Genomic DNA, 144179 nt, shown 5'->3' with positions numbered 1-144179 from the left:
TTTATCAAGCGGTAAAGAGCGGGATATCTCTCTCATATATATATATATAATAAAAATTAATTGATGAAGACTATCGATAAAGAATATCTATGAAGAAAAATAATTTTTTTTATTTAGACATTCGACTACAAGATTAATAGAGGGATCTTTAGAAGATATTTTATTAATTATAATTTATGTATAAAATTTAAAAACAAATGCTATAGTAATAATTATAAATAATAAAGTAGTCAATTATATTTAAAACAAAAAGGGTACCCTTCCTTATAACTCTATTACCATAGTAATATTTAAGAGGAAACTGCCCCTTGTCCCTAAGTGGAGCCGCCCTTGGCGATGACTATAATTACTAGTAAAAAATTTTCAATTTGATTAAAATTGTTAGACATTATTATTATATCAAAATGTTTTTACCAATTTAATAATTTCTTAAACAATTTAAATTTCTTCAACTTAATTAAAATTATTAATATTGTTATATCAACCGTAATATATAATATCTGTTATGGGTAAATCTTATTCATCAGAATCTGCCGGCTAGAAAATGATATTATTTGGTGTTTAATAATGCATGTTATTTTAAAAATACAATTAATTATTCATATAGAGTGATGATTTTTAAAAATTAAATATGAAAATAGATGGAAAAAGATATAATTGATGCATTTGCATTCGAGTTCTTTTGATAGGTCAGATGTGCATTGGTTGCTCCTCTCGGATCGACTTCTTGTCGGATCAGTTCTTCTCGGATTGGCTCTTATCGGATCAAGCAATATAAGGACTCGGGACACTTGGTGAGAAATTTGTCCTATTCCGGTGAAAGTTTTTGATGATGGCATGATAAAAGAACTGAAAAGATCATTAAAAAAAATAAAAAATAAAAAAAACAAAAAGGGTTCGATAAGGGAAACTCAAGTCAAAAAGGAGGGTTTGAATGAGAAAATAACAAAGAAGTGAGACAATATATTTCTCTTGTTCTCCTTATAGTCATTATCTTAGAGTGAAGAGTTGTTGGGATTCTCAAAGGATATACCTCTTGAGAGCCGCTTGATCTGAGCCTAGTTTTAAGTTTGGCTCGTTGAACTTAACTCAAATGTGATTTGGGCGAATTCGAATCCATCTTGGCCATGAGTTAACCGACTTGACTCGAGCTCAGTCTAGAGTTGAGCTAGGTCTCTTTGAGTATATGACCTTTTCCATACAAAAGGTCATTATACTAAGATAAAATATTGTCCATAATTTATTTATCTATATTTTATCGAAGATTGAGAGTACTAAATTATGAGTGGTCGCTTGACTTCAATTTCATGATCAACTCAGCCATTTAGTCATAATTTTGCAATTACTTATTCGAGCGACGAACGATTATAAGTAGAAGGCATAATCCTGTCTAAAAATGGCGAAGAAGACTAGTTGGGATGTGACTCATTGGTTGACTGTGTGAAGACTCCGTTCCGATCTGCAACACAAGAAACGTTAGTGCCAGGTCCAGGAAAGAGTTTCCGATATTGGCCCTCCGACGTTCAAGTCAATTACCCGAATAATAAAAAGAATGCGGAGCAATCTAGCAGCAACGAGAGCACAAACACAAATAATAGATATCACATAGCTCCGCCGGTACATAGACCCCCCTTCACATGGTGATACAGTAGGCGACGTGCACGCTTCTCAAGACACAGATACGTTTTTTCAACAGTCCTATGAAAAGCATGTCAGAAAAGTATCTCTAACACCATACTTTAACAAGGCACTTAAATCCTTGACATGGCAATAGAAGTTTCCATCGTACTATATACCTGTTGACCATGCGCTGTTGTCAATAACATTACCTCCTAGATGAATATTACGAGATATGAGAGGGGTCTCACTGTTTTGGCCGAGCGGGATAGCCGCTCGACCGGGACTCCCTGCCCAGTCGATCCTAGCAACTGCTCTCCTCCGTAATACCTCAGTTCAGTAGGCTGTGTTTTGCCCAACAAACTAAGCGATCTACTCAGATGGGCTTTTTGGCCAATCAGACCCTTCAGGCCCGATCGACAATTGAAGTCGACCTCCAGTCGGCCTACTTTTGATGAGACCGTTGGTTTCCTGATGTTGACCACTCTGACTTTGACCTCCATGTCAACTGCTATCTCCGCCTTTGACCCACGCTTGATGGCCCTCCTTTATCATCGTATCACAAGTCTTCCCCTCAAGTCTAGTCGAAAGAGACTATAAATCCGACTGACTGGACAAGCAGTGTCTTCAGTGACAGAGTCATTGCTCGGCTACCACTGCTGTCCTGGGTTTTAGAGCTATCACTCGATTATCAATTATCAATCTGGGCTTAGAGCCACCGCTCAACTATAAGAAATACTGTAGTCACTTCACACTCTGGATTTAGAGTCGTCATTTGACTATCAGTTACGTGGTCACGTTACTTCGATTTCACGATCAACTCAGCCATCGAGTGACGATCGATTAAAAGTAGAAGGCATTTGATAAAAAAAATTTTCACTTCTATCACCAGCGACACTCCTTCCTTTTAACCCTCTTAAATGCAACCACTTTGTTGAAGTGTTAGTTGCCCAAAGCTTTCATGCATTAACAATGAAAAGGACCAAAGAAAATAAATTCTTTTATATATTATATATATATACATACAAATATGCCTTCCGCTCACCGGTCCTCTCCGGCGCCTGCGCCTCCCCTCTAAGTCTCTTACATGTATCTTTGATCAAACATGGCTCCGTTAAGCCTGAGCTCGAATTACAAGTACTGGATGCTGGTTGTCGTGCTGCTCCTGGGGGTGGTGGAGCCGCCGCCGGCCCGGTCTGACTTCGCGAGCGACCGGGAGGAGTGCTCGAGCCAGCTGCCGGCGGTGCAGACGTGCCTACAGTACGTGGAGGGTAAGGCGGAGGCGCCGACGCCGAACTGCTGCTCCGGGCTGAAGCAGGTGGTGGCAGCGAACAGCATCAAGTGCCTCTGCATGATCGTCAGGGACCGCAACGAACCGCAGCTCGGCCTGACGATCAACGCCTCCCTTGCGCTCGGCCTGCCGTCCAAGTGCAGCGTGCAGTCCAACGTCTCCGACTGCCCCAGTGAGTTTTTTTTTTATTTTTTATTTTTAATTTTATAAAGAAAATACCAAAAAGTAATTTATGAAAGTATAATTAAACTAATTTGTTTTGTTTAATTAACTGCAGGATTACTGAACCTAGCGCCTAATTCGACGGATGCTCAAATTTTCGAACAATACGTAAAGGATCATCCAGATGCAGACTCTGCTGCCGGTGCCTTAGGTAATTAATTAATTAATTATAATACATTTATTGTTAAAATATATAGGTCATTAATAACTCAACAAGTTCATTACTGAGAATTGAGAAAAGCTTTTCGATTGAAGGTAATAATAGCACGGCAACGAGCAGCAGCAGAGAGAACGAGAGGAGCTCCAGATTAACCATGGCGATGAGTTTGGCCTTCTTCATTCTTCTCCATGTGAGAGTCCAAGTTAGAAGGAAAGAACATGTCCAGATTAATGTCTCGGGTTTGATTTGTGGATGAGTAAAAAATAAGGGATCAAAAAATATTATTGCAAACCCAGTGGATGAGAATAAAATTTATATCCTTTGTATTCATTACATGGATAAGGGAGTTGCATTACCGCTACTTCTTTCTCCCTAATAATTAATGAAGATATTTATGAATATTTTAGTGGTGGTGGAGGATTCAAGTAAGGTGATCCCTTATCCCCTTATCTCTTGGGCATCTACATGGAGTATACAGCATGACTATTACATCAGTCTATTCTGAGACCTGATTTTTATTTTCAGGATTGTCTTATTAGCCAATGTAATATGGAAAATCCAAGAAAAGTAGGATACTTTATGAATTAGACGAGTTCATTATGCATACTTGAGGCAGGTGGATTTATAGGCATGATAAGCATACAGACTCATCACTGATAAAACAAAACCTGTAGATCAGGGATACCATCCCAACCTCAGCTGGTAGCCGGGCAGTAGTGTTTGGACAAACAGGCAAGGCAAAGAAGATATATGACTTCTTCAGGAGTGTCAGTCCAAGAAAAGCATGGGCAGGCACAGTGAAAGAGTTACATGCAGCTAAGTCATGCTTTCATAATATGGTCCTTCGAAGACATGAATAGTCCTTGACCAACATTATATATTATACTCATCATCTACACATTTTACCGTTCATTTAAAAAAAAAAAGAATCTGTATTACTTTCAAGTTTCAAATAAAACTGATTGCAAGAATTTAAAGTACATTTTCCCTTTGAAAGTGGACTAAAAGGCACCCCTTTGGGTATAGCTCATAAGACTCCATAATGATGTGGAGTAATGAGCAGATTACATTATTTATTGAAGCATTTTTAATCAGCAATATCGACACTTTGTTCGTCAAACTACATGGAACTCTAAAAGGAAAAAATAATAAACTCGTCTAATGGAAAATAATTAAGATATTTGCGGTAGCCAGTGTTACAATACTAAACAAAAAGGCTCAGGTGTAGAGTTCCACCTGGAGATGCGACTCTTATGCCCTGGCAATAAGATCAAAAGAGTTACAATACAACTAGAATGCTTTCAAGTAGGAAAGATGTAAAATTAGGCATCCTAACAGTGACTTTAGAGAGGTATTATTAAATCGGAAGCTCGCAGACAAATGCTTTCAATTGCATGACCAGTAAAAGTGTCTCATTAACAAGGAAAAAGTATATGGACATGGCTTGCAATTCTGAATTATATATAAAGAAAGAATTTAACTAACCTGGTAATGTATGAGTCATCAGTGGTATTGACCATGATCTCTTGGCCAATGTCAATGAAGGGAGGTGCCTAGGAATTACAATAGAAGACCAATGTTACTACGCTAAAAAGTAAATAGACTTGTTGCTGAGTGAAAAATATAAGAGAATTATAAAGCAACTAAACGTCAACCGTAGAAAATGGCCATCAATCATAAGAGAAAATAGAGAAGTGATGTAATCAAGCAATTGAAAATGTTTCAGTGTAACAGACGTCTTATAGATAGCAATTAATAGTGCTAGGAATGAACCTGATATGGTCCTCATTTTAAATCCCAAATGTTATTTGCCATGTCTTAAGAAGGAAAACATTAAAGAATAACATACTCGCATGATATCTCTAAATTCTGAGAGCTAAAAATGGTTCCGGTAATAAATGTTAAACTCTATGGGTCATAAATAATTAAATAGTCTACAATTAAATTGTTTTTCATCAATAATTTTTTGGGCTGACGGATTTTAATAGGTGATTTGGCAGTCAAGCGGTGAGCTAAGATATATCAATGTTTTAAGTTTTACTTCAACATTTGCAATGAATTTATTTTTCCTCTAGTGCAAAGCAGACCTAAGAATGCTGGCCGAATAAACCTCCATGAGCGCTTCCTGATTTATCTGATGATCGATGGAAAACTTTTGTGAGGCTAGGCCAGTCACACCGAAACAGTATCGTTCCAACTAAAGACAAAAGCTCTGGCTCGAGATTTTGAACCTTGAACACAACACAAATTTCCAAATCTTCTGCTAGTCTATCATTGGAGAGAACCGGAAGGAGAGGCTAGCGCCACTAATTATAGACGAACTCACTGCACACATTCAAGACTGTGGTGCATGTTGTTTGTAGATGATATTGCTTTGGTAGATGAGACATGTGAAGGAGTAAATGCTAAACTAGAATCTTGGCAGGAAACGCTAAAAGGGAAAAGTTTTAGACTTAGTAGAATAAAGACAAAATAGATGGAATTTAAGTTTAGCAATATTAAACGTAATGAGACAATTATTAAAATAAGAGATAACAAGTTGGCTGAAACCAAGAGTTTTAAATATTTATGATCATTTTTGCAAAACGATGGAGAGATTGAGAGAGATGTCTTACATAGAATACAAGCAGGATGGTTGAAAAGGAGGAGAGCGTTGGATGTTTTATGTGATGGTAAAGTATCTCTAAAACTTAAAAAAAAATTATATAAAATGACAATTAGACCTACTATGTTATATGGAATTGAATGTTGGACACTCAACCACATGAGCAGAAGATGAGAGTTGCAGAGAAGACGATGTTAAGATGGATGTGTGGACATACGAGGATGAACAGAATAAGAAATGAGAGCATTAGAGAGAAAATCAAAGCTGCATCTATTGAAGAAAAACTCCAAGATACACATTTAAGATGGTACGGGCATGTACTTAGACGACCAATAAATGCTCAACTTAGACGATGTGAAACTATGACAAACACGCATATCAAACAAGGAAAAGGAAAATCAAAAAAGACTTGGTTAGTAATAATAAAATAAGATAAAATTTATTTAAGTATAGATGATGATATAGTAGGAGATAGAACTCCATGACGTAAAAGAATCCATATAGCTAACCCCACCTAATGGGATAAGGTTTGGTTGTTATTGTTATAAGTTCATGAGTTCAAACTACAGTAGTACGAAAAGATAGGGTAGAGAATATGGAAGAGGGAAAAAGTTATGGGTTGGATAATAAGAAGAGGAAAAAGGAAAGAAGGAAGAGGAAGAGGCAACTTTCTCTACCTTAAATGTTTTTTTTTTGGTAGTGGGAATAGTGATGATGTATTATCTTTCAGTAGGTAATAATACACCTGTTAGATAACGTTTATTTAGTCCCTATATCCGCATCAAAAATTTCATGTTCCCAGATTTCATAAATCACATACTTCACATCTATATCCATATTCATGTTAGATACTTGAGCACAAATCAGAGTAACATTGGTGGATATAATTAAGATGTTTACAATTATGGTGATGCAATAAAAATATATCATATCAAATGATGGAAAGCTCAAGTTGATTGTTGAGTTTCAGAACCTAGGGGCTTAGCCTAGTGCCTTTGATAGCAAAAAGTGCAAAACTTCCTGGTGCATTACTAGTAAGAATTGAGGTGATCATTTTGGAGTTTTGGTGGCAGTCCACTGCTGCTTCCTTGGTCCTTCGAAATTTTAAATAGGAAAGTACAAATTGACAGTAGCTCAATCACAAGGATTGATGGTTCAGATGCTATGACAATGACTTAACATTGGTTTTAATGTTAATTTGTTTCAAAATAAGCTGTCCTTTGTTCAATATTTTAATCTAGAATTCAGCAACTAGTATCCAGTGATCTACAAATTCACAAGTGCTTTACTCCATAGAACATTCTTGTACTTGCATCATAATCATTAGGTTGTTAAAGAATATCTAGTTGTCAGTTAAACATGTGGTTAAAGGCGATTTGCTCACCCCCAACGCACCCGCCAACCCGTCCCTAGGCCAACACAGAGGAGATAAATCATGGGTGGCTACTAGCCATTAGTGCAGGTGGCCTAGGCATAGGGGAAGGCATGTTCGGATGTTTTGACCCCAAAATCTCATGTTGCAACACCCTATGTTTCAACCACTGCACCACCCCGAGGGGACTAGTTGTCAGTTAAACATGTCAACTACATTCATAGCAATTTGCGAAGTTAAATTGTACTCATCCAAAGAAAAAACATCGCTCCTTTTCACTTTACCTATAAAACAAGCTAAGTCTTGTAAATATATTATCATCAGCTCTAAAGTTTATAAAGAAAAAAGAAAACAGCTTCTATAATCCGATACATCTTAAATATAATAATAATTAAGAATTGCATATCAAAGATGCATGAGAGCTATAAGAGAATCAAGAACATGATAGAGGTACATAAACTCTTCAAGTAAAATAACAAACTTACAAGCACTGTAAGGCCATTATCTATTACAACCCTTTTGTACCTGCATTTAAAAGCAATTTAGGAACTTGTCAGACATACAGAAAGTAAATATGTTAAAAGTAAGGAGACACTGATTGCCCTAGAATTTCAATAGTCAATGCCTCAAATTTTATTATTTCTGTCCAAATGGCTCCTGCAGTTTCAATATTGTCAAAATGACCCTAGAATTTACAAATCTTAGTTTAATCCACACCCTAACCAGGCTTTGTAAGGTACAGGCCTAAAGGGACTAGAATTTGTGAAGTGTTGGATGCGGGTGCAGTATGACAACATTGAACTCTTAAACTTTGTTTCCTGTAAAGGAGGGCACACCTAGAGAAAGAAAGAGGGCAACAAAAAAACATTACAGAAAAAAATGATTGTGAAATATTTTCCATCCAGTCATTTTCGTTCATGGAAGGAAAGCAAGAAGCAACAAAACTTTATTTGTCAAAGATACAACAATAGCATCCGAGCCTTCTACTAGATGGGTTGGCTATATAGATCCTCCTACATCATTGAATTCTATCCTTTACAATATCATTATTATATATTTAAATAAACTTTATCTTATTTTATCGTTGGTGCTAACTAAGTCTTTTTTGTTCTTCCTATTTCTTTATCAAAGATAAAAAAACATAAATCAAATATAGATTTGAAAAAGATTTTTCTTTTTGAATCTTTTGGTTTAACTTCCACATATGAAACACGCCCTAAGAGGTATTAGGCAAAGCAACAGTAACCTCTTGTGGACAAAGTGATAATATTGAGTCCATGAGGTGAAATAAAACTTTTGCCTAAAAAAAATCCTTTGGAAAACAGGCTAGAGATAAGAGAAGCATACAGTAAACAGAGAAGAGCAAAACAAGTAGTGGTTAGTGAAAATGTATAACAAAGTGCAAATATAATGCTTGTATATAACATTGTTCAGTGTATGTGAATTTTGTTAGGATGTGATCCACAGAAGTATGTTACTAAACTTGTTAGGACAAAATTTTGGACTAAGAGTGCTATGATTTCATTAAGGTTGAATTTGGAACCTACCACATAGTAAACTACAAAACAAAAACTAGAAGAGGTGTGCACAAAGTTATGGACCAAAAGATTTATGATCTAAGCCTTAAACTTTGAGCTCAAATTTCAAATAAACTTGAAATTGCTTCAAATTCTCCATCACATATTCATGCAGCACTAGTTAATCAAATAGTTTTGTGCAGCCAAAGCAAGAAAAGGTTAAGAAATATGAATATGATTCAGGTCAGGCTGTTTTATAGAAGCAAGCATAATTCATTGTTTAACAATCAAAGAGAAAGTTAGGAGACCAAGGACGAATATACATCATTAATCAAATACAAAGGCATGTTCTAATTATTTAAAAGAAAACAAATAGATAAAGAACTGTTGTCAAATAGCAGGAGGGAAGATGAAGTTGATGGACTGTATGTCACAGAGAGCATGGAGCATTTCAACGAATAAGAGTTGTCATGTTAAAACCTCAAAATGATGGCAAGCCATAAAAGGTCAAGAACAACTTGCAATAAAAAAAAACAGCTTGGTACAAAAGTTCCGGTCCCAAGGAAGAATCGGACTACATTGGATCTATTGTGCATAGCCTTAACCTGTATTGCAATAGGTTGTTTCCACGACTCGAACCCATGACCTTCAGGTCACATGGCAGCAACTTTACCATTGCACCAAGGCTCCCCTTCAACAACTTGCAATAAAGGGTATAAAATCAAAGGTGGCTAATGAATTTAGAGAAGCAACATAAGATAAACAAGAATGATATATATATATATATTAAAACCATTTGTCATTATGGATTAGCATATTAAAAAACCAAACTAAAGATTCTGCTTTGCCATCCAACTTGCATTATAGTAATCTTAGCCTACTTTACTGATATGAAACAGAGAACCTTAAGGCAATTAGTTTCACGTAACTCAAGCTAGATCAACACCCCAACTTAAAAGTAATGTTTAAGCCCTTGGCTAACATTTATATTCTGTTTCTCCATCAAACTTACATTATATTGCATCATAGAATTCTTTGCTAAAATGTAGCAGTGTGCTTCAAGGGCTGGAGGCAGGGGCAGAGATAGGATCTTGGTTCAGTGCAGGCGCAAACAAATTTTAGCATCACAAAATAATTATCTTACAACTGTTGTTTTCAAGTCTTCATATTTTGAAACCTTTGTACAATAATTCCATTATCAACTCTTAGAAATATATTTTTTCTACATAAACAATAAAACTATCATTCATCCAATCATCACCGATATGTCTTTCACAATTCTCATTACATAAACATTTTCTCTAGACTGGGAACTGATCATTTATGTATTAAGCCCTTGGATGGACCCAGTGAGTCCTCTTAATGGTCCATTCGCAAGCTACGAAGCAGAAATCACAAAGTTGACCTAACACTAGTTAATATATGAGTGCTTGGATCACTATCTCGCTACATTGCCACGAAGGGGGCTGCCTTCTACCATATATATTTCATCGGATAACGTTGGGCTGCCCCTCACCTCAAAGATCTCTCTCGTCCTGCTCCTCAAAAGAAGAATACCAGCGAACCTAGTAAAGTTATGGAAGTAAACAGTTCAAACACCAGAATTCTCCTTCGCTGCAATTTCCTAAATTGGATATGAAGTCATATAACATTTTTGAACTCCTTTCCCCAAAGTTGGGATTGGATTGGATCTCTTCCTCACAAAAATATACATTTAAGGAATGAGGAGGGATAGAAGAGAGATCATCACCTGGCTTCACCACTAAATAACCAGCTGTGTATGGAACATGCACATCACCTATTAGTAATGTCTCAATATCGGCAACAATGAATGGATGTTTCTTACACGTATTTTTGAGGGTTATCATGTATTTAGAAATACGACACTTTTGATTCGCAAGTGTGGTAGATCACCAGGTTCCACACAATTATCCCAAACCTTTTTCATCATGAGTTTGATTTCATCATCGTACAGCTTTTGACACTCCACATATGATTGAATAGATTTTTTATTGAAGTAGAAATGGATTAGAACACTCTTTATCTGAATCCTGATACTTCTCTACTTCAATTCTCACCAATTCAGAAAGATAGATTCTCCTAAACAACCCTTAAATCAATGGCATCCTCCTTTGAATCAATCCAACAAAAGGTGATATCACTCATCCCAAATGGCCTAGTGTCACCGGCCCCATGGCAAGATAGTAAATCATGGTACAGAGGCCTCCTAGATGGGAGGGAACCCAAGGCGGCAAATCTGCCACCCAAGTACCAACTACACTACACCCATGGGGGCCATCCTCCTTTGAATCAAGGAGTGGAATGACATTGCCCAAAGTACACAACCCAGTGTGCCCATGTTAGCTCCGCCCATGGCTGGAGGCAATTAGTTTCATTTAATTATAGCCAGATCAAAATACCAACTTAAAGTAATTTTAAGCCTTCAACTAACATTTATATACCCTCCCAACTAGGAATGTTTTGCCAATGTTGTTATCCTAGTACTTAGAGATATGTACAAGAAAAATTAAACACATATTAGCAACCATTATTTGAAGTGATGTAATGTGTTACTTCAATGGCTCCACTAAATTCTCACCTTCGAAGATTAATGATTTTTAGTTTATTGGCAGTGGCTTTCTTCACTCTTATGAACATAGTGACTTTTCTCATTCTCCCTTTCTTTGCTCCTACCTTTTTTTTTCTATTATTTCTTGTGGTTGTTTGTCCAACCCTTTTTTATCCTCTTTTATATTAATTTCACCTTCCTAGTCAACCGAGCTCGCAATTCTTTTCTATTACCCCAAAAATGATAATATAAAAGAGGTAAAAACGCACAAATATTCCTAGCATGACAACAAAATAAATATAATTAAAAATAATAAAAATAATGAATTTTCAATCAAATAAAGAAAGTCATACTTGTGGCTCGAATATAACTATAGCAAACACATGTTGAAAGTTAAAAAACAAACACAGGAACTTTGAATAGAGAAATTCAAGTTGAGGATGATGGAATAAAAGCTTATGGCACATAAGAACAACTTACTGAGGAGAAGCTGTTAGCCCTTTAGCATTAGGCTGTGCTTCAACAACTTTGCATTTTACACGAAGAGGAACTGATGCAGACATTAATTTGTTATCATAATACTGCAGTGTCACCTCCATGTCTTCTGCTTGTTTGGAGAAGAGAAATAACCAACATCAAAAATTATGCATTAATATGCTTAAAAGCACATGAGAAAAAGAAATAGATCCAATAAACTGTACATGCAATTAAAGAGAACCAAATTTACTTACCATCTGAAGAAATTGAAAAAAAAAATGCATGAATAACAAAATGAAGTGCTTACGAGAGAGAAACTAATAAGGAAATAATAACAGGTGATTCTTCAAATATAGAGGTTGGTTCCACGAAAATAATCATTAAGCAAAAAAATCAATCCCTCACAAAATCTAGATTTTTTTTTTCTAAGCAGAAAGATAAGAGAATGCTGTTATATCAGTCATAAAAAGTTATAGATTAGCAACCAAACTTGAATGCCTTGCAAACATTATTCTTTAACATTTTTTTTTCAGTGCGTTTTTTAAGAAGCATATACAGCCCTCCCAGCAGAAGCAACACTGTCATATTGAAACAGCTCATACACAATCAAACTCAGTTGCTGTGCATAATTGATATCTGTGCTAAAAAAACCCTGTTATACAATTGAACTTTGATGGATGAATAATGGGAATGAAAAATCTTTTAAAAATATAACAAATTATCATCTTCCAATTTTCTTACAGGCTTATGTTTCATGGGTAGCATTTACCCAGGATTAAATCAGTTCAATCAACAAACTAAATTGAATAAAGTCAAAAACCAATTATTTTATTAGAAGGCTTTGGAACCAAACCGAATTGGAGTTTGAAATCAAACCAATCAGTTCAGCTTCATTTGATAAATAAAACATATGTAAATTCAAAGGAAATTTTTTCCTACCAATATCTAAAAGAAGATAGGCCAAATCTGTGGAAAAATTACAAAGATAACAAATTATTGAATTATTTAATAATAAAAAACTTTATTAGTTTGGTTCTCTTAGATATGCAATTGCTATAAGCCAAATTAAACTGAAATTTTGTATGAATTCTTCTCTATCAAAAGTTAAAACAACCTAAGTTTGTCCAATTTCACAATTAAAGAATCTGAGACCAAACCTGGGAGTCTTGAGGCAAATGTGCAAAAAGTTATAATTATTGTCAGTCAAAATTCGTTCACTGTACAAATTCTCCAAGTCATAAAATAAAATAACTCCATCTCCACATCGAATAAGTAGTCTCTCCTTGTTCACCAAACACAATAGAGTAAGATTTTTTCTAGTATTGCCATTTGGATAATGGTACCTTAAACCTATTAGCAGTTAAAACAATCGTTTGCAATCCATCTTTAAAATATTAACCATCTCAGTTTCTTTATTCATAGAATATGTCTTTGCCATGTTTTTTATTGTTAGCCAATCTAGAAGTTCTAAAGTTCTAAGATTAAATTACCTTAAGAAAGTTTCTCTTCAACTAGGTATTAATTGCTAGAGTAAATGCACCTCATTGAGCTCAAGAAAGTAATTCTTGGCCATCTTTAATTTCCAACATTTTTTTATTGTCAATTGAAGTTTCTATAGAGCTTAGTCACAAAAAATTCTTTCTGGAAATATGTTTAATAATACATTAATAGAAATTTTATCAATTACTAGACAGATCAATTAGGTTATGATGTTAATTCTTGTTGCACACACAAGAGACAGATTTTTTGTTTCACGCCCAAGAGCAGATACATTACCTCTCAAGGAACACCAGCAATTTTGGCAAGCATTGAGGCATTAGACCTTGAATATGCAAATCAATGGAGAAGTGATTATAATAATATCTTAGGACATGCAGCTTAAGATTATGGTCCAAGATTCCGTTTACGGTTTTTCACTCATTTGGTCAATATTCTGATTCCGAATTTGTACATGTACATCGCATATAACATGCAAAACTGATTACCAATTTTGTATGGGTGAGTACAGTCACACTAAATTAGAATAGGAAACATACATGAAATTTTTGCTCCTGAAGGCTCAGATGAAATTAGGAGTAGACGATGGAGACACTCCCTTTATATAAAGAAAAAGAAGATAGGCGGAAAAATGTAAGAAAGAGAATGCACTTGCAGGACATGACAATGTTAATTTGGTTTGTTTTGATGATTTTTTTTATTACCTTTAAGATAGGCAGCAGCTTTGCCAAACATTTCTTTCTGCACTTCCACTTGCTCAAATGTGCTCGGCCTACTTAAATACAGGTTCATTATTTTTAACAAATAATAATTCTTGAAACAAATGTACAACAACAATGACTCACTCCATAAGCGTTACTAAATTGCCTTCTTGATACAAGAATGTGAATGACTTTTCCTCAACAAAGACACCTGTGCAACATGAAAAGTGTAGAAACTAATACTGGATGTAGAATTTTGTGCAACATTGTCAAATTATCAGTAAGATGAATATTCCGTTTCTATAAGCAATAAAAGCAAAAAATGACTTTGCTAAGCTCATAATATGCAGATATTGTCAGTACTGATATGGCTACAAAAATTCAATTGTGACATTTCACCTGCTTCGGACAATATTAGATATCTATAATATTTTAAATTCCAAAATTTTATTACAATCTAATTATTATTATTTAATTAAAGTAGATAAATATATGATACATCAATCATTTATGATAATAACTTAGATTTAAACAACATAATAAGTAATTATTATGTAGTGACAATCTGCAACAAGTTCACCAATAAATTAAAATTGCCTTCTCGACTTAGAAAATAATACCATCTTCAACACAGATCCATACTTATCTAGAACTACCTGCCACTAGTAGATATCCTATATATGGACATTAAGTGTATTAAATGGCTTATACACAGAGCAGGTGCACTTTCAAACTTATTTGGTTAAAATCCCCATAAAAATCAACCAATGATGGCCTTTCTTGCTTTGACAATAATAATTAGGCACGATAAGAAAATCTATGCAAGGCATAAGGTGATCAACATTCAACTTCAATCCATAACTTCATATTGGATATTCGCAAAAGACAATAAATATTTTCCTTGATATTCTATATTCGGGTATCAAGGAGACCATTAAGTCATCCAAATCTTAAATTTTACTGCAGCCGATACCATCAGCCTTTCCTCATTTTCAGAGAAAAAGTATGAATAGTACTATGTGTAGATCAATCCTTGTGGAGAAGACTTATTGAAGTAAACATAGTGATGGGGACAACCTTTTTTTATAGCGCAGAAATAAAGATTCCAAAGCCTAATTTTTAATTTGGCCTACTTTGAAAAATGACGACCTTATTTAGAAATACTGTAAAATTGTTAAGGTTTGAAAGTCGAAGAGTGAGTGATAAAGACCAACCATTCCAATGTTTTTTAATTTCCAATGTTTGAGAAATTGAACCGTCAATTATGAGTCTTTAAAAGTCTTTATGAGACCTTAATGTTTTCTATATTAAAGAGTCCATCTAATAGCATCAATGTGTTGCTATATTGCTGGAATACAAGATACAAAGTGAGTTTTAACAATTTTTGCAGATCGTCTGATGTAATTCCCCTACAATGTGATGCCTAGGATTCCTTAGGTGTGATGTCTAAGTTTCTATAACCTTTCTACACTTCATTACTCCAAATTTCAAATTCCTACTCTACAAAACCATCAAACAAACAAGCTCTCTTTTTAAATTCCTATTCCACAAACATATGAACAATCAATCTCTTTTCTTGTGTTGCAAGATGCATGTGTTGCACCACATAGAAGATGCATAAGAGTACTAAATCAAAAGATCAATAATCATCCACACTGATATGCTGACTGTTTAGGAAACGTTGAATGCATACTCTCAATTGCTTCATCAGTGCGAAATCTTTCTGTTACTTTGTTCCCAGTATCAACATCTCGAAGTTCCACCTGTAGAATATTGATGGTTTAAATCAGAATGGAAATAAGTCAGTGACAATTATGGATTAATCAGAAAGTCAACAGAGCCAAAGATGATCAAGCTACAGCTGATGGAAGTGTAAATTGGTTAAACTTTGAATCAACACAATATTGATATTAATTTCTTACAACAGATAGGTTATATCTTGATTTCCTATTTTCTATTCACAGTATCAATCAGTCCTAAAGTAACAAAAATTTGAAATGGTGCAATCTGACCCCACCTAGTGGGATAAGGCTTGGTTATTGTTGTGCAGGAAAAACTAAACCACATTAACTTAAATTTACTTGTACATTAGCTTCAAGTGCAAATTTCTTAAGCATCATTCAAAATGGAAAACAGATGTTTCAGCATTCTAACGTCATAATACATCTTTGTCCAATGTAAATATCTAGGAAGACACTAAGAAGGTTAATGAAATCAAGACAATGACACCAGAAGTAGCAAAGGTGATATAAAAGTGTTTGACAAGGACAAGCAGTGTTAAATACCGAAAATTTGTCTAAAATCTTTCCACATCTTTAAAAAATATAGATTTTTTTAAAATAAACAATAAAATAAGTTGAACTGGACAAATGAATTTAATTAGAGCATCAAGTTGAAGTCGAATTACGTTCGGATTGAATCTATCGGGTAGGCATGGTGACTAGAGTCACACAGGTTTGAATTGGAGTCAATTTGGATTTGTTTTGGCTAATTTATGGCTGAACTAAATTTTAAGTGGGAATACCCTAATTCAAACCGGTTAAGAATTTTTTTGAGGAGTTATATTCAGTCTCCTCTTTTCCCTCTCTCCCACTCACACACACACATGAAGCCACCTACGCACGCTGACATCGCCGGTCACCATTGTTAGAGTGTATACTAAAAGCCTAGCTTTTGTAAACATTTATTTTTGAAATAAAAGAATCACATTGGTCAAATGTCTATATTTTTTTTTTTGTTAAATATAGTTGTTCAATTAATTTATATTATAGATAACATGGTGTGTGGTATCACACACACAGAAGATCATGTTATCAGTTCTTTATAAATTATAAACAGTTGCTCACGACTAAGATGGAAAGGAACAAATCATTGGAATAGTCGTAGTGTAATTAGGTATTAGTTTATCTTGACTAATAAATTACACTAGTACATTCTAAGTGTATTGAGTAGGACCATTTTAGGTAAGTTCTTTTTATACTGACTTAATAAAAGAACTAGATCTTAGTTATTATGGAAGTGTGTGCTCTTAATCCTAATATAATAACAAGCATATATATTTAGTATTTATTTTTTTAACTTATCAAAGGGTGAGATTTAGTTTGATAAATCAATAGGGCCGATAAGTTGGGAAATGATATTACTTGTAGTGTGTGTTGTTGATTATAGAAGAAAACTGTATCCTAGTAATCTAGGTTGAGAATGCCCCCAAGAGGAACTCATAAGGATTGTCATATTAAACCCTACAGGTGGACTTAGTCCGACATGATAATGAGGTTGAGTGGTACTACTCTTGGACTAAGACATTAATTATAGTGAGTTGTCAGTAACTCAATTAAATTAATGGACATTCGATATCTTAAACACAAGGAGACTAACACACTCATGATAAGAAGAAGCCCATAATGTAATTTGGGATTGGTACGGTAGTGCAATAATAACTCTCTAATAGCCCATAATGTAATTTGGGATTGATGAACTTGAGTTGTGTGTTCAGGGCGAACACGGGATACTCAAGCTCATCGGAAGACCAAAACCAATTTCTCCTCTAGGTCCCTGTCGTATCTTCATTAAAGTCTCAAGTCCATCCAAATAAAAGCTCTTCTTGGTGTCCAAGAGGGGGTCGGCCCATGGCTTGGTGACCAAGCCAAAGGGGTCGGCCAATCTCCTTCACAAAGTAGTCGGCCCTTTGCTTGGTGTCCAAGCAAAGAAGGGTCGACCATGATATGTCAAATTAGGAGGGTGTTTTGAATTTTTAAAATCCTCTCTTTGTAGAAAACTATAAGTTTTAAAAGAGAGTTTTTAAAATATAAAACTTTCCTTATTTGAATTAAGTCACATGGTTTAAAAGAAAGTTTAAAAGTTTTAAAACTTTCCTTTTTTAACCATCCTCGTGGTTTTAGAAAAAAGGAAGAGAAGTTTTAAATTTTAAATCTTTTAATTTTGTAACCATGGTTAAAAAAGGAAATTTTAAAAGAGAATTTTTAAATTTTAAAACATGGTTTTAATTTTTAAAAAACTTTTTTTTTTAACATTCACTTTAAGAAGTTAAAAGAGAACTTGTAAAATTTTATAAGAGTTTTTTCTTTGCTTATAATATTTTTACAAAGGTTATTTCTTTCCTTTTATTGTGGCCGGCCACCCTTGCTTGGTGCCCAAGCAAGGGGCCGGCCAATCAAGCCAATCAATCCATGTTTGGTGATTGAATCAATCAAGAGGAAAGAAAAGGAAAAATAAAAAAGAAAAAGAAAAAACAAGAGGAAGATTTTAATTTTTGTAAAAAGTCTTCCCTTATTTGCCTTGGGCAAGTAATATAAAAGAAGGGGAGGGGAGGGGAGGGCTCATGAGATAACAATTCTTATTCTCTTGTTGGTGCTCCTCTTGTGGTCGGCCCTCTCCCCTCTTCCTTTCCCCTTGCTCTCTTTTCCTTAGTGGTGGTGGTGGCCGGATTTTAGAGAAGCAGGAAAAAGGCTTTGGGTGGTGTTCATCTTGGAGGATCGTCGCCCACACGACGTCCAAGGCGAGGCGAGGAATACGGCAGAAGATCTTGAGTTCATTAGCATACAAAGAGGAGGTATAACTAGTAATTTTCTTCCGTATCATGCTAGTTATTTTTCTTTGTATGAATTCCAAACACAAGAGGCATTAGATTCTAGTTTTTCGAATTTGTTATTCGAGTTTGTGTTTTTTTTTTTGTTTTTCGAATTTGTGATTCGATTGTTCCTTTTGGTTAAACCTAGAGTTATATAAGGAAATTAAATATTAACTTTCCTTAAAAGGCTTTGTCTAGGAAGTAGTGGTTGCTCCCATATCTAAGAAGGTCTAGTACCTCACCATGTTTAACCTGGAAGCGAATTTTGGAAATTAATATTTAATTGAATTTATAACGTAGGTGGATTTAGATCAATAGTGTTAAGTTCTGCTTGCAATCCAAGTCTGAACCATTAAGAACAGATAAGTTAAATTTAGAATCAATAATGTTAAGTTTCGTTTGCGATTCCTAATTTAACTTCTAAAGAACACAATAGGTTGTTTAGGAAAGGTTCGGTACAAAATTTTTGTACAGTGGAACTGGTACGATCTTCCTAGGACCAACCAACAACCATCTTCTGCCATTGACCCCTCTCCAGCCTCCTCTTCCTCTCCTTCTATCATACCAATACAATTACTAAATATTTCTTCTTTCTCCGTAACCTAGAAAAATGGTTGTGTAGAAGAACTCTAAGCACAAGCCCTTATTTTGAATCTGCTACCTTCATGCAAGTGTTGCGAAGCACATACATCCTCCAATACCCAACTTGGCCAACACTTGAAGCTAATAGGTGTTGTTATACTTGAACCCTTGCATATTTTTTCTTGTTAAAGTTGTGGGTTCTATCTTTGGGATATTGCTCCAGGGAAAATGCAAGCTGTCAAGTAACAACTTTAAGGGTGTGAACAATATTGCAAGGAGTAAGTCATGTGGATAAGTCCGTTGCAAATTTCTATCTTAAGTTCTTCACTGTCCTGTTTTTTCTTGTATTTGTGTTAAGTGTTAACTGTGAACTAGTCACTCACTTATCCCAAATTCTAATTCTTTAAAGGAAATTTGACCCATCATGTTACTCTTCCTTAGTGCAAAATGCCATAAACAAGAGCATTGACTAGATAACCACTACAACCAATTTCATTGATCACAAAAGCACTCATCCATAGCTACTACCCATCTACCATATAACCACTTATCCAATACTTCAAAAAGATCCACCAAGGTACAGAATATCAGTCAGGAGTACCAAGGTCATCTAATTGTCTTATAATTATGTTAGGACAGACTAGAAATAATGTTCAATGTGTGGAAACGAAAAAGCAGCTCAATGCAGAATGCTTCTAAGTACTCCACAAGGAATTGGGAAGCCAAACAAATATCTGAAAATCATAAAGATGCTGAGAGATAAGTGATTTGATGACTCTCCTAGGCAAATGAGTGTCAGTGGCGCCTAGCATCCAAGAGTCAATTCATTGTGATTCCAAGGAACACCATCAAACACAATATTCACAGCACAACATGAAATTGCTGCAGAGATGAATCATTATTGTAAAGGACCAAAATTAACAAAGAATCCCAACTTCAATACCTGTATAGTTGCTCCTCCTCTTCCATGTTGTGTATGTTGTGCTTTTAGTACCTATAAAATAATATAAGAGAAGATGTATATATAAATTAAAGAGCAAAATAAAAACATCATCTAGATCAAATATCTAGCAGATTAGCTACCAATGGTACCTGATAAATACGACCTTTTTTGGTGAAGTATGGCAATGAGAACCTCCTGATTAGCAAGATGATAACAAGAAACTTCTAATTGAGAAAAGATGTGGATCAAACTGCAAACCTTTTCTTTGCACGATCTTTCCAGGCCTCACCTGAACACCACCACATCACAATATGTCAGAGCAGCACCTTGATAATAAAAAGATTTTCCTAAAATATTTAAATTATAATTATATTTATAAAACAGATAATTTGATAAAAAAAATCCATCCAACTACAGCTATGTCATTTACAATCATAAAGACTAAGAAAAGATAATCAAAACTAAGGTTAAATTTATAAATTTTCATACCTCAGAAAACCAAGTAATTAAATGAACCAGTTCAATTGTCTTGCTTCACCAAAGAGAGGATCAGATATAAAATTATCAGTTTATCTTGAATTTTAAAATTAAACAACTACAATAGTATGCTATCAATGTTTTTTTTCAAGCAATTTAGTGAAGGAAAAGATTTAATAGAAGGCTTATAGTTTTCCACCCAGTTTTGACTTTATGCAAAATAGACGGTTGAAGCGTCTCCTGTTGGAAGTTATTTCAAGCAGAATATATAATTGATCACTGCAATACTAGTATGCAAGGAGCCATAGCTGAAACATTGAAGGTGAGGAAGAAGCCATAAAAATCAACAGCAAGCATGGTACACAACCACTAAGATAAGTTGCCCCATGCCCCCTAATACTAACTAAACAGGAGAAAAAATTCTTAAAAGCACACAATGAGAAAAATGAAAGAAAGAAGAAACATTTTGAGAAGCAAAAAATATTGGCACCTCGAACATGCTTCTCATGAAAAGCCCTCAAAGAAGTTCACCTCATTAATTACAGATGCATTGGCAGGCAAAATAAGGGGGAGATAATTTCAGTGGCAGCAAAGGTGAAAATATATTAGAATTCTGGAACCAAGATTTCTTGGTGAACAATGAAACTAAGAGTCCAAACTAAAGTAGCGAATTACTAAGGAATGTAGGTGGAACATTGAGACAAAATGAGAAAAGGTAGATAAGAAGAGAAAAATCACAAAGAAATACAGCAAGTTGTTGCAATGATATTTTCATGTCCAAACAATTAGGTGTAAGGGACACAATAATATCAGAGAGCAATTAGATCTAGCTCTAATAAATGATAAAATAAAAATAAAATAAAGGTTGAAATGGTATGGACATGTTCAAAGGCAACCAATAGATCCGGTTAGTAAAGTCAATTAGTGTAAGGCATAGGAGACGAAGGAAGCAAAAGAAAACTATAGTTAGCGAAATAAAATAAAAAACTAATTAATTGATTTGAATACTACTAGCAACAGCCCTCAATAGAATCAAACATATCCCTATAGTCAACTCCAATCCGGGACAGTATAGTTAGATGAGATAATGATAGCAATGACACATCATACAAGTAGCATTAGTCAGACAAAACATTTAGACAGATTTAATTTGGCATTAAAACTATAATTGGTTGTACTAAAACAACAACAAAATCTCTTAAATAAGCTAAAGAAGAAACAATGTAAAATTTGACAAAGGAGAGAATAAAAGATAACTAACAACTTTCTAATCCATTAAAAGGCTTGAGAACCTCCGACAGTTTTCCAGGCATATTGTTAAGAAAATACATTCCAATGCTAGTATTCTAAAACTTCCTTGATATTAATTAGCTCCAAACCACAGATTCAGGTAATTTTATTTTATTGCACTTAAAATAAAGTGACAGCATCGTTCCAGTCATAATCATAGAAGTCAAAACTTTTAGAAATATGTGATCATGGTAGATATAAATTTAGGCAACAACAAGAAAAAAAATGCAATACAAATTCAAGCAGTTGTCTTTAAACGATCTAAGGTTCAAAAGTATTTCCATATGAATGAGCATGAAAATTGTGCCCTAAGTGCAAAAGATTACTCTGCCAACAAAAAGCTAAAATTTTCAGTGAACTAATTTACATGGCTCATTTAGAAAAAATAAAAAAAATAAAAAAAATAGGAGATGCAAATTTGATGGTGATGTTGTTTGCCAGAATTCATTAAAAAACATAATGCAAAATTCGAAACAGTTTCACACCGTATCGAACCAAAAAACTATCTTCTGTTTGAATTAATCATCCATTGACCGATCGGAATGCTCTTAATGTTACCATCATAATTCAGAATCCAAAAAAAAAAAAAGTTGTAACGAGGCCATGAAGATCAGGCCTTCCCTTTATTTTCACGTAAAATGGCATAGCATGCCATCATGAATAAAAAATAATAATAATAATCTGGAATCAGACACGTTCCCCTGCTAATCCAAACTCATCCATTGATTAATTTTCTAGGAAGAAAAAAAAAGGAAAAAGGATCGGAGAGAAAGAGATGGAGGGCGTATGAATTACATCGGTGCCGAGTATTTTAGCGCCTCGGGACTGCAGTGCCGCCCATGGTACAGCCAGGGTGGCGCGATGCAGCGACAGGTTCAATCCATCACGTCTTCGAGTGAGCGTTGTTATGCCGGCGGAGGAGAAGGGTGGAGAAGAGCAGCAGGAGAGAACAGTCTGGAAGAACCGCCTCCGTGCGATCTGCATAGCGAGCGGGCACAGCGTAGTAAAACGCAAGCGCTTTCCCTTTAGCTTTGGATTTAGTTCCGTCTAAAACCCTTTTTGGCCAATTGCCCTAACAACCGTTTTTAGACCCTTTATCGTAATCAGTTTAATTCCTCTGTCTTAAAACACTCTGAGCTCCCCTCTAAAAATATTATATAATCTACAAATCAAAAAGTTTTAATACTTTAGCTCCCCTCTGCGTACTTGCGCTGCGTGAACACCTATAAATTTTTTTGATTTTGATTTATTTTTTATTTAATACTATAACTACATAACCCGTAAATTATAAAAGTAAAATTTGATTAGTATAATCGGGAGTTCAGAAAAACTAAACAAAAATAATATATGTATATATATATAGCACCTATAATTTTTTTTGATTTTGATTTATTTTTTATTTAACACTATAACTACCTAACCCGTAAAGTATAAAAGTAAAATTTGATTAGTATAATCGGGAGTTCAGAAAAAATAAACAAAAAATAATATATATATATAAATCCCGTATGCAATTCTTATAGACATTTGAGTGCTCCATAAATCCAATCAGGCATTAGAGTTGGACACGGAGGGGTTTGATTTGGTGTCCAATCCTCATACCTGATTCTCATTCCCAACTGAGTGTGTAGGGGATCCAGAAGTGATTCAGGTTCTCGGATGTATGTGAGAGTCATGGACGGATATATATACCTTAAATGATAAAACTTAAAAAAAAAAAACATTACACTAACACTATGAAAGAAAAGAATCCGTAGGAAATGGTAAGAGAAATGAAAGAAAAATGAGAATATGATGGAGAGAGAGAAAAATATGCACGGAAGAAGGAAGAAGGAAGAAGGAAGAAGGAAGAAGGAAGAAAGATAGAGGGAAAAGAAAATAAAAATAAAAAAGAAAAAGAAAATCATGAGTGCTCACCTTCACGAGGTCACGCTCTTTGTGAGGTCGTGGCCCTGCTGTGACGCGCGGCCGTCGAAAGGTTGCGGTCTCGCGGTGACGTGTGACCACCACGAGGTTGCGAGCACTTACGGTCGTCGTGAGGTCGCCGCCGTCACACGGTCACTGCAAGATCGCCACCATGCGATCACTGATCGCACTTGCTCAAGGCCACCTCCAGTGGTGCCACTGCCCATGGTAGTCGACCAAGTAGCCACATGAATCATTCGGGGAGAAATTTGGTTTTGAAGGGATCATCGAAGGGAGGAAATTGCTTTCCGGCCAATTGGAGGGAATAAAAAATGGATACACTGACTGATTCTATTAAGTAAACAAAAAGGATGAATTTCTAAATCTGGACATTAGATAGATGTACAAAAGAAAGAAAAATCATCCATCTTTTTTTTAAAATAAGGGAAACGTTCATCACATAAATCCTTTTACAGTTTGTATTTCCCTCTTCCCAAGTAAACAAAGCCTAAAGTTGTATTTGATTAGGAGTAATGTAATCAAATTGTAATATAATGCAATTAATATTACATTATTTGGTGAAAGAGTTATATATTATGCATGTAATCTTTGATTACACTGTGATTATATTCTTTGATTTGATGTTCATTATTTTTTATAGGAAATGTAATTGATATTATTATAAAATAATAAAAATATTCTTATTAATTGAATTTAAGTAATTTTATTCTTCCTCTCAATTAAATCAGACTAAATTAAATAAGATTGAATTAAATAAAATTAAATTTAATCGAATAGAATAAAATTAGACTAAATTAAATTAAATCAAATTTTATCAAACCTCCCAATGAACAAATCAGTTGGAAAATATGATCGCTAAGTGGGTGTTTAAGGGATTCAAATGCTTGATTTTTCTATATAGTGGATGACTCAAGATGACTCTAAAAGGGCGGTCACTCGGGTCTCCAGATCTCAAATTTAGAAGAAGGATCACAGTCCTCTCGAACATTGGCACTCCGTCAAGTTTCTTCGTAGCAAGTAACATATATCCAATCTCCAATGTTGGGATGGGGTGTGCCCACTTGGAACCAAGCATCTAGGGTTGCTGACTTGAGTTGATACTAAGGCTATCAGCATCAAGTAGATGTTCCTCCAGAATTAAATCAAGATAGTAATTGGTGAATTCAATTTTCAATTGATATTAACCTAAAACTGACGTCATTTAGCCCAGCCATGAAAACAAATGGCAAGGTGTTAAATAATGACAATAATCAAAACATACAAAACAAATAACGAGGAGCAACAGCCTACAAAGAAAATTGAATTACAAATGAAGCAACAAGAATGATTGTATCTACAATCCAAATTATATCACCTAATTATTTGGAGATCAAGCAATAATCATGATCAAATGCAACAGTATATGTTGACTATCTAGGACTGAAATGTAAACAAACTTAACTATTAATCCAGAATGAATTAATTGACCACCAAATATGAGTTGCTTCCTTATCATTGGAAGTTAAAATGAAAAGTGCAATTCAAGAATGAACATATATATATTTTTTTAAACAACATCAAATTAAACCAAATTAATTTTAATCAAATAAAATAAAATCAGACTAAACTAAATCAAATTAAATTTTACTGAACCAAACAAAATTAACCATCAAGTTTGCATAAAAAACAAAGTTAACCACCAAGTTTAGCCTGTCTAGGAAATTACAAGTTTAACTTGTCTAAAGAAATGACAATAAAACCTACAAGTCTACCCCTCAAATATCTCCATTCAATAATGCTTTCACCCTAACTTCTTTCTTATCATCTAGTATGGTGAAGAAAATATATGTAGTCTCACGATTGTAACCAATTTTTCTTGTCACTTTGTGTCGCTCCAACATGTTAAGCCCGTGTAACTTTATTAAAATCTCATTGACTTTCATTCTTTTTTCAGTGCTTAATCGGTTGCTTGCATTGTTAAGTTTCTCCCCAAGAATAGTCATCTTCTCTTTAATAACTCAAGACATATCTTTAATGCTCTTGGTCTTTCTCCTTTTTGGCTAAGAACTCTCTTCATTTGATCCAAATATGAAATCTTGGGCATATGAAGCATAATCCCCATCAACATCTATACTTTCATAATCATTTTCAACTTTAACTTTGTCTAATTCTTCCACAATATCAGCAAGAACTTGAGCATCTTTCCCAGATGCATGATCTCCACTAAAGATGATAGAAAGTTTCTCATAGTAAGCCAATTACTTGTATCTAAATTGTTCTGCATCTTCATAAGTCTACAAAATAAAATTTATATTACTAACTAAACAAAAAAAAAAAAAAAATTAACAATAAAATAAATTACCTTAATATATTCATCCCACACAAAATTCTCAATTATAACAAGTTGTTTTTATGAGTCCCAACCAAAATTGTTGTTACCAACTCCATACAACATGTCATACACAACATTATGGAGCTTATAGAAAGTTCAACCTTGATTCAATTTATGGTTTTGCCTTAATTCCATGTCCAGGCAAGCTAACCTCAAGCATTTGTTGTAGCTTTAGTCCATGTCATGGGCTAAAACTTTTCGCATTCTTGTTTCTAAGCTCTCCAACATTGTTTAATTGCATCAATACTTTGATAAGTATAACATCTTCTTTAGTACACCATTGATGTTTGTATTTTCCTGGTCTTTTTGAGTTGTAAGATTCTCCTGAAAGATTAAAAGCATGTTCACCTATAGCAAAAAAAAAATTAACAACTCAAATAAAGAGAAATAGCATCCAGCCTTCTATTGAGAAAAGATCACATATGAAAAAAGATTACAAAACTATTAAGGATCTGCTTTCTACTAATGAATAGAAAAGATTACTAATTGCTAACAAACTATTTGTACTGCTTTTATATACATACATATGAGAAAAGATTACAGAAACAGTATTGGAGCAATCGATGTACCCTTAGATTTTGATTTTTGGGCAAATAGATTTAAGTTAAGATTTACATTTGTATTTGATATACGTTATTAAGTGTGTAGGTGATAAGTGCAAAGGAAAGTCTAAGTGTAATCTTGGCAAAAGTGAAGTCCAAGTTGTAAATACCCAGTGGTAGTTTTAATATGATCAACGAAGTTAAGTTAGGTCATTTTATTTTTGATCCTTATATTTAAGTGTGCAGGAACTTAGGAGCACAAAAAGTCGAGCGAAAGATGCAGCTAGTGAGAAGGATGTCACGGGAATGAGTCAACTGGCTTGGTGCGTCCGAGGGACGAGGTGCTGCTAAGAACACAATGGCAAACGAGAAGGAAGCACATAACATTTCCGAGGAACAAGAAGCTGGAGCGAAAGATTACTCAAGGAGAAGATCGGAAGATGGGTTCTGGTAAACACAATTCCGGATGGCCAAAACACCCCCTCTTACCGACTACACGGGACCTATATAAGCATGGGAGTCTTGGCAGTGTAAGTCCAAGCTTGAGGCTAAGCTTGAGGCTTGTCGTATAAGTCTAAGTGTGACTTGGCAAAGGAAGACCCAACAACAAGAACAAAGTAGAAGGAAGCTCTTGAAGGTAAGACGTGAAGGATGGGAAAACATCCGAGGGACGCAAGGATGATAGAGGAGGCTAGAAGATAAGGTCAAGGTTATGTTGGCAAACGAATATACAACAACAAGGACAATGTCGAAGGAAGCTTTTGAAAGTAAGGAATGAAGGATGGGGAAGCATTCAAGGGACACAAAGATGATGGAGAAGGCTAGAAAGCAAGATCAAGGTTGTGCGGGTGAGGACAAGTGCGTGAATGATTGTATTCGGGGTAAAACCCAAATCAGAGTTTTACCAGTTGACTGATATGTGCCTTAATCGACTGGTGGTTGAGAACCAACAAATTTAGAATGGAAATTCCAGGGTTTGTGGTTTTAGGGTTATCAGTCGACTGGGAGTGAACAAAATACTTCTATTCGCTCAACTCATGAAGATTAGTCGATTGATTCATGGTGAGCAGTCAATTGACATCGAGTCATTAGATTGTAACGGTCAAATTCCACAAAGGTCAATCAACTGGTAAGTATGACAGTTAACTGATGGCAGAAACACAGTTCAGGTATTTCCTCCCAAGCTCTATATAATGGAACTCAGATTAGCTAGTTTGTGTGATGAAATTAGAGATGGTTAACCCATAATAGAGTCTCCAAAGCTCAGAGCAGTCTAAGAGTTCTTGATAGAGTTTGTGGTGAAGTTTCTCTATTGACAAGGAGGATTTAGCTAGTTAGAGTTCCGAGGATTAATCCACTAATGGATTGAGGGATTATTCACCTTACAGATAACCGTGGAGTAGGAGCATCATCTCTGAACCACATAAACAAACATATCAAGGTTTGCTTTCTTTCTTCTTGTATCTAGGATTAGCCTTCATACTTGTTTGTTTGTATTTCCACTGTGCTAACAAGTTTAGAAAAGTGAACGAAGTGGATGACTGTCTATTTATCCCCCTTGATGCGGTGATAATAAGGGGCCCTACCCTGCTGTCACGATGGAGGTCAAAGGAGGTCAAAGTCAAGGCGGTCAATGCTTAGAAGTCATTTGCCGATCGGACGAGCACGTCTTGATTGGGAAGAGAAAGACCCAATTCAATATCACCTTTGACACGGTCATGAGCCGAGCACCCGACGCTCAAATAAGAGGATGACAAAGGAAACAGTATGCAGAAAACGAGCCGAGCGGCTCTTCCGCTTGGCCTAGTAGTAGACTTGACATCAGTCAAGCACGTGGACAATGGACTTCCGACTGAGCAACTATCCCGCTCGGCCCAGCAACAGAGCATGCAGACAATGGACTTCCGGCCGAGCGGTTATCAGGGACACTTCAGAGATATGCTCGGCCCATTAAGATACTTGTCAGGGACACTTTACTGATAGGTATTTTCAGGGAAGGCTTTGAGATGCGTGCTCACCTGGGAAGCATGCACGCGCGCTATCGAAACTCTATATAAAGGCGGATCCAAGTATCGGTGGAGGTAGGCGATATTTACTATTACGCTACAACCTTCTTGTTGCTCCATTATTTGCTTCTTCTTCTTAGCCGGAGACTGACTTGAGCGTCGGAGGGTCATCGTTGAGGACCCTTTCCCTGGCTCAGGACTGACGCCACTTGTGTTGCAGGTCGGAGCGAAGTCCACCGGAGGTCAGGGGAGCGTCACATCCCCAGCATCCATCTCATTGACTTTCGGACATGATCATATTTGACGCCGTTTGTGGGAACGCCACCTGCATCCAAGCCGAAAAGATGGAGGACGCTAGATGACTCACCAGCGTGACGCTCACTCAGGAGGAGCTTGAGATGCTTGTGCAAGCCCAAGTGGCAAAAATGATCAAGCAACAACAACAAGCGTTAGCCATCGGCTAGCACCGCAGCTCGCGACATCGTCAGCATGACGAGCGAGGCATGAAGACTGAGCAGAACAGTTCTTTATATGGGGACAGAATAGAAGGCCGACTGGCATGCAGGAGAAGCGCCACCCGCTCCAATCCCCTTCCATCGCGCCTTATTCCAAACCCCCTTAGAGATAGCCCAGGCGAACCAAGAGAGGGGATCATTCTCGGATGACACTCCCGTTCGGGATGTAAGAAAAGGCAAGGCGCCCCGAGGCACCGCGTCACCCAAACGGATCAACTGACAGTTCTCCGAGGAAATCTTGCAAGAACCCCTGCCGAGGCATTATACTCCATTAGCGATCGGAGAGTACAACGGGTCGACTGATTCAGACGATCATCTAGATAAGTTTGACAATGCGGCCACACTTCACCAGTACACAAATGGGGTGAAGTGTCGAGTCTTCCTCACAACCCTCTCCGGATCAACGCAAAGATGGTTCCGAAGGCTGTCGGACGGATATATACGTAACTTCAAAGACTTTCGGGTTGCCTTCTTACATCAGTTCACCAGTACCCGACGCTATCAGAAGATAAGCGTCGGACTCTTCTCCATGAAGCAAAGATCGAAGGAAACACTCTGAGCCTACATCCAACGCTTCGATAAGGTGGCCATGGACATCCCATCAGTCTCATCCGATACCATGATGAACGCCTTCACCCAGGGGCTCGTCGAGGAAGAATTCTTTCGATCGGCAATCAAGAAGCCACCCAGGGACTTCGACCACCTGCTCAGAAAGGCCAACGAGTACATAAATGTGGAAAAAGCCTAAGCAACAAGGAAGAAGGAAGCACCGACTGAGCCTACACTAGCACCTAAATGGCGTCCACTGAGCAGCCACCAACTGCCCAGGGGGCCAAAGGCGGAGGCAGCATGGCCACACCAAGAGGCCCAGACGCATGTTGTGCAACATTTGTCCGCCGCTCGGCAGAAGGCGTCAAGAGGCAAGGTATGGATGTCAATGTTTTGTTCATTTCATCAGTCGGCGACGCACAACACCCGCGATTGCCATGGTTTGACGCCGATCGTGAGTCGACCGGCCCCTAGAGGATATCGCCGCCACTCCCCATCTCCTGATCGGCGAGATCGACATCATCCACTAGACGTAGAGAGGACGAAAGAAGGTCGGCCGAGCGGCTCCATCAATAACAGCGGAGGGATAACACTGATTCCTCCAGAATCCTGGTCGAGCGAAACAGGCCTGTCACCCAGGAGAAAGAAAACAGAAGCAATGTCGCTCGAGGAGAAATTGGCATTATCGCCGATGGCCAATCGGCGGAGATTCCAACCTAGCCAGAAAATCAAATGCTTAATAGCTCGAGATCCACACTGTTGGGTGCAGTAGGGAAAGGACCGAGGGACCAGAGATCAGCTTCGGTCCTAGAGACTTAGAGGGAGTAGAGATCCCTCACGAAGATGTCATAATCACCTGAGCGATGATCGCCAACTATACCATTCACCGGACTTTTGCCGACACAGGAAGTTAGGTGAACATCATCTTCAAAAAGGTGTTTGATCAGCTACAGATTGATCGAAGCGAGCTACTATCCATGGCGAACCCGCTTTACGGATTCACAGGTAATGATGTTTTGCCGATCGGGCAAGCAAGGTTGGTCATCTCGCTGGAAGAAGAGCCGTTGAAGAGGACTTGGACCACCAACTTCATAGTGGTGGACGCACTGTCAGCCTACAACGTCATCTTGGGTTGACCGACCCTTAACGAGTTCCGAGCAGTGGTGTCAACTTGCTGCCAGAAGATGAAGTTCCCAGTGGACGATCAGGTGGGCGAGGTTAAAGGCGACCAACTAGCCGCTCGGCACTGCTATGTTGAGATGGTCAAGACCGAGGCAAAAGTCGCTCGGAAGACTCCACGGCTAGAGGTAAACGCTATCACTGAGAAGCCTTCCACTCTGATATACGGGGAAAAGGAGGAGGTCCAGATCCATTCCAGCAGAGCGAAGGCAACAACCTTCATCTCCGTCGACTTGGAGGAGGAGAAGAAGGCAAAGTTAGTCGCCTACCTTAAACAAAATCATGACGTATTCGCCTGGTCGACCCGCGAGCTTCCTGACATCTCCCCGAGCGTGGCTTAGCACGAGCTTCATGTTCGATCGGACGCTCAGCCGGTGAAGCAAAGGAAAAGAGATTTCAGTGTGGAGCAGAATGTGATCATCCGGGTGGAGATAGAGAAGTTACTGAAGGTTGGCCATATCAGGAAAGTCCAATTCTCGAGCTGGCTAGCCAATATTATTCTAGTCTCCAAGCCGGGTATCAAATGGCGGGTCTACATAGACTTCCACGATTTAAAGAAGACGTGCCCGTAGGACTTCTATCCACTGCCCATGATAGACCAAATGGTGGACTTGACGGTGAGCTGCGATCTGATTTGCATGCTCGACGCATATCAAGGGTACCACCAAGTGTCGCTCGCTCGTGAGGACCAGGAAAAGGTCAGCTTCATTACGACCGACGAAACACACTGCTACAACATCATGCCGTTTGGACTGAAGAATGTCAGAGCCACCTACCAGAGGCTGATGAACAAAGTGTTCCGACGGCATATCAGCAGTAATATGGAGGTATACGTCGACGACATACTGAGTAAATCCCTCTGAGCTGCTGACCTATGCGCAGATATCAACGAGGCTTGCCAGACGCTGAGGACATGTGGAATAAAGCTGAACCCGAGTAAGTGTCTGTTCAGCGCGAAAAGTGATTGCTTCCTGGGCTACATCGTCACCGAGTGGGGCATTGAGGCCAACCCAAGCAAGGTCAAAGTTTTGCAAGATATGTTGCCATCTCAGAACTTGAAGGAAGCTAAGAGGCTGATCGGTCAGATCACGACGCTATCTAGGTTCATATCCAAGTCATCCAATCAGAGTCTGTCGTTCTTCAAGGTGCTTCGTCGAGCCATGAAATTCTAATGGGACGCCGAGTGTGACCGTGCACTGGATGAGCTGAAGGAATATCTGAACACACTGCCTGTATTAGCCAAGTCGGTTGTGGGTAAGCCACTGTGGATTTACTTGTCATCCAACGAATATGTCGTTGGATCGGCTTTGGTTAGGCAGAATAGCCAAGATCAACAGCTTGTATATTTTCTTAGCCATATATTGAAAGATGCTGAATCTCGCTACATTGGTCTCGAAAAACTAGTGTGCGTTTTGATTCTAACCGCTCGGAGGCTTTGTCCGTACTTCCTAGCACACACGATCATCGTGCTGACTAATAGTGCCCTGGGACGAGTTCTTCTCAACCCAGAGTTATTGGGAAGGCTAATCAAATGGACAACCGAGCTGAGTGAGTTTGACATTCAGTATCAACCCCAAGCGGCGATCAAGGCTCAAGCCTTGGAAGATTTCATCTTAGAAGTCCAGAGTGACGAGCCGACAGCAATATGGAAGATATATGTGGATGACCCATCCACTCGGCAGGGCAGTAGAATCGGCATATTGCTCATATCGCCTCAAGAAGACCGGATGCAACTCTCCGTTCGACTAGACTACCAAGCCACTAACGAGGCAGAATATCAGGCACTGATAGCTGGCTTACAAGCCGCTCAGCACGTCGGAGCCACTAAAGTCCTCATCCACTCAGACTCTCAGCTGGTCGCTCAGCAGCTATCCGAGATGTTCGAGATCAGCAATGTCTGACTCCGGCTTTATGCGGAAGCCTTCGAGAAGCTGAAGGCCAATTTTCAAGAGGTCATTATTCAAAAGATCCCTCGATCGGAGAACCAAGCGGTGGAAAAACTAGTAAAATTAGCCAGTTCGCTGGCGCCAATCGTAATAGAGCAGTCGATCGAACAAGTATCGCTGGTGGCACACATTGACCAGATGAAAGGAATGACCTTCCAGAATAACTGGAGGGTAACTCTGATTGTGTTTCTGCGTTCAGGAGCTGTACCTACCAATCCGGAAGAAGCCCGCTTGTTGAAGAAGAGAGTCGGACGGTTCACCTTGATCGACGACCAGTTTTACAAAAGAGCCTTCTCCAGGCCCCAACTCAAGTGCGTCGGATCAGAGGATGTCGGGTACATTTTGAAGGAGGTGCACCAAGGCTCTTGCAGAGGTCATCCGAGCGGTCGTGCATTAGCCCGTAAGATACTACTGGCCGGATATTTATGGCTGACCCTCCAGGAGGATGCTGCTCGGACGGTGGCCACCTGCTTGTCCTGCCAGAAATATCACAACCTGCCACACCGACTAACCGAAGAAATGAAGAGATCCACGGTATCATGCCCGTTCGACTAATGGGGCATGAATATCGTTGGACCATTCCCAATGATGACCGATCAACACAAGTTTCTCCTCGTCACGGTCGACTACTTCTCTAAGTGGGTAGAAGCCGAGCCACTCGCAAGAATCATCGAGCAGATGATCATCAAATTTATTTGGCAGAACATCATTTGTCGATTCGGCATCCCACGCCGACTCGTATCTGACAACGAACGGCAATTCGCCAGTCAAAGGCTCTGAGAGTGGTGCAAGGGCTATGACATCCAGCAAGTCTTCACCTCTATGGCCTACCCCCATGGTAATGGGTAAGCCGAAGTCGCCAATCAGGATATCCTCAGAGTCTTACACGCTCGGCTCGACCACGTTGGAGGCAACTGGGTTGACGAGCTCCCTAGTGTGTTGTGGGCTCTTCGCACGACTCCAAAGGAGACGAACGACATGACCCCATTCCATCTGGTATACGACAGAGAGGCAGTCATCACCGTGGAGGTCGGAATGGATTCCGATCGGGTGCAGCTCTACGATGAAGGAAACGCCGAACGGAGGCTCATGGAGCTCGACTTGGTGGACGAAACGCGGGCAAAAGCAGCGATTCGACTAACAGCGTACCGACAACAAATGAAACAGAACTACAATCGGCAAGTGATCCCGAGGTCCTTCTAGGTCAACGACCTCGTCTAAAAGAAAGTGAAGCCAGTCGATGATGTCACCAAGCTCAAGGACTTATGGGCAAGGCCTTTCAAGGTCGTGTGGAAGCTCCGTTCGGACGCCTACTATCTGGAGGATGAAGAGGGGAGGTAGCTCGAGAGGCCATGGAGTACTGAATCATCTTCAACCCTACAGGGTTGGATGAGAGGTGCGCGAGTGAATATTGTACCTCTTGTATTTTTTGCATGCCTTCCAAATGCATGGCAACATATAAGAAGAAAGCGAAGGCCTCTTGAAATGCATCTCCCTCAATGGTTGAGCGGCGACCTTAAACCTGAGTATACATCAAATCATTGAGCGGCGATGTTAAACGCGGGTCTACATCAAATCGTTGAGCGGCGATGTTAAACATGGGTCTACATCAAATCATCGAGCGGCGACGTTAAATACGGGTTTACATCAAATCATCGAGCGAAGACGTTAAACCCTTGTCTCTATTGATGGTCGAGCGGCGACCTTAAACCCTTGTCTCCATCGACGGTCGAGCAGCGACCTTAATGCGTGTCTCCATCAATGGTCGAGCAGCGACCTTAAATGTGTGTCTCCATCAGCGGTCGAGCGACGACCTTAAACTCGAGTCTTCGCATATTCTTCAACAATGGTCGAGCGGTGACCTAAAACCTGGGTCTTCATCAATAGTCGAACGAAGACTATAAACCCCTAAGTCAGAGACTTCCGTGTCGATCGACCGGGTTTGAATTATATTAGAATCACGTGCTCTAGAAGTCGAGCGGTGACTATAAACTCTTGAGTCAGAGACTCCTGTTCAGATCGACCGGGTTTGAGTTGTATTTGAGCCGCAGACTCAGTGTTAGAAGCTCTCGTGTTGATCAGTTAGGATCGAGGGATCTTCACTAGTCATGGACCAACTTATTAGAGCATCTATCTCCCCCGTTCAGGGTCGAGTGTTCTTCCCTGGTCTCAAACCAGCATACGAGATTCCTTGTCTCCCTCGTTCGGGGTCGAGCAGTCTTCGAAAGATCAGTGAGCGAGCAAGCGTCGATGAATAGCTAACCGTGAACCCGGGCTCCTCAAAAGCTCGAAGTCTTCAGAATATAGCGATTGTTCGACGCTATTCTTTAAAATACTCCCAGGGTCAAGCGAGAGATCGCGGAATCATGGACGCTGAATACTAGAGGGGTCGATTGGTTGATAGATGATAACCATGATTTTGGCTATATTATCTTGATTCATAATGCATATTTTTAATGATATTTTCATAACCTAAAGTCATATTTACTCTACATTTCATAATTTCATTTTATCTTGGACCTAATTGTAAATTAGCCTATTTTCATGGTATTTGATGCTAATATTTGATTATGATTTTGTAGGCATCAAAAGGGTCATGGACTCGATCAGATCAGACCACATTTGTGATCAAATCTAGGGCGAAATGAGGCGATCAAGCTTCAGAACAATCGTAGTCATTCATTTAAGAGTGGAGCAGATCTGAGCCATCCGTCAAGCATCTGGTCCATCCGACCTAATGAAGAGTAGATCTGGACCATAGATGAAGATCAGTACTGTTGGATCGGATTTTAGGCCATTTTCCACCGTTGATCAAGCTCTGAGAGTTTTGGACCGTTGGATCAGATTTGAGGAGGATTTAAATGCCGTGAGAAACTACAGTGCAGATTGAGCTCGGCGTTCGCGATTTCCAGCACTGTTCTTCTTCCTTCTTCCACGACGCCGTAGCCTCCCCTTCCACATTCCAGATCCGTGAGCAATCCTTCATCATCGTCGGCGATCTCCTAGCTATCGGCGTTCATCGACCGAGGTCACAGAGAGCGGACGAGGGCGGTTCCCAGTCCATGAGCTCGATTCTGATTCCAGTTCTGCGATCCGGCAGAGGGTGTTTCCCCAAGATCTGTGATCTCCATCAGCCAACGGAGCTCGAAGGGCGTTTCCCAGAAGCTTCCGATTTCGATCCGACTTCACTTCATCTGCTGCATTCGAACCAATCTGATCAGTTGATCGGATGAAGCAATTTCCAGAAGAGAGCTACTGTTCTTCGTGCGATGTGAGTGTCACCCAATCTGTGAGCCCGAAGGGTGTTTCTCAGAGGCTGTGATAGGAAGGATGCACTAGTTGAGAGCTTTGTTCCTCGCCGGTGGTCTCCCGAGGAGTGTTTCTCAGAGGTGGCTCTGTTTTTGGCAGAATGAAGAGGTTTTGATTCGGATTCGGTTTGTGGAATGTTTAGGGTTTAATTTCCTTTGCAATTTACTTTGAATTGTACTTAAATCTGCTCAGATCGGAAGATCTGATCCCTTTTCCTTGCTATTTCTTCTTTACTTCATGTTCTTTGCAATTCTGTTATGAACACTTCATTACAATTCTGATTTCTTTGAATTACTGCAATCCGAATCATGTTTTACCACTGGATTAGTTTGCTAACCAGTTTGTGTTTTGAATTAGATGCTCTGATTAACATTAGTTTAATTAGTTTAGGTTATTTAGTTAGCTAGTCTTAGTTCTCTACTTTCGATCTATTGTTGATTGTGATAATGTTTAAATTGTTGAATGCTTAATGTGAAGTTTCTGGTTATGAATTTCAGTTCAATGTTGCTGTTTGTTATGGAGGACATTGAGTCAAGTTGTGAATGAATCATTTGAGCTTTCATTGCTTACCTTAATTTCATAGGTTAAATAATGTTGAATGAATGTTGTTGATGTTTGATTGTGAAGTTGATTGAGCTTGATGAGACGCAAGAGAATAATGTTCATATGAGAGAACCTTTCTTTGATTCTGATCTTGCATGCATTAAATGAAGACAATTTGAATTTTAAGTCAAATGATGCACTTAGTTGACCTTGTTGATATAAGAATTGGACTTGAGTCAATTATAGAATTTTTACACACATTCACTAGTCTCCTTGGAAAAATACAACTTGGAACTCGTTACTACAATACTTGTTTGTCTTAATTTTAATGAGTTTCAATATTTATCAATTTGGGGTCCCATGTGATATGCAAAAAGACCGACACCAAAAGAATAATCATGAACGAGGCCATGAGCTCTTGCGAATAATCAGGAGTTCGAAAACATACAAGGAGGTAAAGCTCGTCAGAACGGACGAGCATGCATTTAAACTTCAAAAAAAAATTATTTTATAGGGACGCTCGGCCTCACTCAGGAACGCTCGACCTCACTCGAGATAATCCAGGACATCATCAGGCAGCGTGACAGAGAGCTTGTCTTGGCTTATAACACTATCGGTCAGAGCGGCCGACAGATAGCCACCCGCGCGGAGCTGGTCGATTGTCCCATCAATGGCTAGGTCGAACAGACGGAGGGCTCGATCGGTGACTCTATCATTAAAAGCGTCCGAGCGGATGTAGCTTGCTTCTCGGTCTCAAACCTACTCGACTCGGCCTCCTGATAAGTCTTCAAGGCCGCTCGGAGGCCTCCAGCTCATCCTTCGCGATTTTTAGCTCGTCGTCTTTGGCGGATAATTGGCCCCAAAGCATCGTTTCTTCGGTTGACCGACTGTGCCGCTCAACAACCAGGAAGGCCTCAACTTCCTTAAGCTTTTGGGCGAGGGCCCGAGTCTCCTTATTCTTCTCGTCGAGGTCTGCGATGGCCCGGTTCTTCCGTGTGTTCGCCGTCTCGATCTTATTATCAAAAGTAGCGCCTTGTTTATTAAGCCGCTCCAGCATAGTGGCATGCCCGACACTCTTGGCCCGTTCGGCCTTAAGCAATTTGTCGCTCTTCTCCAGAGCGGCCCGCAGTTTGGCCACCTCGACGTTTGTATGTTCCTGAGCGACGGAGGATTGGTCGCTCAACGCCTTTAATTGCTTCACCTCCTCTTCAAAAAATGTGAGCCTGTGGCACATCACTAGGCTTTCCACCTAGTACTGAGGATGAGCAAGAGAAGCTCAGCGTCGATCGGAGGTAATATAAGAAGGTACAATAAAGGGAACACTTACCCTAGTAGACATCTGGGTATGGCTATTCATGAGCACGCTCGGAGGCATTATTGTTGCATGAGCTTGGCCGTCCTCCTAGATCTTAGCGAGTGGCCCCTGGATAATGATCTAGTGCTCAGGGCCTCGAGACTCGGTGCTCGGCTCGCTATATTCTTCGGTGGGAAGATGGAGGATCGTCGTTATGTGGTGTTGGTCGCTCAGGACCGATTGCACCGACGTCGCCCGACCCGATGGGTGAGACACATACGTTGGACGGATGTTGGACTTCCAAACCTTCGAGGGCTTCGAAGGTGGAGGCATGAAGGCCACCAGAGGTGCGGCAAGGGTTCCCTGCAGCAGCTTAGCTAATGAGGGAGTCTGGTCGGATGATGTAGCGGCCGCAGTTTCTAGAATAGGGGTCGAAGTCTCGACCCGCTCGGCGATTCTCACCGCCGAGGAAGTGGAATGCAATGAAGGCTCCGCGCAGTGCCTTTTTCGGTGAATCAATAGCTCTCCTGAGGAATCCGAGCCGGACACTCCCTCAACGTGGACGGACTTCAGCCGCTCGGGAGGCTGTTGCGAACCCTCAGCCACCCCCAACACTGGGAGTCCGGTTGGTCATCCCTTCGCCCACCACAACGGGTGTCTCCTCGCTCTCACCGAGCAGATCTTCATGGGAGCCGACTAGTTGCAGGTCACAGCTCGCTAGTTCCTCAATAGTTATCGCATTGATCGCGACGTCCTTGAGCTTCGCCCTGCCGGCCAAACGTGCTCGCAACATGACTTCGATTGCAAAAGAGAAAGAGAAATCAGTTAGCATCAAAGGAAGAATTAAAGGAGCTTCATACCTAGGCTGGTCGACAGTCGAGTGCGGATCGGGCTTAAGCCAAACATATAAAGGATGTCTTCCAGCAACAATTTGTGGATGTCGTTCTTCTGACTGACCAACATCGAAGCTGCGTTCAGATAGTCTGATCGGCTCTTGTAGCTTTTCAAGGGAGACTGAGTCGCCACTTCGAGCTGCCAGTGGGTCGAGAAGTCTGGCCGCTCGGGAATTCACATGAAGAAAAAATATTCTTTTCGGTGCTTGTTGGAGGTTGGTATCTTGTCGAAGAAAACTAAACCGGCTCGAGACTGGAAGAGAAAAGTTCCTGGATCGGACAGTTTGGGATAGTAAAAATAGTGGAAGACCTGGGGAGTAAGGGGGATGCCGTGCAGACGAAACAAAACAACGACGGCGTACAACAGTCAGAAAGAGTTCGACACAAGTTGAGGAAGGGAAATGCGACAAACTACGGGAATGAAGGGATGAAGGGGGAACCGCATACAGGCAATAATCTGATCCCGGAAGAAATATATACAGCTGGCCATCGGAGAATTGGGCCAATCGGAGGGAGAAGGCAAAACGATCTGATGATCGGAAGGAATCTCGAAGACATCTCTCAAGCTCTCAGCGTCGCCTCCATCGAACCTAAACTCCATGGATGTGTACTAGAGTCCAGGGACGGAGGTAGACGATTGCGAAGAACTCGTCATCGCAAAAACAAAAAGGCGATCGAAGAAGGGAAAGGTTACTGGAATACCGCCAGAATATAAAGAAAGGCCGAAAAGCATGAAGGCAGGGGCAATTGGAAGGAAGCTTACTAGAAAGAAGGTCGTCGGAGAACGAAGGACGCACAGGAATAGAAAGAAGGTCGTTCGAGAATGAAGGACGTACAGGAACAGAGAAGATCACCGGAGGACAAGGAACGCATCACCGGAAGCACTCGAGGAAGAATGCAGAGGAAGCGACACGGTGGGCTTATAAACTTCAGGTTCGGACGACCGGAGACGTCCGATCTAGGTCACGGAAACCAAGGCAGTGATCGTGTCATTGAATTTATATCGCCAAATGTCACATCATGCTTGTCACATCAAGCGTGCGGCGGCATCGGGCGTGACACATGGCGCCTCACCACAGGTCGACATTTAGTGACGTCATGGAAGCGTGCTCAACCTTAATGCGCAGAGATTTGCACAATTTTCAAGAAATCTGGGTGACGTCAGCCTGGCTCGCGCTTGCTCGAGACAACCCAAGGAGATTTTGTACAAGTGAAAACCTTGGTCGTGTCGATTGGACGAGGGACCTTGCCTACAGCCGAACGACAAACTTCAACAAACTGACCGGTAGGGTGAAGTCGCCACTCGAGCAGAAACCATAGTGTCGAAGGCAGATCAGGAGGAAATCTACTCACACAATTATCCAGTCAGTCAGACTTACAACCTCCTTCGACTAGACTTGAGAGGGAGGCTTGTGATACGGTGATGATGAGGGGCCCTACCCTGTTGCCACGGTGGATGTCAAAGGAGGTCAAAATCAAGGCGGTCAACGCTTAGAAGTCATTTGCCGAACGGATGAGCATGTCCCGATCGGGATGAGAAAGGCCCAATCCGATGTCACCTTTGACTCGGTCATGAGCCGAGCACTCGACGCTCAAATAAGAAGATGACAAAGGGAGTAGTATGCAGAAACCGGGCCGAGCGACTCTTCCACTCGGCCTAGCAGTAGACTTAACATTAGATGAGCACGCAAATATTGGACTTCTAGCCGAGCAGCTATCCCGCTCGACCCAGCAAAAGAGCATGCGAACAATGGACTTCCGGCTGAGTGGTTATCTCGCTCGGCCAGACAACAGACAACACGTGGACAGTGGATTTCCGGCCGAGCAACTATCCCGCTCGGCCCAGCAACAGACAACACGTGGACAGTGGACTTCCGATCGAGCTGTCATTCCTCTCGGCCAAGCAACATACACAGCAGATTATCTTTTGACATCCTTTTGGAAGCTAGTGCCACTGACAGGCGGCATGGTCAGATAGAGAATCGTACGACGGAAGCTTCCACTGTCGCTTCAGAGATATGCTCGATCCATTAAGGTACTGTGCGAGGGACACTTTGCTGATAGGTCTTTTCAGGTAAGGCTTTGAGACGCATGCTCACCTTGGGAAGCATGCACATGCGCTACTGGAGCTCTATATAAAGCGGGGGTCCAAGCATCGACAGAGGTAGACGATATTTACTATTGCACTACAGTCTTCTTGTTGCTCTGTCATTTGCTTCTTCTTTTTCACCAGAGACTGACTTGAGCGTCGAAGGGGCATCGCCGGAGACCCCTTCCTTGGCTCGGCACTGACACCACTTGTGTTGCAGGTCGGAGCAAAATCCACCGGAAGTAAGCGGGAGCGCCACATCCCCAACATCCATCTCATCAACTTTCAGACATGATCACCTCGCTATCTGATGATCAAGGTCCCAACAAATAGTGTATAGTTTCTCATTCGTTAGAGCTTTACATTTGGTGAAGAAAGGACATGACCTTGTACAAATCATTTTAATTATTAAGGTTCTTAAAAATAGATGACATCATAGTTCAATGTTAGTTCCTATTGTGTTTTTTATTGGGTTGGTCAGAAAATGTAACCTTGAAGCATTGTAATTCAACATAAGCTAAAACACAAAATTAAAAATTGTAAGACATGTTATATGTAAATTACAAAGAAACAGAATAAAGATAGTGATCTTTGTCCATTTACAAAAGTCTAATAATTCATAAAAATTACACAAATGATCTCATCTAGATCATTTCCATTCATTAAACATGTCATTGGCAAAATTATTTCACTAATCACTAAATTTCCTCAAAGTCTCATTAGTTGACACCTCAATATCATCAACTCCATCTTGTTGAATATCCAACCTTCTTTTTGTAAGATCCCCAGCCATTTTCCTCCTTAAAAAATTGTGAAGAAGACAACATGCCATAATAACACCTCATTTTCAAAAATGTCATCAACTCCATCTTATTGACTATCCAATTTTCTTTTTGCAAGATCCATAGTCATTTATCTCCTTATAAAATTGTGAAGAAGGCAACATGCTATAATAAGTCGATTTGGAGTTTGGATCGGATAATAAGCTAGACTTCTAAGTATTGCCCAACGTATTTTAAGTAGCCCAAAGCATCTCTCTATCACATTTCTAGTAGTCGAATGCTTCATCGTAATTTAAGTATTGCCTACTAATTATTTCACCAAGCCTTTTAAATCAAAATTGTATAGTTCTATTCTGGACATGATGAGCTAACAAATGTAATGACATTGCTACTCTTGCTCATCTACCTCCATATTTCTTGTTCCTTTCAGGCCCCTTTCACTTTCGAGCATACAACATAACTTTGCAAAACTACTCCTATTCATTCTTAGCTGTGCTATGTAAGTAGTGTTACTCTCATATGCTAAATTATACATCATCCCTCTCCTAGCAAAAATGTCATTTACATATCGCCTTTTCAAGCAATCTGATATATGATGTCATTCTAGTAAAACACAACACATTTGAAAAAATCAATTCACTATATTTAAGATCTCCAACCAATGCATCAACACAACAACTAGCTTCCTTTTTTCTCGTTATATTTCTGGTCTTTAAACTAAGATGAGTCATGGTTGCAAAATAAATAAGACTAATAAATAAAAAGGTTGAGCTCAACAAGATGCTGATTTTGATAAAACATATAACAAGTTTTGAAAGCAACATATACTTATAACTACACTAAAAAAATGTATGCATTTAAGGTGTTGATGGTGGTACACACAGAATGACAATTGCAACATTTTTTCCTCCTTTTTTGTGTTTGACATTGGTGACCTCAAATCATGAGCTGTTTTTACCTATTTAGTCAACCTCATGTCTATATTAATACTCACTGATTGTTGTCTTCATATAGTGGTCTTGCATTGGTTCTAATGTTTACTCATATGGATGTTAATACCTACATAACAAGTAATTGCAGTATTTGTTGTAGCAATGATAGTTTCCATTGCCATAGTGCTTCACTTGCTACTTTAACTTGCCTCTAGTTTTAAGATTGCTATAGACTTGCTGGAAGTCATTAGGTAACTGCTAATTTAATGAAAACTAAAGAACAAGATAGGATATTTTAAAGGGAAAATAAAAGCATGCTTACTTTAGGAGGAAAACAATACATGCCAAGTTAATGCTGAGCACCGATGCTAATGGAGACGGTGGATCAAATTAAAGCCTTAGTGAGGCTTTAATGGGAAGCAGAGGCAAGGAAGGTGGTATTGATGTCGATGTTGATGGAGGTGGTAGTAGATCAAAGGTTTGGCAAAGCAAAGACGACGGAGGTGGTGTCGGCGCCGATGCTGGTGTCAACATCGATGCTTATGCATGGAGGCACATGCACTAGATGGAGGTAGTGTAAGTGTCAATGCTAATGAAGGCGCTGGGATGAGTGTGCGAGGTAAGGGAGAGGTGGTGTCATTAAGGAATTAGTTTGATGAGATGAGATTTGGGTTATATTTGGCATATTAAATCTTAGGGTTGGAATGTAATACAGATTACATGCTATTAGCCTTATAATCCATATTATAAAAATTTATTATCTTTTGTAATACAGATTACATCATATTATAGGTTTAAAATTATATCAAACAAAATAATCAATCTTGTAATGTAATTAGGATTACATTACAAGGATGATGACCTCTTATCAAATGCAACCTAAGTGTGCATGATATATATATATACCGACCTTGTGAACTTACGTGGCTCTGAGGCATAGTTTGTTTTTTATTTATTTTTTAGCTTGTGATTATATCATTTAGGGTTTTGTCTTTAGAGTTTAGAAGTAGAGCTATAGTATTAAGTATAAAAAAAATTTAAATCAAAAAAATATTTTAGGTGTGCATGGAGTATGCAACGTAAGATGAGCGACATATCAAAACTCACTACACACACATGCGGGGCAACCAATATATATATACACAAAAAAAAGTTACGTTGGGCACGCCCAGCGTAAGAAATTTTTTTTTATTTTTTTGCCTTATGGGTATACCATTTAAGATTTAAGAGTTAGATTATAGTATTAAGCAAAAAAAAAAAAAATTTAGGTGCTCATAAGATGTGTGGAGTAAAAGATGTGGGATAACAAAACCTCGTATATACACACTCACACATACATATAGAGATGATATGTTTCCTGACTTTAAATCAACAACTGTGTCCAATTTTCAATGTAATAGTGCTTTGTTATTATTTTTATTTTTTTGCTATAGCATTATGTTATCAGAATTAGTAGATATATCATATATCAGTTATCGTATTTATAAAGATTTTTCTTCTAAATGGGGCGTATAATCACAGGATACTGAGTTTTTGGCCATCCGTCGTAAGCATTTTCTGATTTATTCTGACGATCGATGAAAAATTTCCATAGAATTGAATCAATCGTCCTAGATTTAACGTTACTTAGGATTGGATCTCGTTCAAATTTAATATTATCCAATTCAATATTCTTTTAAGGAAAAAAAAAGGATAAATCAACTAACACCGAACTCCCAAAAAAATTTTCCATGAATTGCTAGGATAACCATGAACATTTCTTTAAGGAGCATTTAGTATTCGTGTCATCGCTCTCATCTCTAGATAATATTATGTTTTTTTTACTATAATAAAAACATAATATTTAACTATAATAAAATTATTATCATTTATGATCTGAATATTATATTATTTCATATCCTCTCTCTCATCTCTCGACTAATATTATATTTTTACTATAATAAAAACATAATTTTTAACTATAATAAATTTTTCACATTTTAATTTAAGTAAAAAATATATGTCAAATTAAAGAAGGGACGAAGAAGGAAATAGAAATTACGGATTGGAGGATCGGTACTCAATTTGAAAGATTCCCTTGTGAAAAATGAACCAAACCATCAATCAAACCCGGCGGTCCGACTCGACACAACCTGAAGCAGCCATCGTCCGGTCCAACATAATCCGTGGACGGCTATCACCGTTGCTGAAAAGGTCCCATTCGAAGTGGAGGTTGCAGCGGATCACCGGGACTAGACGCGTAGACTACGAAACAAACATATTTCGCACGACAAGGTCGCGCTCCGCGGCTCCGGTCAAACCGCGAAGCCACGCCGTCGAGCTTCACCGGTGTACACGGCACACCATTTTTGGCCTCTTTCGAAGAACAAATTGGGTTCTTCGCGAATCGACGCGGAGCGGAGATTGGGGAACAGCTTCGCCTCTTCGCGAGAAGACGGGAGGCGATCTAACCCCTCGTTTCGATTTAATATCCCTAGGCAATTGATCCTCTCTTGGCGGACGATATGGGAACGCCGGCATTTCCTAATCTAGGGAAGCATTGTAACGTCGGAGACTGCCGGCAGCTTGATTTCTTGCCATTCACCTGCGACCGATGCAATCAGGTAAACAGTTTTTGGTTGTTCTGCTTGTCGATTTCTCTCTTTCCTCTGTCAGGTCTTTTTTCCCCCCTCTCCTAACGTTGAGTTGAATTGATGAATTATATAAAAAGTTGTTGGTGCATCTATGATTATAAAAAGATATATATTTCCCAAGGAAGGAAAGAGGGATTTGTGTGCACGAGATGTTCTCCAATGCTGAGTTTGGAAAAGTAGATTTGGTCCTCCATCAACCTTTCTTTCAAATTTGTCATAATGTAGTAAATCATCCACTCTAGCTAATCAAACCTATGGTTGCAGTTCCACACAATTCGTGGTAGTTTTCAACTCCTGTATCAATTATGGTTAATTCAACTTTTAGAATATATTATTGAAGCTAAATCTTCCTTTGTATATTTAAAACCTTCCAAATCTCATGCTTCTTGGCCATCATTCCCCGTCCTTGTTTACAAAGACCTCTATTTGTCATTGCCACAGTTAAGATACTAGGCGAAGCTCATATGCTAAACATTCTGTTGCAGTTAATAAATGTCATCATCTATGGTACGCAAGTTATCAGGACTAAAATTTATTAGGTATTGTGCTACGAGTGGATATGAGCTGTTTGATAGACACCAGTTAAAATTGTTAAAATCACCCCATTGGCATATGGGGAAAACATATAGTCCTACCATTCTATGGAAACTGGTTTATGAGTGCTAATTTATATTACATAATAGAACTTAATATTACAAATTGAATGACTGCAAGCTTCATGTTGCTAGATGATTTGAAGAGTATGTAAGTGAGCTGATTGAGTTTCAAGAGGAGAGAATGGTCTGTCTAGTAGCTAGTAAGCAGACCTGACCACAAAAATAATGGTAGAATGGCCATAATATGTTAAATGACTAGTTGAAGGCCCTTCTCTAATTGCTGATAGTAGGAATTATCTTTTAGGCAAATATCAAAATGGTGCTTCCCTTTATCAAAAATATCAAAAGGGCATTTTTTTTTTTTCAAAATCATTAAGAAGCTATACTACTTTTATTGTCTCTTTCACCCGCCTTCATATTTCACTATAGCTGAGCCATTTCTATTTCTTCCCTACATTTGTTGACCCTCCAAGACATAGCCGAGCAATCATTCGAATCAGATTGGCTAGCCAATTTCAGTTCAACTTGCCACAATGAAGCATAACATGGGATAAAAGAAAAACTTTGTTTTTCACAGTGTACATTATCTTGCTTCAATATAGAGAATGTGGATGTCTCAAATGGACATGGTGCAAGGATAGTTCTCATGATCAATTATTTAATACAGAAAGAGTTAACTAATTTATCTTCTTGTTTCATTCTTCGATTAACAGTTGATTCTAGCACTTGACAAATTTATGTGGAATGAAGAACTTGTCTGTAATATATACGTAGTTCCAAGCTTATTTAATGGTAGAACTGAGTATACAGGCTTTGGGAATCAGCTACCTTAAACTATTGTACTTACCTTTCATTTAAATGAAAAACTGCAATCAGGACGGTTTAGGTTTCCTATCACTTTTGCCAATAATAACAAAAAAACATCTTGACTGTGATATGTACACTGTTTTACTAACATACATCAGACATACTGCATGAATTAAAATTAAGAAACCTACAGTTATTACTGTAAATTAAGAGTAAAATTAAGGAATTTACAGTTTCTGTATATGCCACTGTCGATTTTTTGTTTCTTATTTTTATTTTGCTTCACTTGATCTGGGCCCATTGCCTATTGAGGTATGTCTACTTTGGTACCCTCATAGTTTTATCCTTTCTCAAAAGGTGAGTATACGGCCGAAGATCTCTTTGAGCATTCTAATATAATGTATTTAGGCTCATCACTTATTTCCAATGTGGGTTTAAAGACTGTCACTGGGGATCCTTAATGTGGTGCTGATGTAGTTACTAGTACAAACAGCCGCTGATGGAAAAATTAAATATAATAATCATTTAATGATGATATCTTCTAATGAGGATATCTTCTAAACATAGATCCTGATTAGTGGGTCTGACAAAATATTGTCTATCTGTCAAAATATTGTCTACTTTCAAAGTGAGAAGTTCACTATTTTGTTTTTGTTAGAAAGTGTCTTAATGAGTGGAGAATTTTCAAGAATCATAACCAAAACATTTGGATTCTTCACTTCCTATTACTCTGGGACTAAAGCTACCTCATTAGATGAGTAAATGGCAAAAGCTACCTCATTTGATGAGCAGCTACTGCAGATTTTGCCTGTAAGGTACAAGATCCAAAATCATGCTTGAGAGTACACATAATATTAAGTTCGAATATTTTATTTTTGTCCAGACAGATTGTACCAAATTAATACTATTTGACAAAAAAAAAGGAGGCTATGTTGTCTCTCATGTTAACAAGTTCTTTCATTACATTTTTAATATATGCAGTTTTTCTTCATTCCACTCTTCTGTTTAAGCGTTCTTATAATCATGCTAATATATTGCAAGGTGTTTTGTCTGCAACATAGAAGTTACATCAATCATCAATGCCCTAATGCCAATCAAAAGGATGTCACAGTTTTGATATGCCCTCTATGTGCCAAGGGAGTTCGTCTAGTCCCTGATCAAGACCCAAACATTACTTGGGATTCACATGTTAATACTGATTGCGATCCTTCAAACTACCAGAAAGCAACCAAGAAAAGGCGTTGTCCTGTTCCTGGATGCAAAGAGGTGCTAAATTTGTCCAACTCTATCAGATGCAGAGATTGCAGTAAAGAGCACTGCTTGAAGCATAGATTTGGGCTCGATCACAGCTGCTCTGGGCCAAAAAAAACTGATTCTGGTTTCCCTTTTGTTGGCTTGTTCAGTAAGAGCCAAAAGTCACCACAAAAAAGCACATCTACTTCCTCATGGTGGGGTTCTGGCTTAATGAATGCAGTTTCAAATTTCCGTGCCTCTGCTGAATCAGGTATACAGAAATTTAGTAATGCAACTACCGAAGCGATACAAAAGGCAAAAACTGGAATTGCAGAAAGCAGCAGCACTGGTGAGCTTGTGGAACAATGTGTTCAATGCCGAGCAAGGTTTTCAACTGTTTCTGCTTTGATTGACCATGTTGAGAGGTCTCATCGTCAAAGTTCTAAACCATCAGCCAACAGAGTGACAATTGATGTTTGCCCAAAATGTAGCAAAGGATTTAGGGATCCTGTAGCACTAGTAGAGCATGTTGAAAGAGACCATGGAGGAACTTCACTTGCATAATAGTAAGTCAGAATTATTTGCATTCAAGATAATTCTGTTATGTTTATGTTCCTTGATTATTATTTTTCAAACATAATAAGTATTCTTTAATGTTTGATCCTTCAAGATGTTTTAGAATAGATACTCCAGATGCATTGTTCAGTAGGTTACTATACACTCCCACTCAAGATGAATACTTTCTGATAGAGTAAGCAATGTAGCCAAATGGAGATACCTCCATATAATTCTGTTTTAAATTCTCTTTCTTTGTCATAGAACATGCATACTGTTTCTTCCTTGTCTATTTTGATAGCAGTGTTTATCATTCTAGCTCATGTCCAGCTAGTTTGATACTTTCATTTTTGGTGTCATATTAGAAGTACTTTGAGTTTTAAAACTCTCTCTTTTATATCGACGTGGGAGCTTCAGCAATTTTGTATCATTGACTCGATCATGTCTTTTCAACATCAGGACCAACCTGGTCTAATCAAGTTGTACGGAGAGTCTGTTAAGTCCACTATGAATATTACTAAATTTATGATTAGCCGAGAAAAATCAAGTTACTTTAGCTAAACCCCAGTAAAGAATCAGAACCAAAATACTTCAAAAGGTTATCTTACAATTTGTATCTTATAGTTCTTTTCATAATTTTTGTTTGAAAATGGATTTAAGTGACAATGTGTCGCTAAATTGTATGAGGTCAAGGTTATGAATATTTGCCTTTCGTATATATCATTGCAACTAAGAATCTCATTCCACATAAATTTGTATATGCCATTGGGTGCAACTGAGAGTCTCATTCCACATAAATTTGTCTCAGTTGATTCTTGTGACTCATTTTGCACCCGCTGAGGTAAGTGATCTGGTTTTGAAAATACTTGTTGGAGTTCTAATATTTGCTTTCCTTCTCATGTCTCAGACTCTCAGTTGCATATTAAATCTTTTTCATTAACAAAAGCTTGTTTAATAATTTTAGTTCTTAAACCGTCTAACCTAATCTACTTGTAGTGATCATAAGGGCATCATCATTCTCATTAAGCTGTGTTTATCCCAACTATTTGAAGTGGACTAAATAAATATCATCCCTCCATCGAACTTTTCGTATAACAATACCACTTGTAATATTTAAAGTAATTAAATATGTTTTATTATGTTAGTTAGTACTTTGTGCCTTCCTGTTTGCCTTTAGACCTTCTACTAGATTCAACTGTTTTAATTATAAATTTTATTGGTCGCAAGGTCATTAATGTAGAATCATTGTTAATCTATGAGTTCTTTTACTGTCTTACTGAATGGGTTATATATTCTTTTAAGCTCATGTGCTAGTCAATCATTCATGCTAATTTATATATATACTTCTTCGAGAATCTCGACTAAGAACTCATGTCTTCTTTTTTATCCTTTTGCAGGAGAATGCATTTTTAAGGTTTTCATGGGAGGCATGATTAAAAGCTTAGAGATAAATTTCACAAATACTCGATCAGTTCCCTTAATGCCCCCATCTCTATTTCCTTCCTATCTCCTCCCCCTTTTAAGTTCCATGAATTCCTGAGAACACATGTACGCTTTGTTTTCCTTACCTCGCTTATGTAATGTGATGAAAGGGACGAGTTGCCTCTGTAATTGGTTTATTTGTAAATTAATTGATGCTGTTACATATAGAGATACAAAAACATTCAAATTCAAATTGATTTTCTGAAAAATGTGTTTGATTGTGTTGATAGTTGTACATTGGCCTTGAATGAGCACTAGAGCATTGTGACATCTCCTTTGTCCTCGGATTATCTCCTTCTATATAGATAATCCACATTCTCATAGAGTTCTTCTTGGTCACTTTCTAAATTGTTAAAAGGTGAATTTCCGTGGCATCATAAAGTTATTTTATTTCTCACGACGAAAGAATTTTGTATAATTTTTTACTATATAGAATAATTTTCTAAATTAGAGTATCTCAATAAATTTTTTATGAATAGAAATACTACACAGTAATAGTAAATATATATATTTAGTAACCGAACAATTTATATAATTATTAATTAGTGACACTGACAAAGGGGAGCAGATTATATTGATCTATTTTTTTTTTTTTAATGAGGATGGCCTACTCTTAATTGTGGTCGGAACATAATTATGATTCGATCATAATTAGTTGTGATTCTTTTTTAGATTCATCGTCTCCACTAGATTATAATTTGGATGGGAACGGGTAGCCGGAGGCTCTCTGGAGGTCGTGCCTATTCAGTGCATGGTAATTTGGACACTTGCTCATTTCCGACGGCTTTCGGGCGGTCTTCAACTACTCGCTTCGACTCAAATTATAATTTGATAGAGACGATGAATCCAAAAAAAAAAATTATAACTAATTATAATCGAATCATAATTACGATCCAACGATAATTAAAAATTCATCATTCCCTAATTAAAAAAGTTTGACCAGAAGATCTGGTCTCTTGACAAAGGGATGACTAATACATGATATTTCTATATAATTAAATTAAAATTAGATATCAGACATGCGTTGGGTCCGAACTCCGAACCATATCAAATGTTCTAGTTGCAGCTGTCGTTCTTTTGCACTATAAAACATCCACTAGAGATCCAGGTAGACTGTGGTGTAATTTAAGTTTGGTACGTTAAGTTTCCGTAAACCTCCAAGGAATAAATTGCCCACCTTATATTATGTGAGGAGGAAAACAAACCTTCTACTAATCGACGGCGGAATCCGTGTCGACTCAACTTTCCATCGTTGAGATTCTTCTGAGAGCGATCTTTCTCCGGCCGCCGCCGCCGCCGCCGCCGCTTCCTCCCCTGCATCCATCTTTCTTCTTATTGAGTTGTTACTATGACGGTCGGTGTGCTTGCGCTACAGGGCTCGTTTAACGAACACTTGACGGGTATTCCGGATTGCTCATTTTTTGGGGTTGTTATTCTATTTTAGTTTTTTGGTTCTTCGCTTTTCTTTGATCCTTACGGATTGGTTTGGTCCTGGCAGCACTGCGAAGGATAGGGGAGAAGGGTGTGGAGATTCGGAAAGCGGAGCAGCTGGAGGCCGTCGATGCCCTCATTATCCCTGGCGGCGAGAGCACCACCATGGCCAAGCTCGCCCATTACCACAATCTTGTTAGCCCTTTTCCACATTTTGATTGTTATATATGCTATCATGGTAGTAGGTGTATATCAGTATATGCATATAATGTGAACAAGTTTGGATTTTGCAACTGGCTGTTTGGGTCTCCTGGAGATTCTCAAATTGGAGATGGAGAACGTTGTTTCGTATATACAGGGGGTATCAGAACGAAGTCAAAAGGTGCTAACAGAAGATTCAAAAGTAGAAAAGCAAATTTGTCTCTTAAATTTGTAGATTCAAAGTTCTTAGTGTAGAACACTTAAAGAGGGAGGGATGACATGGCTTAATCAAGAACAGAATGGAGAAGAGGGATATGTAGAAACAAAATCTCTAGCTTGTTCCTAGTTCTCACATTTCTTTTGCCTGAACACCTTCGGAACTCTTGTCTTTGTCTTTTTGAGAAAATTACACTAATGTGATTGCTGAAGGTTCACGTAGTAGTAGTGATTGATCTTAGATTTTTGAGCTTCATTGCAGATTTGCAATTATCCTGCATGATGAATCTTTCATAGAAGGGGAGTCTTGGCGCAATAAAGTTGCTACTGTGTGACCTAGAAGTCACAGGGTCGAGTCTCAGAAATGCCTCTTGCAAAGCAAGGTAAGGCTACGTACAATAAACCCTTCTCGGACCCTGCATTGGCAGGAGCTTCGGCTGCCCATTTTATGAATCTTTCATCGTATAGCACTGACTGTTAAAAACTCAGGTTGTGTTAGAATAGTCAACAGTGTTTCAAATTCCTTTTCTCAGGGGCTTGTTCTTGGAGAAAGCTGAGAAAAAAAGTGATGTTGCTTCAAACCAAATTCTGAAATGGAAGTAATATTTGAACGTATCTATCTGGCTTTGTTTGAATGTCCCACCATAGCTCACTAACTCTGAGAGATAGTTCATGAGGAAAAAATTTAGTATATTTTTTCTTGTCCATTAATTGACTGCAATTGATACGCACTTCTTTTCCATTCCTCTCTCCAATATTAGTTCATAAGTGTGAGTTTTACATTTGTCGTACGGCAAAACATACTGCTCAGTTCTTAATTGATTAACATAGCTTAACACTATAATTTATACACTGCACTCCGAGTTCAGTTTCGCCACATCTATATACCTACATATATTTGAGAGAAAGCAAGTGTGCTTGACGGGGATTGATACACTCCGACTCTGAGTGTAAATTTATAGTGTGTAAAGTGACCAGCTTAATGAATATCTCTTTTCTCCTAACTCTCAGATTCAGGTTCGCATGACTGTTCTTTGTACTGGTAGAGCTGAGTAATTACAAAATTATTGTAGATGCCACATCCTTCTAATATCACTTATACTCAACTTCTTTCAAATTCATCTGTTTAACTAAATGTAGATATTTCATCTTCGCATCCACTATGAAGAAGTTGGACATTTACTTATGGTTTTGTATTCAAAATTCATAATAAATCACTAAATGTATTCCTTTATTTTTGGCCATCAAACATAATCTTCTTTTGACTGTCTGGCTTTGTGAGAATTGTCTGCAGCCTTAGAGTCTCCCTACTGCCTCTCAAAAGTTATTTATTATATGCCTTTCCTTTGATTTTAGTTGAATACAAAGTTATATGGATCATATTTTCTTAATCACCAGTTTCCTGCTTTAAGAGAATTCGTAAAAACTGGAAAACCTGTGTGGGGAACCTGTGCAGGGCTCATATTCTTGGCAGACAATGCAATTGGTGAGCCAGCACACTTCAAAATTCTACTGTTGCAATATGCAGTCTTTTAAATGCAATTAGTTGAACATCTATTCAGGTCAGAAATCAGGAGGACAGGAGCTTATTGGGGGACTAGATTGCATGGTTCATCGAAATTTTTTTGGTAGTCAGGTGTTCACCTCAACTGTCACTTTGTCATTGTCAATTTTTTTAATATTATTCTCTTTGTCTCTTTTTAATTTCAAAATACAATTCGTACCCATTTATGTTGCAGCTTCAGAGCTTTGAAATACAACTTTCAGTGCCTAAACTTGCAGAGGAAGAAGGGGGGCCTAGTACCTTCCGTGGAGTCTTTATACGTGCACCAGCCATCTTAGAAGTTGGACCCGAAGTAGAGGTATTAGCAGACTGTCCTGTTCCTCCAGAGACTAGGAAGAATATGATGCTTGTTGCCAATGATCAGAAGGTTTGTCTTCATTACCGTAGTAGTATTTACTCTTGAACTTTATATTTTGGTCCATGGTTGGTTTACACTTATGATCGGTGGCATTTGCTCCAACAAACTGTAGTAGTGACACTTCATTAAAGCCGTCATTTTCCTGTAAAGGAAATTGGTCAGACAGCATTTATTACCACTCTCCCTCCATATAGGGAATTTAAAAAAAAAACAGGGTTAACTTGGGTTTCGGTTCCTTTTTCTGTTTAATTAAGTCACTTTGATCTGATCATAAATATGATTAAGTTCGTTGCATCCTTTTGGAGTTTTTAATTCGTCTTTTGTTTTGTTCTATATGCTGCCTAGCTTCATTTCTGTATAGTTCTTTGAATCGAATGCTTCTTCAAGTAAATTTTTGTGAGGTTAAATTCTCGTAAGAACGGTCTAGCTAGGGTTCATATGTATATGTGTGTGCGTGTATTATTTTGCTCTTTAATTCTGTTATACTTTTTGTATTATAGCTATAATTGTTGTTGATGTATCAGGTCCAGAATTTATATTAGCACAAACCAATAGTTAATTTGACATACCTTCATTTCTTTTTCATTGCAGTTACTTTGTTTTAATCTAATGTTTATAACCCTTATCATCAGACAGCTCAAAACTTTGCCAAACTGCTGACCGAGTTTTTTGTTTGCTTGTCATCAAAGTTTGTGTGGATTGTTTATTTTATATTTACTAAATTCTAAGCAGAGAAACTTTAGTTTATGAACTCCTATCAAATAGACAAATCTTTCAACTCCTTAAATGATGGAACCAACTCAGTGACTAACAATTGGATAGCAAGTTAATGAGTCTGAGCTTTTCTAAATTCAAGTATTCCTCTAATGGCTCATATTCAATTGTGTATCAGGGGATAGCTTCAAGTGACAGAGTAATTGTTGCAGTTAGGCAAGGGAACTTACTTGCAACTGCTTTTCACCCTGAATTGACTTCCGACTCGCGATGGTAAGCATCGTTTGATGAGAGCTATGCGTTATTCAGCAAATTTTCAGTTTGTGTTAAAGGCATGCTGTTCTTCATTAGGCACAGCTTCTTCCTAAAAATGAAGAAAGACAATGGTGGCAAGATGTTGCAATGCACCTCCACATCCGAGACAGATGCCCTTCAAGAAAAGAAGCCATATGACCTCCCTATATATGAATAATGTTGCAGAAAACATAATTGGCCATGTCTAGGTCATTCCTAACCAATTTACATATATTTGTAGTTTATATACCTTCATATTTCGAAGGTCGTGTTCGTTTGAGACCATTCAAGTAATGACATATGTTGCATGCAGTTTAACAAAATCATTGTATGCATAATGAGAAAAATAGTCGTTTTTTTAAAAAAGTTTCTTTTGGTCATGCATCCATCGCCTGTGGAGATGTCTTCCAAACTTTGATAAGAAGTTATGAGCTAAATTATTTTTTATTTTAAATGGCACATCAGTTAAATTACTATATATATTTTTTTTTGGAAAAAAGGCAAAAACTTAGGTTGGCAAATTAACAACCAATAATGTCATCTTTAACCTGGGATGAAAAGATTAGTTTAATTCGGACAAGATTCATGTAAAAAAAATATACATATAAGATTCAAACACTTGAAGGACAAGTGATAGAACAAAAACAATTTGAACCTAAACTATCCAGTTCAAAAAAAATACCACGAGCTTACAACTGGATAAGATTCTTGAAGCAATATGTCCCCACGAGGAACCAGCCGATAAGCACAACTGCGAAAGCCAAAATACCCAACAAGAACTTTGTTGTGCCCAGGAACACCCCAATGCCAAAGACTAGTAGGAAAGGTATGTAGGTTTGCAGTAGTGATGCTCTCCTCACCCAAGTGCCCTTCAAGAAAATGAAAGCTGCTATGTTTACCACATTCCATCCTTCGTGTCCGCGGTACATCAATCTGTTTAGATTGTTTGCAACAAAAGAGTGACAATTGCAGGTAAACAAGCTGTAGGATCGGTGCTGAAACTCTTGCGTGCTTTTTCGGAGTGCGTCATCCCAAGTCATTCCTCCACCCGGCTCTGTCAGCTTCTTACACTGCCACGTCAGACATACATGGTCAATCAGTTTTTCCTAGGATGGTTAAAAGATTCAGAAGGGATAGTACACTAGCATGTTCAGTGGTTCATACAGATACTAGTGGCTGTGGTCATAGAGGACAGACTCATCAGATAATGGTGGTGTCACAGTTGAATAGAATGTATAATCGTTTAGGGTTTAATTTGCTCCTTGGTTTACACCTTGTATGTTGAATTTCTATCTTTCATCTCTGTTGTCATTTGCTAAATTTAAGTAGCCTAGCTGATATTCAGTACTAATCAAGGTAAATGGAAAGTAATAGTTCATCACGGCCAGATGTATAATGATTTGCTCCTTCAATTGTTCCAGAATAAAACTAAAAAAGATGCATAGGATGCATTAGAGAACTGGTACCAAAGCAATTGCAGTTCGACAAAGAACTTATGAGGGAAGCACATCAGTCATGTCAATATTGTAAACAGCTTCAGAGAAATTTATTTTAAGGGAATTGAATTTTCTGAGAAAAAAGTCCAGCATCCAAGAGAATTTGTATGGAGCATATGGGGAGAGCAAAAAGCGGAGTATATAAAAAGCATTTATGAAAATGTGAACTTTTGGGAGTGTGGTACTCTAGACCACATTGTATCATTGGAAATCTTTAGAAGCGTGACATGTCTTTTGTATGAAAACATCCTTTCCATAACACAGGACTGCACCTACTAGTACTCAGAAGCTTCTTTGAGAGAGTTATTCAATCTAAATGATCTATAATCTACGAATATAACCTTGAGTGCCTGTGAATCTAAAAATTCTGTGCAAACAAATAACTTGTAGGTTAATTTAAACTCTCTATGCCAAACAACACAACCTTGCAATATCTCCTGCTATTTTTGTTAGAAATGTGGTTAGTTATTAGAAATGTAGTGATCTCCTGTATAAACTGAATCATCAAATTGGCTAAATGGATTGGGCTCAACAGCCACAACTGCAATTCAATTGATCACCAAACTACAAATCTGGTACATGTCATGTTTTCATGATGCCACCAGGTTTTCTTTTGACCTAGAAGAAGAAGCAATCAAGTTGAACAAGCAAAATAAAACTTCACTTCACTTCACTTCAGCAAATATGGAGTTCATAACAAAACATAGCAAAACAAAATTTGCTTATGCAAATAAATGAGCTATTTACAAAACTATTAATTTGGAGAGTTTGTTTGATGAAGAAAAATGCAAGGGGCTGCAACAGCTTGAAGAGAGAAATATGCTATTAGTCATTATGAAACTAGCAGGTTCTTTTCAACCAAGATATCATGTTCAACTTACTGGAGTTTCATTAAATTTATGTAGATATTGGTTAGGTTTTCAAGTAATTGTCATCCCCATGCAACACAATGAGATTATTTCATAACAAAGTCATGTAAACTTGTTCTTAAAGAGCCTTCAACGCCAGAATGCTTATTTTGGATTGTTCTTAAAGAAAACTTGTTTGATAATTTGCCATACTGTGCCCTCTGCTTTCCTTAATCCTAACAATTGGTACAAGGAATGAAGTAATCTAGACGAGCTGTAATTAAAGCAAACACCTGATGCAATATGTCCCATCTTATGCATTAGAGCGCACTCGGTTAACAACAAGTATTCAGGTTCTCTATTTTTGTGGCAAAACTGCAATGCATTAAAATTTGAAAGCATGAAATGAGTGCACACCTCATCTCTGTGAACTGGTACGTAGCGTGCCACTGCACCAAAAGCAAAGTTGTCGACGCTAACAAAGTTGGGTCCAGCGAAGTCCAGGATCACCCCATCCTCTCTACAGATGCCGATATGACCAATGAAGGGAATTAACCAAGAGATGAGAGGAAGAGGAGTCCAAACTATACAACAAGGAAAGCGAGCTCGTTTTGGATCAATTTCCCCCAGTTGCCAAGAGTTATCGTTCAGCATCCGCTCGTCCTCGAAGGCTGCTCCGGATTCCATTGTGATCTAAATACTGAGAAACCAAGCACCGATAACCAAAGCAAAACAAACTTGAAAAGGATCAAGGTGGAAATTTGATCGATAATATCTATACAGAAAAGCGGAACCGCCGGCTGGAAGTCCGTATAGGTACGAAGACCTAGTTCCCCAAATCCATCATAGATTTCAAAGGTCAATCCGAATCGCGGAACAATGAGAAGAAGAGGAAGAACCTGTAAGCAACCGCCGCTGGCGCTGCTACCTAAGAGCGTCGCCGGCCCTTCGATGCGACTGGATCAGATGATGACCGGTCAACACCAGAAAAGTTTATCGCGGGGGGCGGGGGGGGGGGGTGTCACGTGCAAAACGCGTGCACGCATATAAACGCTCCAACGTGCAAAACCCTAACCTCTCGACCTCCCTCCAGTGTCGCTCCCTCCCTCCCGCGACCTCTCTCCTGCGGCCTCCCTCCAGTGTCGCTCCCTCCCTCCCGCGACCTCTCTCCTGCGGCCTCCCTCCAACGTCGTCTCCTCCCTCCCGCGGCATCCAGCGTCCGCCCCGACCTCCCTCCCGCGACCTCCCTCCAGCATCGCCTCCCTCCCGCGGCCTCCAGCGTCCGCCCCGACCTCCCTCCCGCGACCTCCAGCTGCCTCCCTCCCTGGCACTGTGCGGAAGAAAGCGAGGACCTTTTCGGTTGTTGCTTCTGCCATTTTGCCAGTGTAATTAGGTAAAAAATTCTCATTTATTGTTACAATTTCGATTTCCCTTTTCATTCGACCTCCTGGTTTCTGTTTCCTCCCGGTCAGAATTTCCTGATCTAATCTTTTTTGGGCTGCTGATCCTTCTTCGCAGTTGAAAGAGAAATTCAGAAGGAAATCCTTTCAACTATAGTTGATTTGGTTAAAGGTATTACAATGTTAGATGTCCCTTAGAGTTGAATTATTCAAATCTCTAAATTTGATTATCTGATTCATAGGAAGTTTCTTCAACGTATGCTAAATTTTGTGCATACACTTTCACATTTAGCTCGTAAAACAAGAAAGATAAGTATGTTGCATATTGATTTATTTGGCTACTGCTAAAGAGTGCATCTGTGGATGAGTTGTTACTGTTAGCTGAAAATCACATGAAAATTGATATGGCTTTGTTGAATGAAATTGACTTATAATTAGTTTCTTCTATTTTCTGTAGTTCTTCATGTCTATGACACAAGCATAAATATATAGTTCCTTTGTAAAGGAAAAAGTTCATGTTAAATGCTTCTTTTGTCGCTGTTTTTAGAGAAGTTAGACATGTAGAAATTTGACATAAAATTGTAGTTTTTTTATGCTTCTTTTGTCGCTATTTTTTTTAGCCTTAAATTCGTTATTTTTTTAGGATCAAAGTAATTCTCATGGAGGGTGAATCTACGAGTTGTCGTCATTTGAATTTTGAAGGAAATGAAGCTAGTCGGGAAGGTGACTTTGATGTTATTGATGAAGGTAATAAGATTCATATTGGAAATGTATTGAGTTTCAATATATCAAATTTTCCTTTTTAGACATTTTGCTTTGTTTGTTTGATTTTATAGGCTTGAACATTGAAACAGATTTGGATATACCACAAATGGGGTTGGAATTTGAGACAGAAGAAGATGCATATCAATTTTATTTGGCATATGCTAAAAAGGTTGGATTTGGCGTAAGAAGAGGTAAAATCCACAGTGATAAATCGGGCAAATTACTTGATAGGGTTTTTTATTGTTGTGCCCAAGGTAAAAGAGGAAAAGACAAACGAAATCTTTATGTCAAAGCAAGTCGTGATGAAACAAGGTTTGGTTGTGAGGCTAAAATGAAGATTAGTAATCGGAAAAAAAGCAAGCTTACTGTGGTGCAATTTGTTAAAGAGCATAATCATTATCTCTTAAGCCCAAACAAAATGCACCTTTATAGAAGTCGTAGGAATATATCTTCTTCTCCAGCGAAACAGATTGAGATGACAAGTGATATGGAAATCCCTCCAAAAGCATCTCATGATCTTATGGTGAGGCAAGTAGATGGGAGGGAGAATTTGGGATGTATTCCTGGGGATTACAAAAACTACTTGCGATCCAAAAGAACAATAAATATGAGAGTTGGGGATACAGGGGGTGTATTGGAGTATTTACAGAAAATGCAGTTTGATGATCCTAATTTTTTTTATGCTATTCAAGTTGATGAAGATGATTTGATTACTAATATTTTTTGGTCTGATGCTAAGATGAGAGCTGATTATGCTAATTTTGGAGATGTTGTTTGCTTTGACACAACCTACAGAAAGAACAATGAAGGTCGACCAATTGCGTTGTTTGTAGGTGTTAATCATCATAAGCAATCAATACTTTTTGGTGCAGCTTTATTATATGATGAAACTAGTTTGACTTTTGAGTGGTTGTTTGATACATTAACTAGAGCTATGGGTGAGAAAAAACCAACTACTATTCTTACAGATCAAGATACAGCAATGGCAAAGGCGTTAGCTTCCAAATGGCCTGAAACACATCATCGTTTATGCATTTGGCACATTTATCAAAATGCCACCATACATTTGAGTGGAACTTTTTCTCAATTTAGTGACTTTGCTAAAGATTTTGCCTCATGTATATATGATTTTGATGAAGAGGAAGATTTTATTTCAGCATGGAACATGATGTTAGCAAAGTATGCACTTGAAGACAATGATTGGTTGAGGTGCATGTACAACATAAAGGAAAAATGGGCTTTAGTATATGGGCGGCAAATGTTTTGTGCAGATATTACTACAACCCAAAGAAGTGAAAGTATGAATAGTATTGTGAAAAAGTATGTCACTTATAAATACAAGTTTTTAGACTTCTTCAATCACTTCCAAAGACTTCTTGATGATCGTCGATATGAGGAATTAAAAGCTGATTTCAGATCAAGTACAACTGTTTCATATTTAATGTTTCCAATTGAGATTTTAAAGCATGCTAGTGAAATTTATACTCCTGAGGCATACAAGTGTTTTCAACGGGAGTGGGGCTTATCTCATGATTCTAGTCTAGAAATTTGTGAGGATGTTGATACATTTATAAAATATAAAGTTACTCCTCATAAAAAGAGAAACCATCATATAGTTACACTTGATAAGAAGTCTGAAAAAATTGAGTGTAGCTGTAGAAAATATGAATTTGCTGGAATTTTATGTTCTCATATTTTGAAAATATTTACATGGAAAAATATCATGAAGATCCCAAGTGAGTATGTATTGAAAAGGTGGACAAGAAAAGCAAAAATTGGATATTTTGGAGTTAATGATTTAATGACCAACAATGCTAGTTTGGATCCAAAAGTACTTCAAAACATGCGATACAAAGATTTGTGTGCATTGAATGTTCAATTGGTTACCAAGGCAGCGGAAAGGGATAACACTTACAAGGTTGTTAAAGATGCTATGTTGAGCTTGTGTAAGATGGTGGATGATAAGTTACAAGTTAATGAATCAAATGTCCAGCAATCAAAAGTGAGCCAAGAATCCTGGGAATTTGATTATGGTGAAGGGAACTCTACTGGAGCGAAAGGAATTAAAAGGAAGAAGGAAACAGTCTTGAAAGGTGGATCAGAGAAGATTTTAAGGAAAAGAAAAGCAGCAACGAAAACAAACCAAGCTTCAACGATTGTAATGGTTTCTACTCCATAACCTCCAAATTTTTATTTATTTGGTATTATTTGTTGTTAAATTTAAACAACTTAAATCATTTTTTTTATATAACACAGGATGTAGATCAAACTATTTCTAACATGGCCAGCTTACAATGTGACCGGATCAATCATCAAGTTGGTATTTGTTTGACTTATATTAATCTAAGATAATTTATGTTATAACTATCTAAAACAATATTTTATTTTCTTATTTTAGTCTATAAATTTTGTGCCAACAATTGGTAGCTCTGTTGATAGTGTGAGTATGACTGAGACTCAATTCTTACCATTATCGGCATCGCAACTTTCTCAGGTATTTATTTTTAATACAAGTTCACAATCTTTCATTAGATGACCTAGTTTATTAATGGTATTTATTTTTCATACAAGTTGCACCATTTAGTAATTTAACTTGTTTTTTTAATAGTTTACGGTTGAGTATATACTTGATAATGTTTTACTATTATGTTATAGGTGCATCAACCATCTCATCTTGATCATTTTCCAACAAATTATCTAGAATAATGCTACAAAAGGTAGTTATTTTTACTGCAATGCGGCTAGTACAATGGTATGGTGGCTTTTTTCCTTCGGTTTGGTGATTCATGTATGCAATGTTGGAATTTCAAGTGTTGTGCATTTGCAGGTTTGTGTTAAATTTGGAAGTTGGAGATTTTTTATGATTTGGATTTCTCTTATATTGTGAAAACTATGGATGAAGAATCAGAATCTTAGTGGAGCTAGTTTGAGTGCACTTCTTTAGTGTTAAATTGAAGTTTATGTTGATTTATGGGGTTTGTTGGCAAGTTTGTTGTGATATTTGTTGATCAGAACTATGATGGCAAGCTTTGGTGTGTAATTGTTGTTTTTGTGGAGTATTTGTTTGTAAAGATTCTATTGATGTATTGGTTTGGTTGTAAGGATTTTAGTGTGGATGTATTGATGTCGAATGTGTAGATCTTGTGATGATATTATTTTATGGTGATAAGTGGATGAGATTTGGTGTATGGTTGGTATTCTGTTTATTTTTGCTATATGGTGATCTCTTCTGTTGAATTGTGAGTTTGTGTTGAAAGAAGGTGGAGCATGTTTTTATTCTGATGGTTGTTTATTATGATGTGGCGTGCTTTAAGATGTTTGGTGGTTTTCTAATTCACGGGGTATATAATGGTTGATGGAGTGCTAATGTATGAAGGTATATGTTTGTTTTCTTCATATTGTATTATAGAGTTTTGTATTAGTTTCTATATGGGAGTTGCATTTTTAATTGGTGGAGTTTTGTTTAAGTGATGATGGAGTGTTGATGGTTGGGGTTATATGGTAGTCAGGAATGATGGTTGGTGTTATATTATGGATGCATAATTTTGCACATGTTTTCATGGTTGGGCAAAGTGTGTCCTAAATTTTGAAGAGGTTTGGTGATTTTGCTGCTCTTGTGTATGATGAAGTTGGCTGCTGCATTATGTTTTTTTACTTGGAACTAGGTGTCCTAAACATTTTTCATACTCATTGAGACGAAAACAGCAAGATAAAATCTACCACAAAAAATACTAGTTTGTATATTTTGTCTGAGGACAATGTAAGATATCAAGCATAAAACCAGCAGATGGGATCCTACAGGTGAGGTCCATAGAATCCCATTTATGAACGACCCTTGGTCTAGGAGTCGATTTGCGTTCTCAAACTAGTAAGTCAGAATATATAGATTCCAATCCAGTGCCTTTGGAAAAAAGATTTCATGTGTCAATAAACTTCAATGATCAACAATGAGTTAGCCATAACAAAAATAACTTCAGGTTAAAGGATCTCCTTAACCATTTTGAGTAGATAAGATAGACGATAAACTAAGAATAGAACAAGAAACAAAAGTAAACTAAACTATAAATCATCAAAGAAAAATTATTTAACAATCGAATTCAACCTCAGCTCAAAGCCTAGTAGCAAACTGAGACTAGTTAGTCTAAATTTTTTTTACTCACATTTCTCATTTTTCTCTTAGAATTGCTGTTTAACCCTTAGTATCATTTTCTGTCTAAAAAAATTCATCAATTTACCACAACTTCCAATGACAAATTAATAACTTTCTTCTTGTATTGCCCTCCCTCTTTGCTGTAATAGATGACAAAACTTCACTTGTTTCTTTTCTAATATCTCTTTTTCTCTCAAATAATAGAAAATATTCTCTCACAATATTTTCTTTTTATCTTTTTCTAATGTGTAACAAGCTGGGTATACATATATTGGTGGTGTGATCAATTCTCTTTTCATTTAGCAATATCCTAATCATATTATCGAGTTTGCACATGGATTATATTAAGTGTAAAATTAAGTACCAGTAGCCTATAAATAATCAAGTCAAAACTAAAGAAAATATTTCTTTATAGGTACCTCAAATTTTGTAAGCCCCACACCAAAAGCAATAGAAGAACTTTTCCAGAAAATTTCTTGGTTTAACAATGTCTAATTGAAGAGCTTGAAGGTAAATGTCAAAGTCAAAGATTTCCGGTTTAGGATCGATAATAGGACAATCTTAAAGTTGTAAGCACAAAACAAAACAAGTTACATCACTTAGAATTACATCACAAAATAAGTTACATCACTTAGAGTTATATCATAAAACAAGTTACATCAACTACATACCCATCATCACAATCCAAATACATATAACTATAACGATAGAAACTCTAAATTTCCTATTCAATGAACATATTTCATTACTCAATTGCATAGTTACATGATTGTTGTTTCCATCATCTAGAGCATTATTGTATTTAACTGCACCCTCGTAGCTAGTACATTTTTTCAATTCACTAATCTTCAACTTTAAATTTTTATTATTCTTCAACTCATTAATAATTGTCTTATTTCTCTCTGACGGTTATGGGTCATGCCATAAGAAGAAGCCACATCCCCTTTGCTGAATTTTAAATCAACTTAATCAAACTCAATAATTAAAAAACTCACAACACCGTGTTGACATAACGAAAACTTATTCTATATTTGGACAAGAAAAAAAATTTGTCTTCCTGGATTGGATTCCGTCCATGATATCTGGAGAGCAGCTCCTAACCCACAATAACATAATATATGGAGAGCTTCCCATTGCTCGTCGTTCATACATCGTCGAGTGAAAGATAATGCTGATAAAGAGCTAGCTGCCATGATTTTTCTTTCCTTGTACCTGCATATCACCAATATGCGAAAAAGATATAAATTTGATTAAAACACGTAAATTTCGACGAAAAAAAGCTAACAACAACTCCCAACGTGCATAAAATGCCTCAATTCCGTTCAAGAATGCCACACTTAACATTACCTGTCCATCGCGTAAAACCTTTAAGTAACTTACACTTGTGCCATTTGCTTTATATGTAACTTTTACTTGGCTTTGGCAAATATGAGGTTATCAAAGGTTACCCATTTCCATCAAAAACAAAAAAAAAAAAAAAAAGGTAAAAGAGAAGATACTTTATAGTTGGGTTCAAATCCTAACTATGACACACATTTCCTTCTAATAAGGTAAAAAATTTAAAACGCTGACTATTGAGTGATGAATCGCTTGTACTTCCAAATTTATCTAGTGGTCAGTCTGTGGGATCAGAGAGTCCGTCCACCTATAAGACTAGCTGGATCACAGGACATACACCTGGATTATCAAATTTTTTTTAAAAAAACGAGGCTGTGTGGGATGGAAAATATGAAATGTAGTCTAAGGCATCACTAACAATGGCCTAGCCAGTGCTAGGCTACACTAGGCTCCAACCTACTGTAGCCCAACAATTTTATCATTTTCATTGTGAAAATAAGGAGTTCAACGGTGAACCGACACTAAATCATAGTTCAATGTTAGACTGCACCAACCTCCCTGTTCCTTTTTGGCCGACTGAGAAGTACGGCGTTCATTGGCGCCAACTGCCCTGTGCTCTTTCTGGTGTTAACTGTTCATAATTTAACCTAGGATAGTTGAAGATCTTGGCTATGCCACTGATCATTAGTAGGGATGACAATTTTCTCTGAACCCGATCGAGGATCCAATATCTGATCCGAATGAAGGAAAGTATGGATGGACTACCGATATCCAGACCCTTTACCAACAAACTTTGCTTTGGCCAAGTCCAAAATGAAATTAAGTTAATGTTTTTTTTCTATTCACACTAAAAATAATTCTAAGATTTATTAGTAATTTCCACATACACATCAATAAGTGATCTATAGTTCAAGACTCAGCTGCGATGTATTATTGAGAATTTTTCTCATTAATTGATTAGGGATCTCGAGTTTAAGACTCAGTTGCGGCATATTATTAGAAAATTTTCTCATTAATCAATCAGAGATCTAGAGTTCGAGACTCAGCTGTGACGTTGGTCCCACGTCTTAGGATTGACGACACTGCAAGTAGAAAAGTTTCTATAAATATCTTGGGTCGGTGACATTAGAAAGCATACTTTTCTCGGCTTTTTGGCTAAGATCAAGTATAATATATTAAATTAATTTTTTTTAATGGTGAGTCCGTTACAGTAGCTTGCTAGTGGGATTCTCGAGCATCACCCTTGCATTGCATTATTGCATGGGTCTGGTACACCCTTACTCAATTTATAGATGACCTTTTGGCTAAGATTAAGTGTAGCATTTATTCTTATAAAATTTACATGTATTATATTACACATGCAACACGTGTGTATAATTGCTAACGTCACCCTTGCATTGTACTATTACATAGGTCTTAATTGCTAGTATATATATATATATATATAGCGCTGTTATCCTGCGCGACGACACAGTGCGCGACTGTGCGCGTCGCGCATGATTTCAGCGTTTTTTTTTTCTTTTTATTTTTTTTAATTTTTGAATTAAAAAAATAATTAAAATATTTTTTAAAATTTTAATTTTTAGGGTTCAGGCTTTGAGTTATAGTATCGAAGTTATTTTTTTTTATTTTATCTCTAGGGTTCAGGCTTTGGGTTATAATATCAAAGTTATTTAGGGTTCAGACTTTGGGTTATAGTATCAAAGCTATTTAGGGTTCAGGCTTTGGGTTATAGTATCAAAACTATTTTTTTTAGATTTTACCTCTAGGGTTCAAGCTTTGAGTTATAGTATCAAAGCTATTTTATTTTTTAGATTTTACCTATGAAGTTCAGGTTTCCGAATTAGATTATAGTGTTTGGTTTTAAAAAAAAATTAATTTAAGTATTTATTGAGTATTGTAATATGGTGAGGGGATATATTAATGTATTAGAAATTTATATAAGGAATTTAATTGATTTTTTAATTTAAAATATTAAAAAATAAAAAAATTTAAAAAACAAAACGTGATCTCCTGTGCGCGTCGCGCAGGATATCAAAACTATCTATATATATATATATTCAAAATCTACTAACTATTTTTATTGATATTAAAAATATGTTATATAAATATTTAATCTATTTTTTATTATATATATTTTAATATGATATTAATTCTAATACTTTGTTGAATGATAACAGTAAAAAAGAAAGAAAAAATTTATTAGCATAAAAAATACCTTATCTTTTAATAGATATGGACATAAGGATGAATATCTGATACCCGATAGATATAAGGACGAGGATATAGAATCTAATCGGAATCTAATTCATTATCATCCCTAATCACTAGATTTGGAAACATTTATTAATCAAAGTGTTAGATGAATGTATTGGGATAAATTTTGTGCCTAAAACAAAAAAAATAAAATAAATAAATAAATAGATGAATGCACACAGGTCTATGGATTACATACACACACAATATCCAAAATAACAAAAAATTAAATAATATTAGGCTTAAAATCAATGTGAAAAAAACTCTCTTTATAGCAACAGCTGAAGTGGCCATCCTGTTGAAAGCTTATGCTACAATGTACGCACATAATAATTTTAATGAAATATTGCATGGTCGACAAAACATTCTGTAGAGAGAGGATCCTTATAGAGAATCATATGAAATTTTCATCATAAGCACACATCATTCCATGTTATGGAACTCAGTTGTCCATATGCTAGCACTTCAAATCAAGATGGATAAATGAGGAAACCAAGCAAGGATGGAAGGATGATTGGTTATGATGAAAACTTAAATATGATTCTGTTTAGACACTTCCACCATAGTTCTAAAAGCCACGACATTAAAACAAGGTAGACCTTCCCCGACGAGAGATTCACTTCCTAGCAAGCCTCCTTGCAGCACCAAATAACAGTGCCTTTCCGACCAGACCAGCTTGAAGCCCACAGACGATAGCAACTCCACCAATAACCACCAATTTCCAATCAATACCATGATGACCCTTAGCACTCTCACTGGCATTGGCTATTTCTGAAGTGTCTGGAATCTCCATGTCAATGGGAGTGATGGTTCCATCGTTTGGCAACTTTGTTGTGATTTGTGCTGTAAGTGCAAATTTAGATAGAGACGTTCCTGTTCTCCTCATTGCTTGATATGCTCGCATTCCAGACTGCAACTTCTTGACTGCTCCCCACATCCCATGACGAACTCCAACCTTAGCTACGTCTTTTGGGATGCCCATATCCTCATAGTGGACAAGAGTTACCTCACAGGCTGATAGCTGACCGTCTTGTTTTCGGGATTCAACTGTTTAAGAAAAACCAAAAAAAAGGAAATATATAAGTATTGTTTGTGAGAATTTCTTTTTCAATTTGTAATTGTAGAAAATAAAACAAATGCACTGAAAAAATAAATAGTTATAACACCATTCACTCTAATAAATTCAAGTGTCAAACCATAAATGCCAAATATTGTTTTATTTCTCTTTTCAAGTTACATTATTGAAAGAAGAAAAGATAAAAATAGAAAATTTTCCATAATAAGGAACTCCCAGACAGGAAAAGATAACTAGAAGAAAGAGAATTCAATTGATTAACCTCGAGTGAATTTGCAGTATGAAGTTAAGAGGTGCCTCAACATTTTGACCGAGTTGTGGTGCATGTATTCAAGATATAGCCATCCAACAGCTAAGTTAAAAACACATCACAGCTGATCGGCCAAAACAAACATTCTTCGAGAAATACAAGTTATTTGCATACCAAATAACTAAAGCACTTTCTTTTATTTCCTATTCAATACTAAACAAGAAAGATACTTAATTTAAGTGGCCTATGTGAGGCCTTCATGAACCAAAAATATTTTTAGTGTTTGCATGGAAGAGGAATATTGCAAATCTTTTCGAAGCTTCAGATATGTGTGATGTTAGATTCTTGAAGAAAAGCTCCCCATATATTAGATTCTTAAAAATATACTTTTTTTGTGGCATAAGAATCATGTTTGGTTTAGCAAATGCAACCATAAGTCGTGAAAGATATAGCTTCGCTCTGATATTACCCTTGATGGCTCTCAATATCTATGCATTTTATAATAATTAATCACATGCATAAAGTTGGGGCTAAAATGATGGTGTTTTTACACTAGGGGGTAGCAGATTTATCAAAAGTATCAAGTTTGAACTTAGCCCACTTTTAAAAGACTTCTCCGTAGCGAACACATTAGCATGCGGATGGTGTCCTCCAAAAATTTCACATTTCCTAATATTGCTCGATACTTTTGTTTTGAAAACTCAGTTTTTTATCAGTCTAAAGTCTACCTTTGGTATGTATTTTTATGTTTACTGTCATGGAGGCAAAATTGCAATATCTACTTCAGGATAAAAAAAAGACCTAAAAGATTTAAATTCGAACTTTCCAAGTATGATCTGAATTGAGTTACAACTTACAATCCTATGATCTGATCCAATATCTACTTACTGTTCCTATATCTTGTATCCCAACACTCTTAATTAGAATATATTTGTATTCAATCAAACATTTTAACAATTGACATTTACTATAAAATAATTTTTTTGTGCCATATCCTTTGAGAAAGTTTTTAATAATATACGATTTCAATTGACTCCTAACAGGAAATTCCTTTTAATAGTTGTTATTAGCATTCGTCTTATAATTATAATTTATAGAAGTTGTTACCTGTTGTATAAATATGGAATACAAAAAATTATATTGTATTTTTCATATATTTATAATATGAATAATTTTATTTATATTTCATATTAATAATTTTATAATATGAATAATAACGTTCGAAATATACATATTGATTGAAACAAAACTATAAATTTCAAATATATTTTTAAAGTATTATAATTAAATTGTAAGTAACACTTTAGCAATGCACAAGATCTGTTGCTCCACCATAGAATGTGTTGATCATGGTCATGGCACGTTACACACAGTGTGACGTATCAGCAATTGTGAATAATGCAACTCACAATGACTTTGTACTTCAGAAGGAAAAAAAACAGTGTAATGAAATGGACTCATTATATTTGATAGGATTGCAACATTATTAAAAGGAAGAGATGTCAATAAAAGAGCCTGTAACCTAATAAAGATGAGAAAAAAAAAATACCAGCCCTGATGCGCCAACTAGAGAAATACAATTCAACACGTCGCGGCTTTATGTTCTTAGGTAAAGATGGGTATGGGACTCCCTGCAGATGTTTTAGAATCCATCAGATATATACGTTTTTTAGCTCTAGTGCCACAAATTAAAATGATAATTCACTTCAAAGGAAATGCATTTCTTGCAAAAGCTATGTTGTAACCGAAAGCTAAACATGCCTAAGCACTTGGCAAGAACCTTATATAAACATGGATATAGTAGACAATATACCAAGAGTCACCTATAATTGAATAATTGTAATTGATAGCAGGCAGTTTCTAGGATGCGTGCCCATGCTAGCAAATACATAGGGATTCACCTACAAGAATAATGTAGTGCCTTTTTTTGATCCATCATTTCACCAGTGCCCATACAGTATCAACATTGTTGGTGGTGTGAGAGCAAAGAAAGAGAATATATTAGCAGAGATATGCTCAAAGATATCTGAGTTTAGTATTCAGAATAGACAAACAGCAGATATATCTCCATGGGCATATGAAGTGATCAACTCAGATGAAGCACTAATATTAGTTTGGAGCCAAAGGTGCCTTGAGTATTCCTCTGCTAGAACAATCATGGTGCTAAACTAGCTAGCGAGGAAGTATCTCCTTGAGCTATATGAATAGCAGGAGAATAGGATTTGAGCCTGTCTTGTCCACCAGAACATCCTCATTGACCTCTTTGTCAGTCTCCTTGAGAATCAGACATTTCAAGAATGTAAACAGACCACTTGCTGAAATTACAGTTGTAGAGAAGCACTATTTGGAATCAAGCCCAAACAGGAAGAGAGGACCCTGTACGGCTGTACTGTTGATTGAGGATGGACCAACTATAAGGACAACAATCTGCTAACAGAGATATCTGGAACAAATCCAGATCCAGATATGCACCACGAAGTACAGCTGGAAGGGCACAGATATCAGTCTAGCAGGCCAAAAGAATTGCCAAAGGAAACCACACTACTAATTTTTCAGGCCAAGGATTACTGATTTGATGGAGGTTGCTTCAACGGGGATGCGAGCAAGTCTGTACTCAAGGACGACGTCTTCCCTTATTGTGGAGTCACAAGCCACGAGAAATGGTTGTGACACGAGCAAAAATGAGAAGCAGTGGCTGCTTTTAGCTGCTACAAGAGACACTGCAGGACAAAGGGGCCAGACTGGTTGCTGAAGACAGAGGGAGGCAGCAGTGGGTGTTGTTGCAGGCATTGTGTTCTGAGGACTCATGACTCTGGAAATTGGTGCTCATACAGATGACAGGAATACAACAGACAATGAGAGTGGGGGTGGCAAAGGAGAATCACAAGAGCAATGACATGCAACACGGAAGGGATGAAGGGCATCGGCTGGGATAATCACAAGAACAGTAGCTCAGTGACACAACTAGGTAGAGGAACAAAATCACATGATCTTAAAGAGGAAATGATGAGATTGAAGATCAAAAAGGAATTCTGGCTCTGATACTATGGAGAATGATTCCTTATGTAATATCTAGTCCCCTCTACATAAGGAATATCACAAGTAGGCCCTTTGCCCTTCCATATTTTCCCATAGAAGCTTTACATATCCAAACCCATAACAGGATTCAATTTCCTTGTTTACTTGGAAGAAGGAAAACTATTTTAAAGTTTCGAAGGACAAAAGTTTATAAACTTATGCAAAAGACACAACTACCCTTTATTTGATTATAAAGACAATTTATTAAAGGTTACAGGGAGATAGTTTTTTGGATGCAAACTTCTTTTCCACTCAAATGTGGGCATAAGCAAACTTATATATACATATATATATATATCCAATTTCAGCCTTCTTTCAATTTTCAAATTTTTAACAGTTGTTTTAAGTCTTTTTTTTAATATTTTAGTGGGCAATTTAGCCTTCTTCTTAGGAGAATTGACCATTACTTTTAGTTTATAAAAGTGATTGGATTCTAGTGTAATTCATTCTTTGGCTTAATAAAATTTTCCTTTACCTCTGTGTGAGATTACATAGATTGCCTCCAACATTTTTGTTTCAACATATAGTGGCCTCAGAGCTGAATTCTTGTTTAGTTCGATATTTTAGTTCTATTGATGCTCGGTGCCCACCCATGCAATTTAATTCTCCCATTAAGCAACATAGGTCCCTTTAACTTACAACTTCTCCCACACTTGCTAACACTCACGGTGACCTTCCTAGGAACTAACCCTGATGACAACAACTCCTTTCAACATCTCTAACAACTAACAATGCCTCATCCTATTGACCACCTCACTGTCTCGCAGCTTGACACTTGATATGGTTCCATGAGAGTTAATGTGAGCACACCACCTATTGCCTCCATTGCACACACCACCTATCCTCCCCAATGAACAATCAGGGGCGGATCAACATTAGGGCACATGCCCTACCATAATTATGGGGAAAATTTAATTATTTGATCAAAAATTTAGAAAAAAAGTTTTTTTTTTTTTGTTAAAAGCTAAACAAATCATTGATTTATTGAAAATTTAGAGAAGGGAGGTTTGTTCTATAAAAAAGGGAAATGGTAGCACAAGTTGAGTAATTTTTTTTAGTCATGCTTTTTAAGCTCGTGTTGTGTTATTGAAATTCGTTGAAATGATAATGAGCAATAGATAAAAAATTACAATTTTCTATATCAAAGGAGCATATAATAACTTGTTTAATTGTTGATAGTTAAGAATTTGTCTAAGAAATATTTTAGAACAAGAAGATTAAGTTCTCTGATTCTAAGCTTGTAAATAATCTTCTTGTCCTAAAATATAACTCAGCCCCAAACAAACTAAGTTTTGCTAAAACCAATGAGAATACTTGTTCTTGGAGATAAAGAGATCATGAAAGCAGAAGGGAATATTTGCATCCTAACATAAGTAATATACTATCCTTGGGGTAGTTAGTATACCTAAGAAAAATAAACAAGGAAATATCCAAGTACATGATAGCCTAAAGATGAATTGGCAAGCCAAGTTAAGGTATTTCTCAAGTCATTCATTTTGAAAATTATTTAACAATGCTAAGCAGAGCGTTCCACTGATTCACTAGTATTTGTCCCAAAGAAACTATGATATGACAAGGCACTTCCAATGATCTACAACATAAAACATTGAGAAAGAGATGTTCATGATCAATTGTAGAAAGCCAGAAAGGACATACTACCTTTGTCACACAATAATAAGCCTTTCCAAATTCCCATATCCGTCGACCAATTATATATTCTCGGTCACTGCAGAAGAATGGGAACTGTAAACAACAAAATTGCTCCTAGATTATTTATGTTCAGCTATTAGCAGAATAATAACTGTAACTATAAGACTATAATATAGCTTCTTACCTTTTTGATCCAATGAGTGATCATTGTCCCACTCTGATGGAATTCCTCCAGTACAGTAGAACATGAAAACATGGGATCCCATTTAAATCGGAAATCATCATCCCAAAAGAAATCTCTGACCACTTCAGGAGATGCATCTTCAAAAACAGTTCTGCTACGGTAAATGATAGGGCCAACCTGAGGATGTTAAGAAGCTAGAATCCATGACTAATTTCAACAAAAAATGATACTGACATTCAATGAGTGTAAAATCTGTTAACAAGCTAAGCATGACAACCAAATGAAGAGGAAATAGAGGAAGCCACTATTATACACTAGGTTTGGTGGCTGGTGCCATATATAGTCAGGCATTAATCCAAGTCATGAAGTAAGACTTTCTACGATGCTACATTGTACCTCAGGTTCATGACACCATGCTTGGTAGATCATGTTTGGTGTAGTGCGTTCCATTTGTTTATTCCAACATGAATCTCCAACATCACCATCCAGAAGATGCAACATATGTTCTAGATCTTTCTCTGCCACAATGTCATGCTCACTCAAAGATAGGCCAAATCTGGAAATGAACAGAAATTAATGTGTTAAGAACTTTTTCCACTTAACACATATTACGTTTTTCATTAAATAGACCGCAAAGTAGAATAGGTTAAGCAATAACCAAAAGATGATAAATAAAAAGTGATGTGGTACGTCAGGTTAATAAATTATTTAATGATAGGACAATGCTAAATGGCTAGAATCTGGCCAGCCAGAATACACTTTGTAAGTCATTATTAAGGATATTTTAGTAATATCATCTTTATATATTAATTACATGCATGCATTACAATTCAATTCTGGCCAGCCATATTTTGGCTAGATAGATTCACCGTTAATGATATTATGGAAAAATGATCACCATCTCCACATTTATGTTCTAATAGATGTCATTTAATGAAGCTAGGGTATTCCATGGTCGTAAGTTATGTTGAAGCCTGATTGTTCTTCGCCATTGCCTTGCATGGGGAGAGCAGAAATCTACTGAGACATATGTGATGGAGACAAGTGGCAAACTCCATTAAAAGTCTATAAGCACATAAATAAAGATTCTAAAACTCCACTATTAATTTGACATGTCTTGGAAGATGATAAGCCTACTTGGAAAATGATATAAAGTTCATCAATTCCTAAGGGTTAAAGTCATAAGTCAACATTAAATGACCAACAATTCCAATATGCTTTAATTTCCCATGCTTGGAAAATTGTAACATATTTATAAGTCTTTTAAGTTTCCTATGTGTGAGTCTTTTAAGTTTTCTATGTGTCTTTATGAGTCCTTTGTGTTTTCAACCAGTCTATCTACTAGCATTTATGTTGCTCGAGTCCTTTGTGAGTCCTAGTATAAATATGTGTACTGCTATAAAGCTAGAATATGGAATAGATATCAAAGTTTTGAGAGTTCTCTTTGGTCGTGTGATACAATGATTACAATCTCCCTATGGTGTGATGCCTAAGAATCCTTAGGTGTGATACTTAAGTTTCTACAATCCCTTTACCCCTTCATTCCAAATTTTTACTTCCCAACCCACCCAACCCTCAATCTCCACTTGTGCTGCATCAATATGTTTGGAGAGTGATTGCCTCCCAAATGGCTATTCAATTTAGAATAATTTAAGCCCTAAACACTTCAATATTATCAAAGTGAGCCCCCACCGTGAGATGGGCATGAGTGGTGTGTTGGAGCATGAGTTCTCCATCCTATAGTCCCACAGACGATAGGGAGCATGATGATCTTCTAAGCCTATGTGAAAGGTGCTGCCTTCCAAAGTGGCAAGTCATTTGGGTTAGGATTTGGACGGCTCCTTCAAGATAGTATAGCATTTAGTTGGACTCTGAAGAGTGTCCCTCTTAAAAATGGTACAAGAATTTGATGTACCTCGGGATGAAGTGAAGGGGCATCTTGAAGCAATGGGGCTCTGAGTCCATAGTCTCACATCGAAAAGTGTGGGTGTTTTAGCAATTATGTGAATGAAGTATCCCAAATAAATAAATTTAGTCATTTTGGGTTGTATAGGGATTCACTCCTCTCGTTATGGTATTAGAGCATCCACATCAGTTTCCCTAGTACTATATCTAAAATTTAAGGTAAATGACTCGCTTTATTAAATTTAGACAATCACTTTTCACTACACACTACATCAACTACCCTAAAATTTCCATCATCCTTAATTTTTTATTATTTTCTTCTCTTTCTTCTATTTTTTTATTATTATATTTATAGAATGAGTGGAAGGAGAGAGATTGAAAAGATTGAGTGGAAGGAGAGATTAAAAAGAAATATCATTTTATTTTTAGGGTAGAGATTTCATTCTCTAAATTTAGAGAATCACTATTCATCAAATCTAAATTTAGGGAATGGATAGGGTAGCTAATGCAAAGGTTTTTTAACTACCCTATCCAAAATTTAGGATAAAATCTTTGAATAGGGTAGTTGACGTGGATGCTCTTAGTGCATGGAGTGCTTATTTAGGTGCTTCACATAGATCAATGCAAAGAGTGCAATATCACCGCATATCTCCACGTGCTAGAATGAGTGATTATTTTAAGAGGTCACCCTGTCCTAGGTGGCTAATTATTTTGGATGGAATTGGTTCTGCATGGCTTCAATATGGGTCCGTGCCTTAACTTGTACCTTTGAGTTTTAACTTTTGTGAGATATGTAGGGTATTCTTTCACAATCAACCAGCATTTCAATAGGTATATAATGGTAGTACATGGTCAATCCACACTATAAGCCATATGCAGAAGAGGGTTTACAAAGGGGCTTATATGGTCAACATAATATTAATGTAATAACAATGATTTAATTAATTTGGATACTATTAGTGATAAAGTGATGCGTAGTGTTTAATGGAGAGACAAAATTGTAGCTGAATTCAAACGATAAAAATAAACCTGATAATGGTGATGAATTAGTAAGTATAAAAACACATTGATAAAAGCTACAAAAAATATGACAATTAAGTAGCATGCATTTTATCAATATATAAATTGTTTAAAGCTTGTGAAGCAAATGTTACAACTTACAAGACAAAAAGCTACAAATTGGGTAGCTTAAAGTTTTATCCCAATTTGATTCAATGTAAAGCAGGTATAAATGAACTAAATGTGATTTTTTTTTCCCTTTTGACCTCCATATCCTGGCTGTATATGTCATGTGCAACCACCATATGGTTCCACCTAGGAAATGCAATTTGGACCCTAGACAGCCACATTTTTAAAACCATAAACCAACAATATAGAGGGTTCTCCATCTCATAGTCCCATGTAGTCATGTGTGGGAATCTTAAGTGAATATATTCTGGGATGCCAGTTTCCAAGTGGGTAGCCATGTTATTATTGAATGAGGTTCATCCCACTTCAACATGGACCATTTGAAGCAACATGGCATTTATACCATGTTGAAGCACTATCAAGTCGTTATGTCCCAAAATGAATATGAGATTGACAGAGGCAAACCATAATATACTCACAAGTAGGACGCCCACACTCAGCCAATTATGAGGTGGAGGATTGATGGTAACATAAACTTTCAACACTAATATCTGGAAAGTTTTATCTAATTGAATTCAAAACTTACTGAACTAAGGAACTAAATCATGATAATAATTTATAATGTTTGGATAGACAAACAATCATTGCCATTGGTCCAAACAAGATACCAATATATAGTTGAAACACAAAAATTTGGAATAAACATTCAAACAAAATTAAAATAGAAAACAACAGTATAACAGAATAGAAGCATTTGTTAGATTTTTATAAGCATACACTAAATCAAAATTATCATTTAAATGTTTATACAAATAGAACAGCATCTGCCATGTAGTATAGGACTGCTTTTCATGGGTCAGTATCAATCTTAAGTGAAGAACATATGATATTGAACAGGCAATCCAATGAAATGCCGTTTATCCAATTCTCAATCTTATTTCTTCATAAAACATACATTATTAAAGGTAATTTCTTCTAATAGTCTGATGTGGTAGAAAAACAAATCAAGATGATGAATATCCTACTCCCTTGGTAAAAGAATGTTCATGAAAAGTGTTCAAGCTTTACATTGATCACTATATTAAAATAGCATCAAAACTAATGAAACAACAAAAAATTTAATGACCAGTCTTACATTAAAAATTAAGGATATTGTGATATGTCAACATGACATCCACCAAATGATGCTTCACCTTTATACATAACTTTCATGGTATCGTGTTAAGAATTGTAGATTTATAGAATTTTCAAACATAAATCAAATTTGACTGTTTCAAATATTCTTCCTTGAATCATCTCATCAAACTCTGAGATTTATGTAATACTCACTTAATCCATGCTGAAAACATGACAATAATATTGCATAAAAAAACTATCTTTCTTTTATAACCATAATAATAAAGCAAAAAAGCCATCTCTTCATGGCAAACCAATTGGAAAACCATTATCTTCTACTAGTAAAAATTGATCATATGACTCATATTACCCCTTGACTGTGTCAAGTGTCAACTCTAAATTCAAAATCTACCATAGCAGCTTTCTGAATCTGAATCAAATTTCATTTGCTTGCCTCTAAAATGCCGATGTATAGTGCAATTTTGAGTTCTCTGATAATCATGTTCCATTAACATACATGAGTCAGTTCAGATGCTGGAAAACATTTCCATGTAGTTTCTAAGTTTAAAGGGTCATCACCATCAAGCCATGTAATTACCAACTAGTTTGAGTATGTTATGTGGATCTTATCTGCCCATTGAACTTGCAAAACAATCTTGTTAGTTTTGTATTCAAACAAAATCACTTTTTCTTACATTAACAAGAGGTTTCAATGGTCTTACTGTACTGACTACTCATTACACCAACTTCTCTATTCAATTTAATTTATCAAATAGAGGGTAAAAGCGGGAGAAAAATTCATCTCAATGTAACAAGATAAAACATCCTATCTATATTAATATGCGAACTATTTGAAAAATATGTAGGCACACCATCCCACTGTGATATTTAGCATAATTCCATCCAAGTTGTGTATATTAGTAAAGGAATTAAATATCCCTTGTACACTATGAATGCTACTCAACTAGTAAAATGTATTGCATAACAAAACCATAAAGTCACATTCTACTCATTTAGTTTATAATTTTTATCCTTGAGAATTTTGATAGTTATTTGGGTTACTCCTATTTAAGTTACTAAAGGAGTAATTGGATCATAAGAACTCGGTCAGAGGAAATGTCAACTAGATGGGTCAATGGGACCCCAGACTCTCTCTCACTCTTGATTTCGACCGATAGAGAAAATACTATTTTCCCAGGAGCATTAACTAAGGACACTTCAACAAGCAAGAGACCTACAGCCATGAGTACAAACATTAGACACATTAAATACGATGGGTCATCTCAGACTTAATTCTTGGGCTGGTCAAGGATGGATGAGGCATTCATTGTACATACACCGCATAGCCTACAAAAGGCTAGGTAGGTTGCGACATTAGCCTAAATAAAGGGGTTTTTTTTTTCAATGAATTAACAATCCCTTATATTCTCATTCAAGGTTGCTTAATCCATAGTCAGAGTCAGGCTGAATTGAGCATCAGAGTGCCAGCACCGAACCCTTGGCCTCAATTATGCAGGTTAGAAGGTTGTTGGATCATACCCTTGCGGACCAAATCTCTCTCCAGTGGCGCATTGAACCACTCACCCACTCAAACCGCTTTCCTTAGTGGCTACTAAGGCCGAATACGCAGAACATTGGTTGGATAGAACTACCGCAAACTACAAGCACTAACAAATTCTTTACGTAAACCACATAATTCTACACCTCCCATCCATGAAGTAGCAGCATTCATTTGGGGTTGCACCAAAAAAAAAAACATATGAAAAAGATGAGGAATCAACAAACACCTGGACTTGCTTCCATCCGCTTCGACTGCCATGATATTCTCCTCCGACACCAGCTGTTTATCCTGGGACGGCTCGCCCTTCCCCTTCAAGCTCCACGAAGACCAGAGCTTTCGGCAAACGGAGAAAGCTGAAAGTGCCGTGAAGGCAATCCAGAGGCGGCGAGCGCCGAGTCCTGGCGGCGCCGTCCAGAGGAACCGCAGTTTGCTCCGGCATCCCAGGAAGAGCAACCCTGTCCACCGCGGGCGCCACGACCAGCCGATGACCAGCCCGATCATCACCGCCACCCAGATCGGGACCGCGCACAGAAGAATGTCGAGAAGAGTCTCCGCCACCACCGGCTTCCTCATCAAATCGACGAAGCCAGAGTACAAATCCCCCATCTTTTAACTGCCTCGGAAAGTTCCTCACTCTACCTTGAGCTCGCGAATCAAATACCAAACCAGAGGAGCAAGAAAAATAAAAGCGGAAAAGGAGGTCAGAAATTCCAAAATGATGGACCAAAGCGGAGGCGACCTTCGGGAGCCGATCTACCGACTCCGGCGATGCCACGGCAAAAGAGGGAATCCTTGGTTGGTGGTGGGTTGGAATTTTTGGGATGGTGAGGCACGAATCGTAAAGCAAGTCAAAGATGGCGACCCAGCGAGAAATTGAGTTAGTTCACCGAGTCGACGTTGACGTGGAGGCGACGAGGCCATCGCGATTGCGTATGACAATATTGTTATTATTTAACAAATCTGATGAGAAGTTTCATTTTGTCCAAAACAATTATAACAACAATAATATATATATAAAATAATATTTTCTATTCTGTGATTATGTTAATCAATTTTGTCCTCGTCATGTCCGAGCATTGAGTGACGTCTGTTGACGAGGGTTATAAAACGCAGAGTAGCACATCAATTCGAATGGATCGAATGAGCTAGAATCGGAAAGAAACAAGAATTTTATTTAAAAAAATTATCTCATATTAATTTTTAAAATAAAATATAATTTAACCTGAAAATTAAATCCTAATTCAAGTCAGCGAGGCTGATCCTCTGGATCATTTTTTACGATTAATCAGATCCGGCCGGATTCTGACGCCGATCGTGCCGATGGAGATTTCCTTGGGTTCATCTTCCTTAAGGGTTATAGTGTTGATCGGGATAACAACCAGAGGCTGTCGATGATGGACTGGAACGACGTATGAGACACAAGGACAAGTAATATTGGGGATAGGAGAGTTGAACTCCTACTGCACCCATCTGAATGGCAATGGTACGGATTAAGAATGGATTTGATTAATCCCAAAATTCACTCTGTAAAAAAAAATGAATTCGAATCCGGATCATCTTGGTTACTTTTTTAATCAGTCCTATCCCGATCCGGTTCAAAACCTGATAGATTTGGAGTAGGTTGGAATATATATATATATATATATATATATATATATATATATATATATATATATATATTAATCTGTCCTAAACCTGTTTTTAAATTCCATCAACGAATTTAACTTATTCCGTAACTCGTTTGTTCGAATTTAAACCCACTCTAAATGAAACACATTTAATACGATGCCGAATTTAAACCCGACTGATTACCATCCCTATTGACCCATCCTAACACAACCAAAAACCCTCAATCCAAATCCAAAAACTTCTAATCCGAACTCAATATACTTTTTTTGTTTTTATCGGATTGACAGATAGGTCTTCAGTTCTACTAGTTACTAGTACGTAATTCTAAAATCATTTTTTAAAGGAATTTTTCAGCATGGAGAAATAACAATGCTTTTGGATAACACGAAAATGGTGATATCTTGCTTAAAAAGTGAATTGTTAAAACAAAAGCTGATCACAAAACTGAATGCGATCTTGGTACGAGGCACGAATAAACCAAAAAAAATCAAAAAACAACAACATGCTCATGAAAGTATGGAAATAAGAATAGCTGCATCTGCCAAAATTTTGAAATAAAATTTCACAGTCAATGTTTACTAGGATAACACAACCAAGATAGAAAAAAGATCAACCCTTACAAGGTTTGTCATTCCTTTTATTCGAAGGTTACAACTTTTCCCCCATTTGATGAAGACGCAATACTACTGGAAAATGGGTGCCTACAAATAAAGATGGATAACCAACAAGAAGCGGATTGCAAACAATTCTACGAAACGAGGAACTCTGATGATTCTAGGTGTGCTGAATTGCTGCATCCATATGAATGGCTCTCAGTGTCAGTCAAATTCCCAAATGACTCCACTATCCTCTGCCATTGAGAATTAGCTGAGTTAGATAATGGTACAATAATGAAATAATACTGCATTTCTGACTAGTTTGTGTTTCATTTAGTCTTTTTATAGATAAAATAAATGCAAGCACTATTTTTTATGAAGGCAAATTTAGAACCGAAGACCTTGGCAATAAATCCCAAGACTTAACAGTTCAACTTCAAATCAAGTGCAACCAAATACTTGCCTCAACTCTTTTCGTCTACAGATTCCAAGAGTAGATGAGAATAATGGATTCGAAATAAAAACAAACTGTACAAAATGTTTACCAATGCCTGAGCATACACTAGAAATTAAAGACGGAAAACAAAAAACTATACAAAGTATACTTTGTAAAGGCGTAATATTAAATATACATCAGTAATGACAAAAAAAGACATTTTAAATACAATATATTCACAATGCCCAATCATTCAATGTTTGGCAGTGGAAATTAAAGATGGAAAAAAGAAGAAAAAAATTATACAAAAAAGTGTACTTTGTGATGTTATAATAATAAATATATTTCATAACAAAATATGAGCAGAAAATTCAAGAAGAGAATTATGGATAGAGAGCATTATTTAGCTCAGAGGATGAATCTATAGTGATAGAATAGATTATTAAATTCAGCCTGCTACAAGCAATGTTATGTTAGTCACTCCAGGAAGTGAACTTATTGGTTTCAGACCAGTGCAGCCAATGAGGTGAAAGTTATAAAATCTTTATTTCATGGATACCTCTCAGGTTAACACTCAGAGATTTATGGAAGCATAGAATGACAATATGGGGGGAAAAATAAAGCATAACTAATTCATAGAACTTTTCCATATTCCTAATTTCTCAGTGCTTGACTAGTGTTTAGTTTCCTTAGTTTTCTACAACAAGTGGATCAAAGTTTATACTAAACCACAACTAATAGGTCAAAAAGAATGGTCGGCACAGTTTGCAAACTGTATCTAAATGCACATAGAAATTGCAATGTTTATACGAAAAAAGCACTGGACCGAAATTAATACCTTTAATCTTTTTCTTAATCCAAACCTCAAGTAACATTCCTGCTCCTACTCCAGCAGCACAAAAAGCACCATAAAATGCAACCGTAGCAGGTAAGGACCTTCGTGGAAGAAAATAGTAGTCAGGCACCTGTCTAATCTTCTTTGGAAGTCGCTTTTTAGTAACTGACCCACTTGAATCACTAGCAGCATTGCTTGCCGTCTTCCAATCCATATCCTTCAGCAAACCTTTAGATTCTTCACTTGTCATGACTAATTAGATGGAGTGATCAAATATAGTCTACAAAAAGAACAAAACAAATAAGAAATGAATAAGAAAACAAACTTGTCTGTCATTCCAGCATAAACCTACAATGATACAAACAACAAGAATAAAATAGCTGCCTTCTTTAGGAAGCAAAATAAGAAAATGCAGCGATAGAATCTATTATTTACTTTCTAAAAATCTGCACTAAGTAATGGCCCATTTTATGAAGCCAAATAAAAAGAATAATTTAGCAGATAGTAATTGCCTGTGGCAAATACATCATCTACACAAATGGAAGTGGTACTCTCAGCAAATTTATCTCTCATATCAGAGGACTATCCATTTATAGCAAACAAAAACAATCTGAAGTAATGAAAATAGGAAATGTAGGAGCCATCATCATTATTGTCGTTGTCAGCATCATCATCATAATTATGTATGTTGCAAGTATTTGGGACCGACTATATGAATTATATCCCTTCATTAAGCTCAATACAAAGCTATATTATCCGAGTCTTATATGACAAAGAGAGTTAAGGTTCATGCGCATCCCATTTTCATGAGGGTAGCATATTAGATCAAATTCCTTCAGGCCATTAACTCGTTGAAGCATGGCTCCAGCATTAGTGGTAGGCTCCTAAGTTTTGGGCTTTAGACCAAAAGTGTTCATCCCAAGAATTGCAAAGAACAGCCTGCAAGATCTTCAGAAATAGTCTGTTGTAAGGCTTAATATTGTCCCTCGAAGATTATATGGCCAAAGAATTTAGTTTCCCATGGAAAGAAGCAATTATGGTAAACTCAAGTCGGCCTTTTCATTTTAAAGTTACTCCTATTTCCTTTTCAGCGACTGGATGCCATGTCAAGAAGACAACAACAATAAGAGTGCGGTCGAAAATTCCTATCATCACATCCTTTGTGTATATTATTTGAAGAGGATAATGTGTTAATTAATGAGAGAACAAATAGATTAAATAATATCGACTTTGGAATGAAGATACTTAGCATAAAAATTGCAGGAAGATATAGAACAAGCAAGCTCAAGTATTGCTCCTCCACCTGTGACAGGCTGGAGCTGAGTTCAGCAATCAACATCTCCCCTCCTCCCAACAATGAAATAAAAGGAACCACGACTATTTACATAAAAAATTACAGACAAGATTAACAATAGTAAAAGCAGCCACAAGTTATCCTGTAATTATGAGTTGAGATCAGCACATAAGATCCCCACTTGAAGGAAATTGGAGGGAGATGGAGGGATGCCTAATACTTAAACCTCATATTTTTGGCTTAATTATTAATTTCTTAGTGGGAAACAGATTTACTCACAATGGCAAAAAATACTTAGATTTTTTTATGCACAAACTCATTCTATGGTGACTGCAGCAGCAGCCTGCAAGATCTTCAGAAATTGTTTATCGTAAAGCTTAATATTGTCCCTCCAAGATTATATGGCCAGAGAATTTAGTTTCCTATGTAAAGAAGCAATTATGGTAAGCTCAAGTTGGGGTTCTCATTTTAAACTTAACTCCTATTTTCTTTTCAGCGCTTGGATGCCATGCCTTTTGTAATTTAAGAAGATAACTACAACAAGAGTGTGGTTGAAATTTCCTATCATCACATCCTTTGTGTATATTATTTGCAGATCATATTGTGTTTACTAATGAGAGCACAAATAGTTTAAACAATATTGACTTGGGGATGAAAACACTCAACATAAAATTGCAGAAAGATATAGAACAAACAAGCACAAATATTGCTCCACTGCATGCGATTCATAAAAGAAACCACGAGTCCACGACCATTTACATGAAAGATGCAGCATCGTAAAATCAGGCACAAGTTTTCCCGCAACATGAATTGAAATCAGCACAAGATCACCACTTGATAGAAATTGGAGAGAGAGAGAGAGAGGGAGGGATGCCTACTCGCTTGTGAAGCACCGCAGCGTCGGTTCCGGGGAGGAGGACCAACAAAAGGAGGGGTTGAGGTGATTGACTTCTTCCAACTGCGCTGAGGAGAAGAGATTAGGAAGGCCGATCGCTACGGCGTCGCCGGCGCTAGAGTCCGGAGACGAGAAGAGGCGGACGGAAACCTACTTTCTATTTTTCTTTTCTTCTCTTAAAAAAGACTCTTCGCAGTTTGGAAAATGGGATAAAGCATCCTTACATTTAACCCAAAAAAATAATTAATCAGACTAGATAACGTCAAATCTGGGATGATCAATTTAATTCCATAAAAATTTTCTATCAATCATCAAGATAGTTTGGGAAGCTCTCGTAGTAGTCATCCTAGGAGTCCAACATCATTTAATTACGTGTGTCTCATTTGGAGGAAAAATTCCTATAAATTCACCATAACTTGGGCTCAAACCGCATATGCTTGGATGACAACCTGGATGTCTTGCACCATAGCCCCGGGGGTATCCATACATTTAACCAAGAAATTAGGGGTGGATGCAATCAAGCCGAGCCAAGCCGAGCCGAGCCGAGCTGAGTCGAGCTCTTGAATATTTGAGTTTGACTCATTTATAATCAAACCAAGCTCGAAATTTATTAATGAATATATTCATGGCTCATGAGCTTATTCGAGTTTTTATCAAACCTAAACTAGCTTAATAAATATAAATTATAAATTTAAATATTTATTAAAAACTAAATTATATATTTAGAAAAAACTCTTATTAAAATTTATAATTTTACTCTAATAAATCAATTTAATATATTTATCTATATATTTCTAAAATGTAAAATCTATAAATTTAATATTAATATTAATATTAATATTTTTTTATTTAAAAATTAATTAATAAACTTAACAAATATCATCACGAACTAACGAGTCAAATATTGTGAAGCTTGAACTTGATTTATTTATCTTAACGAACTTCATTAAACAATCTCAAATAAATTTTCATAGAATCAAGATTCGAATAGCTCATGAAAAACTTAATTCATTTTAAGCCCCTACTAGAATTACAATAAACTTAGAATATCATTGGTTCAAGCCCCCTTCTCTGTCATTGCATATTTTCTGAATATTTCGTTAGGGACGAACGTATTCATTTTTTGTTATAATATTTTTTGAATATTTAATTATTTTTTTTCCATCTATATATAATTTATCTGTTTTTTATTTAATTATTAAATTTGTTTATTAATGAAAATTAATATTACTAAATTGTTTTTCTAAAATGCTGAAGCCGAATTAATGAGAATCTACGTATTTAAATCTCATAAGCTCCCAATTTCCATTTGAGGGCGTACTGGCTAAGTCAAAGTGGAGGAAATCTTTTGTTCCGATATGGCGGTCGTACTGGCTGAGTCAAAGTGGAGGACGGTAATCGCGTAGTTTTTGGAAAGTTCAAATAAAATTTCCATTTTTGACTATTTTTCTTACGAATTCAAATGAACAGTTGAAATGAGAGAAGGTGAGAAATGCAGATTTTCCTTAATTTTAACTGGATCGTTTCCTTTTCTCTATTTTATTTTTACCTCTTTTGGATTATTATTGTTCTATTGATACATTAACATATTGTTTGCTCTCTTCTACTGCCTCCTCGTCCCCTTCTCGCTTCGCGTCTGCTCGTCGTCGTCGCCCAGCGGTCTCTCCGCCCTTCCAGATCCTTCCTACGACGCCTCCTCCCTTTCTCTCAATCCGCGCTTGGGATTCGTTCTTCGTCCTCACCTGCCGTCAAAATATCGTCTTTCGTGTTCCCCGCCGCCGGATCCCCGCCGCCTGACCGCACGCCGCTACGTGATTCGTCGATAAAATGGAAAGCCTTGCCAACTGTGAGCTAGACCAGCGGATCTGAGAGGTTGCATGCGCTGGATTCCCTGGAGTGCCCTGCGTGAGCTGGCACTTGGGGCGTGACCCATGGCGGACGTAGGCGCAGCGGCGAGGGGGCCGTCGATGGTTGTGAAAGTGAGGAGGGAGGTCATGGTCGCTTGCCTGACCTGCCCTCTCTGCCACAAGCTCCTCCGGGACGCCACCACCATCCCCGAATGCCTTCACACGTGTGAGTTCCCTATTCCCTCCGCCTACCGTTTCCCTTTCGGTCGAAAACTCTCGCTCTTCGTTTTCCTTGTACCACGATTTCGCCTACAAAAATTTTGTGGCGTGATTGAATGTAGGGTTCCCTCTGCTTACGTAAATTTCCTTTTTTTTTATTATTTTTCATGATGTGCGTTTTGTGGGGGAAAAAAATCTAGATTTTCTCTCGGTTTAGTTCTTTCTTTCTCTTGGTATTCTTATGATATTGCGAGTTTCTGTAGTGAAGCAAAAGACCGAAAGAGTATAGTTTTCTTACGACGTTCAAAGCCTTAGCGTAAGGGTATGCAATCGCATGCAATGCTTTCAATTACGTGCTGTTCTTTGTGTCCATGTTTCTACGATGTGAGATTTTTCTTCACTAATTCCGTTCTTTGTTGCTGGGGAAACAAATAAATAAAGGATAGAATCATTTTAGACTGCAGAATCCGTGCATACATTGATTAACTGGAACCAAATTTGAATTTTTGTATAACCTTCAATTGTTACCAATTTGGTACAATGTTAGACCATGCTTCTATATCTACGTGAAGATTTGAGAGTTTTATTCATAGTGCACAGTGCCTACATCTTTAGTAAACCCCTTAGATTTTATCTTAGATGAAGTGCCGGAAAGAGAAATTGAAATCTGAAATCTTAGTTTAGACTTGTGGATGATGTTAGTCTTGCTCAGCTTTCACTCTTTGCACATGAATTTCATTTGATTCTTTTGTTCATAAAGTAGAACACAACACTTGCTAAGATGTTTATTTGCATATTTTGATATTTCTTTCTTTGAAATTTCTGTGTAATTTAAAATTATTTAGGCTATGCAAATGATTTAGATCGAGGACTACTCAATCATTTTGTATTTTTCATATGAGACATACAGCTTCTTGATGTTTGTCCACTCGATCAGTTTGTAGGAAATGCATAACTGAGAAACTCAATGATGAGGAGACATATCAATGCCCTGTATGCAATATTTGTTTGGGAGTTATTCCAATGGAGAAACTCAGGTTAATTTCTTTTCATTGTAAAGTTAGTTTCTTTTCTCTTCCCTAGTATTTCTTACGTATGTTAAAATTGTTTTCATTCAAAATTTCTCTCTCTCTCTATGCAGTTCAAAATTAGTTCTTGCCATGAATCGTAAAAGGCTAAAGGAAAAGAAATACAATGACTTAAATTAGGATAAGAAGGAGAGTAGCTTCATCCCTGCAAATGAATTGCTGATTACAAAAGTAATCCACATGTGAATACAATAAAGAAAAGGGAGCAATTCAAATTGGGAATATAGAATGTTGAACTTTCCTATCAAGAACAGGATTCCCAACAGTATTCTGTCCTTTATAGTTTTCAGCTTGACTATTAATGTTTTTTGGTGATATTCTAGGGCATCAGTTTAGTCATTTTACTGCATTTAATTTCTAATTTTCTAACAAATATCTACTGTGGGCTAGAATGGTGATTTCATTAATAGGATCCGTATGCTTTAGTCTAACCATTTCTTTAAGTTGAAGGAAATCAGTACATCCCTGAAGATTTTTAATGACGCATGCATTATTACTACAGTGATTTAAGTCTATGACATCATCATTACAATTTCAACATCATTACTCATATTAAAGTGGTCTAAAAATTTACTACTTTTTCTTTTTGTAATTTCTAAAATAAGTTGATTGTTCACACATTGTTTCGGAAAAAGCGACCCTGTCCTCCAAGACTCTTTCTCTGGACATGAAACTGAATAGCATCACCATTCACTTGAAAATCAACTCTGAGATGGACCATTAAAATGTAATCTTTTTGTCCTTTGGATTCGTAAAAGTTATTTCACTTCCTACTGAGAGAATCTATTAACTAAACTAAGATGGTGGTAATGCCATTTAGCTCAATTATATGATAGATATTTGTGATGTATGAATTATACTGTACGAGATCATATATTGGATCAAAATTTTTACAAATGGAATTACAAAACCATATATTTAGAGTTACCATTAATAAAACAAACTTCCCTGAATTGAATACAAGGAATGATGATCCCTTCTCAGACATCTGTTTGTTGGTGAATCTGAGTTTTTAAAAATATTTTTATTTAAAATTGTTTTTATGCTTATAGATTGTCTAGAATGTGATATCTTAGTTCAGTTCTCATCCTACTTTGGTTCTATATGATGACTTGTAGATAATGGAGTGGTTTATAAACTTAGATGAACCATCTATTATTAATTTGGAGCATAAGCATGGTGGTAACATATTGGAAAGGGTTGCTTGCATGATGGTGGAGCCACCATTGCACCTCACAATTCACATGCTGGTAAGAGATGATATCAGGCTATGAGTTGGTTTGGGCCTTGGTAGGGAAATCAAGTCTCATTTGGTAAGAGTTGATGGTGCTAGTTTATTTGTACATGGTAACTCGTGAGCTAATTGAGGCGATTTATAAGCTTAGTCTGGGGAGCTCTTGGGTTTAACTATCTTGGTTCAGTGGTGAAGCTTGAAAGTTAATGAATTAGTTCCATGAGTTGAGACACAGAAAATGATGTAACTGAATTGGACTCCTATTTTCAGTTAACCTTTTCCTTAATCCTCCTCCATCATATAGATGGGGTAGATGGGCTTGCATTTGCTTGTGAGTAATGACTAATTTTGGTTTGGAAGCTGTAGCACCTCATGGTTTAGTCTCAAGGTTGGATTTTTTTTTCTTCCATTTACTCAATAGGTTTGTAAAGATATTCTTCAAGCATAAGAGCCGTACCGTATGGCCTGTGGTATGGAAGTAAAAAAGATGAAGGTATTTGGCATCCTGTCAATAAGCCAATATATTTACTTTTTTACTTCTTTTGTTTTATAGAAACTACTTCAGGAAAAAAAAAGCATTATAGAAGCTGAAAATAATAATACCTTAAAGTTCGGGAAAATGACTTACAATTTATAAGAGGAAGTTATTTTAGTAAATCAAAAAACTCCATTCTTCATCTTATTTTTTGAAATTAAAATTTGACCCTTTTGGTTATTTGTTTTTTCATTCAGATTGTTGAACTAGCCTGATCACTTATGTCAATGAGGCATGATAACATCATCATGATCTCATAAATATTTTTATCTTAATAATAGATATTGAAATAAGTAAAATAAATAAAAATATGCAACGATATACAAGGATACTAAAACCATTTGCTTAGATGGATCCATCTTAAGCAACACTAGGAAAAAGACCAAAAATAAAATTATGTAAATATAATAAATGAAAATATGAGTTTATAGAATATTTTAAATGAAATAATCTGTTGAATATTTAATATTGAAGATAATGTTTAGGATATATTGAAACATAAGTATCCAAAATATATTAGGTTATAAAATCCATTTTAACAGATTGAGATTGCTCTGAGGTTAGCCCACATGTCTGCCTTCTTCTGATTACATGAGGTATCTTGTTCAAGAATTCTTGCTAAATTTTATTCTAAATTGCCTAGTTTAGCCATTGCATCTTATGATGTGTCGTATGTTAAGTTTCATGTGCCATGCTTGTCAAAGTGTAAATGTTTGTTACATAGTGGAAATTTAGCTCTAATTTGTTTTGAAACACCAAGATCAGCCATTTGTGTCCAGTTATATTCATTGAGCCATGGGAAGTACTTTACAAAAATATATATTTTTTTAAAGCATGCCTTTAATGTTAGTCATTTTACAGACCGGACCACAATTTACAAGATATCAAGACAAAGATTTTTCCTCCTAAACGAAGCAAAATTGAAACTCTTGATGAAACATCTACCCCAATGATACCAACTAAACGTAAAGAAAAATCCCTTTCTTCATTGGTTGTCAGCACTTCACACATAGCAACACAGACATGTTCAACAGGAAGGCGAACAAAAGCAGTTACTAAAAGAGCAGTCTATGCACGAGGTCTGAGGCCATCCTTCAATGAATCATCCGAAAAGGATGACAACATTATTGATAATTATGTGGAAAAGTCTAACTCAATTGAGAAAATGAGGAAGGTTTCTCTAAAGAGAAAACAGGTAATGGAAGTGAATTTTAGGTTCCTAGTTTAACCAACTTGTTTGTTTAGCAGAAAATACATTGCTGACCTTTAATCGTACAATCATCTCTGCATGTTCTCCAGACTCATTCAAATGTTGAGCCATCCAACCACATGTTTTATGAGGGTAAACAGAATGGTGGTCTGTCATTTCAGGATAAAGTTGATATCTGGAACCCTTTAAATTGTCTGGTGGAAGCTGCAAACAGGACAAAAGCTTTTAGCTCTGTTCCTCAGAGACCTGTTGTTAAGGATGAAAAATTTAATGACTATGATGGTGAAACAAATATTAGCAATGAAAGGCATAAAGTGCATCAGCATAAGTCTAAAATTCTTGAAGAGACTGATAGCATTCTAATGCAACCAGTAACACAGAAAGAAAGCAGGTTGCAAAAAGTCACGAGAAGCAAGGATCTTACTGCATCAGCTCGATCATCCCATGATGCTCAAAATACTCAATCTGTTAGGAAGATTAATCCTATATGGTTCTCCTTGGTCCCTTCTGTTGAACAGTTACAGTACTTATCATGTGGAATCTATATTGATTATGCTATCTTCACAAGTTTTATGTTTCTGAGTAGCTTCATCTGGTGTGAATTGTTACAGGATAGGTGATCCACAATTTCCACAGATTTCTTCAAACTATCTGAGAGTCAAGTGAGTTTTAATATTATGTGTATCATGCTTATGTAATCAATAAATTCTTTATTCAACCATGTCCCTAACATCACCCACTTTTCCTAGTGGTATTTTAATCGTTTGATAGATGTGCCTCTCTTAGATTTTTTAGTGAAAGAAAAATGCAATGGCTTGGAAAGTAAGGGTGAGCATGGATCAAGGTTGTGTTGGACTCAAGGAAAAACGTGACTTGAAAAAGTCTTGTGCACTTGAAAAAGTCAAGCAAACCAGAACCCTTTTTTAGAAACCCTGTTTCTTTTTTCTCATATCAAGTCTGAATTTTTCATTTTATTTAGTATCTTTTTGTATTTAAGTTTTCCTCGTGTTTAAATTAATTTAGAACTGTCTCTGATCAAATGATTAGGATTTGGGTTTATTTTTCAAAAAAAAAATCAAAATGCATATATTTGTTGAATATGTTTGCATGATACTTTTATTAGTTTTAAATTTGTCTTGTTTTGAGTTTTCTTTTGGACTCTTTTTCATATCATGACTGAAACTTGGATAAAAGATTGGTCGTCTTAAGACAGGGACTGGGCATTTTGGTCAGTTAGGGCTGCGTTACCTACTGCAAAGTCATTTTACCATAAACTCTACAACAATCAACCTAGCAAAATTGTATATTTATTGAAATCAGATAGATATGGTATGGAAATGGAATGGTTTAAATAGTCAATTTTGTGAAATTAGTTGTCTTATACATTGTTGCACAGACATGGTCTCGAATAATTAATAACTATATCCCATGTCACATCAAAAGAGAAAGCTGATTACTTCAAATTTTGCCATGCATTATGTGCCTTGTGGTGTGGCAAGGACCATTATCTCGACTATAATAAATAGCAAGAACATTCACAATAGGCATGAGTGGTAAGTTCAAATAGTAACAAACCCAATACTGAAAACAAAGCAAAACTGTATAAGGATGACTGATTAGTTGCTCTCTCAATCACACATGGTATCTTAATAGTTAAGTATGACAATGATTATAATGTTTCTCACTGCAATTAGTAGAGCAAATTTCAATATATAAACTTAATGATTATGAATTGAAAGCAATATATTGTTATAGTTGGATCATCTATGTTTCTATTATTGCAAAGATTGCTAAAAGAGGCAAATTGACCTGTGAAGTAATTTGTATTGTATATATCATTGGTTGGCAGTTGGTTAAAAAAACCTTTTTTCTCTCACTTTACCTCATTTGATTTCTCAGAAGCGTAACTCAACAAGTAATATATATTGTTTTTGCAGTTTTAGTAGGTTCTTCCTCTAGGTTTATTGGAAATAAATATGCACATACATTGCCGTTTTTTCTTTCAACATTTTTTTTCTCTGTTTGATGTTGTTGATATACAGTGTATTGTTTGCTTATAGAGATGGTAGCATGCCTGTGTTATTCATTCACAAGTACCTTGTAAAGAAGCTTAATCTTCAGAATGAAGCTTCGGTGAGTTGTTTGCCCTTTCATTTCGGTACATGTCATGCAAATGAAGTAAACTCATTTTCTTTTATTCCTTCCTATTTTTTTTTTAAGTACACTTGTTAAAATCATAAAAGGATAGAATCAATTCTTTTCATTGTTGTCTGGATAACATGATATCTCATAACTTGAATCTAAATTTGGACTATGAACATGATAAATGATAGATTCAATGAATATGACATGCAACTTAATTTATTATCAAGTGTTAGATTTTAAAAATCATATGCATTGAATTGAATTATTATCTAATCCATATGAAGAATGCTAAGATGTATGAAGTTCATAAAAAAAATATTTACTTCATGTCAAATTGAACTAGCCCCCTTAAATTAGTAAAGTTGTATATGATGTTCCTTTCAATTTCAAAATTTGTACATGTTACCCCTTGCCCAGTCAGTAGAAAGAATTTTTAATATCATATGAATCGAACCCAATTTGAACTCCATTGATGTTCAAGTGACACTTCAGCTAGTCAATGCTCCACCAGTAATCTGACTTGGCAATCCTTGGTGAATCTTTGATAATATTTGTTTATACTTTATTGATTCCTAACAAACCTTACCAATTTTTAGTTCTGTAAAAATATAATAATTATTATATAACACAAAAAGTAATCAACCTAAGCAACCAATACAATGTAAAACATGGTCTAATAATTCCATATCAATCAATCTAAGCTCAATTAAGATTTTGTAATTATAACAAAAAGTTATTTGATCCAACATTGGATTCAACTCAATGTTGTGGGAAATTTGGCCCATATGTGTGGCTGTATAACCAAAATGTAACTTGATAACCATCTATGGAAACACATAGGCTACTTCTGAGACAATGATGTAGATAGATAGTGCATCTAATTAATGGACATTTTATCTACTGAATACTGATACTTTTTTTCTTACACTTTTAATAGGTTCTTTAATTATACTACTACATTGTTTAAACCCAAAATCATTGGAAGCATATTTAAGTTTGAACAGTATGCTTTGAATAATTTGATTTGGAGTATAATGAGCAACTGCAAAGAATTCAAGTTTGTTTTCTGGTTGTATTTATTTCATATAACTGTAAATTTTATTTGGCCCTGAAATGGGTAAATAAAAGTAACCCCTTACTGGAGTTTCCAATATCCAAAATTTTAGGCTGTGTGTATTTGAATGGAAGAGAAGGAAGGGAGACAGAGAGAATGGAAAGGGTGGGAAAGCCCAAAAATGTTGTGTACTTGAGTAGTATGTAAGGAGAAGCTAAATTATCTCATGTTCAAGTGATCCCCTCTCAAATTCCCGACATTGCTGCTCCTCTCCCACCCATGCCTATTTATTCATACTGCCACAGCAAATCTGAGCCTGAGCATGGTGCCACAGTGCAGCTGTGTGGTGGGGGTGGTTGGGGGGTTTTTGGCGTTGAGCTCAATGGTGTTGTGGTTGGAGACGTCGAAGTTGAGAGGAAGGGAAATTGAGACCAGGAAAGTAGTGGATGAGGATTCCCATGGAGGAAATGGTGAATTTGGGGTGGCAAGGAGGCGGCCACAAAGGAGTGCCACGATCTTGTAGCATCACCATTCAAGGCACATGGTGATGGACTGATGGTGTTGGGCCAGAATGGAAACTGAGTAACAAGCATAGCCTTAGTTTCTATTAATGTCTCCTAAAATCAATCTCACACTACCTCATTTCAGTCTTGCTTATTTATCTTCTTTCTGCAAATAATATATTTTTTCTGCAAATGAGTTTAAATCACTTTGTACTTGCATGTTTGTGCATTTTACTTCATTACACAATTCATGCTAAAATTTACATTAACTTAAGAGTTCGGTAAAGCTTCATTGCTTTTTGATCCTGATGCAGAATGATTCTTACCAGCTTGTTCCATATTCTGTCCGAGCTTATTAGTTGATTTATGCTGAGTTGATTTCTTATTTATTAGTTTTGTTTTCTTATCTATTAATTTTGTTCCGAAATGAGTAACCAGTAAGATCCACAGAATTGACTAGCATCTCATGGTTTCTTCCCTTTTCCGAGGGGATCATTGTCTATTCTCTTCTAGTAACATTTTTTCCTTTAACATTGTCTATATAATTAAAGTTGTTTAAACTGTTAAAATTGTCGACTTGCTTACAAAAGGAAGAATGACCTCATTGTCACAATACTTCTAGGAAATTCAAAGTCATATGCTTTCTCACTAATGAATAAACCGATTAAGTATGAAAAATAGGTCTTGTGAGCATTTGCATTGCTCATGAAAGTTGATTTCAGTCATTAATATATAATTTTAAGTATATCACTGTGATTCCTGATCATGATAAGTTCTTGTAATAACAACCTTAGCTTCCTTCGTACTTGTATTCTAAGAATCGTGTCGGTTGAGGCGATGAGTTTTATGGATTCATGTCTTCTTTAGCTTTCAGTTTATCTCAGAAGACAGCCATGATGCATTTGCCAAGGAGGTCTTCTTTGTTGTATCAGTAACATTATTTGTCAAGCATATACTTTTCAGCATTGCCGTTGCGATCAAATTTAAGTGTCTTAATTCTGAATGTGTTGTGGCTCAACATGTGGATCCTACCTGGAATACACAATTTGCATGTGCATGGTTACGATTTATAACCAGTATTTGTAGGTACAAATCACTTGCCTTGGACAACCAGTGAGCCCTACAACGGCCATTAACAAGCTAGTAGAGCAGTGGCTAAGCGAGATGTCTTCGCAAAGGCTTCCAGCGGCAATAGGAGCCTCAGCCAAGGAGTTTGTGATGGTGTTGGTCTACAGTTGGAGCAAGGTTTCAGACAACAAATTATGACAAGTTCATTGCACTTAAAGACGTTTTCTTTTTTGCTTCTTTTTCTCTTCTTCTCATCCAATCTTGTCTCTAATGTATACATACCAACGTTTTGTCTTCTCAGATAAGAACGTAGTTTGCTCTCCAAATGGGGCTGCAAAGTTGCTTTTCATTACAGGCGAAAAATTGTTGTACATCTCGGTTGAGTGTATTCTTTTGGGAATATTAAATATTTGTTTTTGTCGATTGAATGATATATTTCGTGCCCTTCTTATCTATTACATCTTATTTAATTGTTCTTTTCTTGCCCAACTAGGGATCAAGTGCAAATATATATATATATATATATATATATATATATATATATATATATATATATATAGAGTTTTGTTACTGTGCGCGACCGCACAGTGCGCGACTGTGCGCGTCGCGCACAGTAATAGCGCTTTTTTTGTTTTTTTTTTATTTTTTTTTTGTTTTTTGAATTTTAAAAATTCAACATTTCCTTATTTAAAATTTAATATATAGATATATCCCCTAAACACATTACAATATTCAATAAATACTTAAATTAATTTTATTTTAATTTTTTTTTTTAAACCAAACACTATAACCTAATTAGAAAGCCTAAACCCTATAGTTAAAATCTAAAAAAAAAAATAGTTTTAACACTATACCCAAAGCCTGAACCCTATAAATAAAATCGTAAAAAAATTTTTTAATTTAAAAATTAAAAAAAATTAAAAAAAAAACAAAAAAAATTTGATACTGCGCGCGACGCGCACAGTCGCGCACTGTGCCGTCGCGCGCAGTATCAAATCTCTATATATATATATATATCTTACTATTTTATTAAAAATCTTCCCCCTTTACTAACTAATTTTGGTGAAGCCTAAAATGTATTTACGTTAATGTTCTTTTTTTCTATTTACACTAAAAATAATTCAAGGTTTATTAGTAATTCCATAAGCGAAACAATCAATGATCTAGAGTTCGAGACTTAGTTACAGCGTATTATTATGAATTTTTCTCATCATTAATTTTCTCAGGTTGTTTTATATAAAAAAAAATATAATTCTCTTTAGTCTCATATCTTAGAATTGACAACACTATGATCAAAGAAGCTTCTATAAATATTTTAGACCGACGATGTTAAAAAATATACTTTTCTTAGTTTTTTTTACTAAGACAAGTATAATATTAAATTAAAATAATTTTTTGCATAGGGAAACCCGCTGGGATTCTCTAACGTCACTATTGTATGGGTCTGATGAATTTTACCCAAATAATTAATTCTTGGTTTATAAGGATGACACTAGAAAATTCAAATTTTAAAAGACCTAAATAATTTATATATTATTATATTACACACGCTTTGGTTTATAAGGGTGACACTAGAAAATACAAACAATTCAAATTTTCAAAGACCCGAATAATTTATATATTATTATATTACACACGCAACGCGTGTGCACGATCACACTAGTATATATATATATATGGGAAGGCATGTACGGTTGTAAATGAATGTAATGCAGCCTAGCCCGCTGAAGTTGGAAACCGTGTTTGTAAAATTGCAATCCGAGGATGGCACTACGATACGATCCGGAACATTCAATTGATTCTGGATTGTGTAGGATTATTTTTTTTTTTGAAGTGAATCGGAGTAGGATCGGTAAAAGTACGGAGAGATTTTAACTTTTGATTCGAATTGAATAATGAGACCTGTAATATATCAATTAACAAAAATTTTATGTCTATTGTTTGGAATTCTACCGAATTAATAGGACTATTTTCTATATTCATCTTCAAATCAAAGGTTTCGATATTTTTTATTATATCAGCTTATTTGTTGTCCTTTGACTGAGTTATCTTGCCAATCAAGGAACATTCGAATGTGATTATTATTATTATATTAGTTAAAATTTTATATTATTTCATTTTGTGATATGAAAATATAAATATTATTAAGTGCTATTTATTAAAATGCTAATTAAATTATTAATTAATTTAAATTTGTAATATAATAATGCCATTTATGATATTGAATGCTGACAATATATGTAAAATTATTAAACTATTTATATTTAAATGATCGGTTTAAATATTTTTTTAAAATATTTTTTTTTCTAATTATTAATTATATATTATAAAATTTTAAGAATTTTTTAATATCATCATATGTTGTATGATCCGATTTCGACTCTAAATTGATCATTGATCATGCATAGAATTAAGATGGTGTGATGGTTGAGATATGGAGTGTTACCATATGAGATTTTGAGGTCGAAATTCGATATATCCGAACATATCTTCCTCCATATCTTGGTTATATGCACTAATGGCTAGTAGTTATCCATGATTTATCTTCTCTGTATTGACCTAAAAACAAATTGATGAAAATACTTTCGTGTTGATCTAGAGACAAATTGATATAGCCGGCAACAACAGCTGATAAAGATGCCCTAGCAAGAATTTATTAAGCAAAGACAGTAAACAAACAAAAATAACATTCTTGCGTCCGGTATTCATGCAGCATTTGAAAGGTCAATTTCTGCAATTGCTGTTCAACTTCCAACCAAAAAATCGTACTAACCTACCGGTTACACAATCATATAATTTTTCAAGTATTTACGATTCAATTATTAGCACTCGTTATACGATATTTTTCTCCAATGAATTGATTAGTCAAGCAGTATATCTGATGTTAGCTTTAAGAAAAAACACTAGCGAACGGCAACAATGGAAAATAACATGATTTCCTGCACAAGGTGGAACACTATTTTTACACGTGATGGGAACAAAGAAAATTCTTAGGGCAAACAAATGGTTGAAGCTAATAGTATAGATATTTTAGACATCGCAAATGGACCCTTTAATTGACTTTTCAAAAAAGTATAGATATTTTCTACAATCGCTGGCAGACCCCTTTAATGGGCTTTTGAAAAAAAAAAGTGTAGACATTTTCTAAAATGACAAGCAGACCCAGTAATACATTTTTGTAAAAACGTCTACATGTTTTCTGAAATCGCAAATAGGGCCCTCTTCTGCAGATGTTGGAAATCTCCAGTGCACTATTACAAAAAGTCTAGATATTTTCTAAAATCACAAGTAGACCACTGTTATACACTTGTTAAAAAATCTAGATTTTACCTGAAATCACAAATAGGCCCCCTCTTTGCACTTTTTACAAAAAGTCTAAATATGTTCTCAAATCACAAGTAGACCCCTATAATACACTAATCTCAAATGGGCCGCTATTATGAACTTTTTCAAAAAAAATATAGTCGTTTTCTGAAATTGCATATAGGCCTCCCTTATGCAGGTTTACCAAAAAGTATAGATATTTTCTCAAATAGAAAATTAGATTCTAATCACAGTCAATTTGAATACATTTAGATCATTGAATGTATTGACTCTGTGTAGACTGAGGCGATTGATTATCTGACGTTAAAATAATAATAGACTCAAAATTATCCATGACGTATAAATTATACAATGTATGAGACTTTAATAAACTTTGTGATTAGATCTTTAATTTAACATTGTTAACATCTGCCAAAATTAACTACACAAGGTTGCTCATGCACATTGCAGTAAATAGTTATCCTAATTTTAAACTCAACAAGTAAAATGACAACTACAAATGCTTTAGGGATATGGAAAAAGTATCCTAGATAGTCCTGCGATACCAAAAGCATTGTTGATTAGATAAATTAGTTTAATGTGCTGAAATCATTGGCGAGTCCAAGTAAAAGCAGTGCACGATCAAGAATGGCGGGAGAACTTCCAAGTTTTTCATCGTCAATGGGAAACTCTGGGAGGTGCTGTGATGGCTAATATCTTTAAAGCTAGGAAACAGTCAACCATATCTATCTGCAGATAGTAAATTTATCATCAAAAACAAGGAGAAAAGTCATATAAACGAGGCTGAAGGAAAGATAATTGCATCACAATTTGCTAAGAAAGCTTACATCTAGAGTACATACTGCTTCCACTAGGAGGAGCTCCTTGATTCTGTAGAAACAGAACAATTCATAAGCGTCCAATGTAATGAAATACATACAGTTTGTATAGCAAAACGAATATGAAAGTAATCAAACAAACAAACAAGTAAAGCAGGGAGCTTTTACATCTTTCAAAAAAAGCAAAAAAAGAAATTAAAATTTACCTGAAAGTTTTGACGAAACTCGGGTACTGCATGAGAACCTGCTGAAGTTCAACATATCAAGTCGTGTCCGAAAAGCTAAAAGTGCATATGCATCAGCAAAGAAATCACGTACCACTAAAGTAACTGGTATGTGTGTGTGGATAGTATGGCAGAGAAGGCCCAGCTCCAGAAGGGTACGTTCCATGGCTATACCAAAACATAAATTTAAAAGAAAGTATAGGTTGCTCAAATTGATAATATTATTATGGTTAGATGAACTGACCTTAAGCTGGAAACTGGGAGAGATCTGTTGAGACGGGGATGAGGATATCCTCTAGTGTCAGAGTATGAAGCATCTTCTCCCTGCAGCAAAAGTAGTATGTCAAGGATATGATCAGGAGAGATCAACTAGGCATTGCACTATAAAACAGTTATTACCAGAGATGAGAAGGGACGTTTTCCTCCAGTCATATGGGGATAATCTTGTACCATATGACCTGGTTATACAAAAATACAAGTGAAACAGAAATAAACCCCCAGCTAATATAATACTGAAACATTCAATATCAAAAAACAAGTAGCTTGTAGATCACAAATCTTTAAAATGTAATCACGTAAAAAAAATGTTCATAATGATCAACTTGTTCAAGAAAATAGGAAAGCAGGCAGCATCAAAAGGTTGTGTATATCGGAAATAGACAAAGTGATTTATCTAACTCCACCCAGCAGTAGTAATAAGTGGGTGATTGGAGCTAATAATGACAGGCCAGATTACCAGGCCAGGACTATAGAAAATGAAGACAATGAAAGAAAATTCAAGAATACAAGAGCACAACCAAAGAGGTGCATAATCAAAAGCCCACAAGGTAAAATAAATCTCCAAATGAGGGAAATTTTGATGATTAATTTACTCAGAATTCATGTGTTTTAGGACAGTGGCTGAACGATAAAACATATCCGGGAAACATTTTTGATATTTTTACTTATTATGTACTGTAAAATGTTTTTGTCCCCATTAACATCAGCTTGTTACAATCTTTGATGAACAACCAGACACAATTAGCTACATGATTTCTGAATCTCTTCTAATAGTATAATCCACTTTAACCTTCAAAACCAATATGAAATGAGGTTTTAACAGTCTCAAAACAAACATGCCCACACATATATCATAATGGTTAGTATATTCGCACTTATCATCAAACACCAAAATCTTTCAGATGGTTAGTAAATAATCATTTAGTATATTACTTGAGTTTGTATTATTAGCTGTAAGACATTTTATCTAAAAAAGGAATATGCAAATAAATACTTATGGGAGAATGGAGAGGGGAGGGGGATGAATTGTGTAGATTAAAAATATATCACTGGAGTCATTTTCCAAAAAGAAACATAACACAATTTCATCCCGTGAGATACCTCTGCCATAACCACCTTGTCCATGTTCCCAATGAGCTTGTTCTCTCAAAACTTGAAGGAGTTCATTGGAAGTAGAAGTCCTCCTATCTCCACCAGTAATATTATTATCTGCTCTGAAAAAATTTCTCTTGTGTGAAGAAGCAATTGTCTTCACCTCACCTATAAGAATGATTCAAGGTTAGCATCATATATCATTGGATTTGAGTTAAACGAATCTTTTCAAGAACTTCACTAGTATATCTAGAGTTACAGTCACTGACAAAATTAGCACCAAAAATATGGAGCAGGAAAATTTACAATTATCTGTTAATCAAATTTTACTAACAAAAACTTGATTGACAACATACAGAGAGAATAATTTTCCATTCTAATGCCAATTGGAAAACTTCAAAAGAATGCATATTGCCTATATTTAGAAAGAATAATAATAAATCAAGCTAACAATTAAGGATGAGAGAAAATTTATCATATTGCTAGTGTCAAAGAAAAGAAATGTGAATATCTAGGTAATATTATCTGCATGAAATAGACGATTCAACAGCCTGCAACACAGGGGAGCTCCCATTTGGCAAAGGCAGGTTCTGATCCAAGGACCTAGACAACGGCTTCAAGATTCTTAACAACTAAATAGTAAGCACTTTCTAAATGAAAACATTATTACAAACTATTCAATGAACATTTTACACAAAATTCAACTTTGGAGATTCAGGAGTCATATAGTGGTTCATAACATAGGTCAAATGAGGTTACGAAAACTTCATAGAAAATGATGGGTGGTAAAAGTATAGGTATTGTTTCCATATTAAAATTAATCTACAAGGTCATGATTTGTTAACAAAGTTATTCGACAAAAATTTGAGAATTAAGATAACATGTTAAGTATTCCCTCAAGTAAAGCATCTATAGATGGTCTATGGAAGGATTCCATAGTACAGCCCAGTAGTGAGAGGAGGGGGGTGGTGGTTCATATAATAAAAATTATTCAAAGGTCCAATTGGTTCTAAGAGCATCCACAATGGGAGCTCCCAGTGTGGGCGTGGCAGGAGCTCCCTTCCACTATGGGAGGGAGCTCCCTCGTTTTCGGGAAGAAGCGGCTCCCAAAACTGGGAGCAGCTTCTTCCTTCCTTTTTTTAAAAAAAAAAAATAATTAAAATAATTGTTTTAATTTAAATTAAAACAATTAATAAATTTTTTTTATTTTAGGTCTTTATTTTAAATAATTTAGATTTATTTTTTATTTATTAATATTATTTAATGGTAATTTATGAATTTAAATTTTATTTATATATAAAGTAAAATATAATGAAAAAGTATGGGACCCATAAAGAAGTTCGTTAGAGGTTTTTTTTTATAGTGGAGAGATGTGTGAGATTTTTTACTTTTGACGTGGCGCAGATGTGACAACGAAGGAGCTCATGGAGAGGTTCCACAACAGTGGATGCCCTAAGTCCTAAGTAAACAAGTTGAATTGATCAAAGAGAAAAGCAAGGGATAGGGGAGTGAAAAGAATACTCTAGTAAATGCAATGAAAACTAATCTAATTGATTTGGATATTACTAATTTGATATCCTTGCACAAAATTAATGAAGTGATAAAATCACAAAACCAACCCTAAAGAGTTGAGACAAACATTGATGAAATGATTAAGGATCAACAAAAGTTATATTGATTACAGAGGATAGATTAATGAGTCACACCATAAGAGAATCACAAATTTTGTGAATACAACACTGATTGTCGAAAGTTGGCACCAAATCATACATAGCATCAATCAAGATGCAAATAATGCAGCTCAATACAGTCAAACACACATAAAGAAAAAAAATCACAAGTAGGAAAGAAAAGCTAACATATGGATAAGTGTCATTAAGTTATAGCATTCAGATGAATTTTCCTACCAAGGAACAAATAAACCTTCAAATTTTGAAATATTAAATGCTCTCTCATACCTATGCTTAACTGGGATATTCAAGGATAGTGATTATCTAATAACACGGCAAAAAAAAAGAACCACATATGCTTGAGCCCTACATTTCTCAAATTCATATCCATTGTTTTAAAGATGATTGTCTTAATGGTTTCAACAAGGGATTGCTTCGCCTAGTGTTATTAGGCGGTCTCTATTAGGAGGTGAACTTATAAAGTGGCCTAGATGGCTTAAGTGAGGAAAAAATCATTGTTTAAATAAATTGTTGGTTGATTTGATGTTAAAAAGTAATCATAGTTCTTCCAATTAGCCCATTGACAATCATTATGCACCTAAGTCTCCTATCCCTCACGACTCCTGCTTCTCTTTTTTTATCCAATGTAGATAGCTTGCATAAATTTTCAGCCATTTTCTGACCATCTTTGCTTTCTTCTCTTCCCTAGGTGTGCTCTCTCTCTCTCGTCTCTTTTTTCATATTCATTGTTAAATTTTTCATCATTTAATCTAAGCATAGATTTTTTTTGAAAATTTGTGTCTATTTTTGTTGGTTGCGATGTGAAATATGAAATGTTTCTTGTTATTATGTATTTTTTGCCTACTGCTGACTTTTATGACTTTGTATTTGTGATTGTAAACATGTGTTGATTGATCAAGGATACACATGTTATATGCTTACATTAATACTAATCATTCTTAATTTAATATTCTTCTACCCCTATTTTAATATGATTCTAATATCAACCGTCTAGGCCCTTGCCTATCACCTAAGAGTTAGGTAGTGGACCAGCCGCCTAGGCGCCAGGTAGTGGGCCTGCAACCTAGGTGTGCAAGATGGTGAGCATATCACCTACCTTATGGAACCCCAACTTTTAATCCCAAGTTCGTAGCACTTAATAGAAATGCAACATGACTGATTAGTTTCAGCTAGATCCCTATTATATAGCATGCATGCAGCAGATGTCATATGTGATAGAAGTTCTAAAAAGTAGCACACATGGAGCAAATGCTGCATATGTCATTTTTCTTCTAATGTAATTGATCCAAAGAATCAAAGGATTGACCACTTAGCCGAGAACTATACAAACAAGAAGATACTTGTGTCACTATTTATTCATGATGAGCAGTTGTGTAGCTCAGATCATGATAAGGTCGAACCTTGGGTAACTCATCATTATCTGATAGCAGTTTTCTATTACCATTTTATCTGGTTGTAGTTGTTGGTTGAAAAATACACTCACGAAAATTGACTACCCGAATGCTGTTTGGTTAGTCAGGATTCTAGCCACCAATATGATAGTGTAGAACAGATTTCAAGAATTAGCCCTCTTTGATTATGTCATATATCTCCAACATATCATTTCCAAAAGTTTGTATGTACGTTGCATAATTTAATTAACTTGTCCCATGCTCAAACACAGGCATACAGCATATGAAAATATTCTTACCTAATTACAAGTATCATATAGAATAACAAATTATAACTAAAAAATATAACAAAAAAAAAGAATATTAAAAAAAGAAGCTTTGATGTAGAAATTTAGAATTGTATCATGCGACACTGAAAATATCATTATTGATAATTGATGTAAACAATTAAGTAATAATTAGATGACACGATGAGATGATCATAACATACATAGAAACAAAACTTTCTAAACAATCCCATAGCTTAAATATATTTGTAAAAAATATTGTTAGTTATATAAATAGTACAGATAAAGGTTGCTTTAACTATTAACTTAGGACATCAAACTTACGTTGCAGTGGCAGGGTCTTTTCCTTGTTTGTACTAGTAGATTTTGAAGGCCCTTTTGTCTGCTTGCTCTTTTGCACAGGTTTAGCTAGTGATACTTTAATAGGCACCTACAAACCAAAAAAGTCCAGACAATTCAAAACAAAATAAACATAATATCCTAAGAAGAACGGTACCTTAAAGCCATTCTCAGTTACATCCTCCTTGAATAACTCAATGCATGAAAGAGCTGCTTCTCGAGCAGTGAAGTTAACAAAAGCAAAATCTTTTCTCTTAGCTGAGTGAATATTGCGTGAATGGACAACCCGCTCAATCTCCCCAAACTTGCCAAAGAACTCCATTAACTTGGTCTCATTCCATGAAGATGGAATGCCCTCAACATATACAGATTTCACCTAAATCAAAATAATAATAAGATATCAATAGCAACATGACAGATTTCACAAGGAATCTCAACTAAGGATCCATAAATTTAACCAGGAATTTACAGTTTTTAAGACCTCATCCATGACATGTTAGAAACAATAACTGTGTACCTGTGCTTGTTCTATGACAAGTGAAAACAGAATTTGAAGTGCCAATTTGTTTATTTTACAACAATGCTTATGTGCATGATCAGCATATAGGCAAGATACAATGATCAATTAGATATTCTGCTTTACCTTAAGACATTCTTGGCCATTTAATATGGTGACTGACGTCCAAAAACAAGTGGCCAACATGTTAGAAACAATAACTGTGTATGTGCATGCCAGTGCTTGTTCTATGACAAGTGAAAACAGAATTTGAAGCGCCAATTTATTTATTTTACAACAATGCTTATGTGCATGACCAGAATATAGGCAAGATACAATGATCAATTAGATATTCTGCTTTGCCTTAAAACATTCTTGGCTGTTTAATATGGTGAATAACATCCAAAAACAAATGGCCACCCATAACATGGAACGGATGGATTTCAAAGAACTCAAGCCAATTTGACAACATAATTAGATCACAAAGAACAAGTGCAAAGAATTTAGTTATACAATTGCACATTAAATGACAGTTGCCATCCATCTCTTGTGATGATTCTAAACAAACTAAAGAAACAATTCAGGAATGGCTAGCACTATTTATAGACAATTAGCAAGTAGCACAATGATTTGAACCCCATAGCAATTTTGAAGGTCAAACTGTGTACACAATTCTATCCAGCATCTTCACAAGCAGAGTTGCTATTCTGCAAAAAGAACCACATATGCACATTTACATCGTAAAGCATTGTTATACTCCAAAACCAAACTACTTTCAGAAATACCAGAGGGCTAGAACCAAAAGATGGAAAGATATCTAGCTCAAGATATGGCACCTTAGAACTTCCCTTCCTACTAAATATTTTAAATATACCTAAACAGTGTGCATGAAATTATCAGAACCTAAGAAACATACTCATGAAATGAACAATAGAATGTCATTACAAGAAAAAAGAAAGAGACCTTTTGCAATTTCTCATCATCAGGATCATTTAACGGCTCAGCCCAAGAAACAGAAATATTCCGACCTTTTCCAAAAATATCCTTTTTCTGAAGTTTTTTGTAAGCAATATGTGCATCTCTGTTAGTTTCAAGCTCAAGGAACACAAATCCACGATTTGCATCTGCATTACGAGGATCAGGCATGACAGTGACCGTGTCAATATTTTCAATTCCAATATCTTGCAAAACCTTCAACACCTGCTCATAATTCACAAACAGACAGAGAAAATTGTCACCGTGAGGGGCAATGGATTCTCCAGTTTATAAGAATAAACTCTAAAACTTACATCTTCTTTCTTCCAATTCTTATCAATGTTTCCCAAATATATAGTATCATTCCCCTCAAGAGCAGCTGCTCCACAAAGCTTTCCACATATCTTCAGTTACATCAATACAAAAATTAGATTTACTACAAACCTAACCGCATAATGCAGAGCAAAAACATTTAAAAGTATCTTCCACAAGAGTTAAAACATAAATATGAAAAGTGTGGCAGCTCAACTTTACATATTAAACATCAGCATAAAGGAAATTGGGAGCGAAGAAGCATAGGGAAATAAGAAGGAATAAGAAGTTGAACAAAATAAGATATCATCAAGTGTACTGATGTCTTTCATGTGATAGCATTAGGAAAAAATAAATTGCAAGACACACGAAAAAGTACAAGAGCATGTGGGCGAGCATAGCAAAGACAGGCATAAATAGGCAAACAACACACAGTTCGCAGGGATAAAATAGAATACTCAGACAAAAAGGATCAACTGAACCCATATATATAGAGGACACCAAGTCACCTTAATACATGTTATCTAGATACCCCATATGAGATTCATTATTGTCATCTAAGCCCATACATTCAAGCACCATATAACTATTAACTCTAACACTGCCATCGACATGGAGAATAGATATTAGTAGTATTCCATTTTGTTACATAAAACAGAAAGTCTCAACAAAAAAAAAAAGATTAGATGGTCAACAAAAATAATGAAGACACGATGCTAGTACAGTTGTTGAGAAACTTTGACAATGCAATAATATGGACTGAAGTTGGCAAGTCAGTATGAGCTTCAAAATAAAACCTTGAGAGCATAATCTTCATCTTTAACTACCCTCAAATTGAAGATACTACAATATGCTAAGGACTGCAAAGATAGAGATAAGTTGTGAGAGGGTACAGAGAAAAAATAGAAAGCTTTTGTGAACTAAACAGAGAGAAAATAACAAAAGAGGTTAAGTGTGCTTTTGTTGTTCTTTTTCTTATTCCTTTTTCTTGGCTTGTTTCCATTTGCATTGTGTCTGCAGGCTTTCCTTGGGCTGAGATCAAGTTTTAAATTTCAAGTCATGTCAGGTCTCTGACCAAAATGGTACATATTTTCTTCAAAGTATAAATATATACAAACAATAGATAACATCAATCAGTATAATTAATTAATTATATATACTTGTGTAATTAGCTATATTTAATTGATATTAACTATATATAATACTATAAAGGGCAACCCGATGCACAAAATTCCCGCCGATGCACATCCCAGGGAAGGATCTATTGTACGCAGTCTTACCCTGCTTTGCAAGAAGTTGTTTCCGAGACTCGAACTCGTGACCGGTCACACGCTAGCAACTTTACCATTGCATCTAGGCTCCCTTCAACTCTATATATAGTACTATATTCAATTACTTAAACCATGAAATAGTTATATAATTAACTATAGATAAATGATATGCACGACGAAAGAATATTAGGAAAATGCTTAAAGATAGACACATAAGTGATGGTGGGTCATGAATTTATGTGTCTATCCCTAGTTTTTCTGCATATCAATACTCTTAACTATATATTGCGTATATTTAATGTCAATTATAGCCAATCATATAAATCCTATATGATCCAGTTCGGAATCTGAGTCAGGCGGAGGCTGACGGAGATGGCGTCAGTGTTGACAGAGTGGCAACTTTGACGCATCCGGTGTATGCACGTCTAGAAAGCAAACCCCCACGTGGAACTCTTTGATCTATAGTATGAGGACTAGTAGTACCTGAATTATGCACACACTAAGACAAGCACCCGGAACGTTAGAGACCAGAAACTCTAGAAAAAGTCCCCGACGCAGACCCTCCGATGCTCAAGTCATGTCCTTTTTCCCTAGAAGAACAGTATACGATAGAAAAAGAACTGTTGAAGACGAATGCGTATGTGCGCGTACCTGGCTAAGAGGATCTTCCTTTTTATATGACGCCGCATACCTTCAGAGTCTGTCGGTTGTGAATGTCGGGTGTCAGGGCTGTCGGGTGAGAAAAGATGTACGGTGGCCTCCTATTATTGGAAGGAAGGTTTCATTCGCAAGTGATAGCAGACCATGGGAACATTCCACATATGGTAGTTATTCTCTGACAAGAGGTTACGATTCTTGACATTGTTGTCGCTTAGCACTTTTCATCCCGCCCGGGTGTAGCTACAGACAGCTCAGGATGGCCGTTCAGATGTACCACTCGGCTTGAGTCTTGATGAGGAGGATGAGCTATGGCGATGGACCCATCTTTCACGCCCTGATCGCTAAAAGGTCGGTCGGGAGTTATCTTAGTGAAAGTATAAAAGCCTGAGCTAGGAATATCTGATCAGTCGGGGGCAGGCCTAGGTACTAGTCCAAGTTTTGTCTCACACATCAGACCTGGGGACTTGCCCTGCCTATGCCCAACCAAGAATTATACGGCTGATGACGTGAGGCGGTCCAACTCCCTCTTTCTCCTGACTGTTGACTGACATGTCTCTTTGACTTCTAATTGTCACGTCCCCTTGACTTCTGACTGCCATGTCTCCTTGACTTTTGACTGTCATACGCCCCTTAACTATTGACCACCTAGCTCTATCAGGCCCCTCCTTTACGCACTGTATCACTATATATCCTGATTATATATAACTATATGTAATTACTTAACTACATATAACTAAATCTAATTAATTATATATAATTAATTAATAACAATACCTAACTGGTCCCTAAAGCTGGGAAATCGTGATCACGACTCCACCACAACACATTAAGAGACTTCACAGCTCATTACTCACCGTCGTTGAATCTCAATGCTAGCAAAGCCGCAAAAGTCAAAATCACCTCTAGCTTTCTTCTCTTCCTCAAATTTCATGTAAGCCATTTGCCTTACTCCTAGGGCACCTTCCTCCACTGCTTAACAGATATGCCTTCTCATCAAAATCTCAATTTCATTGATGATTTCTTCCTCATCTTCGCTTCCCCTCTCTAATTTCAATTCTGAACAACTCCTCTCTCCATACCATGTTTCGTGCCTTGATGCAAAAGCAGAACGACAAGTGTCATCTGTGTGAGGTGGCATAGCTCAATACATTAAATTCTAGGTAGCATATCATGATTTCTCTTGATTGCACGTTGTATACATTGACTTTTGAACTGATAGCATGTTGCTTAAATTAATTAACTTTACCAGTTGTTAATATTCATAACTATTATGTATTGATTCGATTTAGATCATCACAAAAAAAACTATTTCTATTGATGGCTATTGACTATATCATGCATACAATAAACTATGAGATATATATCTTCAGGTTGGTTATCATGTCAAGTTTATTCAAGCATTATGTTGAAATTAATGCAGCTCTCTATGTTGATAATTATTCCACTTGTGTGCTCACTTTTAATTAGTTGATTGGTTAACGTTGTTGTTCTTTAAGCATGTCCATTTTATTTTTGTTCGCATATTTTATGGTGAGTTGTGTTAGTGCAATATTGTTTATGAAAGTAGTTAAATCCATGATATTTGTTAAAGTTGATTGGCTAATCACTTATTCCAAAAGTTTGAGATATTAGAAAAGGAACCAGTTTATATATTTATATTGTTGACACTCCCACTTCATGTGTGGGTGGATACTTGACCTAATTGGCCCAAAACTGACCACATGAATTGAATAGATTTTTTTGATATCAGTGTGATTGAACTTATAATCACTTACTCATGTACCATACTAAGTTGATTGGCTAACTAGTTATCCAAAAGATCATATCATTAGGGAAGAGACAAATTTATATATTTATACTGTTAATAATATTGCAGTAATGTTTTAGCTTTTGATGTGTATATATATTTTGGAGAAACTATATTCACAATGGCAAAAATTGGTGTTTCAAATCAATAAGAAAGTAATCAGCCTTTTTTAATAATGTGATTTTATTAAGAATGAAAGTGTCATGCAGTATAGGCAACTTCCAATTAATGAAAACATACTCTGCCTCAAGGCATGACAATTTAGGTAAAAGAAGCCAATGTATAATAATGTGTCATCAAATGGCATTAAGAAAAGATATAAACTTTTAAGTTGTAAGTCCAAGGTACCTTGATGAGGGAAACTTTTATCTCACATTGGCTAGAGATAGAAGTCATAGAATAGATATAAGCTGTAAGGTTCTAAGCGCATTGATGAGGGAAAGTTTTGTCTCACATAGATTAGAGATAGAAACCATCAATTGTTACATGGTTGATGGTGACCCCTAGTGTTCAGATTGCTTTTTGAATAAACCAATACTCTGTGTGTGTATCAAAACGAACAACACCTCCTACGCCCATGGGTAGATTCAATGTGAAAAATGACCTTACAATTGCCAATCACTATATGCATTCAAATAATAAGTACACAACTTGGGAGTTTGTTCAAACATGTTTTTAGCAACTTAAGTGGTTTTACTAATTGTACCTTCAACCCTAAGAAATATCAATTAGAAACTGTTTTGAATCCCTACAAATATAGTGAACAATGAGTTTCTATGATTTCCTGCATATACTAGATTGTGCACTATTTGAAGGAGCATGAGAGTAATATATACAGCAACCAGGATCAACTTTTCGTTTCTCAGCTAATGTTCCATTCTGTAAATTCTGGAATATATCAATTGAACTGTTAATATGAACAAAACAAACAAATAACCTATGTCTTTCATTCTCATGAAGAAAAAGAAATACCTCCTTAAATCCTTAGCCTGCATTTTAGGGATGATATTTATGTCAATATACATCTCTATCTTTCTTTGCTATCTATTCATCTGGAAGTATTATAGCATACAATTATAATGTCAGGGCTCAGAATGAAATTACCTCGACTTTAGGAAATTCAGAGACAGCCTTTTTAGCTTGTGCAGGATCCTTATACCTCAAAAAAGCATACCCCTTGTTCTTCCCTGTTTGACCATCCATCATCATTCTTACTTCCATAATTTCTCCCACCTTCCCGAAGACCTCCCTCAAATCCTCCTCCTTCGCAATCCTACTCAACCCCCCAATAAAAATCTCAGTTTTTCTCCTGTTCTTTCGATCAGACGTTCCAGCCACCTCGTCCGCAGAAGCCATCACTGCCTCAATGTGACCTTCCTCCTTATCCTGCTTCATTTGGGCATCATTCTCCTTATCCTGCTGATCTGACATCCCAGCCATCTCATCCCTGGCCGACACCACTGCCTCATAGTAATCTTGCTCCTTATCCTGCTTACTTTGAGCGTCATTTTCCTTATCCTGCTGTTTGGGCATCCCAGCCATCTCATCCTCAGCAGCCGCTACTGCTTCATTGTGACCTTCCTTCTTATCCTGCTTCCTTTGAGCACCATTCTCCTTATCCTGCTGCTCCGCAAAATCATCCTTCGCGTCCTGATCCGCATGAACATCTTTTTTCTCGTCACTACGTTCCCTCTGAGAATCGTTCTCCCTACCTAGATCATTATTCTCGGCCAGCATGGCATCTCCTGCCGCAACATCAGAAGTAGGGTTACCAGGCCCGATTTCAGTAACTAGGGTTTCTTTGTCGGCCGTTTCTGTCGGCGATTGCGACGAAGCCGAATCCTTCTTCGCTAAAGAAACCACCTTTGGGACGATTTTCTTAATAATTTTCTTCTTGATAACCTTCCTCACCCGGACAGCTGCCTTCTTGCCAGATCCAGATGCCTCCGCAGACTCCCTCGGAGGTGCCTCAACGGGATCCTCCGACACCGACGCCTGGGGTTCCGCGACGGCGATCGAAGGGTTGGCGTCGGCTGAAGTTCCCGAAGGTTCCGCTACGGCCTCGACAGCGGCAGCGGGGGTTTCGGGGGACTGGAGGACGGAGGCATCGGGGGCAGGGGGGTCCGGGGTAGGCTGGATGAGCTCGGAGACAGGTGTTTCGGAGGCGATGGCGGAGGGAGGCGGGGTGGCGAGTGCGGGGGCATCGGCGGAGGGTGTGGTGGGACTCTCGGAGGCGGCGACGGTTTTGGTTCGGGATTTGGGGGTGGTTTTGGGGGCGGTTTTGACGACGCGCCTCCTGGGAGGCATGGCGTTGGGGTTTGGGTGGGATCGTCGTCGATGATGGAGGAGGCGAAAGGAGGAGAAAGATTGATGGATATTTATTATACGTGCCCTTGTAAAGTAAATGGTAACGAAATAATCAACGAATACGCTAACCAATAGATAAAAGTATTTACAATAGACTGTTTTGCCCCGGGGTGGCAAGACGAGTAGATGTTTTGGATTTTTTTTTTTTTTTTTAATGATCCAAAAATATACTATTCATATTTACGGTTAAATTATGATCATGATTTGATCATAAATAATTGTAATGATTGTGATTTTTTTTTGATTCATCATCCCCATCAAGTTATAGTTTTTGTTCGGAGTGGTGGATAAGTGGCTAGGTTATTGGACGGCGAGCGAGGGTGTCCTTCAAGCGGCCGCCCGCTCTGAACGAAAACTATAACCTGATGAGGACGATGAACCCTGTTGGGACCGAAAATGTAGCTAGAGGGGGGTGAATAGCTCGGCGCGTTCCTCGTGTGCTTCGTTGTTGTTTCTTCAAAGATGTGTAACGGAAATACGAAGAAACAAATGCATACAACGCTAACAAATGGATTTTACTTGGTATCCACCTCACAAGAGGTGACTAATCCAAGGATCCACGCACACACACACCCTCCACTATGAATAACACTCCTTTATAGTAACTACCAAAGGCGGAGAAGCCCTACAACACTCTCAATACAAGAAGAAGGAAAGGGAAACAAAATACAAGCAAAAGCTTACAAGTTATGCAGTGAAAACCCTAACCCTAACTTCTTGTTGTAGCCCGCCTCTTGATCTTGGATCACTAGCAAACCTTGCTCCAAGAACCCTTCAAGAACTGGCGGTAGAGTGGAGAAGACGTGTGGAGAGCTGTTGTACTCGCTGGAGAGGATCGGAGATGAACAGTGCGAGTTCTACCGAAGAAGACGCACGCCAACGGCCTTTATCTGCGCCAACGGTCGGATCCCGATCGATTGGATTGCTCCCAATCGATCGAGGAGGCTTTGGATCGATCAGCTGATCGATCCAGAGCGCCTCTGTGCTCTGCGGGAAATGCCTGGATCGATCGACTGATCGATCCAGCCTTTATCGCGTAAGAACGCGCCACCCCAATCGATCCACTGATCGATTGAGGTCTCTGGATCGATCGACCGATCGATCCAGAGACGTTCTGTGCTCTCTGCGACTTGCCCACTCGAGGCTTGTCGCGGGGACCTTCCCAATCGATCGGCCGATCGATTGGGCATCAACCAATCGATCGGCTGATCGATCCAGACATTGGCTTTTGCCCAAAACCAAGTCCCAAGCCCCCAAACCAACATTCGGTCGATCCATGACCTGTTGGTACATAAAATCTAGCATCCGGTCACCCTTGACCAGCTAGGACTCTCTCAACAAGTGTCTGGTAAAACCCTTTGACCCACTTGGACTTTTCTCCTCTTGCCAAGTATCCGGTCAATCCCTTTGACCTACTTGGACTTTCACCAGATGTCTGGTCAACCTTGACCCATCTGGATTTCCCCGTACCTGGCTTCACTCACCAGGACTTCCCTTCTGCCTAGCTTCACTCACTAGGACTTCTCTTCTGCCTGGCTTCACTCACCAGGTCTTTCACCTAGCTTCACTCACTAGGATTTTCTCTTCTGCCTAGCTTCACTCACTAGGACTTCTCTTCTGCCTGGCTTCACTCACCAGGTCTTTCACCTAGCTTCACTCACTAGGATTTTCTCTTCTGCCTAGCTTCACTCACTAGGACTTCTCTTCTGTCTAGCTTCACTCACTAGGTCTTTCACCTAACTTCACTCACTAGGATTTCTCTTTTGCCTAGCTTCACTCACTAGGACTTCTCTTCTGTCTGGCTTCACTCACCAGGTCTTTCACCTAGCTTCACTCACTAGGATTTCTCTTCTGTCTGGCTTCACTCGCCAGGACTTCCATCTGCCTAGTTCACTCACTAGGACTTCTTTTTGCCTAACATCCCAGTTAGGACTTCTCAGTCAAGTATCTGGTCAACCTTGACCTACTTGACTCTTCTTCAACCAACCTGATTAGACCCTGATCAGAGGGGAATTACACCAAACAATCTCCCCAAATAAACAACTGCACCTGCACTTGTCCACATCATCGAAGTCTTGTATTGTCAAACATTGAAACCCAAACCAAGACTCAAGCTTGGTCAACCAGGTCAACCTTGACCTGAGGGATATTGCACCAACAATCTCTCCCTTTTTGATGTTTGACAATACCTCATTTAAGTTAGGCTAATTCTCATAGCCTCAACTTCCTTCATGCCACTAGATAATGAAAGCGTAAGTTAAACCCTACATTCTCCCACTAAGAAGGCAAATTCCCTCTTAGATAATGAAGGTCTAACTTAAACCCTACATTCTCCCCCTATTGGCAACATCAACAAATTCACTTGTTGAAAACTTTCCCCTTTGAGACTCTCCCCCTGAAGAGTTGCTCATCGTTGTTCACAACTTCACTCGTTGTGATCAACACGATAATGAAGGTCTCATACCCTTCATTATCATCAACCTTACATTCTCCCCCAATGTAGACAAATGCCCAACCTTGAGCATTTACAACTTAAACAATGAAGATATCCACTCTCCATTGTAATCCAATGCTCATCCTTGAGCATTTTACTAAAGAAGGTTAACCACCTTCCAAGGTGTATGAAAAATAGTTTTCATGTCTTTAAAGAGTACCTCCTCCTAAAGACATGGTCGTACCTTCTATCATTGCACCAACAATGACTTGGAATCCCTAAACCTTTAGGAAATCCAAATTTAGAAGTTTTGAGGTTCAAAAGTTCAAAATTTGAATCAAACCTCATCCTAAACTTCAATTTAGTCTTTCTCAACCAAATCATCCTTGTTTTCAGCATGAAAACACCCTTTTTATGTATACAAATGTATTTTGAGGGGTTAGGAATGGTTACCTAGACTAAACTAGGTTCAAAATGCTGAAAATAAGCTTTCCCAGCTGAATTCAGCATCTTCGATCGATTGGAGTTGGGTTCCAATCGATTGAACCAGTTTGAATCGATTCACTTATCGATTCAGGAGGGTTGGATCGATCGGTGGATCGATCCAGAAGGCTTCTGTTCGTGAGAAGCCTGCTCTCAATCGATCGCCCGATCGATTGAGACCCTTCAACCAATCGGGTGATCGATTGAAGGCCTGATAGTTCTGAAATTCACTTTCAGTGAATTTCAGAAACCCCTAGAAAAATCTACAAAATTCCGAAAATTATGAAAATTTATGTAGACATTATTTAGGGTATACTTTATCATGGAAAAATAGTTTTATATGAAAATACATCATATTTTCAAAGATTGACAAAAACTTGAAAACTTGTAAAAACTTTAGTGTTTTCTTCAAGTTTATGTCTAACTTTTCAATGATGATTACTATCAAAAGATAGCCTTCACCAAGGTTTTCCAAAAGCATTTTAAAAACATTTTCAAAACCAATATCCCACCATGTTCCTTGGCCTTAATGCACATGACTTGTACATTAGCTTTCCCAATGATGGGAAACCACATAACTATGTGTTTTGATGAACTTAAAACTCAAGGAAATACACTAAATCAGCATGTTGAGTTTTGTTCATCATCCTAACATCTCACTTGTATCTATTATATACAAAACACATATAAGTCATCTTATAGGTCTTTGTGAGATGTAAAATTTGGTTTTGCCCTAGTCTAGGAATCATGCATATCTATCTAGGCATTTTGTGGATATTGAACATCCACCTAGGATGTCACTTGTTGACACCACCTGTTGATAAATGTCATTTGTCCTTAATTTTAAGGAAATAAACATAATGCATGATAATGTTATGGCATACATCTGTTGGAACCCCAAGGTTGTTTTGGTGTGATCAACAAGTTAAGTTAGGTCCTGTGTGTATTTAACCTTGTGTCTAAGTGTGCAGGAGCTTAGGAGCACAGATACTCGAGTGGAAGACGTAGCTAGCGAGAAGGACGGCACGCTGTGCGTCTGAGGGACGAGGCGCTACCGAAGAGTACACCGGCGGACGAGAAGGAAGCGCGCGGTGGTTCCGAGGGACGAAAGCCGGAGCGGAAGATTGCTCGGGGAGCAAGAGACGCAGCTAGCGAGAAGGTCGACGACCGAGGGACGAAGACTGCGGATGAGTACGCTGGCGGACGAGAAGGAAACACGCGGCAATTCCGAGGGACGAGAAGCCGGAGGGAAGCACGCTCGAGAAGACCGGAAGTTGGGTTCGGGTGAGCCCTATTCCGGATGGCAGAGATCACCCAAGCGAGCGGATCCGGAGGAGAAGAACCGGACTGAGGCGGGACTGAACCAGAGAAGAAGTCCCGAACGAAAAAGTCAACAACTGTTGACTTTGGGCTCCGGGGCGCCCGGAGCAGTCCGGGGCGCCCGGAACCCTCCAGGGCGCCCTGAGCAGTAAAATTGACCAGATCGAGTTTTGACTCGATCTGAACGTTGGGGGATAAGTTTTATCCCCCCCAGGGTGCCCAGAACCCTTCCAGGCTCCCCGACCAAGGCTATAAATATAGCCTTGGTCCAGAAATTTTAGAATGAACTCACTGATTGTAAATCCAGTGCTTGCACGCTCTCTTTTAGTCTAAGCTTCTATTTTCTGCGCTTCAACATTGTAAGAGGCTTCTCTGCCTGAAGGAGTTTTATTGAGCTTAATCCTCCTTGGATTAACAACCACATCGGTTGTAACCAAGTAAATACTTTTGCTTCGCTTTTTCTTTATTCTTTTAATTTACCGCTTAGTTTATTTATGTAAGTGTTAGCTTAAAGAGTTCGAGGAGGGTTTGTTTTTCTTTTGTGTTAGCAGGTCCAACGGTCCTACAACATTAAAATGAAATAACTTCAAAAGAAAGATTCCTATAACTACATGATGTATGTATGTCATGACATGGTATTTTTGTGTTTTTCATCATAAGGTATGAATGCAAAAATAATCATGATGTCATGGCATATAATGGACAAACAATCATGGCAAGGTTTAGCATAAATAAAATACCTAGATTACCTATCTAAATGTCCTTAAACCTTAGCTAAGTTAAAAAAATTAAACCTAGATTGCCCTCTAAACGCTCCAAGAAAATGCCAAAACCTAAATTGGCATTTCTAGTTCTCTTGATTAACTTATGCCAATTGATATTAAGCTTATTCCTCGAATGTTGGCATATTTCGTTCTTCCACAAGAGTAACACTAAGAAAATATCAAAATCTCAACTTGGTATTTCCTTATGTTTTCCCAATATGTGTCATTTTAAAATAAAATCAATACTTCTCAAATTTGGCACCTTTTACTCTTTTAAAGAGTAAATCATAAATCCATTTCATTTTCAAAGGTTAATAATAACCTTGAAAATGCTCCTTGAGTGTCAATTTCTTCAAAGTTGGGTTAACTACCCTTCTTCTTAGAGTTGACACTCTCTAACCCATCTATGGGGTAGAGAAAATGCTCCTAGGAACCCAAAACCTATTGGTGCTCCTTGGATGCTCTAGGTATTCACTAGGGATAACTTCCCTAGATACCTTTCTAATGACCTTGTTTGTCTTATTAGAAGCCTTGGTTACCTTTTCTACGTCAACCCTAGGGATTTCTTCCCTTGTGACCTTTTTAGTGACTTTGTTAGACTTCTTAGAAGTCTTAGTCACTTTAGTTGCAAAAATACTCCTAGGGATAACTTCCCTTGTACTTTTGACTTGACCCTTAGACCTAGGGTTGGTTCCATAACTATATGGAACCCTATGGTAAGAAATTACATCCTTCTTGGTTTTAGGTTTGTATCCCAAACCCTTATAACCATTGGATGACTTTGATACTTCTAGACCTAGGTTTTGACTCTTAGACCCTTGTGGTATATTTGTGATTTTTCTAAGAGTCCTCTCTAATTTGTCAAGTTTTGACCTCAAGACTTGATTTTCCTTCCATAATTCTTCAACCTTAGGTTTTTCACTAAAACCTTGATTTTTCTTCTTCTTAGGCAAATACCTAGAATCTTTAGGGTTCTTGCCTAAATTCCTATCTACCTTTCTAAACCTAGGTTGAGAGGTTTTAGCATGATAAGCTACATGATTTTCCTTAACTTTAGCATGCCTCCTATTTTCATGGTAAATGGCATTGAAATGATATAAGTTAGAACAAGCATGATTTTTACCATAATTCAAAAGGGTAGGCTCAATAAAAATTACCTTTCTTTTTACCTTGGAGGCTCCCCCTTGAATTGAGCTTCCTCCTAAAGCCTTGACCACCTTCTTCCCCTTAGGACATTGACTTCGGTAATGCCCTCTTTGTTGGCACAAGAAGCACACAATGTGCTCCTTGCTCTTCTTTGTTGTGGGGATGGTCTCCTTGGGCTTCTCCTTGCCCTTGGGTGCCACTTGGCCCTTCTTCTTGGCCAAGTTGGGACACTTGCTCTTGTAGTGCCCATTCTCCCTACACTCAAAACATATAATATGATTTTTATTATTAATTGAGATATTTTTACCTTCACATGTAGGGATGGCACTTGGTCCTCCATGTGATGTGGATGTAGAGGCTTCCTCTTGATATGATAATGATGCTCCTCCATTAGATTTGACTTGACTTGTGGAGGTGGAAACTGCTTCATCCTCTTCTTCTCTTGACCCAGATGTGGAGACTTCTCCTTCTTCTTGATCCGGTGTCACCGAAGATCACTCCCCCTCAATCCTAGAGGTGGAGACTTGATCTTCTTCTTCATCCTCGTGTACATGAAACAAGGAATATGCTCCTTCCTTGCTCTTTTGGTTGCATTCCTTTGAAGATGAAGCTTCTTGGACTTTTTCTTTGGAAGTTGAGCATCTCTCAACTTCGGAGTCCTCTTCCTCTTCCTTTTGATTTTGCTTCAATAAGTCACCCTCTTTGGATTCTTCTTGGATTGGTGCAGTGGAGGGGATCTCATGAATTGATGCCAACTTGCTCCATAGCTCCTTGGCATCCTTGAACTCTCCAATTTGAACCAAAATGTGGCTAGACAATAAGTTGACCAAAAGCTTGGTCACTTTATCATTTGCCTCGCTCCTTTGAATATGCTCTTTGCTCTATTTGCTTTTCTTGAGGACTTTTCCCTTGGAGTTCTTTGGAGCTTCGAAATCTTCCATGAGAGCAAACCATTACTCTATCTCCACCATTAAGAAATTCTCGATCCTTAATTTCCAAAGATCGAAGCTTGTTGAAGCGTATGGTGGAGTCACCCTCGTGTCAAATCCAAGTCCATCTTGGAATTGCATCTTGAAGTTGAGCTTTGTGAATTCTTTGGCTTTGATGAATTTGCTCCAACTTCTTCACCCTCTAGCTTTTCTTGTTTTGTTTGCCCCTTCCGGCGATGATTCCGGTGAAGAGCGACCTCGCTCTGATACCACTTGTTGGGATAAAAAATGTAGCTAGAGGGAGGGTGAATAGCTCGGCGCATTCCTCGTGTGCTTCGTTGTTGTTTCTTCAAAGATGTGCAGCGGAAATACGAAGAAACAAATGCATACAACGCTAACAAATGGATTTTACTTGGTATCCACCTCACAAGAGGTGACTAATCCAAGGATCCACGCACACACACACCCTCCACTATGAATAACACTCATTTATGGCAACTACCAAAGGCGGAGAAGCCCTACAACACTCTCAATACAAGAAGAAGGAAAGGGAAACAAAATACAAGCAAAAGCTTACAAGTTATGCAGTGAAAACCCTAACCCTAACTTCTTGTTGTAGCCCGCCTCTTGATCTTGGATCACTAGCAAACCTTGCTCCAAGAACCCTTCAAGAACTAGCGGTAGAGCGGAGAAGACGTGTGGAGAGCTGTTGTGCTCGCTGGAGAGGATCGGAGATGAACAGTGTGAGTTCTACCGAAGAAGACGCACGCCAACGGCCTTTATCTGCGCCAACGGTCGGATCCCAATCAATTGGATTGCTCCCAATCGATCGGTGAGGCTTTGGATCGATCGGCTGATCGATCCAGAGCGCCTCTGTGCTCTGCGGGAAATGCCTAGATCGATCGGCTGATCGATCCAGCCTTTATCGCGTAAGAACGCGCCACCCCAATCGATCCACTGATCGATTGAGGTCTCTAGATCGATCGACCGATCGATCCAGAGACGTTCTGTGCGCTCTACGACTTGCCCACTCGAGGCTTATCGCGGGTACCTTCCCAATCGATCGGCCGATCGATTGGGCATCAGCCAATCGATCGGCTGATCAATCTAGACATTGGATTTTGCCCAAAACCAAGTCCCAAGCCCCCAAACCAACATCCGGTCAATCCATGACCTGTTGGTATATAAAACCTAGCATCTGATCATCCTTGACCAGCTAGGACTCTCTCACCAAGTGTCTGGTCAAACCCTTTGACCCACTTGGACTTTTTTCCTCTTGCCAAGTATCCGGTCAATCTCTTTGACCTACTTGGACTTTCACCAGATCACTACAAGAAAAAAGCTAATAGACAACGCTTTTAAAGCGTTGTCTTTGTGCCTGAAAAACGTTGTTAAAGGCAGTGTTGTTAAAAGTCTGCTCAACGACAACGCTTTTAAAGCGTTGTCGTTTGTAGCAAAGACAACGCTTTAAAAGCGTTGTGTATTTTTTGCAAAAACATCATCTTTGCAACGCTTTAAAAGCGTTGTTGTTTTTGGCAAAGACAACACTTGTGCAACGCTTTAAAAGCGTTGTCTTTTTAAAATAAAAAAAAATCTATTTACAAAATCATTTTTTTTAATTTACAAAACTATTAATTTTCTTTTACCATGTCTAGATTTGAATTTGACATATAAAATAACATTAATTAGCTCAGCTAATGATTTCAAACTCGTACCAAAACAATAGAATTCAATTACAAAGTATTAGTATTTACAGGAGAATTCAACTATACACAAAGACTAAATAGTTCTGTTTCAAAGTAGATAGTGACATTCGAATTTAAAACAAAAAAAACACAAAATAGCTAGTCAGCCTCGAAGACAACGATCTGCATGCTTACTTCTACTAGATATACTGATAAAAAAGGATTGTCAGCTTGAGACTGGGACAAAACACCTACCACTGTATATCTGCCACAGAAAACAATACCATCAGTATTATACAAAATAAATTTTCACTATTAAAGTTGAAAACAAGGGAAACATGTAAAAAACCTAAAAGTAGGGTAGTCTTTTGATGTCATCTTTGGTCAAGTAAAGCAACCTGAAATTTTACAAGTAACAGAACATTATTTTCATTTGTAGTTGTTAGCAACATATGTGGGAAAATGCAAGAAAAAAATAACATACTTTTGATTACTTTCTTCTTCAGTGAACACACTCATGCTTTCTTGAATTTTGCTATAAAAACTAGAACATTTCAGCACACTATGCATATTGTAGCATGTTAGGCATTAGTAGATAGAAGCTACATTTAGTATTGGAATGTGTGCAAAGGTGACACTGAAGCATGCCAAAAGTGTGCCTTTCAATCTGTAAAAGAAGTTCCAAGTTGTTAAAAACCAATTTAACAACCAAATACATATACTTCAGTTTAGTTGTTTACCTTTAGAGTCAATTTACAAAGATGTGATTCCACCCAACCTTTCCAGTTCCAAAGGTCCAAATCATTTTCAGCAGTCATATCAATCTCCAGATAATTTTTGTAGGCTTCAAAAAAGGGATAAGGCTCAAACAAACAATCCCGTCAGTTTTGCTAGCCTCCATTGCCTGACACATTGTCCATCATAAGACACTTTGAAGATAGATAAAACTTGTCAACAAGATTGGAGCAAACAAAATAAAATGTATAGAATTTATGAGATCACACAAAAGTACAAACTGGGTAACTAAAAAGAAGGTATACATGTTTTCTATTATACATATTTGTTTTAGGGTTCATGATTTCTAAAATTCAGGGGACTGTGGCAAAGTGGCACCTGAATATTTGGCACCAAGTGTAAAATTTGTTTAGTGTCTCTACACTGATTCAAACTGCGAACAGTCTGCTTATCAATATTTTGTAATATTGAGTCATGTGAGATATCTAGGTCCTGAAAGGCAATAGATATGAGAAATTATAAACGACTGAGAATATCGTAATGCTACAAAAGCACATTGAATCAGATTTAGTAATTCCAGAAAAAAGAGGATATGAAGACAAGCTTTCTCAACCACCAAAGGAAAGGTTTGACACCATAAAACAGAATCTTCTTCACACATTAAAAAAAGAGTAGTTTGAAGGAAAAAAAAATAACTTACTTCGGGAATGACCCAAAGTGATAGTTTAGCATATAGAAGATATATGGAAACTCCATTGAGCTTAAACTTCATTACAGGGACATAAGCATCTGGAATAGGGTGTAGTTCTGTTACTTCTGCCACTAATTTTTGCATGATTAGCGAGATTGTTTTCATGATTAGTGGTAAATGGAAAATTGGAGACAAAGTACTGATTCAAGATTCTTTATCATTTTCATTGACCATTTTATAAGACATAGAGATTGCTACTTAAGCATTGCAGCAAAATATTAAGCTAACTCATGCGAAATAGTACCCTTGGAGTTAATTTGTTTCTGTTTAGCACATGGAAGTAAACTAAAGAATTCCAAAAGTCCACTTTGAAAAATTCATCTATAAATAAGTATTTTTTTAACTGAATTAAAAAAAATATGATATCGACAGGACTTATGGACTAGTTCAGCAGGGGATTAGGATTTATGTCCAATTGAAAAACTTGATGGGGTATGGCTGAGTTACTTGACAATGACTAGATTTATTATGCTTTGCCACCTAGCTAACAAAACTCTTTATATTGAATTTAAACTACTCATAAATAAAATAATTAATGGTCAATCAATGATCCAATTAATATTGATTTATTGAGTTAGTAGTCATCAGATTGGTGGTCGTACCTGGCATTGAGAAAATCACTACTGAACAACACATTGCATCTTGAGAAACAAATTGTAAATTTGCAAGCAAGCAAGCAGTCGACCAAAAGAAGCTGTCACAAACAAACAAACAAACAAACAAAACAAAATTTCTGTCATCTTGAGAATGTGTCATATTAGATCACTACAAAGTCCATCTTAATTCGATAAACGATGAGTTGTATAAAATTGCAAGTCCAATGAATGTATCAAAAACTATAGCATTATTGAACTACATAAGTTTACCTAACAGCCTAATAAAATAATGCAACTTCCATAAACATCTCTTGGCTCTTGTTAATCCCATGGTCTAAGCAGATTTTCACATATAATCATACCCTTACAGGAATGATTCCTCTGTATCCACATCACAATTGAACACTCTTATATAGAGGATAAAAGAGAAGAGACGTGAATTTATGGATTGTGAATGCTTTAGTAGGTGTAATTGCTAAAGCAATTGCGGTTCATGAACTCATTTCATAATATCAAATAATTCATGCTGCATGGCACCATCATAATTCATGCTGCATGATCCATGTTTGATGATTAATATTTTGATGCTCTCAATTCAACTACATTAAGAAAGCCCATGAGTCAATTTGGAGTGCAAGTCTGCATACACATATAAGACAAATATTTAGCAAAACGAGTAATAGATACTTCTACATTTCATCATGACCTAATAAGCACTCAATAAGAGCAGGTTGAGGAATCAGAGAAATTTCCTATCGGCCCTATTTCAACCCTAGACAATTTATCATAATTTTATAAAAGATCTAAAGACACATTTACTTCACCATTCATTGGTGAATTGAGGGAAACATTGATATTTCCTGTTGTTTTCCTTGGCAGCGTCAACCTTTACAAACTCAACCAAATTATGACTTTAGTTATATTAAAAGTAAGACAAGGAAAAAATTGTGTATCAAAGATACTACGTAGCACATTCAAAATTGGCAATACCATGGATCCTAAAGATAGAATGAAAGCTGCCATAGAAATCTGTCCATCGCGAGCAGCAGGCGGCAACACTTGCGAGCGGCAAGCAGCAGTGCACACGAGACTGCAAGCGGCAGGCAACAACACTCGTGAACTCGAGAACTGTAGAGCTCGTGAGGACGCGAGCTTCCGAGGCTGCGATGGCGTCGCTGGCGAGAAAATTTCAGGAAATTGGAAAATGAGATTAGGGTTCTCTCGGTGGTGGCACCAATGAGAATGATGGAACCATCTTCGATGGCGGCGAGGAAGGAGTCTTGCTGGAACTTGGAGAATCGGTCGATCTCATTGACAAAGAGTATAGTGCGATGGCCATGGGATCAGGTACGGTCGGCGCCGTCAATAGCCTCACGAAGCTCTCATATGCCAGAGGAAACGACGGAGAGGGTGACGAAGAAGGCGTATAGAGAGGCGGGGAGAGCTGAGGAGAGGGCGCGAGCGATAGTGATCTTCCCAAATCCATGCGAACCCTAGAGGAGATCCCGTCACAAAGTTGGATGGAGAAGGCGTGAGATGAGTTTCGGGTGATAAGGCTTTGGGAGATAGGTGGGTGCTAAAGTTTTTCTACTCCTTACTTGATCCAACGGTTTGTATTAATCTAGATTTAACGAGAACTTAACAATAGACAACACTTTTTAAAAATCGTTGTCGTAGACATTAAAAAAAAGGTTAATAGACAACGCTTTTTACAAAGCGTTGTCTTTGACCCATAAAAATCACTAATAAACAACGGTTTTTAGAAAAGCGTTGTCTATTAATAAGAAAATAATGAAATAGACAACGCTTTTCACTAAAAGCGTTGTTAAAAAAAATAGACAACGCTTTTTATAAAAAGCGTTGTCGTTTAAGTGTTGTAGAATCGCAATTTTCTTGTAGTGGATGTCTGGTCAACCTTGACCCCATCTGGATTTCCCCGTGCCTGGCTTCACTCACCAGGACTTCCCTTCTGCCTAGCTTCACTCACTAGGACTTCTCTTCTGCCTGGCTTCACTCACCAGGTCTTTCACCTAGCTTCACTCATTAGGATTTTCTCTTCTGCCTAGCTTCACTCACTAGGACTTCTCTTCTGCCTGACTTCACTCACCAGGTCTTTCACCTAACTTCACTCACTAGGATTTCTCTTTTGCCTAGCTTTACTCACTAGGACTTCTCTTCTGCCTGGCTTCACTCACCAGGTCTTTCACCTAGCTTCACTCACTAGGATTTCTCTTCTGCCTGGCTTCACTCACTAGGACTTCCATCTGCCTAGCTTCACTCACTAGGACTTCTTTTTGCCTAACATCCCAGTTAGGACTTCCCAGTCAAGTATCTAGTCAACCTTGACCTACTTGACTCTTCTTCAACCAACCTGATCAGACCCTGATCAGAGGGGAATTACACCAAACAATCTCCCCAAATAAACAACTGCACTTGCACTTGTCCACATCATCGAAGTCTTGTATTGTCAAACATTGAAACCCAAACCAAGACTCAAGCTTGGTCAACCAGGTCAACCTTGACCTGAGGGATATTGCAACAAACCCAGGAAGGGATCGCAACCATTTGCGGTCGGATCACGACTACGATCCGACTGCAAATACGAGTGACACATTTCCTGGACCACAAAAAATTATCTAGGAGATCCTGGACCACCTTTAATAAATTAAGGGTAAATTTGCATGCAGCCCCTAATCATAAACTCATCTTTGCATGCAGTCCCCATCCATAAAAATCTTTGTTTCCACTCCCTAGTCAAATATATTTACCTAATTGCCCATGATACTTTTCGGTATAAAAAATCTAAAAATCAATATATTTCCTTTTAAATTCAGTACATTAAATTTGAATCTAGTATATTTTCTATCAAATTAAGTACGATTCTTTTTTCATCTCAATTGGCTGAATTTATACTAGATTTTCTTTAAATGCTACTTAATTTGATGACAAATATATTAGATTTTTTTAAAATGATAAATGGTGCTGAATTTACGAGGAATTATATTAAACAAGAAAAAAAGTGTATTCAATTAATAGAAAATATACTCAATTCTAGTTTAATGTGCTGAATTTGATAGAAATTATACTTATTTTTAGACTATTTGTACCGAAAAAATATGAGGGTTAATTTTGATAGAAAATATACTCGATTCTAGTATAAAGTACTGGATTCTAGTGTAAAATGCTGAATTTAACTCCTTGCATACTCGTTTTTAGTCTTTTTATACCTAAAAAGCTGAGGGACAATTTAGGTAACAATATTTGCATAAGGGAGTTGAAAGAAGTAATACTTTACATGCAAGGAGTGGAAATAAAGTTTTTTATGATTGGAGACTGTATGCAAAATTGTGATTGTGATTAGAGATTTTCCTCTACTTTACCCAAACAAATAATTTTTTATCAGTAAAATTGATTTTTGTGAATATTTTACTTTTTGTGAATTCTTTTAATTTATTTTAATGATAGGTGAAAAAAAATAATCAATATAAATGGATACATAATACCAACTAACAAATAGGTAAAAGTAATATAATATATAATTTTTTGGAAGCTTTTCTTTGTTATTTCCAATGTTGAAGGTTATGATCTTCTAAAATCCACAAAAGTATGTTTTCTTTAAATAAAATACTTAAAATAGCTCAAATTTTTTTTAGAATTTTCACATGACTCTTAGATCAAAGGCTAGATTTTTTTTTTTTTTTTTAGATAATTGGATCCGAGCCTAAAATTAATTAAGATGTTAAAATGGTTTTTCAAGATTAGCTTGATTTTGATTTAAGTTTGACTTGAACCTAATTTATTTAAATGTTATTTAGTTTTAATCTGAATTGATTTGCTTATTTGAGGATTTTATATTTCTAAGGTTGTTTAGTTGGTTAGTATATTTGTTTATTTATATTGAGAGTTTTTATTTATTTATAAAATTAATAGACAATTTCTCTTCCTCAACATTAACGAATTTAACATATTTATTAAAATTTTTTATTTAGTTTAATGAGTGATTCAATCTCTTACATTTAATTGACTTTGGACCTCTACTATAAATATTTATCTAGTCAAATGTTAAATTTATTCATAATTCCTATTTTCTCAGTTTCTCTCATTCTTCTTTCTTTATTTATCTAACATATTTACAATTTTATTATTTTAGAAACATAATAAATATTTGATAAATACAAGAAAAAATAATTAAGATGTCTCAGACAGCCTAGGTGAATCCGATCCGATCATTATTAATGTTGTTACTAGGTTAATGAAAGGAGATCTTATTTTTGTGCAATAAACATATAGGGAAAATTCATTATAGGTTAGAGACCGGAAGCAAGGTAAGGAATGTTAGGACATGTATGAGCTAGGGGAGGTGGGGTGAATAACTCACTCCACTTCTTTGAACTTAAATGGAAGCGAAAAACTCGAAGCAAAGCTCTCAATCGTTAACATCTTCAATTTTATTTAATATCTACCTCTTTAAGGTGATTAATCCAAGGGCTTACTCCTCACAGTCACAACCCCACTATGAATACCTCTTTCCTAGAGGCAGAAGAGCCTTGTACAAATTTGAGCACAAGAATACAATAAAAAAAATGAAAGCAAATACAATGAGTATAAACAACTTTACATGAATTTTGTTTTAAACATTTTCTTATTGCTTGGAAATGCCTCTTGATAGGTTGAAAATGTAGTAGCATTTCGCTTCTAAAGAATTGACTTCTTCAAATGTCCACAAACTCCCCTTTTCTATGTTTCCTTTCGGGATGAAAATGCATCCTAATCGATTGGTCTTACCCCCAATCGATTATTACGTTAGCTCGGTCGTTCAAAACTAGCAAAATGACTCTTTTTCTCCTAACTAATCGATTGGTGAGTTATACCAATCGATTAATTACCAGCTTCCAATCAATTAATCTAATCAATTTCGAAATTTTTTGTTCTTCGTGAAAACACTTAATCAATTAGCTAATTGATTAAAACATTCTAAATCGATTGCCCCAATCGATTTCAGCATCTTCTGTTCTCTCACAAAAAGGGTTCCACTTAATTGGTGAAGCCTGAATCAATTGCCTTAATTGATTTCAAGTCTTTCTGTTCCCTCGCGAAAACCGTCCAATCAATTTTCCTAATCGATCGACTTATGTTGAATCAATTGACCTAATCGATTCAACACTCTCCTGTGCTTCGAGAAAACAACTCTCAATTGATTACTCTAATCGATTACCCCAATCGATTACTCTAATTGATTGTCCAGCTCTAACACCCGGAATCCAAGTTTAAGGTTCCTTTACCCAATATCCGGTCAACTTTAACGTGTTAGAACTTTTCACCAAGTATTCGATCAACCTTTGATACTTGGACTTTTCTTGTCATGCCAAGTATTTGGTCAACCTTTGATATATTTGGACTTTTCATCTCGTGCCAAGTATCCGGTCAACCTTTAACTCACTTAAACTTTTCTCTTGCTAACTTTCCCTTGCTTAACATCTAATTAGAACTAGCCACTCGGTAGACTTCTCATTGCTTAATCTCAGTTAGGACTTTTCTCTGTCTAGCTTCAGTTAGGAATTTCCCTTGCCTAACCTCTAGTTAGGATTTTTCGTTGTTAAACCTCTAGTTAGGACTTTCTTTTGCCTAGCTCCACTAAGACTTCCATTGTCTAGTTCTCAACTAGGTATTCTAATAACTGGCACAGCTAGGACTTCCATTGCCTAAGTCCCAACTAGGTCTTTCCACCACCTAGCCCCGCTAGGACTTTTCATCTACCTAATCTCCAGTTAAGACTTTTTCAGTCAAGTATTCGGTCCTCCCTTGACATACTTAATTTCTCTCTCATATATTGTTAAATATCAAAACTCAAGCTCGAGTTAACCCAAACTTAGTAAAACTGATTAACCTTTATCCAGGGACGATTGCACTAATAAGTAAAGTTCAAGATACTAGGAGACTCCAGGCACAAAAGTCTAGTGAATGAAAGGTTCATCTACCATTAAATAACAATCTAGGAAGGCCGAGATAAGAGCATCAGTCAATTTATATGGGAATCAATCGACTGATACTCTAAAAATCCATTCAAATCAGACTATCAGTCGATTGATTAGTTTCATCAATCAATTGATGTTAATTTGAAGGAGAACAAAAGCGAGTGGGGCTCGTTTGTTGTGCTCAACTGATTTTAATAGTCGACTAATGTTGGGCATTAGTTGATTGATGTTGTATTGAAGAGCATTAAAGTAAGCGGGGCTCACGTGCTTCATTTGACTTATGCGATCAGTCAACTGATGTTCATAGTTGACTGATGTTGGATATCAATCAACTGATGTCGAATTGAAGAGCACAAAAGTGAGTGGGACTCGCGTGCTCCATTTAACTACTGTGATCAGTCGATTGATGGGTTACATCAGTCGATTGTTGTTCAAATTAAAGACAAAATCAGACAAATTTTAGAAGGGTCAATGGTTCTTCAATGACATGAACAATTGTCAGAGATCAGATCAGTTAATTGATGGTATGTAACAATTAACTGTTGTCTGAAATAAAGACTTTGACTCAAGTATTCGTATAAAAGAAAAAGAGAATGTTTGAAAGGGGTAGAGCTCTCATTCCAAGTCAAGGTTTTTTTATGCTATTTGTGTTGGCCGCTACTCGGAATACCGTTCTGTTTCCCCTGTACAAAAATTTGTACAAGCACATAACTTTTCCTAGCAACCCATGTGCTCTTCAGAAGTTAAACTTGGATTAGAAACGAAACTTAACATTTTTACTCCAAGTTCGTTCTTCAAAGTTAAACTTGGATTAGAAACGATACTTAACATTTTTACTCCAAGTTCAACCCTTGTGTTCTTCAGAAGTTAAACCATATTACAGAAGTTGATTAAATATTTATTTCAATGATTGACTTCCAGGTCGTTGGCGAGGCACTAGGCCTTCTTGGTTATGGGATCATCCACCACTTCCTAGACAAAGCCTTTCAAAGAAATTGAATATTTAAACTTCTCACAACAACCTTAGGTTTAACTATAGAGACCCCAATCAAAGCACAAGATCAAAATACAAAATCGAAACACAAAAATGAAAACACAAAATCGCTAGCCTCTTGTGTTGGTATTTCAGGATCCATACGAAGAAAACAAAACTAGTTGTGCTGCGGAATAAATAACTAATTGTACCTTTCTTCGTAGACAAAGATCTCTTGATCTTCTACCGTATTCCACCAAACCCCTTTTGTTTCCAAACCGCCTACCACCAAAAGATGCAAAGAAAGGAACACCTCCTCCTTCTTCTTCTCCTCCAAACCGTCGGCCACCAAGGTGCTTCGTCTCTTCATTTTCTTTTCCTCCAAGCTCCGACCACTAAGAGAAGATGGGGCGCCGACCCTAGAGGGAAGAAAAGAAGTGGGGCGCCGACCCTAGAGGAAAGAAAAGAAAGAATGAGGTGTCGACCTTAAGGGAAAGGAGAGGACTTTTAGTTGTGGAGAAAAACTTATCAATTCTTTAATTGAATTGTTGATTTTTGTGGCACAACCTCCTCTTCTTTTATAACCCTTTGCCCCCAAATAAAAAAGGAGAAAAAGTAATAGATTTTTGTTTAGAAACAATCTCTAGAAAAGAATTAACATAATTCTATTTAGAAAATTTTTAAGAAATAATCAACATAATTTTTTGTAGAAAAATCTTTAGGAAAGAATTAACATAATTCTTTTTTTAAAAAAAAATTAGGAAAGAATTAATATAATTCTTTTTTAAAAAATTTCTAACAAAGGATCAACGTAATTCCTTTTAAAAAAATCTCTAATTCTATTGAGAAAAAATCTCCCCTTTTTTTTCCCTTTTATTTTCTTTTGGTTTGGTTGGCCCCTTGCTTGGGCACCAAGCAAGGCTTGGCCGACCCCTTTCTTGGGTAGGAAGCAAGGCTTGGCTAGCCCCTTGCTTGGGCACCAAGCAAGGATGTGGCCGACCCCTTTCTTGGGTAGGAAGCAAAACCAAAATGGGTGAATGCGAGGCTTTATAGAAGCTACAACAGGGACCGAGAGGAGGAATTGGTTTTGGCCTCCTGATAGACTTGAGCTTCCTGTGTTCGACCTGAACACCCAACTCAAGTTCATCAATAATAATTCATACCACTAAAGAGTTATTATTGAACTACCGCACCAATCCCATATTACAATATGAGCCCCTTTTTATCATGAGTGTGTTAGTCTCCCTGTGTTTAAGATATCGTATGTCCGTTAATTAAATGAGTTACTAACAACTCACTTAATTAACATCTAGCTCCAAGAGTAATACCACTCAACCTTATTATCATGTCGGACTAAGTCCATCTGCAGGAATTACATGATAATCCTTATGGGCTCCTCAAGGGGGCATCATCAACCTAGATTACTAGGACACAACTTTCTTTTTTAATCAATAACACACCATATAAATAATATTATTTCCCAACTTATCGGGCCTATTGATTTAATTGAATAAATCTCACCCTTTGATAAATTAAAGAAATAAATACTAAGTATATGAGTTTGTTATTATATCGGGATTAAGAGTACGCACATCAATAATAACAGAGGTTTTGTTCTTTTATGCAGTCAGTATAAAAAGAACAACCTCAAATAGTCCTGCTCAATATACATATAGTGTACTAGTGTAATTTTATAGTCAAGATAAACTAATACAAAATTACACTACAACCATTCCAATGGTTTATCTCAATCCATCTTGGTTGTGAGCTATTATTTATAATTTATAAGGAACTGATAACATTATCTTCTGTGTGACACCACACACCATGTTATCTACAATATAAATTAAATGGGCAATTGCATTTAACTAAATGCAAACATTTGACCAATGTGATTCTCATTTCAAAATAAATGTTCATACAAAAAGTTAGGCTTTTAGTATACATCCTAACAATCTCCCACTTATACTAAAAGACAATGATGTCATACATCTGATTCTCATCCCCTCAATATGCCCATCAAAAGCTCTCGTCGGAAGGGCCTTAGTGAAAAGATCTAGGTTATCTGCTGATACAATCTTGGCGACGACAACTTCTCCTCGTTATACGATGTCTCGTATTAGGTGGTAGTTGCGCTCAATGTGTTTACTTGCCTTATGGGCTCGTGGTTCCTTCGAGTTTGCTACTGCACCACTATTATCACAATAAATTGTGATAATTTTGGAGAAAACATGAATCACATCTAAGTCCATCAAGAAGTTTCTGAATCATACTACTTCTTTGGCTGCATCAGAGGCTGTCACATACTCGGCTTTCATGGTGGAGTCCGAAACGTATTTCTGCTTAACACTCCTCCATGTTATAGCTCGACCTCCTAAAGTAAACACATACCCTGAGGTTGACTTACTACTGTCCCTATCTAATTGGAAATCAGAATCTGTGTAACTTACAGGGAGCAAATTGATATTTTATTAATTATCAAGTATGATTTTGTAACACTTATAGTTAGTACGGAGCTGAAGGGAAGAACACTACTGGACCAAGAAGGAGCAAACAGACTTCGTGACCAACTGTAAATTAAGAAGAGTTTCATTTGCTCAGCGTTTTGCCATCCCAAGAAGTCAACTGAATCGGAACCTACGAGTCAGTCAAAAAGCTCTAAGAGAAGTTCCTGAAGCTGCACTAAGGAACCTTATAGATGAAGCTAGCAAGAAGAGATTTACTTCCAAACCAACTTAGCAACCTTTGACTTGAAGAAGGGGAAATGGTTGCTCAACTACATGTCAGACTCAAGAATTGATCATCAGAATCACCAACCTCTAAGAGACGGTAACAAATCGGGACTCTCTCTTATACACTCTCAATGTCTTCCCAAGAACCCCGGACTAGACCTCCATAGTAGATTCTTTCTACATTTTTAAGGATCTTGAGATAAATATCTTAGAAAGTCTGTTTGCAACTTTAGAATTACATGAAACTTGATGTACATGTCTAAGAAATAAAAAGAAACCACCTCAGAACTTAGCTTTCAAAGCTAAGAAGATCGAGCAAGAATCAAACTCCTCAGTTGACTCAGATCAAGAAGCATATATGGTAAAGAAGTTCAAAAAGTTTTTTTAGATATAATAAGTTTAATGAGTTGCAGGCCAAGAAAAATCCAAGAGATAAAAGAAAGATTAAATGCTACAATTGTGATGAAGAATGACACATTAAAAACAACTACCCAAAACTAAAGGAAAAGAACAAGAACAAAAGGCCAACACAAACAAAGTACAAGAACCTTAAGGTGACAAGAGACGAATCGTCGTCATCCAAATTAGAGACTAACGCCTACGTCGGACTTGCACTTATGGTAAGTCATCAAGAAGCCGAAGGTGAAGTAAGCTCATCCAAAACGAGTATCGAAAGCATCGATGAAGGAGGAGCTACTTCAGAAGACTGCAACAATGAAGGAGAAGAATCAAGCTTCAACACAAACATGGTAAGTGAGGTATATATTTTACTTCCTGATTAGTTATACTTAGGTATTAATTCAATATCTAGATCTTTTTACAAGTTAAGGTCTAAGTTTATTAAATTAAAAAGTATAATACTTAATATAAAACTATTTTAGCTAAAGCATGTCATTATAAGAGTAGGATAGAGTTAAAAATGAAAATGTTAAATTAAAAGAACAAATAGAATTCTTGAAAAACTTTACATACTCAAATCTTGTTACCCCATAAGATAACTTTCAAAATTATGAAAAAAAGAGAGGCTAAATTGTTACTTTAGATTTCACAAGAGTGAAATTAGGAAAGTGACAAAAAATATATTCTAAAAATATCTTGTTAATCTAGATAGTAAATAAAAATTTATTTTAGTACATAAATTATACTTAGTTTAAATAAATTTTTATGTATGTTTTAATTTTATTTATAAAATTAATTAGTTAGTATGCATGCTATTCATATTTTTTATTAAAAATTTGTCCTGTATTGTAAAAATAAATATTCGGTTAGTATAAAATTTTTAACAACTGTTTAATTTTTTTTCTAAATTTTTTATTAAAAAATATAATTTAAATTCTAAAATCTCTTGAGAGATTAATTTTGAAAATTTTAACTTTTTGATTGATTATCATTTTATTTTAAATATTGAAAAAAATCAGTCAGATTTTTAGACATACAAATTTATTTTTAAAATTTTATTTTTGAAAAAAATTATCTATTTAAAATATTTTTCTACATTTAATATAAAAAATGTTCTATACTTCAAATTTTTATCACGTTCTTGAATTATTATGATTACTTTTGACAAAAAAATTAATTTTGTTTGAAAGTTTAAAATGTTTTTTAATAAATCTGGTTTTTAATTTTTAAAATTTAGAAATTCAAAAAATAATTCTTGAAAAAATTCTCAAACTTAGTCACTGTTTAAGAAACCCTTTCAATAATTTTAAGATTTTTTTCTCTATTTACCCCTATTTTTTTATGTAATTAAAGAGGGAGAGAAGTTTAGGGGGTTAAGAGGGAGTTAATTGATTGTAATATTTTACTTCGCATTTAATCAAAGAGGTACTTAATTACAATAATATTTTATATTTTGATTAACCTTAACTTAACTTAGGTTAATGCACATCAAAAAAGGGAAGATTATAAGTACCTCAGGTTGATTTTGATGTGGTCAACTAAGTTAAGTTACATCCTATTGGATTTTGATCATTGTGTTTAGGTTGCAGGAACTTAGAAACACAATAAGTCGAGGGGAAGACGCAGTGGACGAGAAAGATGGCACAAGAAGTGAGTCGACGGGCTTGGTGTATCTAAGGGACGAAAAGTTGCGGAAGAGTACACCAGTGGAGCAAGAAAGACGTGTGTGACCCTTCCGAGGGCCAGAAGCTTGAGCAGAAGAATGCTCAAGGGAGAGAAGGCTGAAGTTAGGTTTGTTAGGACCAAAAGTAGCTAGAGGGGGGGGGGGGGTGAATAGCTTGTCGCGTTCGCTCGGTGCGCTTCGTTGCTTGTTTCTTCTTGGATGTGCAGCGGAAAATACAGAAACAAACACAAAACGCTAACACTAGGATTTTACTTGGTATCCACCTCACAAGAGGTGACTAATCCAAGGATCCACACCAACGCACACACCCTCCACTATGAATAACACTCCTTTATGGTAACTACCAAAGGCGGAGAAGCCCTACAACACTCTCAATACAAGAAGAAGAAAGGGAAATACAAGTTAAGCAAAAGCTTACAAGATGTGCAGCAAAAACCCTAACCCTAACTTCTTCCTCTTGCAATAGATCCGCCTCTTGACTTGGAAAGCCTCCAAGAACCTTCAAGGCGATCACGTGCTTGTTGAGAGCTGTGGAGGAATGAATCTGAGAAGAGCTCGTGAAGAGATGCGAAGACCACGCTCGCTTTACCGACGCCAGCGGTCGGATCCCGATCGATTCAATGTTTCCGAATCGAGCTTTTGATCGATCCACGGATCGAGCAGGGAACGATCGGCGGATCGATCCACGGATCGATTAGGCAGCATCGTCCCGATCGATCGGCCGATCGATGGGACCTCGGATCGATCCACGGATCGATCCGAAGCTTCAGGAAGAATCTGGATCGATCGATCGACCGATCGATCCACGGATCGATCCAAGAGGGTTTTGCCCAAAACCAAGTCCTAAACCTCCTAACCAACATCCGTCAACCTTGACTGTTGGTACATCATGCCTCGCATCCGGTCACCCTTGACTCTCCCTCACCCAGTGTCCGGTCAATCCTTTGACCCACTTGGACTTTTACTCGTCGTGCCAAGTATCCGGTCACCCATTGACCTACTTGGACTTCCCCATGTCCGCCAACCTCGACCCATCCGGACTTCCTTCTTGCCAAGTATCCATCAATCCTTGACCGCTTGGACTTCCCAACACCGGATGTCCGATCATCCTGATCCATCTGGATTTTCCTCTTGGCTTCACTCACGGGACTTTCACCTAGCTTCACTCACTAGGTTTTCCATCCTAGCTTCACTCACTAGGGCTTTCACCGGCTTTACTCACCGGGATTTCCTTCGCCTAGCTTCACTCACTAGGACTTTCACCGGCTTCACTCACCGAGATTTCTCGCCTAGCTTCACTCACTAGGACTTTCACCGCCTAGCTTCACTCAGATTTCCTTCCGCCTAGCTTCACCACTAGGACTTCCATCTGCCTAACTTCACGCTCTTCCGATCAAGTATCCAGTCAACCTTGACCTACTTGACTCTTCTTCAATCAATATCTTATTGTCAAACATCTAAACCCTAACCAAGACTCAGCTTGGTTAACCAGGTCACCCTTGCCCTTTGATGTTTGACAATACCACAATAACACTTACAATCCCACATGTAAGTTAGGCTAATCCTATAGCCTCCTTCTTCATGCCACTAGGTAATGAACCCATAAATTAAGCTTTTCATTCTCCCCCTAAGAGGGCAAACTCCCTCTAGGTAATGAAAACCTAACTTACTTCCTTTCATTCTCCCCCTATTGGCACACATCAACTCCTTACAAAAAAACATCAACCCGTCTTTGGACACACATCAACCTATGCTCCAATTTTGGGCACTCTTCAACAACTCCATTTGTTGAAGACTCTCCCCCTGAAGAGTTGCTCATCGTGATCACAATTTCACTCATTGTGATCAACTCAATATTGAAGGTCCCATACCCTTCATTATCCTTAACTTCTCCCTCAACGTTGACAAATACCCAACCTTGAGCATTTTCAACCACTTGAGTTGCCACTTGAAATGATGAGGATATCCACTCCCCATTTATCCCCATTTCAAGTTTAAATGCTCAACCTTGAGCAAGTTCACAACAGAAGGTTAACCACCTTCCAAGGTTCATGAAAAATAATTTTCATGCCTTTAAAGAGTCTCTCCCCCTAAAGACATGGTGGTAACTTCTGTCATTGCACCAACAATGACTTGGAAATCCTAAACCTTTAGGAAACCCAAATTTAGAAGTTTTGAGGTTCAAATGTTCAAAGTTTGAAACAAACCTCAACCTAAACTTCAATGAAGTCTTCCTTAACCATTCCATCCTTATTTTCATCACGAAAACACCCCTTTTTATGTATACAAATGTATTTTAAGGGTTTGGAAAGGTTACCTAGACTAAAGTAGGTTCAAAGTGCTGAAATCAGCTTTCCCAGCCAAAATCAGCAACTTGGATCGATTGGAGTTGGGTTCCAATCGATTGAACCTCTCGAATCGATCCATCGATCGATTCAGACACCGGATCGATCGGCTGATCGATCCAGCTTCTTGAATGCCTTCTGAATCGATCCATGAATCGATTCAGCACTCAATCGATCCATGGATCGATCGAGCTCGATAGTTGCTGAAATTCCATTTCAATGAAACCCTAGAAAATTCTACAAAATCCAAAATTATGAAATTTCGTGTAGACATTGTTTAGGGCATATATTATCAAGGAAAATAGTTTTCTATGAAAATACATCATATTTTCAAAGATTGACACAAACTTGAAAACTTGCAAAAACTTTAGTGTTTTCTTCAAGTTTGTGTCTAACTATTCAATGGTGATTACTATCAAAAGATAGCCTTCACCAAGGTTTTCCAAAAACATTTTAAAAACATTTTCAAAACCAATATCCCATCATGTTCCTTGGGCATAATGCACATGACTTGTACATTAGCTTTCCCAATGATGGGAAAACACATAACTATGTGTTTTGATGAACCTAAAACTCAAAAAAATGCACTAAATCAACATCTTGAGCTTTGTTCATCATCCTAACATCTCACTTGTATCTAATGTGCACTAAAGCACATACAAGTCACCTTATAGTCTTTGTGAGATGTAGAGATTGGTTTTGCCCTAATCTAGGGATCATGCATACTATCTAGGCATTTTGGAGATATTAAACACCCACCTAGGATGTCACTTGTTAATAAGTGTTGTTAAATGCCATTTGTCCTTGATTACAAGAAATTAAACTTAATGCATGATAATGTTATGGCATACATCAAAAGGAAATAATTTTCAAAAGAAAATATCCTATAACTACATGATGTATGAATGTCATGACATGGTATTTTTGTATTTTTCATAATAAGTCATGAATGCAAAAGTAGACATGATGTCATGGCATATGATGAGCAAACAATCATGGCAAGATTTAGCATAAATAAAATATACCTAGATTAACTATCTAAGTATCCTTAAAACCTTAGCTAAACTTACAACTTAAACCTAGATTGCCCTAAAGTGCTTCAAGAAAATGTCAAAGCCTAAATTGGCATTTCTAATTCCCTTGATTAATTTATGCCAGTCGAAATTAAGCATATCCTCAAATGTTAGCATATTTCATTTTTCCACAAGAGTAGCACTTCAACATAAGGCTTCAATTTCCTTTAATTTTCTAAGAACGTACCAAAATCCCAACTTGGTAGCTCTTATGAATTTCCCAATATGTGCCTTTTAAGATTAAAATCAAATTTTCACCACTAGGCACATTTTACTCTTTCAATGGGTAAATAATAGTTCCATTTCATTTTCAAAGGTTAACAAAAACCTTGAAAATGCTCCTTGAGTGTCAATTTCCTCAAAGTTGGGTTAACTACCCTTCTAATTGGAGTTGACACTCTCTAACCCATTTATGGGATAGAGAAGATGCTCCTAGGAACCCAACACCTATTGGTGCTCCTTGGATGCTTTAGGTACTCACTAGGGATAACTTCCCTAGATACCTTCCTAGTGACCTTGTTGGGCTTCTTAGAAGCCCTGGTCACATTTTCTAGGTCAACCCTAGGGATAGCCTCCCTTGTGACCTTGTTCGTGACTTTCTTAGACTTCTTAGAAGTCTTAGTCACTTTGGTTGCAAAAATACTCTTAGGGATGACTTCCCTAGTATTCTTGACTTGACCACTAAACCTAGGGTTTGTTCCATAACTATATGGAACCCTATGATAACTAGGCACATCCTTCTTAGCCTTTGGTTTGTATCCCAAACCTCTATGGCTATTTGATGGCTTTGACTTTCCTAGCCCTAGGTTTTGCTCATTTTGCCCTTTTAGGATATTTTCCATCCTTTTTAGGGTCTTTTCCATTTTATCAAGTCTTGATCTCAAGACTTGATTTTCTATCATTAAATCCTTAGTATTTGGTTTTTCATTAAGTCCATGAGCATTTTGGTTTCTAGGCTTGTATCTAAAATCCTTAGAGTTATTGCCTAGACTTTTACCTACATTCCTAACCCTAGGAGTGATAGTCTTAGCATGTAGGGCCACATGCTTTTCCTTAAAGCCCTCATGCTTTCTATTCTTATGGTAAATTGCATTAAAATGATAAAAGTTAGACCTATCATGCTTTTTACCATAATGTAAAGGAGTAGGCTCAATAAATGTTACCTTCTTCTTTACCTTGGAGGCTCCCCTTGACTAGTGCCTCCTTGAGCCTTGACCTTCTTCTTCCCCTTGGGGCATTGACTACGATAATGCCCCTTTTGATTGCAAGAGAAGCATATTATATGCTCCTTGCTCTTCTTTGTGTTGGGGATGGTCTCCTTGGGCTTCACCTTGCCCTTTTGTGCCACTTGGCCCTTCTTCTTGGCTAATTTAGGGCACTTGCTCTTGTAGTGCCCATGTTCCCTACATTCAAAGCATATAATATGATTTTATTATTAATTGAAATATTTATACCTTTGCTTGTAGGGGTGGCATCTTTTTCTTTGGATCCGGAGGTAGAAGCTTCCTCTTGATCGGACCTTGATTCTCCTCCATTTGATTTTTCTTGACTTGTGGAGGTAGAAGCTTCTTCCTCCTCTTCTTCTCTTGACCCGGATGTAGAAGCTTCTTCTTCTTCTTGATCCGGTGTCACCAAGGATTGCTCCCCTCAATCCTAGAGGTGGAGGCTTCATCATCTTGAATATGAAACAAGGAGTATGCTCCTCCTTGTTCCCTTCGTTGCATTCCCTTGAGGATGAAGCTTCTTGGATTTCCTCTTCTTCGGAGGTTGAGCATCTCTCAACCTCGGAATCCTCCTCTTGGTCTTGCTCCAAAGAGTCTCCCTCTCTGGATTCTTCTTGATCTCGTACAGTGGAGGGGATCTCTTCATGAAGCTTGGCCAATTTGCTCCAAAGCTCCTTGGCATCTTCGAATTCTCCAACTTGAGCCAAGATGTGGCTAGGCAATAAGTTGACCAAAAGCTTGGTCACTTTGTCATTTGCCTCGCCCCTTTGAATTTGCTCCGAGCTCCATCTGCTTTTCTTTAGAAGCTTGCCCTTGGAGTTCGTTGGAGCTTTGAAGCCTTCCATTAGAGCAAACCATTGCTCTATCTCCATCATAAGAAAGTTTTCGATTCTTGATCTCCAAGAATCAAAACTTGTGGAAGTGTATGGTGGAGCCACCCTTGTGTCAAATCCAAGTCCATCTTGGAATTGCATCTTGAAGTTGAGCTTGATGAAGTCTTGAACTTGAAGAATTTGCTCCAACTTCTTCACCCTCTAGCTTTTCTTGATATGCTTGACCCTTCCGCCGATGATTCCGGTGAAGAGCGGCCTCGCTCTGATACCACTTGTTAGGACCAAAAGTAGCTAGAGGGGGGGTGAATAGCTTGTCGCGTGCTCGTCGCTTGGCGTTGCTTGTTTCTTCTTGGATGTGCAGCGGAAAATACAGAAACAAACACAAAACGCTAACACTAGGATTTTACTTGGTATCCACCTCACAAGAGGTGACTAATCCAAGGATCCACACCACACACCCTCCACTATGAATAACACTCCTTTATGGTAACTACCAAAGGCGGAGAAGCCCTACAACACTCTCAATACAAGAAGAAGAAAGGGAAATACAAGTTAAGCAAAAGCTTACAAGATGTGCAGTAAAAACCCTAACCCTAACTTCTTCCTCTTGCAATAGATCCGCCTCTTGACTTGGAAAGCCTCCAAGAACCTTCAAGAACTGGCGATCACGTGCTTGTTGAGAGCTGTGGAGGAGCTGGAATGAATCTGAGAAGAGCTTGTGAAGAGATGCCGAAGACCACGCTCGCCTGCGGCACCGGTCGGATCCCGATCGATTCGAATGTTCCGAATCGATCGGGAGGCTTGATCGATCCACGGATCGATTGAGCGCCCGCACTCGATGCCGATCGATCCACGGATCGATCCCGCGCTTGAAGCGATCGTCCGATCGATCGGTGATCGATGGGACCTGGATCGATCCACGGATCGATCCGAAGCTTCACGGAAGAATGGATCGATCCACCGATCGATCCACGCTGAATCGATCCACGGATCGATCCTTGGTTTTTGCCCAAACCAAGTCCTAAACCTCCTAACCAACATCCGGTCAACCTTGACTGCTGGTACATCATGCCTCGCATCGGTCACTCCTGACCTGCCGGACTCCCCAAGTGTCCGGTCAATCCTGACCCACTTGGACTTTTCTCGTGCCAAGTATCCGGTCACTCCATTGACCTACTTGGACTTCCCTGATGTCCGCCAACCTCGACCCATCCGGACTTCCTTCGCCAAGTATCCATCAATCCTTGACCGCTTGGACTTCCCAACACCGGATGTCCGATCATCCTTGATCCATCTGGATTTCCTTGCGCTCGGCTTCACTCACCAGGACTTTCACCTAGCTTCACTCACTAGGTTTTTCCATCTGCCTAGCTTCACTCACTAGGGCTTTCACCTGGCTTTACTCACCAGGATTTCCTTCTGCCTAGCTTCACTCACTAGGACTTTCACCTGGCTTCACTCACCAGGATTTCCTTCTGCCTAGCTTCACTCACTAGGACTTCCATCTGCCTAACTTGCCAGTTAGGACTTCCCAGTCAAGTATCCAGTCAACCTTGACCTACTTGACTCTTCTTCAATCAATATCTTATTGTCAAACATCTAAACCCTAACCAAGACTCAGCTTGGTTAACCAGGTCACCCTTGACCTGAAGGATATTGCACCAACAAGGTTCATGTGAGCTCAACTTTGGATGGTCGGAGAATTACTCGAGCGACCGGAGCAGAAACCGGACAAATCAATGTGAAGTTGACTTGTCCAAGCGCTTAGACCAAGTCTAGGTGCCCGAACCAGGTCCAGGCACAAGTCACCCTAGTACCAATCTGGGCGTCTCTTCGAGCCATTGCAGCATGGATAGGTCTTGGGTCCATGTCAGCAACACTCCAAGCACCCAAGCGAGGATAAAATTTTATCTCCAAGCCATTGCGAAGCTGATAAACTTTCACCGCTGGGGGCACTCGGATTGAGTCCAGGCGCCAATAGTGCCACATCATCAAAATGGTTATTTCAATCAGTAGGTTGTAAATAAATCCTAGCCCTAGAAATTCAAAATAACACATTTGTTTTAACTTCTATAATCTTCATTTTTAATTGTTCATACTTTCAACGCTTTAAGAGGTTTCTATGCCTCCAAGAATGGAGACTAATGAGCTCAATTCTTTGTGGGATTAGCAAGAATGCAAGTTGCAAATCAAGTGAATTTCTTATGTCCCTTCTTTTCTTTATATACTTTTATTACTTGTTACTAACATATATTCATTGCTAAGTTGAAAAATAATAGAAGTTTTAAATTCTAACTTGCATATAATTTAACCCCTTCTTACGATCAAATTGAGACTAACATGTGAAAAACACATTTCACATGGCTCGTCTAACTCATTTAATTTAATTGATACTATCAATGTTTAAATTAAACTACTTTCTTAAAAAAGAAACTAATGAGCTCAATTCTTCCCTAGATTAGCAACCATCCAAGTTACAAAACAAGTAAATTCTTTATGTCCCTTACTTTTTTTTTTTTTTATACTTTTAGTTCTTGTTTAACTAACGTATATTCATTGCTAAGTTGAAAAATAATAGAAATTTTAAATTCTAACTTACAAACAATTCAATCCCTACTTACCAGTCAAATCGAGATGAACATGTGAAAAACACATTTCACATGATTCATCTAACTCATTTAATTCAATTGATACGATCAATGTTTAAATTAAATTACTGTTTTAAAAAACAAACAATAATTTATGTTCTTGTATTTGACTCGATTGCTTAGATTGGTGAAAGAACTGTTGACTTTATTGTAAAAATGGAGGCAATGTTAGAATTTGCAGCAAGACCAACAACCAACGATATAAAAATATACAATAGACTGAAAAACGAATAAAGAAAGATCTCATAAGCAACTCAAATCTCAACCGAATCCGTATAAAATGGAGCCCGGGAATTTTTTTAATGGAGGGGTGAATGGGAGAATGACACGATCATCCTACTTATTTGCTCATCTTAAATTAAAGGACAAAACCTTTAAACCCGACACGGTCACCTCTGTTTTTTTTAAAAAAAATATTTTTATGCGTGTGCGAAGAAAAAAAATTACTCTTCTCATTAT

At 37.1% G+C, this 144179-nt stretch overlaps 10 protein-coding genes and 1 pseudogene across 18 annotated transcripts; 6 read left to right on the top strand and 5 right to left on the bottom strand.

Moving 5' to 3' along the window:
* The first annotated feature begins 2643 nt into the window (after positions 1–2643).
* Positions 2644–3691, top strand: LOC121991781 (non-specific lipid transfer protein GPI-anchored 13-like). The gene is made up of 3 exons (XM_042545813.1): positions 2644–3080; positions 3186–3281; positions 3386–3691. The coding sequence occupies exons 1-3, from the start codon at positions 2723–2725 to the stop codon at positions 3544–3546; spliced, it is 615 nt and encodes a 204-aa protein (XP_042401747.1). The 5' UTR covers positions 2644–2722; the 3' UTR covers positions 3547–3691.
* A 534-nt stretch (positions 3692–4225) lies between these two features.
* On the bottom strand, positions 4226–23015 carry LOC121991780 (elongation factor P-like). 2 transcript variants are annotated; one of them, XM_042545811.1, is made up of 11 exons: positions 22707–23015; positions 20403–20433; positions 20294–20307; positions 20145–20195; positions 15722–15791; positions 14173–14239; positions 14032–14102; positions 11834–11957; positions 7753–7792; positions 4776–4843; positions 4226–4548 (listed from the first exon to the last, which is right to left on the bottom strand). In XM_042545811.1, the coding sequence occupies exons 1-11, from the start codon at positions 22893–22895 to the stop codon at positions 4542–4544; spliced, it is 732 nt and encodes a 243-aa protein (XP_042401745.1). In that variant the 5' UTR covers positions 22896–23015; the 3' UTR covers positions 4226–4541. The 2 variants fall into 2 exon arrangements, with proteins under 2 accessions (XP_042401745.1, XP_042401746.1); XM_042545812.1 differs by having other exon boundaries at positions 14032–14099; positions 22707–23013.
* Positions 23016–45007: 21992 nt separating this feature from the next.
* Positions 45008–50318, top strand: LOC121991779 (zinc finger AN1 and C2H2 domain-containing stress-associated protein 16-like). Its single transcript, XM_042545810.1, has 3 exons — positions 45008–45390; positions 47865–48622; positions 50009–50318. Exons 1-2 carry the CDS (start codon positions 45292–45294, stop codon positions 48618–48620), a joined length of 855 nt encoding a protein of 284 aa, XP_042401744.1. The 5' UTR covers positions 45008–45291; the 3' UTR covers positions 48621–48622; positions 50009–50318.
* A 965-nt stretch (positions 50319–51283) lies between these two features.
* Positions 51284–55209, top strand: LOC121991777 (probable pyridoxal 5'-phosphate synthase subunit PDX2). 2 transcript variants are annotated; one of them, XM_042545807.1, is made up of 7 exons: positions 51284–51493; positions 51592–51719; positions 53340–53427; positions 53504–53577; positions 53681–53872; positions 54756–54850; positions 54935–55209. In XM_042545807.1, exons 1-7 carry the CDS (start codon positions 51442–51444, stop codon positions 55047–55049), a joined length of 744 nt encoding a protein of 247 aa, XP_042401741.1. In that variant the 5' UTR covers positions 51284–51441; the 3' UTR covers positions 55050–55209. The 2 variants fall into 2 exon arrangements, with proteins under 2 accessions (XP_042401741.1, XP_042401740.1); XM_042545806.1 differs by having other exon boundaries at positions 54929–55209.
* A 183-nt stretch (positions 55210–55392) lies between these two features.
* On the bottom strand, positions 55393–58224 carry LOC121991778 (protein RTE1-HOMOLOG-like). 2 transcript variants are annotated; one of them, XM_042545808.1, is made up of 3 exons: positions 58115–58224; positions 57633–57915; positions 55393–55941 (listed from the first exon to the last, which is right to left on the bottom strand). In XM_042545808.1, the coding sequence occupies exons 2-3, from the start codon at positions 57900–57902 to the stop codon at positions 55561–55563; spliced, it is 651 nt and encodes a 216-aa protein (XP_042401742.1). In that variant the 5' UTR covers positions 57903–57915; positions 58115–58224; the 3' UTR covers positions 55393–55560. The 2 variants fall into 2 exon arrangements, with proteins under 2 accessions (XP_042401742.1, XP_042401743.1); XM_042545809.1 differs by having other exon boundaries at positions 57633–58192.
* A 62-nt stretch (positions 58225–58286) lies between these two features.
* Positions 58287–62568, top strand: LOC121991776 (protein FAR1-RELATED SEQUENCE 5-like). Of its 3 annotated transcripts, none has more exons than XM_042545804.1 (8): positions 58287–58608; positions 58734–58787; positions 59259–59362; positions 59470–61544; positions 61637–61696; positions 61779–61874; positions 62036–62132; positions 62208–62568. In XM_042545804.1, the coding sequence occupies exons 3-7, from the start codon at positions 59275–59277 to the stop codon at positions 62084–62086; spliced, it is 2370 nt and encodes a 789-aa protein (XP_042401738.1). In that variant the 5' UTR covers positions 58287–58608; positions 58734–58787; positions 59259–59274; the 3' UTR covers positions 62087–62132; positions 62208–62568. The 3 variants fall into 3 exon arrangements, with proteins under 3 accessions (XP_042401738.1, XP_042401736.1, XP_042401737.1); XM_042545802.1 differs by having other exon boundaries at positions 59452–61544; XM_042545803.1 differs by having other exon boundaries at positions 58288–58608; positions 59452–61538.
* A 3434-nt stretch (positions 62569–66002) lies between these two features.
* LOC121993487 lies at positions 66003–66148 on the top strand (annotated as a pseudogene).
* A 1477-nt stretch (positions 66149–67625) lies between these two features.
* On the bottom strand, positions 67626–79883 carry LOC121991775. Its single transcript, XM_042545801.1, has 6 exons — positions 79298–79883; positions 73758–73917; positions 73362–73538; positions 73187–73270; positions 69999–70080; positions 67626–68171 (listed from the first exon to the last, which is right to left on the bottom strand). The coding sequence occupies exons 1-6, from the start codon at positions 79675–79677 to the stop codon at positions 67741–67743; spliced, it is 1314 nt and encodes a 437-aa protein (XP_042401735.1). The 5' UTR covers positions 79678–79883; the 3' UTR covers positions 67626–67740.
* A 1356-nt stretch (positions 79884–81239) lies between these two features.
* Positions 81240–84949, bottom strand: LOC121991773. The gene is made up of 3 exons (XM_042545800.1): positions 84740–84949; positions 82571–82847; positions 81240–81550 (listed from the first exon to the last, which is right to left on the bottom strand). Exons 2-3 carry the CDS (start codon positions 82815–82817, stop codon positions 81519–81521), a joined length of 279 nt encoding a protein of 92 aa, XP_042401734.1. The 5' UTR covers positions 82818–82847; positions 84740–84949; the 3' UTR covers positions 81240–81518.
* Positions 84950–86349: 1400 nt separating this feature from the next.
* LOC121991772 (E3 ubiquitin protein ligase DRIP2-like) lies at positions 86350–96090 on the top strand. 3 transcript variants are annotated; one of them, XM_042545798.1, is made up of 7 exons: positions 86350–86829; positions 87760–87859; positions 90541–90874; positions 91051–91406; positions 91501–91551; positions 92950–93022; positions 95678–96090. In XM_042545798.1, exons 1-7 carry the CDS (start codon positions 86688–86690, stop codon positions 95855–95857), a joined length of 1236 nt encoding a protein of 411 aa, XP_042401732.1. In that variant the 5' UTR covers positions 86350–86687; the 3' UTR covers positions 95858–96090. The 3 variants fall into 3 exon arrangements, with proteins under 3 accessions (XP_042401732.1, XP_042401731.1, XP_042401733.1); XM_042545797.1 differs by having other exon boundaries at positions 90979–91406; XM_042545799.1 differs by having other exon boundaries at positions 90979–91406; positions 95669–95820.
* A 3252-nt stretch (positions 96091–99342) lies between these two features.
* On the bottom strand, positions 99343–113005 carry LOC121991771 (protein gar2-like). 2 transcript variants are annotated; one of them, XM_042545795.1, is made up of 12 exons: positions 111730–113005; positions 106890–106979; positions 106564–106800; positions 105262–105480; positions 105090–105195; positions 101406–101564; positions 100425–100483; positions 100270–100349; positions 100120–100193; positions 100008–100048; positions 99811–99853; positions 99343–99712 (listed from the first exon to the last, which is right to left on the bottom strand). In XM_042545795.1, exons 1-12 carry the CDS (start codon positions 112930–112932, stop codon positions 99699–99701), a joined length of 2325 nt encoding a protein of 774 aa, XP_042401729.1. In that variant the 5' UTR covers positions 112933–113005; the 3' UTR covers positions 99343–99698. The 2 variants fall into 2 exon arrangements, with proteins under 2 accessions (XP_042401729.1, XP_042401730.1); XM_042545796.1 differs by having other exon boundaries at positions 100008–100045.
* Between the last annotated feature and the right edge of the window lie 31174 nt (positions 113006–144179).

Source organism: Zingiber officinale, chromosome 6B (assembly GCF_018446385.1).
Source record: "Zingiber officinale cultivar Zhangliang chromosome 6B, Zo_v1.1, whole genome shotgun sequence".
Lineage (NCBI taxonomy): Eukaryota > Viridiplantae > Streptophyta > Magnoliopsida > Zingiberales > Zingiberaceae > Zingiber > Zingiber officinale.
This window is presented reverse-complemented; position numbering and strand designations above follow the sequence as displayed.

Bases quoted from the DNA above. Each gene is read 5' to 3' on its own strand.
- LOC121991781 (XM_042545813.1), top strand. From the start codon at position 2,723: ATGGCTCCGTTAAGCCTGAGCTCGAATTACAAGTACTGGATGCTGGTT. The intron at 3,081-3,185 runs GTGAGTTTTTTT...AATTAACTGCAG, and splicing joins CAACGTCTCCGACTGCCCCA to GATTACTGAACCTAGCGCCT. The intron at 3,282-3,385 runs GTAATTAATTAA...TTTCGATTGAAG, and splicing joins CTCTGCTGCCGGTGCCTTAG to GTAATAATAGCACGGCAACG.
- LOC121991780 (XM_042545811.1), bottom strand. From the start codon at position 22,895: ATGCAGATCGCACGGAGGCGGTTCTTCCAGACTGTTCTCTCCTGCTGC. The intron at 20,434-22,706 runs GTAATTCATACG...GGTGGTGTTCAG, and splicing joins CTAAAATACTCGGCACCGAT to GTGAGGCCTGGAAAGATCGT. The intron at 11,958-14,031 runs GTAATAAAAAAA...CCAAACAAGCAG, and splicing joins AGCTGCTGCCTATCTTAAAG to AAGACATGGAGGTGACACTG.
- LOC121991779 (XM_042545810.1), top strand. From the start codon at position 45,292: ATGGGAACGCCGGCATTTCCTAATCTAGGGAAGCATTGTAACGTCGGA. The intron at 45,391-47,864 runs GTAAACAGTTTT...ATATATTGCAAG, and splicing joins CCTGCGACCGATGCAATCAG to GTGTTTTGTCTGCAACATAG.
- LOC121991777 (XM_042545806.1), top strand. From the start codon at position 51,442: ATGACGGTCGGTGTGCTTGCGCTACAGGGCTCGTTTAACGAACACTTG. The intron at 51,720-53,339 runs GTTAGCCCTTTT...CTTAATCACCAG, and splicing joins TCGCCCATTACCACAATCTT to TTTCCTGCTTTAAGAGAATT. The intron at 53,873-54,755 runs GTTTGTCTTCAT...ATTGTGTATCAG, and splicing joins TTGTTGCCAATGATCAGAAG to GGGATAGCTTCAAGTGACAG.
- LOC121991778 (XM_042545808.1), bottom strand. From the start codon at position 57,902: ATGGAATCCGGAGCAGCCTTCGAGGACGAGCGGATGCTGAACGATAAC. The intron at 55,942-57,632 runs GTGTGCACTCAT...CTGACGTGGCAG, and splicing joins TACCAGTTCACAGAGATGAG to TGTAAGAAGCTGACAGAGCC.
- LOC121991776 (XM_042545802.1), top strand. From the start codon at position 59,275: ATGGAGGGTGAATCTACGAGTTGTCGTCATTTGAATTTTGAAGGAAAT. The intron at 61,545-61,636 runs GTTTCTACTCCA...TATATAACACAG, and splicing joins AAGCTTCAACGATTGTAATG to GATGTAGATCAAACTATTTC. The intron at 61,697-61,778 runs GTTGGTATTTGT...TTCTTATTTTAG, and splicing joins GTGACCGGATCAATCATCAA to TCTATAAATTTTGTGCCAAC.
- LOC121991775 (XM_042545801.1), bottom strand. From the start codon at position 79,677: ATGGGGGATTTGTACTCTGGCTTCGTCGATTTGATGAGGAAGCCGGTG. The intron at 73,918-79,297 runs GTGTTTGTTGAT...GTTCATTTCCAG, and splicing joins GCGGATGGAAGCAAGTCCAG to ATTTGGCCTATCTTTGAGTG. The intron at 68,172-69,998 runs GTATTTTTTTTT...TTTCTTAAACAG, and splicing joins TAGTTGGCGCATCAGGGCTG to TTGAATCCCGAAAACAAGAC.
- LOC121991773 (XM_042545800.1), bottom strand. From the start codon at position 82,817: ATGACAAGTGAAGAATCTAAAGGTTTGCTGAAGGATATGGATTGGAAG. The intron at 81,551-82,570 runs GTATTAATTTCG...TCTCAATGGCAG, and splicing joins GATTAAGAAAAAGATTAAAG to AGGATAGTGGAGTCATTTGG.
- LOC121991772 (XM_042545797.1), top strand. From the start codon at position 86,688: ATGGCGGACGTAGGCGCAGCGGCGAGGGGGCCGTCGATGGTTGTGAAA. The intron at 87,860-90,540 runs GTTAATTTCTTT...GTCATTTTACAG, and splicing joins ATTCCAATGGAGAAACTCAG to ACCGGACCACAATTTACAAG. The intron at 93,023-95,677 runs GTGAGTTGTTTG...CAGTATTTGTAG, and splicing joins ATCTTCAGAATGAAGCTTCG to GTACAAATCACTTGCCTTGG.
- LOC121991771 (XM_042545795.1), bottom strand. From the start codon at position 112,932: ATGCCTCCCAGGAGGCGCGTCGTCAAAACCGCCCCCAAAACCACCCCC. The intron at 100,484-101,405 runs GTATCTCACGGG...TTGTATAACCAG, and splicing joins ACAAGGTGGTTATGGCAGAG to GTCATATGGTACAAGATTAT. The intron at 99,854-100,007 runs GTAAATTTTAAT...CTGTTTCTACAG, and splicing joins AGTTTCGTCAAAACTTTCAG to AATCAAGGAGCTCCTCCTAG.